The 144,179-nt window shown below is 45.0% G+C and overlaps 4 protein-coding genes across 6 annotated transcripts; 3 read left to right on the plus strand and 1 right to left on the minus strand.

The window, feature by feature from the left end:
* The first annotated feature begins 5,375 nt into the window (after positions 1 to 5,375).
* Positions 5,376 to 22,820, plus strand: GCK (glucokinase). Its single transcript, XM_075272975.1, has 10 exons — positions 5,376 to 5,399; positions 9,811 to 9,973; positions 14,541 to 14,695; positions 15,405 to 15,524; positions 15,674 to 15,769; positions 17,007 to 17,106; positions 17,608 to 17,791; positions 20,891 to 21,046; positions 22,034 to 22,267; positions 22,676 to 22,820. Exons 1-10 carry the CDS (start codon positions 5,376 to 5,378, stop codon positions 22,818 to 22,820), a joined length of 1,377 nt encoding a protein of 458 aa, XP_075129076.1.
* Positions 22,821 to 31,153: 8,333 nt separating this feature from the next.
* On the plus strand, positions 31,154 to 35,718 carry MYL7 (myosin light chain 7). The gene is made up of 6 exons (XM_075276146.1): positions 31,154 to 31,252; positions 31,687 to 31,762; positions 33,781 to 33,885; positions 34,367 to 34,445; positions 34,649 to 34,697; positions 35,614 to 35,718. The coding sequence occupies exons 1-6, from the start codon at positions 31,217 to 31,219 to the stop codon at positions 35,716 to 35,718; spliced, it is 450 nt and encodes a 149-aa protein (XP_075132247.1). The 5' UTR covers positions 31,154 to 31,216.
* A 13,688-nt stretch (positions 35,719 to 49,406) lies between these two features.
* POLD2 (DNA polymerase delta 2, accessory subunit) lies at positions 49,407 to 62,410 on the plus strand. 3 transcript variants are annotated; one of them, XM_075272974.1, is made up of 11 exons: positions 49,407 to 49,459; positions 50,854 to 51,082; positions 51,284 to 51,405; positions 53,592 to 53,715; positions 56,181 to 56,295; positions 57,377 to 57,575; positions 58,392 to 58,472; positions 59,376 to 59,533; positions 59,607 to 59,734; positions 60,398 to 60,499; positions 61,203 to 62,410. In XM_075272974.1, the coding sequence occupies exons 2-11, from the start codon at positions 50,863 to 50,865 to the stop codon at positions 61,343 to 61,345; spliced, it is 1,392 nt and encodes a 463-aa protein (XP_075129075.1). In that variant the 5' UTR covers positions 49,407 to 49,459; positions 50,854 to 50,862; the 3' UTR covers positions 61,346 to 62,410. The 3 variants fall into 3 exon arrangements, with proteins under 3 accessions (XP_075129075.1, XP_075129073.1, XP_075129074.1); XM_075272972.1 differs by having other exon boundaries at positions 49,421 to 49,485; positions 50,836 to 51,082; XM_075272973.1 differs by having other exon boundaries at positions 49,423 to 49,485.
* A 1,046-nt stretch (positions 62,411 to 63,456) lies between these two features.
* On the minus strand, positions 63,457 to 116,714 carry AEBP1 (AE binding protein 1). The gene is made up of 22 exons (XM_075272948.1): positions 116,458 to 116,714; positions 107,367 to 107,689; positions 105,973 to 106,710; positions 104,509 to 104,556; positions 104,073 to 104,138; positions 103,792 to 103,875; positions 93,643 to 93,717; positions 91,553 to 91,624; positions 90,606 to 90,662; positions 90,127 to 90,192; positions 89,935 to 90,044; positions 89,618 to 89,757; positions 87,902 to 87,986; positions 69,937 to 70,081; positions 69,366 to 69,454; positions 69,155 to 69,278; positions 68,857 to 69,053; positions 68,562 to 68,741; positions 68,087 to 68,480; positions 67,152 to 67,291; positions 66,040 to 66,139; positions 63,457 to 64,432 (listed from the first exon to the last, which is right to left on the minus strand). The coding sequence occupies exons 2-22, from the start codon at positions 107,644 to 107,646 to the stop codon at positions 63,888 to 63,890; spliced, it is 3,735 nt and encodes a 1,244-aa protein (XP_075129049.1). The 5' UTR covers positions 107,647 to 107,689; positions 116,458 to 116,714; the 3' UTR covers positions 63,457 to 63,887.
* Between the last annotated feature and the right edge of the window lie 27,465 nt (positions 116,715 to 144,179).

Consider the following 144,179-nt stretch of genomic DNA (forward strand, 5'->3'; position numbering starts at 1 on the left):
ATGTTACTCAGATCCATACCTATGTGTCTGCTGAGGAAACCCACCTAGCCCTTGAGGCCCTTGCAGAGAGGTAACCCGCCAGATAGACCCTGTCCAATTCACTATTAGGTAATAGGAACGTGTGCAGGATTTCACCCTCTGTTGGATTGTTATAAAACAGAGCAATAGGCAGTGGCGTAACTAGGAATGGCGGGGCCCCGTGGTGAACTTTTGACATGGGGGCCCCCCTCCCCAAACCGAAGCCGAAGACCTCGACTGACCCCCTCCTCCGCACTCTATTATGTCCCTTAGTAAGCCCTGCACACAGTATTATCCCCAATAGTGTCCCCTGCACACACAGTATTAACCCCTATAGTGTCCAATGCACACAGTATTAACCCCTATAGTGTCCAATGCACACAGTATTATCCCCCATAGTGTCCCCTGCACACACAGTATTATTAACCCCTATAGTGTCCAATGCACACACAGTATTAACCCCTATAGTGTCCCCTGCACACACAGTATTATTAACCCCTATAGTGTCCAATGCACACACAGTATTAACCCCTATAGTGTCCAATGCACACAGTATTATTAACCCCTATAGTGTCCAATGCACACAGTATTATTAACCCCTATAGTGTCCAATGCACACACAGTATTAACCCCTATAGTGCCCCTGCACACACAGTATTATCCCCCATAGTGTCCCCATATGTCCCACTGTGGACACCTATAAACATTTATTATACTCTGGGGTCTGAAAAGACCCCAGAGTATAATAATCGGAGACCCGGGGGATTAAAACCATTAAAAGAACAGAGACAGTTGCTTACCTGTTCCTGTCGGCTGTCCTGTCCGCTCTTGTCCAGCTTTAATGACGTCAGATGTCACATGACCCGGGAAGCTGGCCTGGGTCATGTGACGTCAGACACGAATGACGGAGGCCTGGCAGGATCGTGGAGAGGTAAGTAACACTGTTTTTTATGTTACCTTACCCCTCCCGGTGCGCCGATCATTATACTCGGGGGTCTGCAAAGACCCCCGAGTATAATGATAGCCTCTGTGGGCCCCGCAGTGTCACTTGCCGATCCCGGCCCAGCCAGGATCGGCAAGTGAATGGGGCCCGTAACTGACTTTTTTTAAAAAAAAAAACAAAAACGCAGCGGTAGCGGCTGTCACCGGGCCCCCTAATGGCCCGGGCCCTGTGGCAGCTGCTACTGCTGCTACCACGGTAGTTACGCCCCTGGCAATAGGCTATTAGCCCAAGGGTCATGAAATGGAGGTGGAGGGAGGGAATGAAAACCCCCAAAATAAGAGGCCCATATTGATCTATGCCAGTGATGGCGAACCTTTTAGAGACCGAGTGCACAAACTGCAACCCAAAACCCACTAATTTATCACAAAGTGCCAACATGGCAATTTAACCTTAGTAATGTGCGGCCCTCAACTGCACACAATTACAGACCTGCAAAATATGGTCATACGAATGGGGCTTTATAGAGCTTTCTGCTCCACTGTGACCCCAACACAGTCTAATCTGCTCCACTGTGACCCCCACACAGTCTAATCTGCTTCACAGTAACCCACACACAGAACAGTCTGCTCCACTGTGACCCCCACACAGTCTAATCTGCTTCACAGTAACCCACACACAGTACAATCTGCTCCACTGTGACGCTCACACAGTCCAATCTGTTTCACAGTGACCCCCACACAGTATAATCCGCTGCACAGTGGTCCTCACACAGTACAATTTGCTCCACGGTGGCCCCCACACAGTATAATCTGTTCCACTGATGGGTGCCCAAAGAGAGGGCTCTGAGTGCCACCTCTGGCACCCATGCCATAGGTTCGCCATCACGGATCTATGCTATAGAACCCCTATCTGTTTACAGCTGGGTCCAGGCACAGAACTATAGATTTTACAAAAGAACTATGGTCTGTATACTGCATATAAGCTGATATTATGTTTATAGGATAGCTGTATAGGAAGCGTTTCCTATTGTACTACTTCTGATGTATACCTCCAATGTTTACATTGCCCACAATGGAAAAAGATGGTTTTTTGGAGTGGCCCAGTTTATAGGAAAGTACAGTATGTGGATGGGGGCCTATAGCTACATTCTTCTATATTCATGGAGCAACAAAGTAACAGCCCCTTCCATTATCCTCCCTTCCATCTTTTGTCCTTTAAGTTACATCATACATAGGACACTATTATGCCCCATAGTGGCCCCTACACACCCTATTATGCACCATAGTTGGCCCTTTACACACTATTATGCCCATAGTGGCCCCTGCACACACTGTTATGCCCCATAGTTGGCCCTGTACATACCGTACTATTATGCCCCATAGTGGCCCCCACACACACTATTATGCCCCATAGTGCCCCCTTCACACAGTATTATGCCCCATAGTGTCCCCTGCACACAGCATTATGTCCCATAGTGGCCCCTGCACACAGTATTATGCCCCATAGTGGCCCCTGCACACAGTATTATGCCCCATAGTGGCCCCTGCACACACTATTATGCCCCACAGTGGCCCCTGTGCACACTATTATGCCCCATAGTGCCACCCCCACACTATTATGCTCCATAGTGGCCCCTCCACTCACTATTATGTCCCATAGTTCCCCCTTCACACAGTATTATGGCCCATAGTGGCCCCTGCACACAGTAATATGCCCCATAGTGGGCCAGCCATGAGCAATATTATACTCTGGGGTCTTTTCATACCCCAGAGCAGGGCCGCCGATAGGGCAGTACTACTGGTACTGGCGTCAGGGGCCCGGCCAAATTGAAAAATGGGGGGGGGCCCGGTTTTGGCCCGCCACCGTGTGCCGGCCCCCTGGCGCCCGTAGCAGTCATTGTGTATGTCCTATTTCAACTCAGATCTGCATCCAGAGGACGCAGATCTGAGTTGAAGACATACGCGGCTGAAGCAAGGAGCTACACAGGTCAGCTTCTCGCTTCGCTGCTGAGTGCCTCTCTCCCTGACACATATGCAGCTGAAGCGAGGAGCTGACATGTGTCAGCTCCTTGCTTTGCCGCCGCCGCTGCTACTGGCTTGTAGACATGATGTGATCACATCGCGTCTACAAGCCAGTAGCCGGCGAAGCAAGGAGCTGACACAGGTCAGCTCCTCGCTTCAGCCATCGTGTCTACAAGCCAGTAGCAGCGGCGGCAGCGAAGCGAGGAGCTGACACAGGTCAGCTCCTCGCTTCAGCCATCGTGTCTACAAGCCAGTAGCAGCAGCGAAGCGAGGAGCTGACACAGGTCAGCTCCTCGCTTCGCCGCTGCATGCCTCTCTCCCTGACACATATGCGGCTGCAGCGAGGAGCTGACCTGTGTCAGCTCCTCACTTCGCCGCCTCCGCTACTGGCTTGTAGACGCGATGTGATGACGTCACATCGAGTCTATAACTGTGCGCCAGTGAGAGAGAGGCGCGCAGAGAGCTGCGAGGGAGCGAAGGAGAAGGTAAGTCAGTCAGTGTAATGTGGAACGTGAAACTGGGGGCAGAGAGAGGACGGCATGACACTGGGGGCAGAGATGGAGAGGACGGCATGACAATGGGGGCAGAGATGGAGGGACATGAATATGGGGGCAGAGATGGAGGGGACATGAATATGGGGGCAGAGATGGAGGGGACATGAATATGGGGGCAGAGATGGAGGGGACATGAATATGGGGGCAGAGATGGAGGGGACATGAATATGGGGGCAGAGATGGAGGGGACATGAATATGGGGGCAGAGATGGAGGGGACATGAATCTGGGGGCAGAGATGGAGGGGGGGAACATGAAACTGGGGGCAGAGATGGAGGGGGGGGACATGAAACTGGGGGCAGAAATGGATGGGCGGACATGAATCTGGGGGCAGAGATTGGGTGGGAGACATGAAACTGGGGGCAGATGAAGGGTGTATATGAAGCTGGGGGAGAGATAGAGGGGGGACATATAATGTACGGGTGACTGTAGGAGGATTATACTGTGTGCGGGCACATGAAAAATTAATGAGAATGGGTGGAGTCAACATAACGGTGGGTGGGGCTAAATTTGCCGCGGCGCGGAAAGATGTTAGAAGGTGGATGGGGGGGAAGGGGGATTGTTGGGGTATCGGGTGTGCGGCACTGCGGAGAGGGAACTGGGGCCTTGTAAAGCTGCTAAATAAAGGTAAATGTAATACAGAATTGGTATGTCGCAAAATAAAGTAGTTTTAAAATGGGCAGCGGGGGTGGCGGGGGGGTGGGCCAGACACTTAGGCTGTATGGGGCCCCAAAATTCCTGATGGCGGCCCTGCCCCAGAGTATAATGATCAGAGACACAGGGGTGAGTACAAACATAAAAAAGAATGTTACTGACCTCTCCTTGGCTCCTGCGCACTCCCCGCTGATTTCGGCCATCTTTAATGTTGGTAGAGACGTCACCTGCTTCGAGCCAGGCCTGCTTCGCTACGCATAATGACGCTGGCCCACCCTACGTGACATCTGGGATGTCAACAAACAGGCCTGAAGCCTGCCGAAGCCCAGCAGAGGTAAGTAACAGTGTTTTAGGCTGTCAGTAACAGCCTATTAAATAAAAACAAAACACCAGGGGCCCATTGGGCTCACTAATGTCCTGGGCCCTGTGGCAGCCGCTACCACTGTTACCGTGGTAGTTACACCACTGCACAAACACTATGTGAACACAGCCTAATATTTAGTATATAATATCTAGTATATAATATACAGTAGATTTTTCCTTTGGCAGAACGTTAAAGCTTCAGACCAGTCATAAATCTTTGCTCTCTTTTCACCTTTATCTGAGGCTAGTATACAGATAGCATTCTACTGGGGTATCTGGAAATATATCTATAATGTAATGTTAAAGTTCACATGTGCATTAGATTGGTACAGGTGACAGTATATAGGGACATGTTACAGTACACATAGGTATATGGGCTGGACTGTGTGCTCAGCTGTTCTTGGAAAGACCTCCTATTAACTGAGAGTTACTGATTAACTCCTGCACTGCCACTTACAGCTTACATAAATGAAAGGTACAAGCATCTCCACTATATACCGGTATTTATTGAGTAACAATGTGTCAGCCCCTTCTACTCTCCTCCCTTTCGTCTTTTGCCCTTTAAGTTACATAAGAAGGTTATCAGGTGGAACTGCAGCTGGCCATAGCTCTTAGTACATAGTAGTAGGAGTCATAAGAGTGAAGTTACAGACTGGTTCGCTCGGACTATGGATAGTAAATGGATACGTCTTGGTGAATTTATACTGGAATAGCCAATGGGCAAGTAAGACCAGAATACGCACCTGGTTGTATAAGTCACCAGACATAACCAGGAACAGACGGCCAGCAACTGTGTATGTCCTGAGATCTCCTGCCTGGAATCATGGATCAGTTTGTGCATCCAGATGTAAGTCTATAGGGACAAAGGGGCGAGGGGGCTGAGATATTGGGAAGGGGGGGATTATTTAATGTCTATGATCCTTTGACTTTTACATATTTACTTATTTGATGAGCACAGACTTTATGAAGGTAATGGAGACTGAATGATCACTATTGAGGATGATCAGAATTAAATAGATTTTTAAATGAGCATAATCATATAGAAATGTATAGACAATTAAAAGTACAACATTTATGCAGATATAATGAAATGAACATTTTGCAGAGTTTTAAAGATTTTCTCTAACCATCTTAGGCCCAGTTCACATCTGCGTTTGGGCCATTCCGTTCCCCTCTCCGCATGAAAAATGCAGAGAATAAAGTGCTGCTTGTGAGCGGAAACCACATGGACCCCATTATAGTCTATGGGGTTCACGGATTTCCTAAGGTAACCGTTTTTTTATGCGGATTAGGTTTTCCGTTCGAGGGGTCCCCAAGCGGACTCCCTCAACAGAAACCCATGCGCAGATGTGAAACATGGTTAAGTGGTGACAGTCTGTAATCTTGATCAGTTAGCAATGGATACCACCATGAATGTAGGAACTTTCTATTACACTTTAAGGCTCCGTTCCCACGGAGTAACGCGACGCTCATTTAGACACGTAAACACATGTCAGAGCGAGGCGCTTCAAAACAGATCCCATTGATTTCAATGGGTTCCGGCTTACGTGCGCTACACATTGAAATCAATGGGTTATAAAGCCTCCCATTGATTTCAATGTGTAGCGCGCGTAAGCCGGCACCCATTGAAATCAATGGGATCTGTTTTGAAGCGCCTCGCTCTGACACGTGTTTACGTGTCTAAATGAGCGGCGTATTACTTCGTGGGAACGGATCCTTAGAAGCGTCATTGTCCAGCCCTATGTATAGCAAATAAACACTTGCACTTGAATGTATGCTAGATGCAACAATGGAAGCCACGAACAAGTTGAATATTTATACCACTATATTGGCACTTATTAGTACATAAGTATAAGTTACCCTGATTTTTTTTAATATAGAAACAATTGACATTTGTCAGAGGTTTAGATGAGATGATACAGATTGTATTGACATGTCATATGCAGATCAGTTATATAAGGTGCAGTCAGGCGGGAAGAGTCAGCCAGTATCACCCTGCAGAGATAGCAATGGCCTCAGTGCCTCTTCAGTAAAGTGAATGGCCTGGATAAATCTGTGCCACTGAGGTCATGGTCACTAGTTCTAGCAGGTTCAGGAAGCTGAGTATAGATATATACATCAATTTGTCCTGATCCAAAATATGTAAAAGGATCAAACTATAGGGCCATTATTTTGCACGGTCAAAAATTTGGATCACATGGTCACCGTGTATGGAGCAGAGAGCAATCCGGACTCTCATTAGATTACCCAATACCCAGATCTGCCCAGATTCTCATTACTAAGATGATCATTTCCAGCACATATCAGGGTATTACCGCCACATTTCATCATATACTCAGGAAGAATGTGAATGTGATGTGAAAGGTCAATGAAGAAATCCTTGTTTATTCAGCCATGTTCAATATGATACATCTTGGCTCACGGTGAAAGTGTAAATAAACCGTAGAGGCGCTGAGAACGGAGTGAGGAGAAAGAATATATATCTAAACTAAAACATTGTATAAATACAACTAAAAGGTGCGATACAATAATGACAACGCATGGCAACAGCAGGACGCAGGTCGGTGCTCATATAGTTATAATACATCCGTGACGGTGAAAAAAATGCAAGAATATTAGAGCAAATCGCTGCATGTAAGCAAATCGACAATTCTAGCAAAAACCCTATATGATAATCTTAGTGAAATAAGTGTAAGGGCTCCTTCACATGGCTGATACGCTGGCTGCTTTAGAACGTGTAAACGTTCCGTAGCAGCGGCGTCTAAAGCAGATCGCATTGTTTTCTATGGGAGCCGGCAGACGCGCGCTCGCCATAGAAATGAATGGGCTGCTTTTTCCATTCATTTCTATGGGGAGCGCACGTATGCCGGTTCCCATAGAAAACAATGGGAACTGCTTTAGACGCCGCTGCTACGGAACGTTTACACGTTCTAAAGCAGCCAGCGTATCAGCCATGTGAAGGGGCCCTAAGGATCAGAAGTGTTCCTCCAATACTGAAAGAGTAGCCAGCCAGATAGCAACACAGAGCCAATTTGATCAGAGGATACTGGCCTAGTGTCACACCAACAGACCCAAAGGGCTAATAGTCAAGCTGACCCATAAAGGAGGAACAAAACTATATCCTAAATATGCTGACAAAATTACCCTACGCGTTTCTTTTTTATCATCAGGGGTCCAATGTATTTGCAGATGGTGGGATTCATCTATTTAACAGCATTTTTTACTGCTAATACAACTTTGAGTTCAACCTAACAAATGGCATGGCCACTAACCGATCCCCACTCCTGGCCGTTACAACCTTTGCTTCCATTTCAGCCCTCCAAGGGACCTTTTGCTTTACATATCACATCACTGTCAGTATCAGAAATGTGATATGGGAAGACAGGGGCTCCCTGGAGGGCTTAAATTGAATTGAAGGTGGCCATGGCCAGGAGTGGGGATCAGTAAGTAAATAGGGCCCATTATTTGCTAGGGTAGTTCCAGCAGGTAATAGCTTATGAAAAAAAATTAACTATATTAATATTCCTGAACCATTCTTTTTCAAATCATAGCCATTATTAATGTCACCTGGTATAGGAAAAGTCTTAGATTTTGTTCCATAGGGAAGCGGCTCATACAATGTCTACTAGTATTTACCTTCCATATAGATGTGTGTGATATCTGGCCATATGTTTCATACCTGACCATGAATCTTCCTGTAGTTGCCATTGTGCAAGTGTTAACCGTTTACCTGACCTCTTCTTTGGATACAGAGTTACATATACAGTGGTGATTGAAAGTTTGTACAGCCGTCCAAATTTTATAGCATTCTGGATAAATTTGACTAAAGTCTTAAGAGTGGAAAAAGGGAACCAAACCAAAAATGAGACTGAAATATTGAAAGACTTGGTCATTTATATATAGAAGAAAATGATCCAATATCACATATCTGTGAGTGGCAAAAGTATATGAACCTTTTCATACAGTATCTGATGTGGACCCCTTTAGGTCTCGTTCACATCTGTGTCGGTAATCCATTCGGGGTAGTCCGCAAGGGGACCCCACCAAACGGTCTACCAAATGCATTGGCAAGCAGTGAAAGTACATGGACTCCATAGACTATAATGGGGTCTGTGTGCTTTCCGCACAGTCTCCGCACAGAACTTACGGACAGAAAAGTGATCTACTTTCCTCATGCGGAGACCGTGCGGAAAGCACACGAACCACATTATAGTCTATGGGGTCCGTGTGCTTTCACTGCACACCACTTGCCAATGCGTTTGGTAGTCCGTTCGGGGGGTCCCCATGGGGACTCCCCTGAATGGATTACAGACGCAGATGTGAACGAGGCCTCAGATGCACCAAAACAAATAAATGGGCGTCATTTATAAAACTGTCCATAGTAGAACATACCAAATGTGTATTGGCCAACCAGCCAATTTTGATGGGTCCTGCCACCCGTCTCACGTGTATGGGGTTCTTCCACTGATGTCAGATATCAGAGGAGAAAAGTATTGGAGCAATTGGATTTCAACTACCCGATACTTTTTTGTCCGTCCACACTGCCTGAGTCTTTCTTCCTCTCCCCAGTTCAGTGAATATGTACTGCATGGCCAAGTCAAGTATGGGGATTTGGGGCGAGATAGCGGTTGACCAAACGATTGTTCAGCTGACAGCCATATTGTATGTATGGCCAGCTTTAGTGTTTGTATACATCTGTGCCATAGGATCTGCCAGGAGCTTCCAATAAAGGTTATATTTAACTGGAAGAACGCCATCAAATCATTGCGAGTGTTTCTGTATCAGCTCTATGCTCTGTTCTGGAATATGGAGTACACAAGGGACCAGGACAAGTAAATCCTGGCTGAAATAAAGGATTACTTTCCTCTTGTTCTCAAAATGCATCAAGGGACATAGCTATAGTGGGTGTATAGATAACAGTCACACCCTGTCCCTGGTGCACTAGTGGACCGAAATGCTTCTCTCTTGCAAAAAACCCCCTCACCCATACTATAAATGGCATATAGTATTTAGGGGGGGGGGGGGGCTGTAATAGATTTTGCATTCGTGCTCCATGTTATACCCCTGACCTCACATTTTAAATAAGTCCATGAAAATAGCAATTATATTATATTGTCAATATATCATGAAATGCACAAGGACAGTATGTTTGGGGTTAGCCTTGCCTTTCTCAAAAGTTTTTATAAAGGGTGTTTAAGATTAGAAACCTTTCTGGTGTGGGGTTTCCTCTGTTTTCACACTGTCCTTTACCCCTGTAGGTGGAGCAGATGCTGGCTGAATTTAAGCTTCATGAAGAAGATTTGCAGGTCCTGATGAAACGAATGCAGGCCGAGATGGGAAGAGGTCTTCAACTGGAGACCAATGAAGAGGCCAGTGTAAAAATGTTACCCACCTATGTGCGCTCCACACCTGATGGTTCTGGTAAGAGACATAGGGCAGGGTTGTATAATATAAGCCTATGCACCCTAGAGTGTATGGATAATGTAGACAACACCAACAGGAATGTTCCGCGCCACATGGCACTTTACATGATAAGTAGTTAAACTACATGATCTGTTTTACAAAAAGAATTCAGTGGGTCAGATTAATCCACCAAGGAACCAGTAGATCCTCCAGAGATATCAGGTTCTGCTTCTTATACAAAAGACAGTCCCATTTGGAGCTCAGTAAACCTTTATCAGGGTGGAATCTCAGTCTAGTGTTGGGTTGAGTGGTTGGAAGATTTATTGCTTTGCCTAAATATTTTTCTGTGCAAGGTTCAATAACTATACTGTAGCTGGACTTGTATGTTGTTGTTCTAAATACTCCTACATTCTACAAAAAACATGTAAAGATCTCTAGAATAGTAGCAAACTGTGTATTTTTGCTTCTAAGCCTAAGAAGCACCCCCAAGTTTCAAAATGAGATTATGTGTAATGTTATGTTACTGAATAACTGTGAAATTATGTGCTCCCCTCTGGAGCATTGAACACCTCATTGTTCCTCTAATGCACAATGTTTCCTGTATGGGCAGGTGGTAAGACTCACAGTGCAAGTCTTGGCTCCCATAAACCTGCAGTGATAGTGTGGCCTCCTGTTCATACAGAAAATACTGGGGGAAACTATTAAACCAGTGGTCAAGGTGCCTCTTTACCCATTTTCCATCTTACCACTTTTGAAAAAAAGTAGGTGGAGCAAGGTAGGGACAAGGCAGGCCAGGGCGCAGACACCTCGGCTCAATAGATTTAGTATAACTCATGCCATAAAATTGGTGTGAATTATACCTGAAACCTTTGCCAGTCCCTGATGCATCAGGGAGTTCTCAAGCACCAAAATTATTAAGAGGATCGACAGATTTAGTAGCGCCTGTTGACAGCTCAAACAATATTAAGACCAGTACATGATGCACACGATGCACTGGTCCGTATAAGTTCCCCCACTGTGTGTATCAGTGCAGCAGAGAGGAGGTCAGTGCTCCAGAGAGGAGCATATAACTTCACCATAATGCTGTCAGTATGCTACTCAGTAACATTACGTTACACACAGGCTCATTTTGAAAAGAAAGGGGCTGTAGTGTTGTTCTATGTTTAACCCTTCATACTTGATGAACCAAACAACAACACAAACATTTCCAAGACCTGGCTGTTATTTTTCCCACAATGAGCTGTACACCTGCTTATGGATTGTGTCATGGGATGGGCTTTCTGTTTTTCAAAGAAAGCAGCCATGTCTCTGCAATCCTAGACAGCCCCTTTAAGGAGTGTTTGTAAAATATGAACATGATCTGTAGATTATTGTAACAATGAAGCCTGGGTCCAAAGAGTTTACCTAAAGTTGAAGTCCTCCATTATCTTATAGTTGTGTCTAACTCTAGATGCATTCTTCTGGCTGATACAGTAGATTACATGTTCGGCAATGTGTACCCATAAAAGAAAAGACACATTGACAAACAAGAAATTCGATAACATACGGCTATTATTGGTATATGCATTTAGCTGTGGTTATCTTGCAGTCCCATCCATAGACATACATTGTACCAGGATACTTTTAAAAAAAACAGCAACTACGGAAGTTTGAGGAATTGTACAAGAAAAGTGTCAGGTTCGGAGTCGCCACTCTCATCCAGTGGCTGTATCTACTATTGCAGCAAAGCCCTCCTATACTTAAAGGGGTTGTCCAGGAATTATAGGCAACTTAGGAGAGACCGAGTTGAGTGTAAGACACAATACATGTCACACTCACCAATCCCTAACGCTCTGTTGTACAGTCCCAGTCCCCTATCCCCATACTTCATGAACGACCCCGTCCTTATTGTTAAAAGCAGAAGTATTGCCAACCTCTTATGTTATGACATATTGATCGACTATTCCAATAACATTGCCTGAGGCAACACAGTGGATAATAAAATCAGCTCTCTGAGTGTAGTCTTAATGGGGCTGGCTAGTGGTTGGCCAGGAGGGGCGCTGTTTAGTAAGAAATTGTGAAGAGATTGGTAGTCCTGTGTATGGTATTGTACGCGATTAGTATTACTAGACTATTAGTGATGTGGTCATTTATTCTGAGAATGATTTTAAGCTGATTATTTCTATGTAAAAGCAAAAATGTTGCCTCTGTTATAAGGCCCGGGGGACATAAGGCTAAGTCACACGGGGAGTGTAAGGGCGGATTTTTGGCACTTAGAGTGATGTGAGGAACCGCGTCACTCTAAGGCCAAAACCCGCCTGCCACGACTGTCACAGCATCCGATAATCGTGGCTTCCCCCTCCGGAATAGGCTTAAATGAATGGGCCGACTCCGGAGGTTGCTGCTGTGAGGCGGACGCTGCGGCTGAACGAGCCGCGCAATCTGCCTGAAGAAAGGGCAGCTCGGAATGTTACCGCTCACGGAAAAAAGTAGCCTGGTGTTCTCCATAGACCACCATTGTGAGGGGGTGAATTATGACATGGATTACGCGCCATAATCCGCCCCCTCTGTGCCTGTGTGAACTAGCCCAAAATGTCTTGTAGGATTTGAATCTAATAATATGGTTATCAGCCTTGGCCTACTAAATGATTTATGACCTGGCTCTACCCCATAGAAGCTATCCGGAATAGATCTGTCATCTCTCCTGACATGTGTGTTTTAGTACATACTTGTATTCTTCTGGAAATAATTATTCCGGAGCATCTTTTCTCATAAAGGAAGATTCACATCCCATCGTGAGAAAAAATCCTGCACATAGTTTTATAACAAGGTACTACCGAACGGACCTCATTATAGTCAATGCTGTCATCGGACTACATGTGTAGCTGATGTTTTTGTTGCCCACCTCTCGGACTTGACCGTAACTGTGTGTGTTCCTTTTGTGATTCTGCCTGAATACTTATGAATAAATTGACAAGTGGGTGTGTCCCTAACCCTGTCACCACTGGTCAGTGTCAGACTGTGTAAGGACACGCCACCAACTAGTAACACCCAGCTGTCAATGTATTCATCTGTAAGAAGAACAGCACGTAGCAGAATTACCAGAAAATATGTATATACCGTAAGTATTTACTAAAACAGGAGACGTGACAGATGATCTTTAATAAGATTAAAGGGGCCTACGCTTGTATAACCAGTGGCAATGTCCTTGACTGTCATGTCACCACTTTTCCTGGACTTTAGCTTTCAGGAGATGATCTGATATGTTCATCATACACTGGGCATTGGGTTTGTCACCAGTCTGAAAGCAAACATAGTTCTAGTTTAAACAGTGGCTGCTCTTCAGCCGTGTCCTTCACCCCCCAGAGTAGGCACATCAGGATAGCTTCATCTCTTAGCAAATCTTTTATTTACTCACATGGATAGTGCTCAGCCATGTCGTGGGAGGGCGGCCAGTAACCTCAGGTTATATAATGTCACAGTGTGACTGCAGAAGATGTACAAAGTGGAGTGTAAACAATGAAATACAAGAAATCAAAGCTTTTTCTTTACATAGTCTTAGGCACGTTGCAAAAAAAAAAAAATTGTCTACGATAGACGTCTATACTTATACGCATTGCAACCTGCCGTATTATTGGTTTAAAGGGGGTGTCCGGGATCATGAAATTAAATGCAGGCAGCAGGGGAGGGCTAGAAAATAAAAATGCATTCTTATTTACATTCATCCCCCCCTGCATAGGCAGAACTTGAGTGGGTGCAGAGGGTGCATTCTCAGCTGCGCCTAGGAGCCTTAGGGTACATTCACACGTAGGAATTTGCCACAGTTTTTTTCCAAAATCCATGCCAGATTCCGCCCCAAGATTGCAGCAGGACGCTGAAAAAATCATCGCCCTGCTTGATCTTGCTGCGGATTCCACAGGCTCAAGACATCAAGACATCTGGGCCTAATAAGTAGCCCTGCGGTTGAATACGGAGGTGGAAAATTTTACGCCATCTGAATGTAACTTTAAGGGACCTATAAGATGTCTCTTCCCAATATGGGGAGACCAGTACATTAAATGTTACATTATAGTTGGGGGACTTGAGACAGATTTTATACTGGGGCCCAGGAGCTTCATGTTACACATGTCTTCCTTTCCATTCCTGTTATTGAGGTCACCAGTTCCTTTGATGTGACGTCGCCTCTGTATACAAACAGAGCAGCGATAATGACCTCCGACTATCAGCCAACAGGTATCCCATCCAATTCCTTCATTCACAAGCATGCTTGGTTTATCTGAGCAGTGTATGTGTATTAAACTGGACATGGTAGAAAGCCAATGTCAGGCATGGTTCACATCTGCGTTTGGTATTCCGTTCGGGGAGTCTGCATAGGAACCCCCCGAAAAGACTACCAATCGCATTGGTAAGCAGTGTGCACTGAAAGCACACGGACCCCATAGTCTATAATGGGGTCCATGTGCTTTCCACGTGGTGTCCACACGAATCATGTGGACAGGAAAGTAGATGTACCCCTGCACCCTGTATATAGTTATACCCTAATATGTAATTGCTTCTTATGCAAGCCTCAGCTCATCCTGGTTCTGTCTCCTTCTGACTCCTTTAGAGGTTGGAGATTTCCTGGCCTTGGATCTCGGGGGAACCAATTTCCGAGTAATGTTGGTCAAAGTAGGCGAGGATCTAGATGGACAGTGGAAGGTCGACACCAAGCATAAGATGTATTCGATTCCTGAGGATGCCATGACAGGAACTGCAGAGATGGTGAGAAGCTTGGCCTGAAGAACGTCACACTCAGTATTGGGATAAGTGCTGGGATATAACAAACCTGGAAATTTAGCAAAAGCTAGAGGAATATTTGGGAAGAATTATCCTGTATGTCTATATACTGTATAGCTGTAGCAGAGTTAACTCGAACTTCTGCAACTGGTAAAACTTCTGCTGACTGATGTCTCACAGAAGACAACAAGAACCAATGGGGTGGGTGGGAGTGAGACATTTTCTCATCCATATTTATGACATAGCTTAGATGTGTGAAATAATTGATAAAATGGTGTAATATGTGTGAAGTTATAGAACTTATAACACACTAGTAACAGCAATATAAGGGTAAAGTACTAATTTAGTATGTGGAATAATTTTTTTGGCATTACCTTTTAAAGGGAATCTGTTACATTGAAACTGCTATAAAGTCTGCAGCCGGCATGTTATAGAGCATGAAGAGCTGAGCAGATTGATATACATATTGATATGAAAAGCTTTATTATTATTTATAAGATATTTCTTTATACTCTGGGCTTTGGAGTCCAGTGGGCGGGCTCATCCTTGTACGATAGCATTTCCTGGATGAGTGTACTTACAGAGACAGCTATATCTATATCACACTACTCCACTTCTTCAGCTCTATAAGATGCTGGATATCCTTTCCAGTATGACACGCTTCCTTTAAGTTGACTCAGTGCTCTCTTTTCAGCTGTTCGATTACATTGCTGAGTGTATCTCGGATTATCTGGACCAGCAGAACATGAAACACAAGAAATTGCCTCTTGGATTTACCTTCTCCTTCCCAGTCCGACATGAGGATATTGACAAGGTGAAATGCATTACTTTACAATAGATGTGGATATAAGTTTGCAATGGCCATTATTCCAATATATACATGGCAGATGTTAGAGTTGATCTAATTGTTATATAGAAAAGCTAATATTACATTTCTTCAAGTAACCTGTATTTTCTTTGTAGGGGATCCTTCTAAACTGGACTAAAGGCTTCAAAGCTTCTGGAGCGGAGGGGAACAATGTGGTCGGACTGTTAAGAGACGCCATCAAGAGGCGAGGGGTGAGTTATTGGTTTTTCTGATAAATTGAGATATCCTTTTGAAAGAGGGAGCGGTTTTGGCGATTGTTGATAGAGTTATAAAGACTGATGTATTGTATGCCAGTCTTAATAAAGCAATAAAGCTATGCTCAGTCAAAACCATTGTACAGTTACGTATATATATGGGGTAAAGTAACCTCTTCTATAATTGATCTTTGTTACTTATTGATATCTAGATATCTACATTAATATAATAGTGATTCCACAGAACAGGAGTGTAGATAATGACTACAGGACCCATAGCAAAATTTGAGCCTTTGGGCCCCCCCAGGTACAGGGGCCTGGATGTAACTACTACGTTTGTACCCCCTATAGCTTCACCTCTGAATTATGCATATGGTTATACAGGGTGGCCATAATATAACCTCAGGTTTGGAGTCGTGTGCAGGCTGACCCAATGAATAGAATTGCCTGAAAATTTGTTTGTGTGCTAATCAAGGCATGGGGAAATGGACGGCATGAGAAAAAAAAAAAAATTAATACGAAAACTCCCCACCAGGGAACAATGTGGCGCTGTACAGTGAGTGCGCGGCGCAGAACCCGTCTGTAGATACTTGGGGATGTCCCATTTGGACCACCGACCAGCATGGCTGTTCAATGTGGCCGCCCTCATGCATGGTGAGCATGGTCATCCTATGCAGAACGTGCTCGACGCTTGCGTGTAACGTCTCTGGTGAGATGCTGCGCACTTCCAACGTGTTGCGGTCTTTGAGATCAGGCAGGGTTTCGACATTCCCCCGATAAACACGGTCCTTCGAGTGTCCCCACAACCAAAAATCACAAGGAGTGAGATCCAGAGAGCGCGGTGGCCACGCTGTAGGGAATGAGCGGCTCAAAATCCTGTCATCGGGAAAATGTGCACGAAGAGCGTTCTTCACAGGATTTTCGATGTGAGGAGGGGCTCCATCCTGCATGAAGGTGATCGTCTGCAGACACTGCTGCTGTTGGAGTTGGGGAACGACCATTGTTTCCAGCATTGTCCGGTACCTCGCTGCTGTGACGATGTTTTTTTTTTTTTTTTTTCATGCCGTCCCGATGCCTTGATTAGCACACATACAAATTTTCAGGCAATTCCGTCCATTGGGTCAGCCTGCACACGACTCCAAACACCTGAGGTTATTTTATGGCCACCCTGTATATGATTTAGCAATATCCCTTTACAATCTTCTGACATATACTCTTTTTTTGCCTTCTCCAGGATTTTGAGATGGATGTTGTTGCTATGGTGAATGACACTGTCGCAACGATGATCTCTTGTTACTACGAAGATCACCGGTGTGAAGTTGGCATGATCGTAGGTAAGTGTGAACTCACCAGCAAATAAGAGTTTCTTTCCAGAATATCTGTTTTCTTCGGTATAGAAATGATAAAGTTATTGAGGCTGATTTATCAAGCTTGGGGTATCATAAGACTGGAATACCTGTCCCAGAATGGAGATCTATCCCAGGTAGGAACTAGAGTAGATTTCCATTTTAACTCTGGATAAGCTACAATGAATCCTTCGGGCATCCCAAGACATTGCACAATGTGGTGAGCGAGTTGTGGAACAGGGGTAGTGGTGCACGCTTGACGCAAGAAGGGATCCTGCGCCACATGTGCGTCACATTATCATCCGTTGTGCCACCTGTGCCAGTTTTCTGGCAAGGTGGGATTGATAAATCTGCCCCATTGGACTACGTTTTGCTTTTGTGAATACCTTCAGCTTATGGACCAGCAATGCTGTGGTCACATATGTCAAACATAGCCATAGGCACCAGAGTTAACTCTTAATCTGCTTTCATTTCACTTTGATTTTCCAGGTACTGGATGCAATGCCTGTTACATGGAAGAGATGTGCAATGTGGAACTGGTGGAAGGAGAAGAGGGCCGCATGTGTGTCAATACAGAGTGGGGTGCATTTGGGGACACAGGTGAACTAGAAGACTTCCGTCTGGAGTACGATCGAGTAGTGGATGAGGGCTCCCTAAATCCTGGTCAGCAACTGTAAGCACTCACTATATTATTCCAGTCTGTTAACATGGTTTTCTAGGACTGAACTACTGATGTCCTATCCTAAAGATATCTGATCAGAGGGGTCCAGTATCCCAGTGGCCAGGGTCGGACTGGGGTGTCTAGGGCCCACCAGTGGAATTGTTTCTAGGGGCCCGCCACCAGGACCCTGCAGACCAGCGATGCCGAGACAGGGCAGCTAAAGGTAATACCATCTCGGGAGCTATGCTGCTCACCCGCCATACAATGTGCAACAACACACTACCTAAACCTACTGCTACACTCTGTATGGAAAGTGATCAGCATGGCTCCTAGAAATGTTACCATTACCTATAGCCGCACTGTCCTGGAATAGCTGATCTGCAGAGGTCCTGGCTGTTGTTTCATCACAGATGTAATATTGACGGCCTATCCTAAGGACAGACCATCAATATTATAAAGTTGGATAAATCCTTTAAAGATTTGTCCAGGAATTGGATCAACCTATTTGCCTGGCGCTGCTGGGAAGACGAACGTTCCTGACTGACTGTCAGACATGCCCTTCTGACAGTGAAGAGCTACAGTACCGGGACCGATAGCTCTTCACCGGGGGCACAGAATGGGAAAGCTGCACTGAATTCAGCGCACTGTTGGCTTTCTAGCGGTATATAAAACCGCATGTGCCCCAGGTGGTAAGAGCTCCTCCTTAACATCTCAATATACTGTACATTATACTATAAGGATAAGACCTAACACAGCGTCCCACAGCAAAAAAGCGCTGTGGGAAAACCCCCGGCGGCAACATGTCAGTTTTCCTGCAGCGCTTTTTGCAGAAACTCCACAGAGGTTTGCTCTGAGGACTTTCTGCTTCCATTATACCTATAGGGACACTATAGGTGTTTCCGTAGGTATAAGTGCTGCGATTTCCAAAAGCTGCAACAGTTACCTACAAATTCATACATATACATTCATATATACTCACACACACACTCACACACACACATATATATATATCTATAAATATATATAGATATCTATCTATATATAGATATATATCTAGCATATACACATTTATATACATTCATATACCATATATACTAACATATATACATACACTCACACATTATTATAGAATGCTGTATATACACACACATACCTGTATACAAACATACAGTCCTCACACAGTATACAAGACACATGCTTTAACCCTTAAGTACTATCATGGTGTCTATCATAATGATATGTGTATGGTAGTGGTGTATGATAGACACGATGATAGCACTTAAGGGTTAAACAAATGTACACATATACATATTAAATATTACATTTTACCAAAAAAAAGAAAAAAATATACTCACATTTGTGAAGAAGCAGCAGCAGCAGCAGACTCCTCTGTCCCCACACGGGCCGATGTAAACGATGACTCACTGCTGGGAGGGGGAGGGGGGAAAGTCCGGCTTTCAGAGAGATCGCTTCCTAAGATTGCACTGGCAGGAGGCCCCTCTGTGTAAGTGTCGGGGCCCTGGGAAACTGCAGCAGCTGGGCTTCTTTATTCATTACAGCGCTGCCAGCAGCCTGGGGCCCCGAGCTTACTGTTCCAGCCCCTGCCACTAGCAGCATCGCTCAGTTTATCAATGCAAATGCACTGGACAGGGGCCCGAACCAGTCCCTGACATCCCGATCGGGCCCCTGACCAGTGCTTCTATATAGTCGGGGCCTGGGGCCCACCGGGGGATTCCCCGGTGCTCCGGCGGGCCAGTCTGACCCTGCCAGTGGCCCACTGATTAGTTGTTTGGAGAGACGGCAGCATTTAAAGGTATTCTACCATTAAACTACTTTTTTTTTCTAATGAACACGTTGGAATAGCCTTAAGAAAGGCTATTCGTCTCCTACCTTTAGACATGGTCTCCGCCGCGCCGTTACATAGAAATACCGGTTTTAACCGGTATGCAAATGAGCTCTCTGCAGCAATGAGGGCGGGCCCCAGCGCTCAAAGGCCGATGAGCGCATCCCCATTGCTGCCCAGAGCTCTTTCCTGCGCCGCCTCCTTGTTCTGCAGCAACTCCGCCTCTTCTGGCTTCTCTTGCTCTTGTAGTTCTATATAGGAGCATAGAGAGGCCACCCCAAAATGGCCGGCTCCTGTATTGAACTGCAAGAGCGGCTACCCAAAAATGGGCACCGGCCAGCTCCTGTATTGAACTGCAAGAGCAGCTACCCAAAAATGGCCGGCGGCCAGCTCCTGTATTGAACTGCAAGAGCGGCTACCCCAAAATGGCCGCTGGCCATTTTTGTGTAGCTGCTCTTGCAGTTCAATACAGGAGACGGCCGGCGGCCATTTTGGGGTGGCCTCTCTGTGCTCCTATATAGAACTACAAGAGCAAGAGAAGTCAGAAGAGGCAGAGTTGCTGCAGAACAAGGAGGCGGCGCAGGAAAGAGCTCTCGGGCAGCAATGGGGATGCGCTCATCGGCCTTTCAGCGCTGGGGCCCACCCTCATTGCTGCGGAGAGCTCATTGCATACCAGCGGCGCAGGAAAGAGCTCTCGGGCAGCAGTGGGGATGCGCTCATCGGCCTTTCAGCGCTGGGGCCCGCCCTCATTGCTGCGGAGTGCTCATTTGCATACCGGTTAAAACCAGTATTTCTACGGAACGGCGCGGCGGAGACCACGTCTAAAGGTAGGAGACGAATAGCCTTTCTTAAGGCTATTCCGACGTGTTCATTAGAAAGAAAGGTAGTTTAATGGTAGAATCCCTTTAATTAAGTGCTGCAGCCATTCTGCTGAATACTAAACACAGCGCCGTACATTGCGTAGAGGTTGTGCTTGGTATTGCAATTGATCCCCATTCACTTGAATTGGATCGGGCTGCAGCTGTACCATGTGACTGATGAACATGACGTCATCAGCACAGTACAGGGAAGAGGTGGCCGCACTCAAGAACACCGTGGCCTCTTCAAACACTTGATCTATTGGGATCCTAGGTATTGGACCCTCATGGATCACATTTTGGTGATCAATTCTAAGGATAGATGGGTGGGTGGCCCTAGCCTTGATGTTTTGGTGTCATTAATGATGATCACTTACTTTGACCTTCCTGTTTACTCCTTCTATGGAAAAGCTATGAAAAGATGATTGGAGGAAAGTACATGGGAGAACTTGTCAGACTTGTCCTGATGAAGATGGTGAATGAAAATTTGGTATTTGGAGGAGAAGCCTCTGAAAAGCTGAAGACAAGAGGAAATTTCGAAACACAATTTGTCTCACAGATAGAAGGGTAATAAAGAAAAACGTGATATTTCTACTACGTATTGAAAATGCTGTCAGACTAGCATGTTATAGAGCAGGAGGAGCTGAGCAGATTCATATATAGTTTGTTGAGCTTATGAGTCCAGTGGGCGGTCCCACCCAACAACTGACAGCCTTTCTTGTATGAATGTCCATACAAAGATAGTTGTCAGTCACTGATAGGACCGCCCACTGGACTCCTAAGCTTAGGAGGAGAAGGTTAAATAAATACACTGCTAATTCTACTGAATCTTTTCCCACAAAATTATATCAGAATCTGCTCATCCCATTATGCTCTAAATCCTGCTGCATTTATTATGTGATGGCTTTCCCAAACGTAAAGGGCTTATTTGCTTTGGACAATAGGTTATCTGATGATAAGCCAATCACAGGGTATCTTACACATGAGAAACTGAATCATTGTGTAGTGTCCATTGAAATCAATATACTCTCTATGTATTGCAGGAACAGTCACAGAAATGCCCTTTATAACTGGCTATAGTTTGTAGAGGTCCAGAATAAAGAACACCCCAGAATTTAATGGTTTAGGAATGTTATAAACCAGATAATGCCCTGTATATATATTGATGACCTATTCTTAAGATGGGTCATCAATGTGTGATCGGTGGAGGTCTAACATCCAGCATGCGGCACTCACAAGAATTGCAGCTTCTTCTTTGTGCCAATTACGTCACATTCATTGGACACATGGTACAACTTCCTTTCCGTGGCACTCAGCTGTAATACCAAACATAGCCCCTACGCCACGTATGGTGGCTGGTATTCAGGGAAGAGGCCACAACCAAATACTCAGTCTCTTCAACCAGCTGATCTGTGAGGGTCCCAGGTATTGGACCTCCAGCGATTACCTACCCTAAGAACAGTCCGGGAAAACCCCTTTAACGCCTCTTTTTCTATCCAATTGCTAGTGGCCACCAATATTCATAGTTTTGTTTTATGGATTTTTTATTTCCAGAGACTCTTCAGACTTTAAGCAAACCTGCAACATCCTGCGGACACTGGGTCTGCAGCCGACTTTGGGAGACTGTCATGCAGTACGCATGGCATGTGAAAGCGTGTCTACACGAGCTGCTGCCATGTGTGGATCTGGCCTAGCTGGCGTCCTTAACCGAATGCATAAGAACCGGGGAGACGACATCCTCAAGATCACAGTTGGAGTGGACGGATCTGTCTACAAGCTCCACCCTTTGTAAGTTTTTAGCTGTTGACATTGCAGCCAAATTGATTCACAAATTGGGATAGCATTTACCACTGCTGTAATACCACAATTGCCCAATTTGGTGAATAGACTAGCCCAATGAAAGTGAATGGTCCAACTCTTTCTTTTTTCTTTTTTTTTAAATGTAGATTGTGAGCCCCATATAGGGATCACAATGTACATTTTTATCCTACCAATATGTCTTAGTAGAATGGGAGGAAATCCACACAAACACGGGGAGAACATACAAACTCCTTGCAGATGTTGTTCCTGGTGGGATTCAAACCCAGGACCCAAGTGCTGCAAGGCTGCAGTGCTAACCACTGAGCCACCGTGTTGCCCCAATGGTCCAACGCTTGACGTAAAATTAAAATAATTTTTCTATTCTTCTACTTTCAGCTTCAAGGAAAGGTTCCATGCAACAGTTCGCAAGCTGACACCAGGATGTGACATCACCTTCATCCAGTCAGAGGAAGGGAGTGGACGAGGGGCGGCCTTGATATCAGCAGTAGCATACAAGATGGCTTGCCTTATTGGTCATTAGCAATTCATTCAACATACTCCTTGGAAATATGGTTTTTCCTACCTCCTGAGATCTGCAGAGTTTCTACAGACCTGTACAAAAGCCCATCAAGCTACAGTGTTCCATAAAGTCAACATTGTCTGAAAAGCCTACAATGGCTCCAGCAGGATACATCGGAGTTGCAAAACATCTTCCCTAAGCTTTAGCATGTATTTCGCAGAATGTTCATACAGTACCGGTATATGGTCCGTTCAGAAAGATATCCAATAGAACATGTGTGCATTGTCGGATATCTTCTCTCACGTACACGTCACATATGACATTCTCATCTCATTACATTAGTTGCTGCTTCTCGTTTTTTTTTCTGTATTAAAAATGTGCATAAGACCACGGTCTAAGAAACGAACTATCCAGCAAGGACAAGGCAAATACAGCCAAGACCTGGTAAAGTTACAGCTTCAAGTTTTTGCTTTCAGGCTACAGACTCACAAATTTTTAGTAGCCATGTGGATTTCTTAGGTAATATGTTATTAGAAATGGGCGGACATAAGCAGAGAGATAGTATCGGTTTATAGACATTGACAGGCCGCCAATGCAGTGCTCACCATTCAGCCCGGAGAATGAAAATCCTTGGATTAGCCATATTTACGGTAGTACTTGCCTATGGTAAAAATTCAGAATTCAGTCTTTGTGTTCATTAAAGTGATTCCTCTCTACTGACACCTGTATACTATATGTTGTGAATTAATGGTTTTGTTAGTGTTATGTATGAATATAAGAATGTATTGTTATACAGTAATGCTTTACAGTAGAAAAATACATGACATTGTAACATGCAGTTGAGATTTTTAGAAACGACTATGAAGTGTACAATTCGGGCCACCACATTCCAAACAAGGGTATCCAAGGATTTTATTCCGATTTGTCCATATAAGTAAAGAAGAGCAACATAGCCCTCTTAGCTCTTCCTTGAGTAAAGCCACGCCCATGAGGAAGCAAGATAAAGCCAACCCAGGCTTAAGCTTCCTGTTCTCAGGTCTCATAGCACATTCAGTATATGAAATGTTCCTATTTTATGATAATGGCCTTTGGTGAAGGATATATCTGCTGCTAAGTTAGTCTTGCCAAGATATTTGCTGATATGTTCTTAAGAGAAAGAAATCAGTGTATTCTGGTTTCAGAGTTAAAGAGGTTGTCCAGCACCAAATTGTTTTTTCAAACTGATGTCCTATCCACAGATCAGGGGGTTGACAAGTGGACTCTGCACAGATCAGCCCCATCCACTGTATACTGGTGGTTCCAGGGAATTGCAGAACCACTTTGGATCTCCCTGTTCACCAGAAACTACTGGCACTTACAAGCTGCTGGACCAGCTGAGCTGTGGTTCAAGTAGAGGACCCCCTCAGATCACATCCGGATGACCTACCCTCTTGAAAAAAATCAATTTGGGTCCAGACAACCCCTTTAATTTTCTGTCAATAAATAGCTGAAGATATTGTAAAGATATATCAAGGTACTACGGTAGTCATTGTACCTAGTAATGATACAGACTGCGTTCTCCTATTATTTACAGACTATATGGTATATACCTCTTTTACACTACGCTGCTTAATGTATGATATACAGTTCGGTGACATGTAAGCATCTATCTCATATTACTTTTATACTTAACTGTAAATTCTAGATGTTGAATAAGTCTTTAAAAAAAAGGTCTTAAAGTGTTTATTTCAGTAAGACAAGCCTATTAAGGCTTTTGGGACGTCATATATGGGAACTCTGTGTTAGACCATGCATGACCATGTATCCATGCTTTACACACTTGACCATTCGTTTTATTTACTGGTATGTATGGAAATGTATCCCCGATATTTTCCAGGGATTTCAGAAGCCGGACAATATAAAAAGAGGAATAGCTTGATGGGACAACCCCTTACACATAATACAATCCATACCATCCTATGTGGGTTACCAGATTACTTTCCCATCATATATACCGTACAAGTGGACAGTCAAATCAAAGGGATTCATTGTCTTGATCAGTGTTGTGTCCAAAGAGACTCTTTTATGACCACCTATGTCCATCCAAGGTTGGATTCATTTTCAGTGTTCTGGTCCCTCATATGAGTAGAACAAAAATGGATGCAGCTCCAAAACTAGTACAGTAGATGATGGACACCAACGACACCCTACAGACCCAATGGACTATAATATGGTACCCAAGTCTCCCATCATTTTACAGCATTTGGTTTGGAATCTACAACGGAGGCTTCAATGCAGATGTGAACAGGACCTAATCAGTCTAGGTTTACAGAGACGTCATGGACAGACACTTCATACCTCATCTGGATGGAATTTCATTAAAAATGGACAAGTTTACTAAGGATTGTGTGATCTATAATAGCCTTGTCTATCCTAGGCCAGATTACATGGAGACCTATCAGATCTAAATATGTCTGCGCACTTGGTAATTGAGTCTGGCCTGATGTATAGACCAAGCCAGTCTTTATATTACATATGTATATGTTCTGTAATGTTCCTGTCATGTCATTTATTGTTCACTGGTTTATAGTCTAATGTTAGTTTCAAAGCATATCTCTCCATGTATTGTATGTATATATACTATATTAAGTTGTAATTCACCTATTGTTAGACTATTAGATATTTTTTGTTTTTTCAATGACAAAAAAATCAGTTCAGTTCTTCAATTTCAGGTTTTGTTCTATTGGTGTTACGGCCTGGCATTATGGTGAACCTCGAGATGTCACTTGTGCAAGTATAAAGAGTATTAAATCTTTCTAGTTAGTATCCAGCCTGGTTCTTTGAGTGGTTTTTTTTTTTTTTTTAGGAAAAATCTATATTATATTACGTTGACCAATATCTTCTAGCCACTTTCATCTAGAAGACTGGGGTCTGTGGAAAATCAGGATAAAAAGTTTTTCATCCAGTGAAATGATGAACACCATGATGGAAACTCATCCAACACCAATATCGTCCATCCCCATTGGAATGTCTGTTTCTGTGTCCTCTAACAGACAAAGTAGTGAAAAAACCTTCCTATGGATTGACATTCAACTAAAATGTCTCAGCTCCATTTTGACATTTAATATAATATTATAATTAAAAACAGTGTTACATACCTCTCCGGGCTCTAGACAGGCTTCGGGCCTACTTGACGTCCCTGATGTCACATGACCACGTCCTGCGTCCCGACATCACCCAAGAGTGCAGCAGAACTAGGGAGAGGTAAGTAACAGTGTTTTTTATGTTGGTATCCACTCTCGGTCTATGATATATTATACTCGGGGGTATGAAAAGACCCCCGAGTATAATAATTGTTCATGGGTGTTCACAATGGGGCATAATACTTTGTGCAGGGGTCACTATGGGGGATAATACTGTGTGCAGGGGCCACTATGGGGGATAATACTGTGTGCAGGGGCCACAATGGGACATAATACTGTGTGCAGGGGCCACTATGGGCATAATACTTTGTGCAGGGGCCACTATGGGCATAATACTGTGTGCAGGGGCCACAATGGGACATAATACTGTGTGCAGGGGCCACTATGGGTATAATACTGTGTGCAGGGGCCACAATGGGGGATAATACTGTGTTCAGGGGCCACTATGGGCATAATACTGTGTGCAGGGGCCACTATTGGGCATAATAGAGCGTGCAGGAATGAGGGGGAGGGGTGTCGGTCAGGGTCTTCAGTGTCGGTCGGGGGGGGGGGGGCATGTCAAAAGTTCGCCACGGAGCCCCGCCATTCCTAGTTATGCCACTGATAATGGCCAAAATCTGGACCAACCCCTGCCCTGTGTAGATTTCAATTTCTGATGCATGTCAGCCCAAAACATCCATTCTTTATGAATGATGTACGATATCAGCCCATACTATTCAGAATGAGTACCACACTAATAAAGCATCTGGGTGATGCAGAGTGTGAATTATTTTTACTAACAAATTCTGCAAATATATTAAAACATCACGGAAAGCCCTTACTACCTTTGGCTATGCGGCCGTATGATATTTGTGTACACTCCTGTCTTTGGGAACCTTAAAGGTAGTTTTACATGTGTCAGATTATGTTGCAGAAATTTTTGTAAGTGAAAATCAGTTCCCTCCATCTGAATGGGGTGTTATGGCATGGATTTCTACAACAATCATTCAAATGAATGGGATAGTGATAGAAGTTTCTGTAACAAAATCTGTCACATGGAAAGGCACCTTAACACGTCTCACGTCACTCATTGTGATTCCATTCACTACATGTTTTCCAGTCTGGAAATCAATTGGTGCATTCCTGTCCAGAAGCAATGTTAAGGGTCTCTGAGGAGCGCTAATAATAGCAGATAATGGCACACAAACCTCGGAGCTGATCCTATTAATCTGTCTGACAATGGTCTATGAGACATACAAGTAGTATGTTCAAAAAGTTTTATAGAACAGCAGTCAGAGGTATAGAAAGTGCAAACAACATATAACATTGCTGGGTAAAGTCCAAATGCCAATCTGAGTTATAACCAATGGGGTGGAGGAGATGGGAGAGAAAAGGGGGCGAAAAGCCACGTAACCTAGTGCCAAGCATGTAATAGTCACTAAGGAGAAGTGAGAGAGGGATTAATGGAGAAAGAAGGGGTAAGAAGTATGGAAAGATAAAGAAAAGAAATAAAAGAAAGATAACAAGATAAGATAAGATAAGATATGAGTAGGTAAAGGAATTATGCGGTCCTGGGAGTCAGACAGATGGGATTCCACCACCCGAGATCCATGTCTCAAAGTCACGTGAAAAGTGGAATGTATTCCAGGGCATCCAGATGGAGTTAGCCATAGTCTGACTAGCAGGAGTGACCACTTCCAGCCCCTCCATTCATCTAATATAGTTCAAGGCTTCTACCCACAAAGCCCGAAACGGGGCCTCTGTTGACTTCCAGAGCCGGGGTATAACTTATTGACCGACTAGTAAGAAACATTTCAATAAGCCTTTTTTGATTTTTGAAAGTGGGCCCAGTATGATCGACAGGAGGGCCTGTCCAGGTATGGGGTCAATATTATAGCATAGCATTATACAAACGAAAGATATCTTGCCATGGCACATTGACCTGGGGGCATACCCACCATATGTGGAACAGGTAGTATAAACCATAGACATATACGTCCTTTCTTACCTTGGTTCTTAGCTTCAAGATGTATGTCATGAAATGACCAGTTTAGAAAAAACAATTTTTGCGTTATTCACAATGCTAAATGATAAATCTTTGTTCAAGGTAAGGAAGGGCCCAACTACAGTGAAACCTCTTTGAGATGACCAACCCAAAATTGCATTAAAAAAATGGTTTTCGAGGGAGTCGAAAGAAGATGGTTAATATGGAAAATCGCAGAAAATGTGGTCGGGGTAAGAGTTGGTCTTCTCAAAGTGGTGGTCTATTATACAGATTTCACTATACATGTACAGGTACAATACTTGTTGGACATAGGGCGCATCTGAAAGGAGTGTCCAATATCTAAATGTGATAAAATGACAAAAATAGGATGTTTGCAGCAGGAATAAAGTAATACTAGGTAGTGAAGCTTGGGAATTGCAATACAACTATGGATGGAAGAAGAAGAACTTGACTTTCACCAAGGGTTGGACTGATCCACCTGAGCTTTCTCCATTAGATCTTAGTGATAAAATGTCTTGTTTGTACAACTATAATAATAAAAATGACATTGTATTAAAAGTACATAAACCTAAAGATGACCATAAGCATGCAAAACTGAACGATTCTGCCGATTTTTGAGAGACCAGGTGTCAATTTCTGTGGGAAAGGTGTACCATTTTCCATCAAATCCCAGTGTTAGGTAGGGTTTATACATTGCACATACAATGCACACTCATGGTGCTGCCGAAACTGGGGATCCGATGAGTTTAACTGAAGGCAGTTTTATTTTTAATGACTATGAGGTACAGAAGGGGACACTATGAATGAGCAGCAGGCTCCGTTACTATACCCGGAGTAGGCTCATAAAGCACATGTTATGATACTGCCCCCTTGTTTATGGGAAGACTAGCTGCAGCTATGTGTGTATTTACAGATTTGGATGGCCATATGCCTCAAGGAGCCTCGAGTTCAAGGAGGCTGCCCAAAAACGCCATATTAAAATCTGGGACTGCTGATTCCCCGAAAAGGTGATGTTGGGAGGAAGAAGGATTGGCCTTGTGCTCTCAGAGAAGATAGGCATCGGCTGAGCGCTATTGAAAGAATATGGCACTGAGTTTGTCTACTTATTCTCCATCCCTCACCACTTGTCTCCTGTATATCCCCACATAAAGGGATGGTACCATGACAGACATTTATCCCCAAGATCCCATTCCCTGTTCCAGCTCCATTCCCACTGACAGCCAAATTCTAACTAGTAACAATGGTTTAGTTTACAGTCGAATTCACTATGTCAGACTGTTTCTGTATCACCTATAGAAAAGAATGGGAGTTACAATATATGGATCGACCGTAAATGTCTTATGTGGTACAAAGCCTTTACCGCCAGATCCTTACAAAGTAATAAAAGGTTCATTGCTGTGCATTTGTTCCTACCTCCAGCATAGCTGTCCTTTGCTATCTGATATGTGGCATCTTTAGGAGGATCACTAGAAGATTTTCTCCTTTCTGAAATTTTCCAGAGGATAAATTATTAGGAATACAATTGGCATGAGGATAGGAGAGAGTGAAGTGCCTACTTGCAAGGGCAACACATCAAAGCCTGGGGCTGTCCCTGCCGTTGCAGGATGATTAACCAGTACACAAGTTTATTAGTTATGAGATATGGATATAACTTGTCCGGGAGATTCTGGGTGGGATGGAAATATAAGATTCATTATGAAACACTGATATTATGTAGGGAGGTGGTGTGGGGGGCAGAGAACCAGACGAGCTATTGGATATCAGTATAAGGTGTCTAGGGGCTTTTCTATGTAGGACATCAGTACAGGCGTATATCAGCTGGAGGGACTGGAATTTGGACACTTAAGCCCTTATCTCTTGCCGCTCGGCAGGGCCATCTTTGGTTCTCTGCTTCTGGCGTAGTCCTATTTTAACTGTAGTTCAGATAAAGAGTGGTATAAAAAGTGGGGGTCTGTGAACAGAGGGGCACTGGACAAAAGAAGACCGCAGAAATGGTGAGTGAGTGGTGTGTATATATATCATATATATCTACACTCTATATACAATAGCCTATATGTTCTATAAATATCTGTATTGACCACAGTGCAACTCTTTTATCCTGTATTAGATTTGTAGTCAATATAATTTGTAGAAATTCAATTGTACCTGTTACCGAACGTACCGGGGATCGTAGTAGAAATAAAGGTCCTTAGGTCTTGGGATACAGATGTCCCATAGTGAAAGCAGAACATGTTGCACATAAACCCATTTCGTAACATTTCTGCTTATTTTTGTACTTTTACGCTATGTTATAGAATTATGGCTTATAATAACCAATTTTATTCATACTGCCGGGACATAGAAAGCATGAACTATGCCTTGTCATGTATTTAACAAAAATTTGTAAAAAAAAATTCCAGTATGATGTCTAACACTGGATGTCTGTATCAGGTGGCACGGATCTGTCCCAGGGAAGGCCCTCTCAGGGCTCGTTCACATCTGCGTTCTTCTTTCCTTATTGCAGGTTTCCGTTTCCTGCATAAAACAGATGCAGGAGACGGAAGCCTGCAGGAGACTTTCTCACCCATTCATTTGAATGGGTGAGAAAGCTGTCCGGCCGTGCGCGGCAGTGAGCGTTTTGCGCTCTCCGCCGCGAAACCGGGTTTTATAATCTGGACACAGAGTCGGACATGCAGTACTCTGTGTCCGGATAAAAAAATCCGGTTTCGTGGCGGAGAGCCTAAAACGCTCACCGCCGCGCACGGCCGGACCCGATCTATGGTTTCCGTCTTCTGCCATGCAGAAGACGGAAACCATAGTACGGACACATTGAACGCAGGTGTGAACCCAGCGTAAAGAGATATCCTAGCTAATGCACCCATACGTTTGATTGGAGTGCAACATGTCCTATAGATACTTGGTTCCCTGTAGTTGAAAGCTGTATCCTGTATGTATAGGATACATAATGGACACCGTAGTGTATACAACAACAGCCATAATTCAGAAATAAAGTATACAATGCGCAATTGTGGACTCATATTGTCATGTTGACCTTATTGTCCATGTTTCCATATCTTCTAAAACACTGAAATAGGTCCAGATTACCCTGTTAGACATGTATGTGTATGCCAAACATGCTAAATATAGTGTATGCATAAACTATATATAATATATATATATGTGGTCTGTGTATCGCTTTGCAGGCCAGCAGGAAAGCACACGGCAAGGCAGCAGCTAAACGTGCCCAGAGAGGCTCCTCCAATGTCTTCTCCATGTTCGAGCAGTCACAGATCCAGGAATTTAAGGAGGTGAAGAAAAATTTGGAACCAGACGTTGAACTTTTTTTTTCTATAAGCTTGGATGAAATTGCTTCCAAATCAGAACAATATGGTGGATACTGTTCCATTGTCTTCAATCCAACATCTAAATAGGCTTTTCCTCAGAACCAAGTACATAGTGTTATCCTTGAGTTATGTTAAAGGGGTGTTCCAGCCCAAAGCCTGTATTACTTATCTATTGGAGTGATAAATGTTACTGTAATTTGGTGGGAATTTGACCACTGGTCCCCTCCCCGTTCCTGTCACTTGGAGGAGTTTGTGTGTAGTGGAGGTCAAGTGTGCACCCTGTTGTCCAACACCCGACACCCCAGCAAACGGCTGCTATGGCAACTGGATTTTCATAGGGTATCTTGGAATTTTATCTTTTCTTTTACTTCTTTCATTTTATGTTCCTTCTCTTGCAGGCCTTTAGTTGTATAGACCAGAACCGTGACGGTATTATCAGCAAGGCTGACCTCAAAGAGACCTACATGCAGCTGGGTGAGCAATTCTCCTTACCTATACTACATACAATACTCCTTACCTATACTACGTACGATACTCCTTACCTATACTACGTACGATACTCCTTACCTATACTACGTACAATACTCCTTACCTATACTACGTACAATACTCCTTACCTATACTACGTACAATACTCCTTACCTATACTACGTACAATACTCCTTACCTATACTACGTACAATACTCCTTACCTATACTACATACAACTCTCCTTACCTATACTACATACAACACTCCTTACCTATACTACGTACAACACTCCTTACCTATACTACGTACAATACTCCTTACCTATACTACGTACAATACTCCTTACCTATACTACATACAATACTCCTTACCTATACTACATACAACACTCCTTACCTATACTACGTACAACACTCCTTACCTATACTACGTACAACACTCCTTACCTATACTACGTACAACTCTCCTTACCTATACTACGTACGATACTCCTTACCTATACTACGTACGATACTCCTTACCTATACTACGTACAATACTCCTTACCTATACTACGTACAATACTCCTTACCTATACTACACACAATACTCCTTACCTATACTACACACAATTCTCCTTACCTATACTACACACAATACTCCTTACCTATACTACACACAATTCTCCTTACCTATACTACACACAATACTCCTTACCTATACTACACACAATTCTCCTTACCTATACTACATACAATACTCCTTACCTATACTACATACAATACTCCTTACCTATACTACATACAATACTCCTTACCTATACTACGTACAATACTCCTTACCTATACTACGTACGATACTCCTTACCTATACTACGTACGATACTCCTTACCTATACTACGTACAATACTCCTTACCTATACTACACACAATACTCCTTACCTATACTACACACAATTCTCCTTACCTATACTACACACAATACTCCTTACCTATACTACACACAATTCTCCTTACCTATACTACATACAATACTCCTTACCTATACTACATACAATACTCCTTACCTATACTACATACAATACTCCTTACCTATACTACATACAATACTCCTTACCTATTCTACATACAATACTCCTTACCTATACTACATACAATACTCCTTACCTATACTACATACAATACTCCTTACCTATACTACATACAATACTCCTTACCTATACTACATACAATACTCCTTACCTATACTACATACAATACTCCTTACCTATACTACATACAATACTCCTTACCTATACTACATACAATACTCCTTACCTATACTACATACAATACTCCTTACCCTATACTACATACAATACTCCTTACCTATACTACATACGATTCTCCTTACCCTATACTAGTGAGTTATCATTACAAACACTTCATCCTAAAAGCAAAAATCCCTCATATGGAAGATATGGGGGGACATCAGGCCGCCCCCACATATAAGGTTGTTGGCCATATATGATATATTTGAATAGCTATAATCTTATATGTATGGATTGTCTCGGAAGAGATGTTGGTGACATATCTGATCTGTCGGGATCTGAATACTGTGACCCCATTTACTAGAACTAAGGGTCAGATTTATTAAAATTGGGGTGGCTATAGGATATTATTCTGTGTGGAGGGCCGTTATGGGATATTATACTGTCTGGAGGTCACTTATAGTGTATATAAATGGGACATTATACCTTATGGGGGCCAAGGAATGGGACACTATGTCTTGTGTTTGTGTGTGTGGTGGGGGTTTGCTATGGGGCCAAGTCTTTGTTAGTTACACTCCTGGCCACATGAGTATCCCTATGTAGTCAATGGCCAACCAGACCAAGCAGAAGTGTCAGAAGATGAAGTAGCATGGTGCCTTTCAGTGTTGGATACCTGCTTTTTGGAATCCTGGGTCCCACCTAATATGGCATCCATTACAGCTCTCCTTTACATTTGTGCATAAACCATTATTTTTATCAGTTTCAAGAAGCCAAATATTATGACTTTTTCAGGTAAAGTGAATGTAAAGGATGAAGAGCTTGAAGAAATGCTGAAAGAAGGAAAAGGGCCGATCAACTTCACCGTCTTCTTGACACTGTTTGGAGAGAAGCTTAATGGTGAGTCCATCAATAAAATCCATGACATCCCTTATCTTTCTTACTGACCACACACATTAGATGAGCAGCGGCCAACCCAAGTCTGGTAGACCTGGTTGTCTAAGGTGTATGACGGTATACCGATTCTCCTCTAGTTCAGATGTTGGATGAAAGCAGGATTGAGGGAGTTGAATTTTAATATGCTGGTTCCTTTATTATCCCTCTGGGAATATAAACTTTGCCTGAGGTATCTGGCAACCATTTATTAAACTTGTCCACCAATTCTTATTGTCTGGCCTATACAACAGCAAGAATGACTCCACCGCCTGTGTACAAGAAGACTCCCGCAATGGGACCAAGCTACAGAGCATGTAGACAGATAAGATGGACAGAGAATAAAAAGAACACAAAAAGGGCCCCATAGCATTTTTTCTATATTTTGTGTTTATCTATGGTAATTGATAGAGAGACTGATTCATTCTCTTAATATATTTCTCCCCAGGGACGGACCCAGAGGACTCCATACTCAGTGCATTCAAGCTTTTGGACCCCAATGGAACTGGAAATGTCCACAAAGATGAGTATGTGACTTTGTTCTGGGGGAGTTTTGCAGCCACAGCCATAAAACCTAATCGCCAACAGACTAGGGCAGTTTTTTGGGTTTGTTGAAAATGTCAGCCCTATAGATATTACGCTATAATGGGCAGCTTTAGAGAACAAACCATCTTATAGTAAGGTGTCAATGAACAAATCTGCTAATCTACAATGTTTTTTCTGTCCTCAGGTTAAAACATCTACTTATGACACAAGCGGACAAATTCACGGCAGATGAGGTGAAGTCACAATTTTGGTCATTTTTAACCCTCATGCACTATATAAGTTATAATGTGCACTACCACTCCCATTGTGTTGTGCACATTATCAATATTACCTAGTAATCTGTTGGTTACATGGAACAAGTTGAAGTTATTTTATTAATGGCCAAATGCCAATGACAAATATCGTAATTTCTGAATTCAGAGCATGGAAATGTTTTAGATTCAGTTTACAAGTGTAGTCAATGTGTAATCTGAAGGTGATAATACATGGAGCCATATAGGTTTATAACCACATGGAGCATCTACTGGGTGGCTGAGACACAGCTAAGATGTTAGTGAAAACCATGCCGTCATGTGACTTTACAAGAAACTTCAGTTTCCAATCTGACTGTTAATGGCTGTATGAGGTTGCAGCTAAATTGTACAACCATTAACAGTCAATATAAAAAAGTCACAAGTAAGTGCGGTTGTGTTCCGGCTGCTGAGTGGTTGCTTAATGGATAAACCGTACTACTTCTGCTTCACAGTCCATGTTGGATGCTGTTAATTGTTCACACGGTCTGCTGGATGCACTTTATTGGCCTGTAACATGTCCAATGTGATCAGTGGTGTAACAAAAAACTTGTTGGCCCCGGTGCAATCTCAATGTCCGGGGACCCCCTACTAAGGAGTTTAATCCACCTTAGTGTGGTTCGGGGAATCTGTGGGTCTCCTTGGTTTGTGGTCCAGATGGAAGCTGCAATCTCAATACTGATGCCAGTGCTAATGGGCCCCCTGAGGCTCCTGGGCCCTGGTGCACCCTCTGCACCCCCTCATATTACGTCCCTGGGATTGATCCAACACAGAGTGTACATGTTTGTTTCATCCTAGAATTATAAAATTTCCAGTTTAGGTTTATATCCTTCAAAATCTAATACTTGCTGTTTTCCAGGTTGAGCAAATGTTTGCCGTGACCCCGATTGATGTGGCTGGGAACATTGACTACAAGTCTCTGTGTTACATCATCACACATGGAGACGAGAAGGAAGAGTCATGAGCTTATAAATCATATGTGAATTAAATGCTCTATTTTCTACATCAGACTTTATTGTGTCTTGAATTGTTGGGTTAGATGCTGTACTGCAATATTTCAAGATTCCGTATAAAGCTCCTGGAGTCTCCGAAGAACAGCAAAAGATCTCCCTTATCTTCCAGGCTAGCTATCATAATTAGAGATGAGCGAGTACTGTTCGGATCAGCGAATCCGAACAGCATGCACGCATTGAAATGAATGGATGTAGCCGGCACACGGGGGGTTAAGCGGCCGGCCGGCGTCAAAGCGGAAGTATCAGGTGCTTTCATTCATTTCAATGCGTGCGTGCTGTTCGGATTGGCTCATCTCTAATCATAATATATGTGAAGTGGGCACTAGTTGTATAATGACTTCTCAGTGGTTCTCATACACTGCATTACTCCTCAAAGCCCCCCCACACTATAAAGTACCCTTCAGTGGTCTTACACACAGTATAATGCTCATTAGTGTCCTCAGTACAGTACAATGTCCCCTCACAGTATAATGACCCCTCAGTGGCCCACACAGAGTACAATGCCCTTCAATTTCCCCAGACTCTGTATAATGCCCTTCAGCGGCCTCTTAACAGTACAGTGTCCCCTAACAGTATAATGCCTCCTCAGTGGCTATGACAGCCCCAGTTAAAGGGGAAGTCTGCAGCGTAAATTCAAGTAAATGAGTTGTGCCCGTAAAAAGTATTTTCTAGTTTAGAGAACATTCAACTACCATTTGGAATGTCTGTTGTGTCATCAGTCACCGGATGCAGACCTACTCCAATCCTTCTGTTTTTATGTAATCCCAGACAGGCTGGATGATGTTGATACCAGGACTCTATGGGGACCATATCATCACTTCCAGGGCTGCTTGTTGTTTTTTACACTGAAGATAGTTCTTAAAGAGGACCTTTCATGTCCTTGGGCACATGCAGTGCTGAGTGGTGAGGAACAATCAGCGTCATGGCTGGGAGGAAGGGACGCCCTCTCTCACAGTACAGTGCAATAGACTGTGAACAGGGGCGCTCCTGACAGACTGTCAGAAATGCCCTTCTGACACTGAAGAGCTACGGTAACGGCACCGATAACTCTTTAGTTGGGGCACAGAACGGGAAATCCGATTCAGCGCACTGTCGGCTTTCTAGCGGTGTATTACACCGCGTGTGCCCGAGGACGTGAAAGGTCCTCTTTAATGACATTGGCTGTATGTTTGGGGTTAATACCTTAGTGGTATTGTATGGTGGATCAGTATTTGACTGTTTTTCTCAGCATTGAGGATATCATATTATTTTTAACCAAATCCTCCGCTCCATTTGCTGAATGTAGCCACAATCCTGTAAGGAACCTCCACCATGTTTCACTGTTGCCAGTTGACACTCATTCAGGGTCAATTTAACCATTGGGCAAACGGTGGACTTGCATTGGGTGTTATGTCAGTCCAGGTAGCTGCAACGGGGCTAAGGGATAGCAGTAGGGAATCTCGCCCTGCACTACTCCCACTAGCTATCCCGGTCCCTGCCTCACGGGTGTGGGTCGGCTGTACTCAGGCTAAGCCTGACCCCGACAGCTCCTCTCTCACTGATTCCGTAGGCCTAGAGGGAAGTGGGAGAAGGAATGCCCTATAAGATCTCTAGGGACTGGAGACTAAAGGGGGTCACCCCTAACGAACAAGTGAAGCTGCTACTGACAGGGACTGACAAGGGTGTGCGCTGACTAACAACACAAGCAGCACACAGGAAACATGTGGGAAAGGATTCCCCCAAACCAATATGGGAAGGAACCTTACACTAGGAAACAAACACAGGGAAACTGAGTAGAAATCAAAGGATAAGGCAATTCACTCACACAGTCAATTATACACAGAGGGAGGATTGGTGAACACAGAAGGGAAAACACACAAACCAACTCGTTCACCCAAACCTCCCAAAAATCAACCACAGAACTTCCTCTATCCCAGAACACCACCTACTCCTCCTGCTAAGGCCTAGCTCTGTAAAAGCGACACTCAGCACAGAACCATGGGAGGCATGGGTTTAAATACAGAGTAGAGACCACTCCTCCCAGGTGCAAATGGGAGGACAGACTAATCAACCAGGAAATAAAGCTGCCTACCAGCAGTGCGCGCATGCAAGTCAGAAGGTGTGCACCAATACTCACGACAGGACAACCCCGCAGCGCCAGGATGCCACCCCAGACACTGCGCAGCCAAAAACTCCCCAGGTAAGAAAAATAGAAAGTAAAGAACCTAAATACTCCTAACAGGATCCTCCCCTCAAGGAGAAGACTCCGGATTCTCTAGGAGCATCCTTCTTCGGGAACTCCTTGTGGAATTTCTCCACGAGTCTGGGAGCTGACACATCCGACTCCAGGACCCAAGAATTATCCTCAGGACCGTATCCCTTCCATGCCACCAGATACCATAGCTTCCCCCGAACATATTTGCTATCCAGAACTCGGGATATCTCATACTCCCCGGACTCAGAAACTGGTGGAACCTTAACTGGAGACGTTCCCTTCTTGGCCTTCTTTAACAAGGAGACATGGAAGACCCGGTTTATCTTCCACCTTTTAGGTAGTTGCAGCTGCGCCGCCACTTCATTTACCATCTTGATGATCTTAAAAGGACCCACAAATCTGGGACCCAGCTTCTTGCTAGGAACCTTCAACCTGATATTCTTGGTGGACAACCAAACCATCTCACCAGGGAAGAACTGCAACTCTCCTCTCTTCCGATCCGCCTGGACCTTAGCCTGGTGCGACGCCCGCACCAGATTCTCTCGGATACGGGACCATACCCCTTGCAGCTTTTTAGAAAATAGCTCCTCCTCCGGAACTGGGGAAGAAATGGAAGAAAATACTCCGAAAACAGGATGTCTACCACCGGAGCAAAAAAAAGGTGTGGTACCTGTGGCATTGGAATCATGGTTGTTTAGGGAAAATTCTGCCAGGGGGAGAAAGGCAGCCCAATTATTCTGGTTCTCTCGAACAAAACACCTCAAAAACTGTTCCACATCCTGATTCTTCCTCTCTGTTTGTCCGTTAGACTCTGGGTGAAACCCGGAGGAAAACGACAGTGTAACTCCCAACCTGCTGCAAAAAGCCCGCCAGAATTTAGCCACAAATTGCGGTCCCCTGTCCGAAACGATCTCCTCAGGAAGACCATGCAACCTTACAATTTCTTTAATAAACGCCTCAGATAGTGTCTTGGAACATGGCAGCCTGGAAAACGGGATCAAATGGCACATTTTCGTGAAGCGGTCAACGACTACCCAAATGACCGTGAAACCCTTAGACACCGGAAGGCCCGTGATGAAATCCATAGACAGATGAGTCCAAGGTGCCTTAGGAGGTTCCAATGGATGTAGAAGACCGTGGGGACGGGTATGCGACGCCTTGGCTCTTGCACAGACCGAACAGTTTTGAACAAACTGCAAGACCTCCTTACTCCACCCTGGCCACCAAAAATTCCTAGACACCAATCTCATGGTCTCTGAAACCCCCGGGTGACCAGCAAGAACCGACTCGTGACACTCCCTCAGGAGACTTTGTCGGAGAGTAGTTGGGACAAAAAGCTTGTTTCTAGGTATCTTGGAAGGTGCAGCGTGTTGCGCTTCGATCAAGGCCTTCTCCAATTTCGCGCCCAATACTGCTACCACCACTCCATCCCCAAGAATAGTGGCAGGCGCCTCTCGTTCCTCCTCAGTCGACATATACCGGGATAAAGCATCAGCCTTAACATTCTTTGAACCCGGCACATAAGTCACGTTAAAATGGAACCGCGCAAAAAATAGAGCCCATCTGGCCTGCCGTGCATTTAATCTCTTCGCCGACCCAAGATAAATCAAATTCTTGTGGTCAGTAAATACCTGGACTGGCCTTCTGGCCCCCTCCAGGAAATGACGCCAATGTTCGAACGCTAGTTTTATTGCTAGTAGTTCCCTATCTCCGATGTCATAATTCCGTTCAGAGGCAGAGAATTTCTTAGAAAAGAAGGCACAGGGATGCGTACCCTCCTCGAACTCCTGAGAAAGTACTGCTCCCACCCCCACCGAGGAGGCATCCACCTCCACTCGGAAGGCCAACCTCTCATCCGGCTGTCTCAAAATGGGAGCGGACGAGAATCGCTTCTTCAGTTCTTCAAACGCAGCTAGCGCCTCTGGCGACCACTTAGCACAGTCAGCCCCCTTCTTAGTCAAGTCCGAGATAGGTTTCACAACCTCAGAAAATCCCTTGATAAACTGGCGATAATAGTTGGAGAACCCCAAGAACCGTTGGACCGCCTTTAGGTTCTCGGGTCGCGGCCACTCCAAGACTGCCCTGACCTTCTCAGGGTCCATCTCGAACCCCTTGTCCGATAGGATATAGCCAAGGAAACATAATTTATTGACCGCGAACACACATTTCTCCAGCTTAGCACTTAATTGGTTAACCCTCAGGAGATCTAAAACCTCTCTCACTCTCTCCCAATGAGTCTCCAAATCCGGGGTGTAAATGAGTATATCGTCCAGATAGACCACAACCCCCCTCCCTATGACGGCACTTAGTACATCATTAATAAAATTCTGAAAAAACGCAGGCGCATTGGTTAGACCGAAAGGCATCACAAGATTCTCAAAGTGTCCTAGGGGTGTGTTAAACGCTGTTTTCCACTCATCCCCCTTCTTGATTCTCAGCAAGTTATACGCCCCACGTAAATCTATTTTACTAAACCAGCGGGCTCCCGTAATCTGGCTGAATAGATCCGAGATCAACGGAATGGGATAGGGATTCCGCACCGTGATTTTGTTAATCTCCCTAAAATCCAAACAAGGGCGCAACCCTCCATCTTTCTTCTTTACAAAGAAAAACCCCACTGCTACTGGGGACTTAGATGGGCGAATATGCCCCACCTCTAGACTCCCCTCAATATACTCTTTGAGCGCCTCCCTCTCCGGAATAGTGAGATTGTACAACCTTGTCTTGGGTAACACTGCATTAGGTATAAATTTAATCGAGCAATCATAGGTGCGATGTGGTGGTAATGTCTTGGCTGCCCTTTCCTCAAAGACCTCCCTGAACTCACATATTTCTTGAGGCAAATTGTCTATAGACAAAGACATAACGGATATGGGCAGACATCGACCATTACACCCCTGCCCCCAAGAAACTACTGACTCGGTCTCCCAGTTGATAATAGGGTTATGCTGCTTCAGCCAGGGCCACCCCAAAACTACTTGTGCTGGTAACTTAGACAACAAGAACAAGTCAATCTCTTCCCTGTGGCCACCCACAAAAACTCCAAACCCTCCACCTGTTTGGAGATGACAGCTTGCTGTAGAGGGGTCTTATCAATAGCCCACACCGGTATCTGAGACTCCAAGACCAAAGGACTCACCCTTAATTGCTCACAAAACTCTGAGTCAATAAGGTTGACTGCCGAACCACAATCAACCAAAATCCGGCACTTCTGCCCATTTACCCATCCTTCAAGGGTCAACCCGGCAGTCTGAGTACAGGAAATATGCACACCTCCCTCCTTAGTAGGTTTTCTCCCTTTACCCTCAATAGACCTGGGGTTATTACTCTCCTTGGCGAACCATTCTCTGGAGGGGCATACCCTTGCTACATGTCCCATCCCTCCACACACAAAACAGCGTACTGTGCGGGACCCTTCACTCTTGGGTCTTGCACTTCGCACAGTGGCCCCAATCTGCATGGGTTGGTCCCCCGGGTCCTCTCTAAAAACAGAGAGTTGAGGAGGGCTAAGCCCCCCAGGACTCTTGTCTCCACGCTCCCGGAGGCGCCGTCCAACTCTAATTGCCAGCTGCATGGCCTCATCTAGATCTCCCGGAACAGGGTGAGAAACTAGATGGTCTTTAACCTGGTCCGAGAGCCCTGTCTCAAACTGACTAAGTAGAGCGGGGTCATTCCAGTGTACTTCTGCTGCCCACCTACGAAACTCTGTGTAATATTTCTCTATAGCGTGATCCCCTTGCACCACACGTCGTAGGTTATACTCAGCCGTGCGTACCCTGTCTGGGTCGTCATACAGTAACCCCATTGTGGAGAAAAACGCCTCTGCAGTTAGTAAGCAAGCTGAGTCGGCTGGTAACGAATGTGCCCAGATGAGGGGATCATCTCTCAATAAAGTAATAATAATCCCAACTCTCTGTACCTCAGAACCGGAGGAAAAAGGCCGTAGCCGGAAATACAAAAGACAGTCCTTTTGAAATCGGAAAAAATCTGACCTCTTACCTCGGAAGGGTTCAGGTAAGCTGACTTTTGGCTCCAGAGGCCGACCCACAGGGGCGCTACTCACCTGCCTCTGTATGCCCTCCACCTGAGAGGCTGTGTGTTGAGCCAACTGCTGTACTTGAGATACGCCAGAAGCTTGGATGGCATCCATTCGTAGCTTGATCCCCTCCATCTCAGTGGAAATCTGCTGCACCACCTGGTACAACTGTTTCAGGTCCGTCATAATGCAAACGAACCTTTTTTTTTTTTTTTTTTACCGGCTGAGTGTACTGTTATGTCAGTCCAGGTAGCTGCAACGGGGCTAAGGGATAGCAGTAGGGAATCTCGCCCTGCACTACTCCCACTAGCTATCCCGGTCCCTGCCTCACGGGTGTGGGTCGGCTGTACTCAGGCTAAGCCTGACCCCGACAGCTCCTCTCTCACTGATTCCGTAGGCCTAGAGGGAAGTGGGAGAAGGAATGCCCTATAAGATCTCTAGGGACTGGAGACTAAAGGGGGTCACCCCTAACGAACAAGTGAAGCTGCTACTGACAGGGACTGACAAGGGTGTGCGCTGACTAACAACACAAGCAGCACACAGGAAACATGTGGGAAAGGATTCCCCCAAACCAATATGGGAAGGAACCTTACACTAGGAAACAAACACAGGGAAACTGAGTAGAAATCAAAGGATAAGGCAATTCACTCACACAGTCAATTATACACAGAGGGAGGATTGGTGAACACAGAAGGGAAAACACACAAACCAACTCGTTCACCCAAACCTCCCAAAAATCAACCACGGAACTTCCTCTATCCCAGAACACCACCTACTCCTCCTGCTAAGGCCTAGCTCTGTAAAAGCGACACTCAGCACAGAACCATGGGAGGCATGGGTTTAAATACAGAGTAGAGACCACTCCTCCCAGGTGCAAATGGGAGGACAGACTAATCAACCAGGAGATAAAGCTGCCTACCATCAGTGCGCACGTGCAAGTCAGAAGGTGTGCACCAATACTCACGACAGGGCAACCCTGCAGCGCCAGGATGCCACCCCAGACACTGCGCAGCCAAAAACTCCCCAGGTAAGAAAAATAGAAAGTAAAGAACCTAAATACTCCTAACATTGGGTACTATGGTAGCAGCAGGGCCCTTTGGACCGCTGGACAGTCCACCATTCATAGTGATGTCCTGCTGTTTCCAGACTCCAACTCATCTGCGTCCTCTGGGCACAGCTGAATTGAATACAATGGTGAAGCAGAGCGCCATCGACCCCTGGCTCTTGATCCAGGTGTCTTGGGAGCACGCAGCTACATCACGTTTTTTACTAATGAACATGTGACCGGAAATGCACCATTGTGGCGCTGCAGGTAGACTGAGATGTCAATTTCCTATCCCTCGCTGCACCATGTGAAAGGAGAAACGAAGAAGAGAAAGCGCTTTAATGGGAAATCAGTTTAATCACTGTTATTTATAAGAAGTGCTAGAAGTGCCGGCCGCCTGCCTCGATGCAAACAGTGCAACGCTGGGAGATGGATTGACGCACCCGTTCACAGACTGGTCCTCACCACGACATATGCAGCCTGGATACGGTTCATGAGCTCTTCGCGGGTTGGCAAAGGCATTGCATACACAATGGACTTGACACGTCCCCACAAGTAAAAATCAAGTGGTGTCAAATCTGGCGAGCAATTTACTTATCGGACACCCTGACTGTGTAGCCATAACCGACATACAAATATATATATATATATATATATATATATATATATATATATAACATAACCTAAATATATATTACATAACATATATATATATATATATATATATATATATACTAGAGGGAGGACCCGGCTTCGCACGGGTATATTACATTTTATGTTTGCGTATTGGCCCCATAAGAATTGTCCAGTTTTGCACTGGTGTATTTTGTATGTTGTTTGTGTGTATGTCCATAAGCGTCATGTGATTATGTGTATCTCATTTTGAATGTCAGTGAAAAACCTGTGATCAGTTGTTATGGATACCTGGAGTAAAGCTGTATCTAATCTTCCCCGTGTAGTACTGTGTTTAGATGCAAGTATCCAATCCTTGTTGGTGTGGTACTTTGTGCAGATGCACATATCTAATCCTCCCCGTGTGGTATTGTGTGAAGAGGCGCATATCTAATCCTCGAGTAAGTGAAACTGTGTGCAGACGCGTGTATCTAATACTCTGGCGTGTGGTACTGTGTGCAGATGTGCGTATCTAATACTCTGGCTTGTGGTACTGTGTGAAGATGCGCGTATCTAATCCTCCCCCATGTGGAACTGTGTGCTGAGACGCGTATTTAATTCTCTGGCATGTCGCACTGTGTGCAGAGGCCTGTATCTAATCCTTCAAAGTGTGGTACTGTGTTCAGATGCATGTATCTAATCCTCCCCTGTGTGGTATTGTGTGAAGACGCGCGTATCTAATCCTATGGCGTGTGGAACTGTGTGTAGACGCATGTATCTAATCCTACAGCATGTGGTACTGTATGCAGACGTGTACATCTAATCCTATGGCATGTACAACTGTGTGAAGATGCATGTATTTATTCCTCTGGCGTGTGGATCTGTAAGCAGACGCACGTATCTAATCCTACGGAATGTGGTACTGTGTGCAGACCTGCTTATCCAATCCTCTGGCATGTGGTATTGTGTGCAGACGCATGTATCCAATCCCCCGGCGTATGGTACTGTGTGCAGACGCGCATATCTAATCCTCCAGCGTGTGAAACTGTGTGCAGATGCACGTATCTAATACTACGGCATGTGGTACAGTGTGCAGACATGCGTTTCTAATCCTCCGGCGTATGGAACTGTGTGCAGATGTGCATATCCAATCCTCTGGCGTGTGGTACCGTGTGCAGATGCGCATATCTAATCCTTCCCCATGTGATACTGTGTGTAGAAACGCGTATCTAATCCTCTGGTGGTGGTACTATGTGAAGACATGCATATCTAATCCTCCAGCGTGTTGAACTGTGTGCAGATGTGCATATCTAATCCTCCCCCATGTGGTACTTAGAGCAGACACACGTATCTAATCCTTCAGCGTGTGCAACTGTGTGCAGACACGCACATCTAACCCTCGGTCGTGTGGTACTGTGTGCAGACGCGCGTATTTAATCCTCCCCTGTGTGGTATTGTGTGAAGAGGCGCGTATCTAATCCTACAGCGTGTGGAACTGTGTGTAGACACACGTATCTAATCCTACGGCATGTGGTACTGTGCGCAGACACGCGTATCTAATCCTACGGCATGCGGTACTGTGTGTAGACGCGCGTATCTAATCCTACGGCATGTGGTACTGTGTACAGACGCGTGTATCTAATCCTATGGCGTGTACAACTGTGTGAAGACACGTGTAACTAATCCTCCCCTGTGTGGTATTGTGTGAAGAGGCGCGTATCTAATCCTACGGCGTGTGGAACTGTGTGTAGACGCGCGTATCCAATCCCCCAGCATGTGGTACTGTGTGCAGACACGCGTATCTAATCCTATGGCATGTGGTACTGTGTGTAGATGCACGTATCTAATCCTCCCCCGTGTGGTACTGTGTGCAGACGCACGTATCTAATCCTCCCCCGTGTGATACTGTGTGCTGAGACGCGTATCTAATTCTCTGGCTTGTGGTACTGTGTGCAGAGGCATGTATCTCATCCTCCAAAGTGTGATACTGTGTGCACACACACGTATCTAATCCTCCCCTGTGTGGTATTGTGTGAAGAGGCGCGTATCTAATCCTTCGGCGTGTGGAACTATGTGTAGATGCGCGTATCTAATCCTACTGCATGTGGTACTGTGTGCAGACACGTGTATCTAATCCTATGGCGTGTACAACTGTGTGCAGACGCGCGTATCTAATCCTCTGGAGTGTGGAACTGTGTGTAGACACACGTATCAAATCCTTCAGTGTGTGGAACTGTGTGCAGAAGTGCGTATTTAATCCTCTGGTGTGTGGGACTGTGTGCAGACCCATGTATCTAATCCTGTGGCGTGTGATACTGTGTGCTGATCTGTGTATCTAATCCTCTGATGCGTGTATCTCAGTTTGGATATCAGTGCTGTATTGTGCATGTGGAGTGACTGTGTGTATTGCAGTTGGAATATGAGTGAAAGTCTTGCAGGTTTGTATTGGCTAAGGGTGGGGGGGCACTGTGTTTGGAATGCTGTATCTCAGCAACAGTACGTCCGAGCGAGCTGGAGTCTCGTCTTAAACCTTCCCGGATAACTGAAGTATCTCTGTACCAAATTTGGTGAAGATCGGTCCAGTCGTTTGGTTCGCATTAGAGAACAGACAGACAGACAGACAGAAATTCATTTTTATAATATAGGGATATATATATATATATATATATATATATATATATATATATATATATATATACTAGAGGGAGGACCCGGCTTCGCACGGGTATATTACATTTTATGTTTGTGTAGTGGCCCTATAAGAAATGTCCAATTTTGCACTGGTGTATTTTGTATGTGGTTTGTGTGTATGTCCATAAGCGTCATGTGATTATGTGTATCTCAATTTGGATATCAGTGAAAAACCTGTGATCAGTTGTTATGGATACCTGGAGTAAAGCTGTATCTAATCCTTCCCCTTGTAGTACTGTGTTTAGACGCAAGTATCTAATCCTTGTTGGTGTGGTACTGTGTGCACATGCACATATCTAATCCTCCGGCGTGTGGTACTGTGTGCAGATGTGTGTATCTAATCCTCCCCCGTGTGGCATTGTGTGCCATTTAATCCTCCAGTAAGTGAAACCGTGTGCAGACCTGCATATCTAATCTTACGGCATGTGGTACTATGTGCAGACGCACGTATCTAATCCTCTGGCGTGTGGTACTGTGTGCAGATGCGCGTATCTAATCCTCTGGCGTGAGGTACTGTGTGCAGATGCACGTATCTAATCCTCCCCCGTGTGGTACTGTGTGCTGAGAAGCGTATCTAATTATCTGGCATGTGGTACTGTGTGCAGAGGCATGTATCTAATCCTCCAAAGTGTGGTACTGTGTTCAAACCCACGTATCTAATCCTCCCCTGTGTGGTATTGTGTGAAGAGGTGCGTATCTAATCCTACGGCATGATGTGCTTATCTAATCCTCTGGTGTGTGGAACTATGTGCAGATGCGCGTATCTAATCCTCCCCTGTGTGGTATTGTGTGATGAGGCGTGTATCTAATCCTACGGCGAGTGGAACTGTGTGTAGACTTGCGTATCTAATCCTACGGCATGTGGTACTGTGTGCAGATGCGCGTATCTAATCCTCTTGCGTGTGGTACTGTGTATTGAGACGCGTATCTAATTCGCTGGCTTGTGGTACTGTGTGCAGAGGCTTGTATCTAATCCTCCAAAGTGTGGTACTGTATGCAGACACACGTATCTAATCCTCCCCTGTGTGGTATTGTGTGAAGAGTCGCATATCTAATCCTACGGCGTGTGGAACTGTGTGTAGACGCGCGTATCTAATCCTTTGGCGTGTGGTACTGTGTGCAGATGCGCGTATCTAATTCTTCCCTGTGTGGTACTGTGTGCTGATGTGCGTATCTAATTCTCTGGCTTGTGGTACTGTGTGCAGAGGCATGTATCTAATCCTACAAAGTGTGGTACTGTAAGCAGACACACGTATCTAATCCTCCCCTGTGTGGTATTGTGTGAAGAGGCGCGTATCTAATCCTACGGCATGTGGTACTGTGTGCAGATGTGCATATCTTATGCTCTGGTGTGTGGAACTGTGTGCAGATGCGTGTATCCAATCCCCCGGCGTGTGGTACTTTGTGCAGACACGTGTATCTAATCCTCTGATGCGTGTATCTCAGTTTGGATATCAGTGTTGTATTGTGTATGTGGAGTGACTGTGTGTATTGCAGTTGGAATATGAGTGAAAGACTTGCAGGTTTGTATTGGCTAAGGGGGGGGGGGCACTGTGTTTGGAATGCTGTATCTCAGCAACGGTACGTCCGAGCGAGTTGGAGTCTCGTCTTAAACCTTCCCGGATACCTGAAGTATCTCTGTACCAAATTTGGTGAAGATCGGTCCAGTCGTTTGGTTCGCATTAGAGTACAGACTGACAGACGGACAGACAGACAGACAGACAAGAATTCATTTTTATAAGATAGGGAGATATATATATATATATATATATATATATATATATATATATATATATATATATACTAGAGGGAGGACCCGGCTTCGCACGGGTATATTACATTTTATGTTTGTGTAGTGGCCCCATAAGAATTGTCCAGTTTTGCACTGGTGTATTTTGTATGTTGAAAACCAAAAACTAGAACCCAGCAGAATAAAACAAACTGGCCTCAAAACAAATACAGAATATAATTCAAACTACTTGAGACACAAAACATAAAAAATATATAATTTTATTAATAAATATCACATAAGACAATATAATACATAAACAAACAGGGGAGACACATGGGAAAAAAGGGTAAATTTCCCCATTAAATCGCAGAGGAGTACCATAACCCTCCCACCGGCAATCACACAGAGTATACCCCCAACTATAGAAGATAATAGAAGGATACTAAGAAAAAAGTCACAAGAATCACAAAAAGGGAATATATTCCCTAATATAGACTAAATACCTAATATTACACACCAAACCTAGGTAAGAGGACTAGATATCACATGTCCACTAACCATATAGTACAATCAATAAAAAATAGAAGGTGGTGAATAGGTAAAAAAGTGTACCCCAATAAGGTCACCCTTAATACATACCCGTAGGTACCGACATGTTTCCTATGATCCAAAGTAACAAATGAAGGTAGCAATAGGGGGAGCTCGGTCTGAGGCCGGTGGGACTGTAAGAAACGCCTGACGCGCGTTTCGCCCACACTCGGCTTCGTCGAGTGTATCTCAGTTTGGATATCAGTGTTGTATTGTGCATGTGGAGTGACCGTGTGTATTGCAGTTGGAATATGAGTGAAAGTCTTGCAGGTTTGTATTGGCTAAGGGGGGGGGCACTGTGTTTGGAATGCTGTATCTCAGCAACGTTACGTCCGAGCGAGTTGGAGTCTTGTCTTAAACCTTCCCGGATACCTGAAGTATCTCTGTACCAAATTTGGTGAAGATCGGTCCGGTCGTTTGGTTCACATTAGAGCACAGACAGACAGACAGACGGACAGACAGACAGACAAGAATTCATTTTTATAAGATAGAGATATATATATATATATATATATATATATATATATATATATATATATATATACATACATAGGTTAGGAAGCTTTCTAGGCAGCTGGACACCTCACTGCAGCTCATACATCAGATACAATACTCACTGTCACCTCAAGGGGCCGTGCGCGCGTCGTTTTTCCCTCTATCATCTCTAGTGAATGGCTATTTACGACCTTCCCATCATGGCCGCCATCAGACGTCGCCGCTTAGTGATGACGTCACGGGACAGCGCACGGCGGGACAGCTGAAAGACGGGCTGCAGTGGCGGGAGCTAGCGGAGGGTGAGGACTTGGTGCTCTTGCTTTAGGTGAGGGTGATACAGATCCCTCATGATAATATAGACGATGGTAGATGTGTTCGTCCTGTATGTGAGCAGGTTTATGGATGGATGCATTGTAATGGGCAGCATGGCATCCTTGGAATTGTAGTGTCACATGTCACACCATTAGTATCCATTACCTATCACTGCTTAGAGCTCTCAGCTGTTTAGGGACTACAGATCTCAGCATGGGGTTGAGCGCTACACTAAATACAGTGTTATGGATGACACATTCACCCATAGTAATCCATAGAGACAGAACTATGTCATTGTATCAATATCTGAGGGGTCTCATAGAATAAAGCCATGACGCCAAGACCAATCAGTCACCCACATGATCCATGTAGCGCCTGATGCCCAATTCTGGACTTATTATGGAGTTGGTATGAATAGAATTATACCATTTGTCAGCAGTCCCATAGAAGTGAATGGGGAGGATGCCCACGTGCGCCCGGGTGCCCCATTCATATTGGTAAATTCCCATAACTAGGCAATGATGTAAAACTGTGCTACCACTCATTTATCTAGTGGTCTATTTGCCAATACATGACAATGGGGGATGTCAATCCCTCTACACCAGAAATCCAGCGTAGAGGGATTGACATGTGGTCCTGTTTTGCTCCAGTTCTGTGCCACTACCCCAGTTCTGTGCTTCACTGCCACGTTTGCAGACTAGAGCAAGGACTCCTCGGCCCGATATATTTATTATTACTCACACCACTTTTCTGGTATGACTTGCAATGGAAATCTACGCAAGCAACTGGTGTTGCCATGCAGGCACACGGGTGAGGGATTGATTTATGAAGGAGGCGGAGCCTCTTCATTAATCTATTATGCCCTGCGCCAGTTGGGCCAGGATGAATTTCTGCAACATGGGGCTTTAGCCATAAGGGGTTCTTCAGGACATACGGAGTGATGACTAGGGTTGAGCGATTGTGTTCGGAAAAGATCGGATTCCGATCGGCGGTCGAGAAAATTTCACGATCGCCATCGGAATTCTGAACATGATCTTTTTAGGTGGGATTGAGATCGGTGATTATTTCCCACAATGCTTTGCTACTGGCCAAGCATTGTGGGAAAAGCTAACAATGTTTGCCTTTACACCGAGTATACGCTCAGTGTGATAGATAGATATATATCAATTAAATATTATAATAGTTACAAGCATTACAATAACCAATACAATTAAACAGAAGACATTAATGATCCTTGATTATGAGTAGCAATGACCCCACAGTGTGCATGGTCTTCCAGTGTTCGTCTTTTTCAAGAAAAATAATATTTTCCAGCAATGTGGATATTCCCTGGATACGTTGGTAATACATTTTGTTTACCCAGACTCTCCTTATTTTACAGGTTGCCATCATGTTCACAGATCTAGCTGTTGGTCAAGGGCCTGGACTCCTGTCGCCGCCTTCTGAAGCCCCTGCTACTCTTACCAGAGTGTCCAATGCACTGTACACCAATCGCTCAGAGAACTATCGACTGGGGGAACGCTCCTTTACCCGCCAGTATGCCCACATCTATGCCACCCGACTACTACAGATGAGGCCACTTCTTATAGAGCGTGCAAAGAAGAAATGGGGTATGCATATATATGTATAAGTGGACTTATAAGCAGATCATACCACATAAATACAGTTACATAGGTACATAAATGGATTTGGTGCGGCCTTGTGTATTCTGCTGACAGGTCTGCAACAGGTTACGGAACATTGAAAAACACCAAGCTGTTATGTATGATTCTGAGTCCGGGTCTGCCTTATACATAGTGTTTCTCATACAGGTGAAGATATAGCTGTGCGGAAATTATGTGAGCTGCAGGCGGTGGAGAGGTGCTGTGTGGTAGGAACCTTGTTCAAGTCCATGGAACTGCAGCCGTCCATCCTGCGGGAGATAAGTGAAGAGGTACAAGCATTGCCCTTATCTGCGGTCACTTTCTGTTCATACTTCTCACTGTCTTTATTTTCTTATGTTTATCTATGTTTATGTTTATGTTTATCTTATGTTTATCTATGTGCCAAGGCTTCCACTAATGTGCCTATATACATGCCAAGGCTTACACTAATGTGTATATACATGCATGCTGGGATTAGCCAAATGGGCCTGTTTAGTTTAATAGGGAAAGAACCTCAGGGAACACTTTTATCCTGTGGGAACATAAGATTGGTATGGTAAATGAATATAGTCAGTATTATACTTACCTGTCATTGAGAGCGCGGCTGCAGCCTCTTCTTTCTCAAGATTGTGGGGTCTCAGGTCCATGGCAATATACTTCCATATTATAGCCTTTAATCCTGAGTTATGAATCATGATATAGTGGCTGGATGATTCCTCCTGTTGTCATGTAGTTCTGGAATCTCCCAGAAGGTGGCACCCAATGCCTTTAATCACTATCCGACTGGATATGCAGAGATGTATTCATCAGCAGTCAGGCGTCAGTCACCTCAACACTAGCTGCTATACATTGCTGTTATGTATGTGTCTTATTATCCCCAGACACTGAGCTCTCTACCACTTTTTCTCTCTTGGAAAGCAAAATGAGCGGTAAGATTGTTCAAAAAGCATCAGGTATGTCCTTCTCCACAGCAGCGCCTATCTCGTTGTGCTCTAAGACTGGGGAGGAACGCTCCCTCCCCTCCTGATAATATTCGTCTATGGACAAGCACTGTGAGCAGAGGGAGGGGGCGTTCCTCCCCGCTCACACTGTACAGTGCGATAGGTGCTGCTGTGGAGAAGGACGTACCTGACAGACTGTCAGAAATGCCCTTCTGACTGTAAAGAGCTACGGTACCGGGACCGATAGCGATTTACCAGGGGCACAGATCGGGAAAGCCAACAGTGTGCTGAATTCAGCGCACTGTCAGCTTTCCAGCAGTATATAGAACTGCCTGTGCCCAATCTGATGAAAGGTCCTCTTTAAATGATTGGGCTTGATAAATGCCTGCAGGTTTCTGTCTCCTGCCCAATTTCAGGCAGGAAACGGAAACCTGCATAATGGAGGCCGGGACGCAGATGTGAACCCGGCCTAAGTGTTTTGCAGGTGGATTTTAATCAGCCTTAAAAAATGGCACCCAACTCTCCCACCCATCTCAGTGAGAGTCAGTATCAGACTTTTTCCTCTGATTTTTTTTTCAGCTAGAGGAAAAAGGAAGTGTCCAGGATCATCTTCAGGCGGATGCTGACTTACGAAGCCCAATGAAATTATTGGGAGGCAGGCTTGTGGATTGTTGCAGTCTGTTTTTTCTGCCTCCTATTCGTTTCAATGGGCTTTGTATTCAGAATCCACCTGAAGATAGGTCATGAGGAAAAAAAAATCAGACTGACTTTAACTGAGATGGATGGGAGAGATGGGTGACTTTTTTTGGATGATTCTACTTCAAAATACACCTGCAAAAAACCCCTCAGTGAACGTGGCCTTATAAATGAACACAGTGCCGCTGAACGCTCCTGCCCCTGATCAGGTGAAATGTCAGATTTTTACTAAAATAGGAGGTAGCCCATAAAATAAAGTGTAAGTAGCTCAGATATACAGAGTATGGAGAGATCTACAAGAGTAAGAGCAGAAGCCGCACCGTGCTCAGTATAACTATGTGCCCCTTTGATACTTCATGCGCTACATTCACATCTGCACTTTGTCGGGTTATTTTTAACTTGCAGCACTTTTTTGTCCGGCGATTTCTGATGGATCTGCATTGGACAGACACCCGGCAAAGATGTGCAGTGACTTACATGAGCGGTCTGGATATACTTGTCGTTCTTCTGAACGCTCCTCCGCTGCAGATTGTTATCATAAGCGGGAGGTTCCTCCCTAACTAAACAATGAATCCATGACTGACGGCTTGGCATTGTTACCATTGATTCATACTTTGAGGCATTTACTGTAATTGAATCAAGATTCTAAAAAATATGATACCAAATAAACAGTGCAAATAAGTTACATATAACAATGCCAAGTCTGGAAGGTTCGCCCCCTCCAGAGCCGTACAGCCTTTATTACACTAGTACATTGTGTGGAGGAATATGATGCTTGTCTTTGTGAGACATGTTATATACATATACATACATCTGTCATTTTGTTCCCTTGTCTCTAGCACAATCTCCTGCCCCAGCCTGCAAGGCATAAATATATCAGTGATTCAGATGAATTGATACTGGAGGACGAGCTACAGAGGATAAGATTGGAGGGTGCCACGGATGTGCAGATGTTTGTGACTGGTGAGTTCCCCCACAACCTCTGTATTTAAAGAGGACCTTTCATGTCCTCGGGCACATGCGGTGTAATACACCACTAGAAAGCCAACAGTGCGCTGAATTCAGCGTGCTATCGGCTTTCCCATTCTGTGTGCCCGGTGAAGAGCTATCGGTGCCGGTACCGTAGCTCTCCACTGTTAGAAGGGCGTTCCTGACAGTCAGTGAGGAACGCGTCCCCCCCAGTACTTGCCTATGAACGAGTACTATCAGGAGGGGAGGGGGGCGTTCCTCCTCCTCTCACAGTACATCGCTATGGACACTACTCTGAGGAGGGGTGTTCCTGACTAACTGTCAGAAACACCCTTCTGACAGTGAAGAGCTACGGTACCGGCACCGATAGCTCTTCATTGGGGGCAAAGAATGGGAAAGCCGATAGTGCGCTGAATTCAGCATACAGTCGGCTTTCTAACAATGTATTACACCACATGTGTCCCAGGAGGTGAAAGGCTAAAGCCTTAAAATGACACAACAAAATATGCAATAAAAAAGTAGTGTTTCCACAACATGTGGCCTCAGCTTAAAGAGGAGTTCCCAAACTGGGCATTTACAGCATATCCACAGTATACATATGGTCCTACAAATATATATGGTCCTACCTGTGGGACCTGCATGTTTCTCAAATGGGGATCTGCATCCTGATGATTCTTTGACTAAATAGATGGCTGATCTCTTAATTCACTTCTATGGGAGCCATGTTTGCTTTCAGAACCCTGACAGAGGTGAATGATGAGAGCAGCACATATGTGGCCTTCTTTCTAGGCACAGTGGCTGTGACTCAGAGTTTGGGAAACCATATTTTTTTAAATGGATATGATATAGCCTGTGGATATGCTATAAATGACTGAGGTAGGTATATTTAACTACATGAAAGGCATATTGGTACCCCATGATAAGTTCAACCATACTATAAGACCATTCCCCAGGAGACTCTTAAAGATGGAGAACAATGGTAATATTCAGGTCACATGTAGCTGCCTGGGAGCCCAATGTGTGCCAAGTTCTTAAACTGATAGTCTCATCAGAAATGTGTCCTTTTGGGGTATGCAGCTGGTCACACTGGGCCCCCATTCTCAGCAAATTGCATCAGCCAGCTAGCCATTTGCCCTGCATTACTTGTATCTGTTATTACATTCACTCATTTAGATTAATACAAGGATGGTTCAAGCCTACCAGAACAGGATCTGCTTATACAGAGGAAGGAGGAAGCACCCTCTACTTGTCCATGTGCCCTTAGGGCTTGTGAGAGAGGAATTCATTATTCCCTCTATGCCAGAAAACTTTAGTGGTGTGATGATATTGAGGTACACGTTTTGAGTAAGGCCCTCTCTTGTGCCAAATATGTGCCTCAAGTCGCAATCCACATCTTACCAACTACAATCTCTGAATGTGGGTGGGGATTAAGGCTCGCCGACAGGGGGACGCCTCAGCCTGACTGATTTATTTAAACTCTGTTCCTATCTGACTTAGATTTCCATTCAGTTGTCGGAACGTGGGTCAGACTTGTGAAGAAGCCGCAGCTTCTTTATAAATCACTTGGTACCTTTGCCGGTCATACTTTTGTGTATGATACATCAGTCTTAGTAAAGTTGCCCCGTTATGTATTCCTGATACAACCTTTTTAATATCTGGACATAAATATTGGTGATCTATCCTTACTATAGGTTATCAATACCAGATCAGCCTGGGTCCAACACTCTGTGCCGCTTCAGATCAGCTGTTCTAAGCAGCAGCTTGTTAGGCCAGTGACGTCACAGGAGTTCCTCCTATTCAAGTTACGCCTGAGCTGTAATACCAAGCACATACTGCTATACCGTGTACAGTGATGTGCCTGGTAAGCAGTGACTAGGCCGCAGCACTCACCCCAATGCAGTGATGTCTTCAGACAGCTGATTGTGGGGTGTCGCCAGGTGGTGGACCCCTGCAGAATTGATATTGATCAATCTAATGGGCAGATCAATGTTGGAACCCTGGAACCCTTTAACCTGCACAAAGTTGTCTTGCCCCTAGTACAATAATTCAGCATCATAGGGGGAATCGCAGAACTTCTCACTTGGTAAAGAAGACAATATCTGTACCATATTTTGTTCAGTCCATTCTCACAGCATGCAGTCCCATACTCCAGTCTGTCAGAGAGATTTTCAGGGAAATAGTTTTGGTCACTTCACTGTATAATATGATAATGTAAATCACTAATATATATGCAAGTCCCACGTGACTCCCTTCGACAACCCCCCATGACCTCAACGCCCGCTCACCCAATTCTTAGACATGCAGAGCAGGGCCGGATGTCTTGTTTCACTGCCGTCCCAACTTTCAATCACTGAAAAACTTTATTTCCTTCCATAGCCCCTTTAAGGAGATACTGCAGCTGCACTCCCACCCCTCACCTATCTGTCTATATAACCTCTATCTTCCATATGCTTTCCTAGGTGCTGTGATAGCAGTCCTCGGCATAGAAGGTGAGGCTGGAAAATTCATGGTGGAAGATTTTTGCTTAGCTTCCCTTCCCGCACAGTCTCCTCTTCCAGATCTGCAGGAGGACAGGTGGGTCCCCCTTTGCACATTGGGTATTTAGGTAGCATCTAGGAGCTTGTTCTTCCTTCTCCATAAGCTTTCTGCTGACAGCCGATTTTTATTTTGGAAAAATCTTTTTTCTCTTAGAAGCAAACCATGCAAACCACAATTATTCTGCAGCCAAACCCGGGTATGTGGAATGTTAATACAGAAAACTTAGACTGACATAACACGGATCAGGATTTCAGTAAAGATAGCTCTTGCTGGATAGGTAAATAGTCATTTTGCCATCTTCGAGGATCAGTACAAGCCTGTGGTGTGTCTTGAAAGACTTGGCTTTCTGCCGGATTTTGTGGGGGCAATGAACTTGTAATCATAAGACTTTAGTTTTGGGAAAGTACAAAGCAAAGTTTTCTCATGAGGGATTTGCAAATAAGCAGCCACGTAATTGAACGCACATGCATGCCGCGCTCTGATCTGGGGTTATAATGGATTCAAGAGATCACAGGAGCCACTGGGGGCCATGTATGCATGTAAATGACTATGGAGTAAAACACTGGTGCTGGCCATAGCAGTCAGTCTGGTATGTTCAGCATTAGTGTTCCAACCAATCTATGAAGAGTACATACGTGTGCGGCGGTGTAGGCTCCATGGAAGATAACTTCTCCATAGTACTGGGTTGCAGAACTGTACAGACACACAGCTCTTTCACCTCCTGGGGCACAGGCCGTTTTATATACCGCTAGAAAGCCGACAGTGCGCTGAATTCAGCGCACTGTCGGCTTTCCCGATCTGTGCCCCTGGAGAAGAGCTATCGGTGCCGTTATGGTAGCTCTTCACCGTCAGAAGGGCGTTCCTGACAGTCTGACAGGAACGTCCTTCTTCACAGCAGAGCATTTAGTATACTGTGAAAGCGGGGAGGAACGCCTCCCCCAATACTCATCTATGGACAAGTACTGCAAGGAGAGGAAGGGGGCGCTGAATATAGTGCACTGTCAGCTTTCTAGCAATACAGATAAAACTGATATTGTGTTATACATGGTGTAGGGTCTGGTATATCTTGCTGTTTTCTCTTCTATGCAGTAAACCAGTCTTTTATTGTCTATTATAGGTATGTGCTGCTGACGTCCGGGTTGGGCCTTGGCGGGGGCAGTGGGGACAGTCTGCTGGGGTTGCAGCTGCTTCTTGATTTGGTGACTGGACAGGCTGGAGCAGAAGAGGAACAGGGCTGTGCGGCCCGGATATCTCGCGTTATTCTCGCCGGAAACCTGCTGAGCGAGAACACTCAGGGCAAGGATTCTCTGAATAAGGTATATCACTTATTTCTAGTACTATGGTGCGGTTGTCAGACCATATAAATATATACTCATTATACGGTGTTCCTTCTGTCGGAGGACCAGAATAAAGGAGAGGCGGACCACCAAGATAACAGATACACCTGTTCACTATAATGGGGTCTGTTGGGTGTCTGTCCTGTTAAGCCTGTGCATGACTTTTTCCTCCGCCGATTTTCAGGCGAACACTGTAACAGAGACCTCGGCGCAGGTATAATACATTTTATTAATATAGAGTCAATATATTCCACAGCGCTGTACAATTTGTAGGGTTCACGTGCAGACAAAGATATGCATTACAAAGAAATAGTCACTTCACACAATGGGACTGAGGGCCCTGCTCACAAGAGCTTACAATCTATGAGGTAGGAGGGGCGGCATCGGGGGTAGCATGGCTTATACAATGGTCAAAGGTCATATGAATGTAACCTTAATGAAATTTGTGTGTGCATCGTTGGAATATCGGAACAGTATTCGGCAAGAAAGCACATCACGTCTCCAAACCCCAAAATATGAAGAAAAAAATTGTAATTTTCAGGGTATTGCAGTATATATTCTATAGTAACATTATATAACTTATCAGGAAATGACTGGGACAACACAGGTTTTTCTACTAGCTATGGCCAGGAGCTGTGTAAAGGTCTCGGCTGACACCTGCATTAAAAAACAACATGTCTGCCATAGTCGGACACCTGCGACTTGTTTTCACCCTCACAGGACTATTGAAGCTGCTTTCTTATGTTCTCATTGCATAGAAGACCTCTAAACCTTTTCATCTTCTATACCCTTCAGGCAAAATATCTGAGTAAGAAGACTCAAGCAGCGAGTGTAGAAGCCGTGAAGATGCTTGATGAAATCCTTCTCCAGCTCAGTGTAAGTGTTGGCACATACAATTGTTTTTTAACTTCTCCGAGGTCGTTTTCAAGCAACGCAGTCCCGTCCAGGAAAATTGGTCCGTATTTTTGGGACTGAGCTCAATTGTGTGAATTGAACTCTGCATCATAGTCATTTATGGTATAGTGAATCCTGAATGTCTAAAGCACCAGTGTACGGAGCCGACAGCTTCAGGAAGAGATTGTGATCGCTGGGCCTGAGCAGACCAAGACTGCATTACATGTCCAGATGTTCATGTTACAGTGGAAAATAAGCAATAACAAATTCAACCGGTTCCTGACATCTGCCATACATGTGTGACTCATGACAGGACTCTAAACACGGTGCCTTCTTAGTGGTCGCCATTGTTTCTGGACCTCCACTGGAGACTGAGTGACAATGTCTCGATCAGAGACTATGCGGTTGCCGACATTTTTCTTTTTCGATGTCTTGGTGAATTGTGAGTGCCACCATATTGTCTAGGGATAGGTAAACCCTGGGAGTGAGATTGAGGGGAAACAAATGACAACCCTGGCCTATTGAGGACACCCAGGCGGATCATTAGTGAACCTCTATGACACTTTGCCATAGGCAGCATGTAATAGGAGAAAATGGTACATAGACAAAGTGCAACAGCCGTTCCGAACAGCACGCTCCCATAGAAATGAATGGAAGCGGCCAGCACGCGGGGGGTTAAGCGACCGGCCGCCGGCAAAGCGTACGTGCCACGTGCTTCCAATCATTTCTATGGGAGCGTGCTGTTCGGATCAGCTGATCCGAACAGTGTTCGCTCATCTCTAGTAATGACATCATAATATTGAAACCTTCATACTAGCTCCCAGGATTTACCCTCAATTAGAGTATGGTAGCCACAGTGTGTACATAATCTATCTCTGTCCTTAGACCTCGGTCTTCGTGGATGTCATGCCCGGCGCCTTTGATCCTACAAACTACATCCTTCCTCAGCAGCCCCTGCATCGCTGCATGTTCCCGCAGTCCGCACCGTTCTCCACTCTTCAACTGGTAACAAACCCCTATGAAGCAGAAATCGATGGCGTCAGGTACTCATTTCACCACTACGCAATGTAATAATGAATGGCTAGAGCCGAGTCTGACCATCTGATATTTCCACAGGTTCCTTGGCTCAGCTGGTCAAAACATCAATGACATATACAAGTACTCCAGTATGCAGGACTACCTGGAGATCCTGGAATGGACCTTACAAGTCGGGCACATGTGTCCCACTGCTCCAGATACTTTAGGTAAGGGGGAATCTATGTAACGTATTACTCAATGAAAATACATCTACATGTCCAGTAATCTATGTTATTTATTTTCCATTATTACAAATAGTCGGTAAGGATGTGGTTGTTTTTTTTTTTTTCACCTTCCCCAGCCTCCAGGCAAAAAACGGGTTTACCCTGGACAATCCCTTTTAACCACTACTCCATTTAAATGGGGGGCACTGGATCCCCATTTTAGAGATCGGTGGGATTGATAGTGGTCAGACTCCAACAAATCAGACGCGTATCCCCTGTCCTGAGGGCCATGAATCTATGTAGTTTTCACATTACCATTGCAGCCGTGACTGACTGACCCAAGAGTATCCCTTTAAATTGCCCATCTGCATTAATTCTATCCTGTATAGATTACTAGAGCAGGGATTGACCACAGCTCATAACTGCATACAACCCAGAGCTATCCACTTGTTGCTGGGGACAACTGCGCCACGTTTGACAACTTTCCTTAAAGTTTGTCTTCCGTCATTAAAATCCTCCAGGCTTGTGCACTCTTACAAACGGGTACAGTGGCTAGCTGTGGTACCGGGCCAAGATCAGATACAGTGCTTCTATCTAGCGTAGTCCTTCCAATAATGCAGTTCTTCATATTTCTGTCTCTGAATGTGTTTGTATGCTTTTTTGCAGGGTGCTACCCATTCTACAAGTCAGACCCATTCATTCTGCACTCCTGCCCCCATGTGTATTTTTGTGGAAGCGCCCCCAAGTTTAGCTGCAAAGAAGTGACAGGTATGTATACGATTGATCCATCTTTGTTGAGGATACTGCATCCGCAGGAATTTACCTAACACTCTCTCTATGAGTGGCTGCAAACCAGTAATAGAGCTTGGCGGAATCCGTTTTCTCGGCGGTCACATTGTGCCTAGTAAGGTGCCACTATCATAAAACACCAGTTGCAAGACTTGTGACTGTCATGTTGTGGCAACTTACAAGACACAACGTGACCACATTCGCTTTCATTACTTCCTATAAAAGCTGCTCTACTCTGCGATTTTGGGCCCTGAGACATGTCACAACAAGAGTTCCCCTTGTAGCCCTAACCTAAGTCCTGGAGATACCGACTGGATGCAGAAGACCAAACTGCAATCCAGGACCTGGACTCCCCGCATCATAGTCATGTATGGTGCTAGTAGTCCCTGCAGCTTTACTGTCCTGGACTGTTTTCGGTCGGAACTAAACCACCAGGCGACGGCCAACTCCTATTCTAAAAGGGATGTGATATTAAAGGGGGCGTGGCCTAAATCAACATTAATCATAATCAAGCTAAAATGCCTGATTATCCATGATTTTGATTTAGGTAATAATCCCCCTTGCTCTAGGTTGTAGGCTTGGTCAGGTCATATGACATCTCTGAACGCATGTTCTGTGATCTTTAATGGTAAGAGGAATGTAATCCAGGGTGTAATATCCTTGCCTTGTATGTTCTCCACAGGAGCAGAGGGGCAAAAGGTTCTTCTTGTCACCGTGCCAGACTTCAGCCGCACCCAGACAGCCTGCCTGGTAAACCTCCGCACCCTGCAGTGCCAGCCCGTATGCTTCTCTGGATTCAGCGCAGATGAGGAGTCTAGTGACTGACTTTGTGCCTTCATCCCCAAACACTGAATTATCCAAATCTTCTCTGAGCCTTATCCACGTTGTAGGTGATAATGATGTAACACTTTAGTTCTGTTTGCAGGACACCCATTGTCTTTGTTACATATTCCTGGGTAATGTTATGGCTGTCACTGGGTCAGCATCAGGCTAGATTTGTTGGCAAGCTAATCTCTGGACACACCTTGTGTCTGCGCAGTGGTGGCAATGTTTAGTCCCTCAATTTTGAGTTCTTCAATTCTAAATAGGGTGCATCTGTGAGATGGTTGGTGCATTGGGGGGTGGCTTCATCTCCTGGAACTAAGAAGTATATAAATAGATCTTCTTTCGGGGTCCCAGGAGCTGAGCCATGTCCTCCTTCTCTTCACTATCCTGTGACTGGCTGTAAGACAACTGGCTGCAGCAGGAGCCTCCCCCTCTGTCCTGTCTTCTGCCAATCCCTGTCACCTCAGTTGGTTTGCTGAGCAGCAGGAGATTATATAGGTTTTCCAGGCTTTTATCAATTGATGACCTATCTTTAGTATCAGTCTGACACCCAAGACCTCTGTGGATCACCTGTTTGAAGTGGCTGCTGCTCTATCTGAACGCTGCTTCTGCTTTATAAGCTAAGTGAAGTTACATTCATCGTTCATATGTCCTGTTTGAAGCTCAGACCCATATTAAAGGGCTTCCACTTGGCCTCATGTTGGTCACATGGCCATGCTTGAGTTAGGTACTATTCATTTTAATGAGACTGAACTGTAGCATTTCTGTGTGACCAGCAGACATGTTTTCTAATCCTTCAGAACCCCTTTAAGTAAACATGGTGGAGCTGTTGTACCAAGCACTGTGCTTTGTGTGCAGTAAAGAGGATGCAGTGCTCTCCTGAAAGCTACAGTCTCTTTACATCAATTGTAGTGTTACGTGTCAGACCTCAACTAATTTGTTATTGATGACCTGTCCTAAAGCTAGGCCATCAATTAATAAGCCTGCAAGCCCCATTAAACCATATTCTATGGTGGATTTCTACAAGACTGTCTTTTTTTTTTTTTTTTTTTTTTTGCTATTGTGTGTGGTTAACATTTTTGTAATATACTTAGTTAACCTATCTAACTTCCTTTTTAATAGAAAACAGGCTGTACATTTCCCATCAGCGATCCTCTAACTAAGCACTGCCAACGATGGTCTATCCCAGGGGTAGGGAACGTACGGCTCTCCAGCTGTTGCAAAACTACAACTCCCAGCATGCATACTGGCTCTGCTGTTCTGGGAACTCCCATGGAAGTGAATGGACCATGCTGGGAGTTGTAGTTTCACAGCAGCTGGAGAGCCAAAGGTTCCCTACCCCTGGTCTATCCTCTATACCTCCACTCAATGCAGTACATAGAGCCTGTAGCATTTGCCAATTCAAATGCCTGTATCTCTGGTTGTACACTCTGATCATATACTCTATCTCAGCTACTACAGATAGTACTAGTTAAAAACACAATAGGGTATATGATTTATTTTTTTAATATATCTATCAAGAATTGAATTCCCAATCTCTAATCCTTATATAGCAAGTATTTTAATCTTGGCAGCATATATATCCGGAGAGATAGCCATATGATGTGACCACACAGCTCTTTGTTAAATACTTCAGCTCTACATTACATTCACAATAAAAATGCGTACAGACTTTCCCTAGTGACAGCTCAGTTAGAGCATTGGTAATAAGAATTTTACAGCCTGTTTTCTAATAAGAAAGAAGTTAGATAGGTTAATGAAATATATTACAAAAATGTCCACCCTATGCAACACAATAGCAAACAAATAAAATAAAAGTTACTTAAACTTCTTTCGTTTCCAGGTTTCCTGTACCTTTAAGTCAAATGCCTTGTTATATCTGGTTACAGACTCCCCCACATGAATTGTATCTCCCATATCTGGCGCACTATAGTGCAGTACTTGGGTTTCTGTGTATTGTATACTGTTGTTTATATTGTATTTTTATATGTACATGTGACACTGAGCGAGGTAATAAAATGTTCTCTCTCATACAGCCCGGCTTTTAGTTGCCCTTTTTCCTCCCTTCTTTGTTAATGTAAATTATGACCAAGTATTTTACAGGTATTAGAAAAACGTGTAGAAACTTTATTGGAGATCAGTGTGACTATAAATTTGTATGGCCTGCAGACTCTTGTGCTTCGGATTGGCAGGCGTGTACACTTCATTTGTTAAAGGGATTGTCCACAGCGTCAGCGCCACTCTTATCCACTGGCTGTATCTGGTATTGCATCTCATTTCCACATTGAAGTGAATGGGGCGAAGCAGGACAACCCTTTTAACTCCCCTGTCATAAAGTATATGTCCTGATCATTCGAAGATTCCAGATAAAAAAGAGGTGTAAATGTAAAGATCGGGCCACTTGATTTTATTAGAGTGGGCCCGGTTTACAGATGATCAGATCTATATATACATGTAGAATTGACCCCTCTGGGGTAGAAACTTTAACCCTTTACGACGCTCAAACATCAATTTGTAACCCTTCTCCGTTGAGGTGGCCCTCTCAGAAGTCCCCAAAGTTTATGGTGTAAGTCTCTGCTGTGGTGAATGGGGCTACCGGTGTAGTGCCCTCCTCTTCCCAGGTTTCTGTCTCCACTTCTGTGACTATTTCTGTGTAGGTCTCGGTTTCTGTGTCCCATAGAGATTCAGAAGGTGTAGGGGGCTCCAGTCTGCGGGGAGGCATGGTTGTGGGAGTCTCAGTGGGAGGTAAGGTGGTGGTTGGAACAAAAGGAGTGGTTGTTGGTGGAAGAGTGGTGGTGAGATTGCGCTGGCGATTCAACCACATTCGTCTTCTCTGCATACGTTGTCTGGCGGCTGGGGTGAGGCGACGTCCTCCAGGAGGAGCCAAGCGAAGAGGTCCCTTCCCTTTCATTGCAATTATTTCCTTGATTCTTTGCCAGTTAGAATGGGCCAACACAAAGTTGCAGTGAGTCGCCCCCATTTCATAGCCGACAATACATGTCTTGGTGCTCTGTGTAAAGCCTTCGGCCCGTGCAGTCACTCGGTACTCCCCTGGGTTGAGAATACGCCAGTAGTCACCACCGCTTTCTGTCAAAATAGGAAAGGTCGTAGTGTAATTGCAACAGACAAATTTGTTTAATTTAATAGAGCATGTGATTCAGAACCAAAATGTAATGTACTTTATTTACAAATGTTGTTTCTTCTTGAAAAGTTTCTGCCACTAAGTGTCTCCCTTCTAGATAAATTGCTGTTCACTCCCTGTTACTATAGAGGTTCTGCCCCTAGCTACCATCAAAAGCAAGACTGGTTCCCAGTAAGTGCAGTGAGTATATTTATTTCTCAGTGGCTGTTTGTGCTATTCCTAATGGGATATTAGTCATACACAGTAAGCAGTTTTCATGACTATGCTCATAGATTTATTTATTTTTTTCTGTGTCAGGGATCTTTTTAGCTGCATCATAACCTGAATTCACAGTTCCGTGTTTCTGTTTCTCCTATATTACGGTCACTCGGGTTTCCTTGGTTATTCACTATTTTACAGTTATTCCTGGTAGAATTACATGTAAAGAAACCCGTTAATACCAGTAGTAATAGATAGGGGAGGGACAGACTACTCCTTATTGTATATGCCCCCTGCTGTAGACAGTAGAGATGAGCGAACACTGTTCGGAACAGCCGTTCCGAACAGCACGCTCCCATAGAAATGAATGGAAGCGGCCGGCACGCGGGGGGTTAATCGGCCGGCCGCCGGCAAAGTCTGCGTGCCAGGTGATTCCATTCATTTCTATGGGAGCGTGCTGTTCGGATCGGCTGATCCGAACAGTGTTCGCTCATCTCTAGTAGACAGTAATATAAAATGCACTGCAGCCATAATGGGGCTATTAGCAGCAGAAATATAGTCATATTACAGACTACCCTACAGATGCAGGTGAAAACTCTGGCACCCTTTAAGGGGAGAAAAAAACATAGCTGCTTTGTTCCAGATACAGTGCCACACCTGTCCATGGTTGTCTCTGGTACTGCAGCCTAACTCCTTTGAGTCCAGATGAACACAGGTTTATTTCCTCCAGAAAATAGTCCATATATTGGCCATATTTTCCAGACTACATTCTGTCCACAGACTCCCAGTATCATAGTAAGGCTACATGTACACAAACATTTTCATGTGTGATTCTTGGATAAAACAGTAGGAATGACACATGGATCATATCCGTGTGCTGTTCTTGCCCTCCATACACTGATACATTCCAGTTATTGAGCCTGGGCCACAAAATAGACCGGAATAGGACCCATCCTGAGTTTTGTCTCCAGATTCGTGGTCTCCTACACAGACTATCATAATCCAGAAATATGGCCTGTATCCGAGAGCTGGATTAAAGTGAAAAGAAGTGAGCTGCAATACCACATAAGACCTGGGGAACAGGTGTGGTGCTGTTCATGATCCCATATAACCACTTTTATTTTCTATAGTCTACAACCTGAATTACTGTAGGTTTCTGAGCAACAGATAAATGTTTAATGTCTAAGTAAACTGACCACCATTTATCTGTAATACTGTACAATATTCTGCCTCTGTGTACAAGGTCCACTCATGGAACACAAAGTATAAGAAAATCATGCGGCTTTTGGGCTAAAAAAAACCAAAAAAAAAACAACTTTTTTTTGTTTGTAGTTTCTTAATAGATATCCTTTACCTGTTTTAACATTGTGCTGTATTTCTGCAACCGAGATCGTTGCGTTAGCTATTGGCTCCCCGTGGCGATCCGTTACGATGCCTTTAATCCCACGATGAACCTGTAAGAATAAAGTAGGCATTTTACTTCACTTGCAGAGTTCTTCAGCCAGATTTCTCAATATGTCTTGCAATACAATTTGCAGTATAAGTTAAAGGGGCTTTGCCGTCCCAAATGGAGATTTCATAGTGATGAGCAATCCACTGGATAGGTTATCCGTATGAGATCTGTGGGAGTCTGACACCCGAACCCCACATAGATCACCTATTGCAGAAGCTGCTAGTGGATGAGCAGTACGTGTGGTGCGTCCCATTCAAGTTATAGGAGTGGCGCAGCAGCCCCATCCACTGCCTAGCAATAGTTCCAGGGAATTGCAGCGCCTCTCCTATTACATGAATAACAGTGGTACTGCACGTGTTCCCCATCCATAGCAACTTCCAACATCCAGAGGCAGCTGCAACAGCTGATCTGTCCAGTCCAGACGTTGGACCCCCAAAGAACACATGCTGATGACATATCATGCGGCCTTGTCATAAAGTGAGGCGCATCCAAAATGCCGGTCTTCATAAAGTTCATCTATAGACTTTAAAATCACTTAAAATATATATCTAACGATCCTAAATCCTTAGGCTATATGTTACACCAAGTTCTATATTAAAGGGGGTTGTCCATCATTAGAAAAACATGCCTGCTTTCTTCCATAAACAGCACCACACCTGTTCACAGGTTGTGTGTGGTATTGCACCTCGGTCCCAATCCCTTCAGTTGAACTGATCTGCAATACCAGATGCTGGTAGCCATTTTTTTTCTAATCCTATACAGCAGGGGTAGGGAACTTTCGGCTCTCCAGCTGCTGTGAAACTACAACTCCCAGCATGCTCCATTCACTTCCATGGGAGTTCCCAGAACAGCAGAGCCAGTATGCATGCTGGGAGTTGTAGTTTTGCAACAGCTGGAGAGCCGTACGTTCCCTACCCCTGCTATACAGCTTCCTTATTGTGACATACACGATAAATGATCTGGACTATACAGCACACACATAGGTACTTTATCGACAGCTAAAGATGGGTCACCTGCTCCATGAAGGTAAGTAAAGATTCCTTGTTATTCTCCCATTCCTCAGCCAGTTCACTCTCATGCGGGAACTTGTCACAACCCAGATATACGGAGAGCTCCATACAATTAGTATGTAAGTAACTGAAGTCATTCATACCTGGCGGGGAGAAAAGTAAGGGAGCTCAGATTGTCATTGTCACCATTGCAGCAAAAATCGAAAATGACAATACCAGACAACAATGGCTTCTTATGGATCCCATTGACTTATGATGTCAGGTTCTGATGTGGTGTCCGTCATAAAGAATAGAGCTGTATGTTGTGTTTTTTTCCCCCTATGTAATGCAATTTATAAAAAAAAGCAAACCCAAAACAGAACAGAAGGAAATTTGATATCACAGAACCCAAAACATGGCCTGCCATTGACTACAAGCTGCTGTCGCCTGTATAGTAGTCCACTGATAATAGACTGGAACCATATTGTCTAGTGACGAATCCAGGTTCTGTTTAGGATCTAACACTTCTATCCTGCCTTTGCTACACACTGCCTGGCAGGAATGTCCCCGCTAGGCCACATTTATCATAAATGAAGCGTTTATGGGACCAGCTGTAACATATGTGGATAAATGTGCTGCAATATACCATATAGGACCTTTATGCCCAACCATATTCCATCTTGTATCCAACCTAGAGGTAGACCCATCAAGATACTAGGAACCTCCTTTCACTTGTTCTGTTTTTCCCAATAAACTTCTCCTTTTTCTGTAATATTATATTCACATTGAGAAAGTTTTATTCCATTCCAACAACTCCTTCATTTTTTATCGGTGAAGGTATTGAGTGACTCTGCAGGGAGGGTGAAGACCTACTACTGGGAGTAATGGAGAGAGTATAGTGGTCCTTCAAGCTTATCTTCTATAGGCCTTGTGGAAACTGCTATAAATGAGTTACTTACTGCCAGAGACAGGCCTCCATTTTGCTCCATTGACAATGCCCATTCCCTTGGTGAAGTCATCTGCGTGGCAGCTACCACGAGCGATCTCTCCCATGGTTAAATGAGCTGAGGCATAGGAGATGGCGAGCCACCGGAAAATAGCATTGTCGTATGTCTTGGAAACTCCTTCTTCATCTTCTGCTCCAACTTGAGAGACTGACTCCTCCTCTTCATCCTCCTCCTCTTCTTGGAGATAATGATGACGATACCGCGGTGGTGGTTGTTCTTCTTCCTTCACCGCTCTTGCCATATCATATGGGTAAGAAACCAGCTTTTCTCCACCTTGTAGGTTCGCTCCCAGAACAAAAGGAATTTTATCCATCCAAGCGATGATTGCTCTGGTCTCTGTTGCCACCTAGCCAGGAAATACATTGAAGTCTTTATCACATCATTCACTTAATTCTAATCAACATCTAGATTTACATACAAGACTTACTGTGGCATCTTCTGCCAGATAGCTTTCTGGAATAGGTATGTTATTGTTGGGATACCGGTGAGGAACCAACTTCCTGTCCTCCGCTGCCCATAGTGCTGTGTTAAGGTCTGGGAAGTTGGTGAAAATATCATAGCCTTCTTCTGTCCAATGACCGAGTGCCCAATTTCCAAGTTCTGAGCCCTGTGAGTCAACAAATTTGAGGTCAAAGGTTGGGTGTTTTTCCCCCCAAGAAAACTCACCTGTCTTGTTAATGGGCAGTCGCTGGGATTAGAGGTCCTTGTAAATGTATACTCACCATTGGACTGGCAATCTCATACCCATCAGGGTTTAGTGAGGGCACAAGATGAATCCTGGTCTCATGGACTAGAGTTGTTATTCGGGGGTTGCCATCTCGATATTCCTTGCACATAAATTGCATGAGAAGAAGAAGCAACTCCCGACCTAGAACCTCATTACCATGAAGACCAGCTGTATACCGAAATTCTGGTTCCCCTGTAACACAGATTAGGATTATAAATAACAGTTGTTTATCCCTTCATCTCCACCATTGTTATTTGAAATCCATTTTGTTATGTACCCTATGACTTCCTTACCTACTTCATGTTCTCCTGGATTATCTGAAATCTCCATTGCATATATCTTCAGTCCTTTAGCCGTCTTTCCGATGTTATATATTCGAGTGATGGTTGGACATTCTTCATTTACAACTTTCATGAGCTGAATATGGAATGACAGAACAGAGATGTCAGGAAGTTAAAAGTAAGGCGGTGGTGATGGCGGTGACCATAGTGAAGAAATACTCACCTGCCTCATATCTTTGTAATTGTGATGCCTGAAATCCAGGTTATCTGCAGATGTTATCACTTCATTCTGGCTGTAATAGCTGACCACATCTGGAAAGAAAATGAAGCCAATGTTATAGGAGAGAATAGCCGAGTCAAAAAAAGAAGGTAATGTCAATATAAAAGTGGCCGTGCACATTAGGTAAATGTCGGGTGAACATGGTGATCATCCATTTATCATGGTTTTGCCTTGACCGTCTCCCAGCATACTCAATCCTTTGTTGTCAAGTGAAGTAAGCCTCCACCTGAGCCTGGATATGTATTGGGGAGGGGGTATTTAGTAGTAATAGCTGTCACATGGCCAACAACTCTCATATAGAGTATATATAGCCTTTGGGCCCCCCCATGACTGTAGGGCCTGGTAGCAATTGCTGCCTGTACACTCCATGTAGTTATGCCCCTGCTTCTACCCATTGTTTCTTGTCTTCTTTTCGACAGTCTTTGGGTTGTACATTTTTTATTTTTTTCATTCGACCAGATTATTTGTAGGACGCCATGAACAAAATCCACTATTTAAGACTGAGTTTTCTTACTGGATATTGGACATCCTAAGACTTCTATGCGCATGCACAGGCTGCCATTCCAGGTCTGTGGGTATACACGGATGAATCTTGCTACCACAGGTTCAGGAAAGTCTGTTTGCACCGGTGTATCCTTGTCCACGTTTCCATAGAACATCTACAAAGAGACAGAATTTTATCTTTAAGTACATAACAAACACTGTAGAACCCATTTATCACACTTATCTAATATAAAGTCCAAAGCAACCAATCACAGCATAGCCTTCATGATTTCAGAGCTTGGAGGCATAAAAGCTGAGTTCTGATTGGTTGCTGGGACACTGCTATTGTCTTAGATCAGTTTCTATGCATAAAGCCTAAGAGTTCTAGAATAATACATACATTAATACAGTAGGGAGAAAACCAAGCTAAATATGCAAGAATTCTGGCTTAACGTGTCCGCAATATTAATTATATGTTTTAGACATAGTAAATAAACCTAAACTAGACAGACTAAAAATGTACCAGATTCCCACTATGGGCACATTTTAAGACTGTCTAGTCTAAGGGCCCTATAGAACCGGCGATTACCGGGAATGAATGCTTATTCCCAATAATCAGCCTGTCTAGTAGTGCTGCGGATACAGCCTCAAGAATGAACTGTCCAAATCCTAAATCCGCTCCACTCTGTTACGCCTAGTGCGCCCCCTGTCTTAGGTGAAGTGTTCCCATCTCACACACTTATAGCATATAATGAGGTGCGCCCCTATGTCAGCACTGGACACTGTCATGGTGTGTAGGAGCATGGACAATTGACACATGGAATGGAAAAGTCTAGTTGTCAATGTGTTCATATTTTTCCAGAAGGAATAACAGAGGAATTACATGACGTAGAGATTAGAGATGAGCGAACACTAAAATGTTCGAGGTTCGAAATTCGATTCGAACAGCCGCTCAATGTTCGTGTGTTCGAACGGGTTTCGAACCCCATTATAGTCTATGGGGAACAGATACTCGTTAAGGGGGAAACCCAAATCCGTGTCTGGAGGGTCACCAAGTCCACTATGACACCCCAGGAAATGATGCCAACACCTCTGGAATGACACTGGGACAGCAGGGGAAGCATGTCTGGGGGCATCTAACACACCAAAGACCCTCTATTACCCCAACATCACAGCCTAACAACTACACACTTTACACACTCAATACCACCTCTCTGACAGTAGGAAAACACCTTGAAACATGTGTATTTGGCACTTGCAGTGAGGAGAGCTTGTCACCAGCAGTGAATTTGGCCCTTGTAGTAAGTTGAGGTTGGCACCAACATTTGTTTTGAAAATCAGGGTGGATTGAGCCTCTAACCAGCAGAGTTTGGGCAAATTCATGGTGGAGGGAGCCTCTAAACACCCCAGTTTGGGCAAATTCATGGTGGAGGGAGCCTCTAAAAACCCCAGTTTGGACCAATTCATGGTGGAGGGAGCCTCTAACCAGCCCAGTTTGGGCAAATTCATGGTGGAGGGAGCCTCTAAACAGCCCAGTTTGGACCAATTAATGGTGGAGGGAGCCTCTAACCAGCCCAGTTTGGACCAATTAATGGTGGAGGGAGCCTCTAACCAGCCCAGTTTGGACCAATTAATGGTGGAGGGAGCCTCTAACCAGCCCAGTTTGGACCAATTAATGGTGGAGGGAGCCTCTAACCAGCCCAGTTTGGACCAATTCATGGTGGAGGGAGCCTCTAAAAAACCCAGTTTGGACCAATTCATGGTGGAGGGAGCCTCTAAACAGCCCAGTTTGGGCAAATTCATGGTGGAGGGAGCCTCTAAACAGCCCAGTTTGGGCAAATTCATGGTGGAGGGAGCCTCTAACCAGCCCAGTTTGGACCAATTAATGGTGGAGGGAGCCTCTAAACAGCCAAGTTTTGGGAAATTCATGGTGGAGGGAGCCTCTAACCAGCCCAGTTTGGACCAATTCATGGTGGAGGGAGCCTCTAAACAGCCCAGTTTGGGCAAATTCATGGTGGAGGGAGCCTCTAAACAGCCCAGTTTGGGCAAATTCATGGTGGAGGGAGCCTCTAAACAGCCCAGTTTGGGCAAATTCATGGTGGAGGGAGCCTCTAAACAGCCCAGTTTGGGCAAATTCATGGTGGAGGGAGCCTCTAACCAGCCCAGTTTGGACCAATTAATGGTGGAGGGAGCCGCTAAACAGCCCAGTTTGGACCAATTCATGGTGGAGGGAGCCTCTAAAAACCCCAGTTTGGACCAATTCATGGTGGAGGGAGCCTCTAAAAAACCCAGTTTGGACCAATTCATGGTGGAGGGAGCCTCTAAACAGCCCAGTTTGGGCAAATTCATGGTGGAGGGAGCCTCTAAACAGCCCAGTTTGGGCAAATTCATGGTGGAGGGAGCCTCTAACCAGCCCAGTTTGGACCAATTAATGGTGGAGGGAGCCTCTAAACAGCCAAGTTTTGGGAAATTCATGGTGGAGGGAGCCTCTAACCAGCCCAGTTTGGACCAATTCATGGTGGAGGGAGCCTCTAAACAGCCCAGTTTGGGCAAATTCATGGTGGAGGGAGCCTCTAAAAAACCCAGTTTGGACCAATTCATGGTGGAGGGAGCCTCTAACCAGCCCAGTTTGGACCAATTAATGGTGGAGGGAGCCTCTAAACAGCCAAGTTTGGACCAATTCATGGTGGAGGGAGCCTCTAAAAACCCCAGTTTGGACCAATTCATGGTGGAGGGAGCCTCTAACCAGCCCAGTTTGGGCAAATTCATGGTGGAGGGAGCCTCTAAACAGCCCAGTTTGGGCAAATTCATGGTGGAGGGAGCCTCTAACCAGCCCAGTTTGGACCAATTAATGGTGGAGGGAGCCGCTAAACAGCCCAGTTTGGGCAAATTCATGGTGGAGGGACCCTCTAAACAGCCCAGTTTGGACCAATTCATGGTGGAGGGAGCCTCTAAAAAACCCAGTTTGGACCAATTCATGGTGGAGGGAGCCTCTAAACAGCCCAGTTTGGGCAAATTCATGGTGGAGGGAGCCTCTAACCAGCCCAGTTTGGACCAATTAATGGTGGAGGGAGCCTCTAAACAGCCAAGTTTTGGGAAATTCATGGTGGAGGGAGCCTCTAACCAGCCCAGTTTGGACCAATTAATGGTGGAGGGAGCCTCTAAACAGCCCAGTTTGGACCAATTCATGGTGGAGGGAGCCTCTAAACAGCCCAGTTTGGGCAAATTCATGGTGGAGGGAGCCTCTAAAAAACCCAGTTTGGACCAATTCATGGTGGAGGGAGCCTCTAACCAGCCCAGTTTGGGCAAATTCATGGTGGAGGGAGCCTCTAAACAGCCCAGTTTGGGCAAATTCATGGTGGAGGGAGCCTCTAACCAGCCCAGTTTGGACCAATTAATGGTGGAGGGAGCCGCTAAACAGCCCAGTTTGGGCAAATTCATGGTGGAGGGAGCCTCTAAACAGCCCAGTTTGGACCAATTCATGGTGGAGGGAGCCTCTAAAAAACCCAGTTTGGACCAATTCATGGTGGAGGGAGCCTCTAAACAGCCCAGTTTGGGCAAATTCATGGTGGAGGGAGCCTCTAAACAGCCCAGTTTGGGCAAATTCATGGTGGAGGGAGCCTCTAACCAGCCCAGTTTGGACCAATTAATGGTGGAGGGAGCCTCTAAACAGCCAAGTTTTGGGAAATTCATGGTGGAGGGAGCCTCTAACCAGCCCAGTTTGGACCAGTTCATGGTGGAGGGAGCCTCTAAACAGCCCAGTTTGGGCAAATTCATGGTGGAGGGAGCCTCTAAAAAACCCAGTTTGGACCAATTCATGGTGGAGGGAGCCTCTAACCAGCCCAGTTTGGACCAATTAATGGTGGAGGGAGCCTCTAAACAGCCAAGTTTGGACCAATTCATGGTGGAGGGAGCCTCTAAAAACCCCAGTTTGGACCAATTCATGGTGGAGGGAGCCTCTAACCAGCCCAGTTTGGGCAAATTCATGGTGGAGGGAGCCTCTAAACAGCCCAGTTTGGGCAAATTCATGGTGGAGGGAGCCTCTAACCAGCCCAGTTTGGACCAATTAATGGTGGAGGGAGCCGCTAAACAGCCCAGTTTGGACCAATTCATGGTGGAGGGAGCCTCTAAAAACCCCAGTTTGGACCAATTCATGGTGGAGGGAGCCTCTAAAAAACCCAGTTTGGACCAATTCATGGTGGAGGGAGCCTCTAACCAGCCCAGTTTGGACCAATTAATGGTGGAGGGAGCCTCTAAACAGCCAAGTTTGGACCAATTCATGGTGGAGGGAGCCTCTAAAAACCCCAGTTTGGACCAATTCATGGTGGAGGGAGCCTCTAACCAGCCCAGTTTGGGCAAATTCATGGTGGAGGGAGCCTCTAAACAGCCCAGTTTGGGCAAATTCATGGTGGAGGGAGCCTCTAACCAGCCCAGTTTGGACCAATTAATGGTGGAGGGAGCCGCTAAACAGCCCAGTTTGGGCAAATTCATGGTGGAGGGAGCCTCTAAACAGCCCAGTTTGGACCAATTCATGGTGGAGGGAGCCTCTAAAAAACCCAGTTTGGACCAATTCATGGTGGAGGGAGCCTCTAAACAGCCCAGTTTGGGCAAAATCATGGTGGAGGGAGCCTCTAACCAGCCCAGTTTGGACCAATTAATGGTGGAGGGAGCCTCTAAACAGCCAAGTTTTGGGAAATTCATGGTGGAGGGAGCCTCTAAAAACCCCAGTTTGGACCAATTCATGGTGGAGGGAGCCTCTAACCAGCCCAGTTTGGGCAAATTCATGGTGGAGGGAGCCTCTAAACAGCCCAGTTTGGGCAAATTCATGGTGGAGGGAGCCTCTAACCAGCCCAGTTTGGACCAATTAATGGTGGAGGGAGCCGCTAAACAGCCCAGTTTGGGCAAATTCATGGTGGAGGGACCCTCTAAACAGCCCAGTTTGGACCAATTCATGGTGGAGGGAGCCTCTAAAAAACCCAGTTTGGACCAATTCATGGTGGAGGGAGCCTCTAAACAGCCCAGTTTGGGCAAATTCATGGTGGAGGGAGCCTCTAACCAGCCCAGTTTGGACCAATTAATGGTGGAGGGAGCCTCTAAACAGCCAAGTTTTGGGAAATTCATGGTGGAGGGAGCCTCTAACCAGCCCAGTTTGGACCAATTAATGGTGGAGGGAGCCTCTAAACAGCCCAGTTTGGACCAATTCATGGTGGAGGGAGCCTCTAAACAGCCCAGTTTGGGCAAATTCATGGTGGAGGGAGCCTCTAAAAAACCCAGTTTGGACCAATTCATGGTGGAGGGAGCCTCTAACCAGCCCAGTTTGGGCAAATTCATGGTGGAGGGAGCCTCTAAACAGCCCAGTTTGGGCAAATTCATGGTGGAGGGAGCCTCTAACCAGCCCAGTTTGGACCAATTAATGGTGGAGGGAGCCGCTAAACAGCCCAGTTTGGGCAAATTCATGGTGGAGGGAGCCTCTAAACAGCCCAGTTTGGACCAATTCATGGTGGAGGGAGCCTCTAAAAAACCCAGTTTGGACCAATTCATGGTGGAGGGAGCCTCTAAACAGCCCAGTTTGGGCAAATTCATGGTGGAGGGAGCCTCTAAACAGCCCAGTTTGGGCAAATTCATGGTGGAGGGAGCCTCTAACCAGCCCAGTTTGGACCAATTAATGGTGGAGGGAGCCTCTAAACAGCCAAGTTTTGGGAAATTCATGGTGGAGGGAGCCTCTAACCAGCCCAGTTTGGACCAGTTCATGGTGGAGGGAGCCTCTAAACAGCCCAGTTTGGGCAAATTCATGGTGGAGGGAGCCTCTAAAAAACCCAGTTTGGACCAATTCATGGTGGAGGGAGCCTCTAACCAGCCCAGTTTGGACCAATTAATGGTGGAGGGAGCCTCTAAAAACCCCAGTTTGGACCAATTCATGGTGGAGGGAGCCTCTAACCAGCCCAGTTTGGGCAAATTCATGGTGGAGGGAGCCTCTAAACAGCCCAGTTTGGGCAAATTCATGGTGGAGGGAGCCTCTAACCAGCCCAGTTTGGACCAATTAATGGTGGAGGGAGCCGCTAAACAGCCCAGTTTGGACCAATTCATGGTGGAGGGAGCCTCTAAAAACCCCAGTTTGGACCAATTCATGGTGGAGGGAGCCTCTAAAAAACCCAGTTTGGACCAATTCATGGTGGAGGGAGCCTCTAACCAGCCCAGTTTGGACCAATTAATGGTGGAGGGAGCCTCTAAACAGCCAAGTTTGGACCAATTCATGGTGGAGGGAGCCTCTAAAAACCCCAGTTTGGACCAATTCATGGTGGAGGGAGCCTCTAACCAGCCCAGTTTGGGCAAATTCATGGTGGAGGGAGCCTCTAAACAGCCCAGTTTGGGCAAATTCATGGTGGAGGGAGCCTCTAACCAGCCCAGTTTGGACCAATTAATGGTGGAGGGAGCCGCTAAACAGCCCAGTTTGGGCAAATTCATGGTGGAGGGAGCCTCTAAACAGCCCAGTTTGGACCAATTCATGGTGGAGGGAGCCTCTAAAAAACCCAGTTTGGACCAATTCATGGTGGAGGGAGCCTCTAAACAGCCCAGTTTGGGCAAAATCATGGTGGAGGGAGCCTCTAACCAGCCCAGTTTGGACCAATTAATGGTGGAGGGAGCCTCTAAACAGCCAAGTTTTGGGAAATTCATGGTGGAGGGAGCCTCTAAACAGCCCAGTTTGGACCAATTAATGGTGGAGGGAGCCTCTAAACAGCCCAGTTTGGACCAATTCATGGTGGAGGGAGCCTCTAAACAGCCCAGTTTGGGCAAATTCATGGTGGAGGGAGCCTCTAAAAAACCCAGTTTGGACCAATTCATGGTGGAGGGAGCCTCCAACCAGCCCAGTTTGGGCAAATTCATGGTGGAGGGAGCCTCTAAACAGCCCAGTTTGGGCAAATTCATGGTGGAGGGAGCCTCTAACCAGCCCAGTTTGGACCAATTAATGGTGGAGGGAGCCGCTAAACAGCCCAGTTTGGGCAAATTCATGGTGGAGGGAGCCTCTAAACAGCCCAGTTTGGACCAATTCATGGTGGAGGGAGCCTCTAAAAAACCCAGTTTGGACCAATTCATGGTGGAGGGAGCCTCTAAACAGCCCAGTTTGGGCAAATTCATGGTGGAGGGAGCCTCTAAACAGCCCAGTTTGGGCAAATTCATGGTGGAGGGAGCCTCTAACCAGCCCAGTTTGGACCAATTAATGGTGGAGGGAGCCTCTAAACAGCCAAGTTTTGGGAAATTCATGGTGGAGGGAGCCTCTAACCAGCCCAGTTTGGACCAATTCATGGTGGAGGGAGCCTCTAAACAGCCCAGTTTGGGCAAATTCATGGTGGAGGGAGCCTCTAAAAAACCCAGTTTGGACCAATTCATGGTGGAGGGAGCCTCTAACCAGCCCAGTTTGGACCAATTAATGGTGGAGGGAGCCTCTAAACAGCCAAGTTTGGACCAATTCATGGTGGAGGGAGCCTCTAAAAACCCCAGTTTGGACCAATTCATGGTGGAGGGAGCCTCTAAAAAACCCAGTTTGGGCAAATTCATGGTGGAGGGAGCCTCTAAACAGCCCAGTTTGGGCAAATTCATGGTGGAGGGAGCCTCTAACCAGCCCAGTTTGGACCAATTAATGGTGGAGGGAGCCGCTAAACAGCCCAGTTTGGACCAATTCATGGTGGAGGGAGCCTCTAAAAACCCCAGTTTGGACCAATTCATGGTGGAGGGAGCCTCTAAAAAACCCAGTTTGGACCAATTCATGGTGGAGGGAGCCTCTAACCAGCCCAGTTTGGACCAATTAATGGTGGAGGGAGCCTCTAAACAGCCAAGTTTGGACCAATTCATGGTGGAGGGAGCCTCTAAAAACCCCAGTTTGGACCAATTCATGGTGGAGGGAGCCTCTAACCAGCCCAGTTTGGGCAAATTCATGGTGGAGGGAGCCTCTAAACAGCCCAGTTTGGGCAAATTCATGGTGGAGGGAGCCTCTAACCAGCCCAGTTTGGACCAATTAATGGTGGAGGGAGCCGCTAAACAGCCCAGTTTGGGCAAATTCATGGTGGAGGGAGCCTCTAAACAGCCCAGTTTGGACCAATTCATGGTGGAGGGAGCCTCTAAAAAACCCAGTTTGGACCAATTCATGGTGGAGGGAGCCTCTAAACAGCCCAGTTTGGGCAAATTCATGGTGGAGGGAGCCTCTAACCAGCAGAGTTGTGGGAAAGCAGGGTGGAGGGAGCCTCTAACCAGCAGAGTTGGTGGAAATCAGGGTGGAGGGAGCCTCTAACCAGCAGAGTTGGGGGAAATCATGTTGGAGGGAGCCTAGTATTAGCAGAATTGTGCAACGCTTATGGTGGATGAGTATGAGGATGCGGAGGAATTGGAGAGGTTGAGTACAGACATGGAGTTTCATGTTGGGGTGCTTTACACAGGTGGGCACAAAAATGAAGGCTCTATCCAGTGGTGGTTCATTTTTATCAAAGTGAGCCGGTCGGCACTCTCAGCTGACAGACGGGTGCGCTTGTCAGTGATGATGCCACCGGCTGCACTGAACACCCTCTCAGATAGGACGCTGGCGGCAGGACAGGACAGCACCTCCAAGGCATATAGGGCAAGTTCAAGCCACAGGTCCAACTTCGACACCCAATACGTGTAGGGCGCAGAGGGGTCGGAGAGGACAGGGCTGTGGTCGGAAAGGTATTCCCGCAACATGCGCCTATACTTCTCACGCCTGGTGACACTAGGACCCTCCGTGGCGGCACTTTGGCGAGGGGGTGCCATCAAGGTGTCCCAGACCTTAGACAGTGTGCCCCTCGTTTGTGTGGACCGGTGAGAACTTGGTTGCCTACTGGAGGAACTGCCCTCCCTGCCGCCAACGTCACATGCTGGAAACATCTCCATCATATTCTGCACCAATTGCCTGTGGCAAGCATTGATGCGATTGGCCCTCCCCTCTACCGGAATAAAAGACGAGATGTTGTTTTTATACCGGGGGTCAAGGATAGCAAAGATCCAGTACTGGTTGTCCTCCATGATTTTGACAATACGCTTGTCGGTTGTAAAGCACCCCAACATGAACTCAGCCATGTCTGCCACAGTGTTAGTTGGCATGACTCCTCTGGCCCCACCGGAAAGTTCAATCTCCATTTCCTCCTCATCCTCCATGTCTACCCATCCGCGCTGCAACAATGGGACGATTCGAAGTTGCCCGGAAGCCTCCTGTATCACCATCACATCATCGGACAACTCTTCTTCCTCCTCCTCCTCCTCCTCCTCCTCCATTAAACGCAGTGAAGCGGACAGATGTGTGGACCTACTCTCCAGCTGTGACGGATCGGATGCTATCCCTAACTCCTCTGTGTGATCTGAGTTATCCCTGATGTCAATCAGGGATTCTCTCAGAACACACAAGAGCGGGATTGTAAGGCTCACCATCGCATCCTCAGAGCTCACCCTCCTTGTGGACTCCTCAAAGACCCGTAGGATGTCACAAAGGTCTCTCATCCATGGCCACTCATGGATGTGAAACTGAGGCAGCTGACTTTGTGGCACCCTAGGGTTTTGTAGCTGGTATTCCATCAAAGGTCTCTGCTGCTCAACCACTCTATTCAACATCTGAAACGTTGAGTTCCAGCGTGTGGGGACGTCGCACAAAAGCCGGTGTTGTGGCACATGCAGGCGTTGCTGGAGAGATTTTAAGCTAGCAGCGGCTACTGTCGACTTGCGAAAGTGGGCGCACATGCGCCGCACTTTCACCAGTAGCTCTGGAACATTGGGGTAGCTCTTTAGGAAACGTTGCACCACTAGGTTGAAGACGTGGGCCAGGCATGGAACATGTTGGAGTCCGGCAAGCTCCAGAGCTGCTACCAGGTTCCGGCCGTTATCACAAACGACCATGCCTGGGCCCAGGTGCAGCGGCTCAAACCATATTGCCGTCTCATCGAGGAGGGCATCCCTCACCTCGGAGGCAGTGTGCTGTCTGTCCCCCAAGCTGATCAGCTTCAGCACAGCCTGCTGACGTCTACCAACGCCAGTGCTGCAACGTTTCCAACTCGTAGCTGGGGTCAATCTAACAGCGGAGGAGGAGGCGGTGGCGGAGGAGGAGGCGGTGGCGGAGGAGGAGGCGGTAGAGGAGGAGGAGGAGGGGGGTGTTCTTCTCGTGTCCCTGCCAGGAATGTTAGGCGGGGAGACGAGGTACACCGGGCCAGTTTGGGAAGCAGTCCCAGCCTCAACTACATTCACCCAGTGTGCCGTCAGTGAAATGTAGCGTCCCTGTCCGCATGCACTTGTCCACGCGTCGGTGGTCAAGTGGACCTTTGTGCAAAGCGCGGAACTAAGGGCCCGCCTGATGTTGAGTGACACGTGCTGGTGCAAGGCGGGGACGGCACACCGGGAGAAGTAGTGACGGCTAGGGACGGCATAGCGAGGTGCCGCAGTTGCCATCAGGTCCAGGAAGGCGGGAGTTTCAACAAGCCGGAACGCCAACATCTCCTGGGCCAGCAGTTTAGCGATGTTGGCGTTCAAGGCTTGCGCGTGTGGGTGGTTAGCAGTGTATTTCTGCCGACGCTCCAATGTCTGAGAGATGGTGGGTTGTTGTAAAGAAACGCCTGATGGTGCCTTTGATGGTGCAGGAGAAGGAGATAAGACAGGACCAGGGGAGGATGAGGTAGAAGTCAACAAAGTGGCGGAGGCAGATGAAGTGGTGTCCTGGCTCGTCCTCTGGAGTGCATCGCCAGCACAGTCAGCAGTGGCAGTGGCAGAGGCAGAGGCAGTGGCAGAGGCAGTGGCAGTGGCGTGAACGGCAGGCGGCCTTTGTCCTGCCGTTGCTGCCTGCCACTGATTCCAGTGCTTGGATTCCAAATGACGGCGCATTGAAGTGGTGGACAGGTTGCTCTTCTCAGAGCCCCTAATCAATTTCGAGAGGCAAATTGTGCAGACAACACTATATCTGTCCTCGGCGCATTCCTTGAAAAAACTCCACACCTTCGAGAAACGTGCCCTCGAGGTGGGAGTTTTTCGGGGCTGGGTACGAACTGGAACATCTTGGGAGATTCCGGGTGTGGCCTGGCTTCGCCTAAGCTGCTGACCTCTGCCTCTGCCTCTAGCTACCCTTTTTGGTGCTGCACCTGCCTCAACATCCACACTACTTTCCCCGCTTGACATCCCCCCTGTCCAGGTCGGGTCAGTGTCCTCATCATCCACCACTTCCTCTTCCAACTCCTGTCTCATCTCCTCCTCCCGCACAATGCGCCGGTCAACTGGATGCCCTGACGGCAACTGCGTCACATCATCGTCGATGAGGGTGGGTTGCTGGTCATCCACCACCAAATCGAACGGAGATGGAGGAGACTCTAGTGTTTGAGCATCTGGACACAGATGCTCCTCTGTTAGGTTCGTGGAATCGTGACGTGGAGAGGCAGGTTGAGGGACAATGAAAGGAGCGGAGAACAGCTCTGGGGAGCAGGGACAGTTTGGGTTATTGTTCTGTAAAGCTTCGGAATTTTGGGAGGAAGGAAGACAAGACTGTTGGGTAATAGGAGGAGAGGAGGCAGAGTCTGACTGGCTGCTGGACAATGTGCTGTAAGCGTTCTCTGACAGCCATTGCAAGACCTGTTCCTGGTTCTCGGGCCTACTAAGGTTTGTACCCTGCAGTTTAGTTAATGTGGCAAGCAACCCTGGCACTGTGGAGTGGCGCAATGCTTGCTGCCCCACAGGAGTAGGCACGGGACGCCCTGTGGCTTCACTGCTACCTTGCTCCCCAGAACCATTCCCCCGACCTCGCCCACGGCCTCGTCCACGTCCCTTTCCGGGAGCCTTGCGCATTTTGAATTCCTAGTTAGAAATTGGCACTGTATACCAGTAGTAAAAATTGTGGGTGCACGTAACCCCAATATATTCTTTGAATTCCCAGTCAGAAACTGGCACTATATGGCAGTAGCAAGAAATGAGGGTATTTGTATTCCCAATATACTCTTTGAATTCCCAGTCAGACAATGGCACTGTATACCAGTAGTAAAAATTGTGGGTGCACGTAACCCCAATATATTCTTTGAATTACCAGTCAGAAACTGGCACTATATGGCAGTAGCAAGAAATGAGGGTATTTATAACCCCAATATATTCTTTGAATTCCCAGTCAGACAATGGCACTGTATACCAGTAGTAAAAATTGTGGGTGCACGTAACCCCAATATATTCTTTGAATTACCAGTCAGAAACTGGCACTATATGGCAGTAGCAAGAAATGAGGGTATTTATAACCCCAATATATTCTTTGAATTCCCAGTCAGACAATGGCACTGTATACCAGTAGTAAAAATTGTGGGTGCACGTAACCCCAATATATTCTTTGAATTACCAGTCAGAAACTGGCACTATATGGCAGTAGCAAGAAATGAGGGTATTTATAACCCCAATATATTCTTTGAATTCCCAGTCAGACAATGGCACTGTATACCAGTAGTAAAAATTGTGGGTGCACGTAACCACAATATATTCTTTGAATTACCAGTCAGAAACTGGCACTATATGGCAGTAGCAAGAAATGAGGGTATTTATAACCCCAATATATTCTTTGAATTCCCAGTCAGACAATGGCACTGTATACCAGTAGTAAAAATTGTGGGTGCACGTAACCACAATATATTCTTTGAATTACCAGTCAGAAACTGGCACTATATGGCAGTAGCAAGAAATGAGGGTATTTATAACCCCAATATATTCTTTGAATTCCCAGTCAGACAATGGCACTGTATACCAGTAGTAAAAATTGTGGGTGCACGTAACCCCAATATATTCTTTGAATTCCCAGTCAGACACTGGCACTATATGGCAGTAGCAAGAAATGAGGGTATTTGTATTCCCAATATATTCTTTGAATTCCCAGTCAGACAATGGCACTGTATACCAGTAGTAAAAATTGTGGGTGCACGTAACCCCAATATATTCTTTGAATTCCCAGTCAGAAACTGGCACTATATGGCAGTAGCAAGAAATGAGGGTATTTGTATTCCCAATATACTCTTTGAATTCCCAGTCAGACAATGGCACTGTATACCAGTAGTAAAAATTGTGGGTGCACGTAACCCCAATATATTCTTTGAATTACCAGTCAGAAACTGGCACTATATGGCAGTAGCAAGAAATGAGGGTATTTATAACCCCAATATATTCTTTGAATTCCCAGTCAGACAATGGCACTGTATACCAGTAGTAAAAATTGTGGGTGCACGTAACCACAATATATTCTTTGAATTACCAGTCAGAAACTGGCACTATATGGCAGTAGCAAGAAATGAGGGTATTTATAACCCCAATATATTCTTTGAATTCCCAGTCAGACAATGGCACTGTATACCAGTAGTAAAAATTGTGGGTGCACGTAACCACAATATATTCTTTGAATTACCAGTCAGAAACTGGCACTATATGGCAGTAGCAAGAAATGAGGGTATTTGTATTCCCAATATATTCTTTGAATTCCCAGTCAGACACTGGCACTGTATACCAGTAGTAAAAATTGTGGGTGCACGTAACCCCAATATATTCTTTGAATTACCAGTCAGACACTGGCACTATATGGCAGTAGCAAGAAATGAGGGTATTTGTATTCCCAATATATTCTTTGAATTCCCAGTCAGACAATGGCACTGTATACCAGTAGTAAAAATTGTGGGTGCACGTAACCCCAATATATTCTTTGAATTACCAGTCAGATACTGGCACTATATGGCAGTAGCAAGAAATGAGGGTATTTATAACCCCAATATATTCTTTGAATTCCCAGTCAGACAATGGCACTGTATACCAGTAGTAAAAATTGTGGGTGCACGTAACCCCAATATATTCTTTGAATTCCCAGTCAGACACTGGCACTATATGGCAGTAGCAAGAAATGAGGGTATTTGTATTCCCAATATATTCTTTGAATTCCCAGTCAGACAATGGCACTGTATACCAGTAGTAAAAATTGTGGGTGCACGTAACCCCAATATATTCTTTGAATTCCCAGTCAGACACTGGCACTATATGGCAGTAGCAAGAAATGAGGGTATTTGTATTCCCAATATATTCTTTGAATTCCCAGTCAGACAATGGCACTGTATACCAGTAGTAAAAATTGTGGGTGCACGTAACCCCAATATATTCTTTGAATTCCCAGTCAGACACTGGCACTATATGGCAGTAGCAAGAAATGAGGGTATTTGTATTCCCAATATATTCTTTGAATTCCCAGTCAGACAATGGCACTGTATACCAGTAGTAAAAATTGTGGGTGCACGTAACCCCAATATATTCTTTGAATTCCCAGTCAGACACTGGCACTATATGGCAGTAGCAAGAAATGAGGGTATTTGTATTCCCAATATATTCTTTGAATTCCCAGTCAGACAATGGCACTGTATACCAGTAGTAAAAATTGTGGGTGCACGTAACCCCAATATATTCTTTGAATTCCCAGTCAGACACTGGCACTATATGGCAGTAGCAAGAAATGAGGGTATTTGTATTCCCAATATATTCTTTGAATTCCCAGTCAGACAATGGCACTGTATACCAGTAGTAAAAATTGTGGGTGCACGTAACCCCAATATATTCTTTGAATTCCCAGTCAGACACTGGCACTATATGGCAGTAGCAAGAAATGAGGGTATTTGCATTCCCAATATATTCTTTGAATTCCCAGTCAGACAATGGCACTGTATACCAGTAGTAAAAATTGTGGGTGCACGTAACCCCAATATATTCTTTGAATTCCCAGTCAGACACTGGCACTATATGGCAGTAGCAAGAAATGAGGGTATTTGTATTCCCAATATATTCTTTGAATTGCCAGTCAGACAATGGCACTGTATACCAGTAGTAAAAATTGTGGGTGCACGTAACCCCAATATATTCTTTGAATTCCCAGTCAGACACTGGCACTATATGGCAGTAGCAAGAAATGAGGGTATTTGTATTCCCAATATATTCTTTGAATTCCCAGTCAGACAATGGCACTGTATACCAGTAGTAAAAATTGTGGGTGCACGTAACCCCAATATATTCTTTGAATTCCCAGTCAGACACTGGCACTATATGGCAGTAGCAAGAAATGAGGGTATTTGTATTCCCAATATATTCTTTGAATTCCCAGTCAGACAATGGCACTGTATACCAGTAGTAAAAATTGTGGGTGCACGTAACCCCAATATATTCTTTGAATTCCCAGTCAGACACTGGCACTATATGGCAGTAGCAAGAAATGAGGGTATTTGTATTCCCAATATATTCTTTGAATTCCCAGTCAGACAATGGCACTGTATACCAGTAGTAAAAATTGTGGGTGCACGTAACCCCAATATATTCTTTGAATTCCCAGTCAGACACTGGCACTATATGGCAGTAGCAAGAAATGAGGGTATTTGTATTCCCAATATATTCTTTGAATTCCCAGTCAGACAATGGCACTGTATACCAGTAGTAAAAATTGTGGGTGCACGTAACCCCAATATATTCTTTGAATTCCCAGTCAGACACTGGCACTATATGGCCGTAGCAAGAAATGAGGGTATTTGTATTCCCAATATATTCTTTGAATTCCCAGTCAGACAATGGCACTGTATACCAGTAGTAAAAATTGTGGGTGCACGTAACCCCAATATATTCTTTGAATTACCAGTCAGACACTGGCACTATATGGCAGTAGCAAGAAATGAGGGTATTTGTATTCCCAATATATTCTTTGAATTCCCAGTCAGACAATGGCACTGTATACCAGTAGTAAAAATTGTGGGTGCACGTAACCCCAATATATTCTTTGAATTACCAGTCAGACACTGGCACTATATGGCAGTAGCAAGAAATGAGGGTATTTGTATTCCCAATATATTCTTTGAATTCCCAGTCAGACAATGGCACTGTATACCAGTAGTAAAAATTGTGGGTGCACGTAACCCCAATATATTCTTTGAATTCCCAGTCAGACACTGGCACTATATGGCAGTAGCAAGAAATGAGGGTATTTGTATTCCCAATATATTCTTTGAATTCCCAGTCAGACAATGGCACTGTATACCAGTAGTAAAAATTGTGGGTGCACGTAACCCCAATATATTCTTTGAATTCCCAGTCAGACACTGGCACTATATGGCAGTAGCAAGAAATGAGGGTATTTGCATTCCCAATATATTCTTTGAATTCCCAGTCAGACAATGGCACTGTATACCAGTAGTAAAAATTGTGGGTGCACGTAACCCCAATATATTCTTTGAATTCCCAGTCAGACACTGGCACTATATGGCAGTAGCAAGAAATGAGGGTATTTGTATTCCCAATATATTCTTTGAATTCCCAGTCAGACAATGGCACTGTATACCAGTAGTAAAAATTGTGGGTGCACGTAACCCCAATATATTCTTTGAATTCCCAGTCAGACACTGGCACTATATGGCAGTAGCAAGAAATGAGGGTATTTGTATTCCCAATATATTCTTTGAATTCCCAGTCAGACAATGGCACTGTATACCAGTAGTAAAAATTGTGGGTGCACGTAACCCCAATATATTCTTTGAATTCCCAGTCAGACACTGGCACTATATGGCAGTAGCAAGAAATGAGGGTATTTGTATTCCCAATATATTCTTTGAATTCCCAGTCAGACAATGGCACTGTATACCAGTAGTAAAAATTGTGGGTGCACGTAACCCCAATATATTCTTTGAATTCCCAGTCAGACACTGGCACTATATGGCAGTAGCAAGAAATGAGGGTATTTGTATTCCCAATATATTCTTTGAATTCCCAGTCAGACAATGGCACTGTATACCAGTAGTAAAAATTGTGGGTGCACGTAACCCCAATATATTCTTTGAATTCCCAGTCAGACACTGGCACTATATGGCCGTAGCAAGAAATGAGGGTATTTGTATTCCCAATATATTCTTTGAATTCCCAGTCAGACAATGGCACTGTATACCAGTAGTAAAAATTGTGGGTGCACGTAACCCCAATATATTCTTTGAATTCCCAGTCAGACACTGGCACTATATGGCCGTAGCAAGAAATGAGGGTATTTGTATTCCCAATATATTCTTTGAATTCCCAGTCAGACAATGGCACTGTATACCAGTAGTAAAAATTGTGGGTGCACGTAACCCCAATATATTCTTTGAATTACCAGTCAGACACTGGCACTATATGGCAGTAGCAAGAAATGAGGGTATTTGTATTCCCAATATATTCTTTGAATTCCCAGTCAGACAATGGCACTGTATACCAGTAGTAAAAATAGTGGGTGTATATAGCCCCAATTCTATTGCTAGGGGACTTGCAGGGTATTTCTGGGGTGAAGGTGGGGGGGCACACCGTTGGAACGGGTATCGGGGTATATATCGGGTATACGGGAATACACTGACAGTGTATTCCATTCAGGATCCTGGGAAAGCTGGGTTGCGGCGATTGAGCCCGTCAGTGCCACGTTACACTGACAAGCTTCTCCCTGGAATTTAGCTCTTACAAGAGCTGTTGGTTGTCTTCTCCTTCCTATCCTAGCCTGTCCCTGCCTACCCAGAATCTAAGCCCTAGCTAGCTGGACGGAAACCTCCGTCCTCGGTGAATTGCAAGCTCAGAATGACGCGAACCTGGGCGGCGCTGTTCTTTTAAATTAGAGGTCACATGTTTTCGGCAGCCAATGGGTTTTGCCTACTTTTCTCAACGTCACCGGTGTCGTAGTTCCTGTCCCACCTACCCTGCGCTGTTATTGGAGCAAAAAAGGCGCCAGGGAAGGTGGGAGGGGAATCGAGTAATGGCGCACTTTACCACGCGGTGTTCGATTCGATTCGAACATGCCGAACAGCCTAATATCCGATCGAACATGAGTTCGATAGAACACTGTTCGCTCATCTCTAGTAGAGATCTATGAAAAGATCCTCCAGAACTGATAGTTTCTGGAAAATTCCAGTATGTAAGACATTGCTATCAGAAATACTGACTGGTCCTGTCATAACACTACTCACCATCTCCTCATAGCCATTGCTGTACATGGTCCATTTCTGACTGTCATTACTGAAGCCCACATAGAACGAGGTGACAAAATCATCACTATAATGGAAAAAAAGGTGCGTAAAGATACCGCTATAACAATTAGGCAAAAACAAAAAAAAACACAGATGTTCCCATTTTCATTAGTGGAGAAAGCTGCTAAGAATAACAACCTTACAATATACTTACCTTCAGTAATCTGTCTTTGCCCCCATCTATATGATGCTAATAGTAGCCATGGACAAGATGTCCCTGGGCCTGACAACATCTTTGTGGCCTAATACTATTAGAATGCTTGCAGTGTTGGACTGAGATTCCTTGAGCCCACCAGATAAAATGATCCTGGGGCCCACTCCAACAACCCCTAGTAAATAGACCATAGTACCCTTCAAATTAGAGTGTCCTTTGCTGGACCATTAGGCTGGGTTCACGCTGGGTTTTTTGGGCCGGATTTTGACATGGAGGCTGCCTCAGATTCCAGTAAAAAAAAATGGCTAGCCGTGATTGGATGCATCCAGTCGCGGCATTCCGCTCCAGATTAGGCCCAAATGGATGGGCCTAGTTGGAAGGGAGGTGTCACGAAGCAGACGTCCACAGATGAATCAGCCGTGGAATCCGCCTGAAGAAAGGGCAGGTCTTTTCTTTTTTTCCGCGAGCGGGAACAAATCACTTGCGGAAAAAGGAAATGACTGGCTCCCATTGATTTCAATGGAAGGCGGGTTTTTTTGACGGATTCCGCATCAAAATCCAGCCCAAACAACCCCATGTGAACCTGGCCTTACAGTGTTAGAGCCTGGGCCCACCAGATGATGATGACATTGAGTACATGACTACTTGATGCACATGGATAAGACTTCAAGTTATCCAGTTTTTCATGATGACATGGAGACGAATGATGGGGGGCACTGTATGGCAGATTCCCCTAATCACAGTCACACCTTTTTAATAGTAATCGGAATAGGAAACACAATTTTTCAGTTTACCGGAATGCTTCCAAAAAAGTATGTAGTTCTTGATTTGCCGTCCTTGTCATGTTGTTAGTAGATTACTTCAATCATTTGTTGGCTATATCTACTTCTCAGAAATCTGGATAACAACCAATATGGCCAGGAGAAGTTGCCTGGATTCAACAGTTTTTGGCCTAATGTTTGCACACACAGTTCAGTCCAGCATGTATGAATTTTTTGTAGGGACAAGAAAATAATTCTGTTCCAGACACCTGTGGCGGCGGCTTATCTTCTGGTGGAACCAAGTTTGGGACATGATAAGATTCATCGTACTGGATCCTTCTTTCTCCTCACATCATCGGTCATCCTAGGTCAGTCAACTTTTATATTACATTTATGGGGGCCTTAGGGACTATATAAGAGCTGCGAGTAGTATTAGAACTCTACGGGTCATTGCTTCTGGGGCAAAATACCTCCTTAATGGGATGCTATATGGAGTCAACCTATGGTGACACTAACACAGTGCCTAGGGTTATGTAGTTTGGAGCTACAGGACTCCGAGTGTTCACATACACGGCTACACAAGTGTTCCATGTACAAGGCTTTGCATTTCTAGTCATATAATGTGATTTAGGCCCAGATCCTACTTAATTTTTTTACAGATTTTGGCTGGTTAGAAATTTTCAAAACCAAATATACCCTATGGATTTTGAGGCAAGTTGAATATTCATAGAAAGTACTCACTGAAGGATAGAGTCCCGTCCTTGGGTTATAATACCAGTGAATAATGTGCTTCTTCTAGTGTCCACCTCCAACCACTGTGATCTGCCATCATCCTCAGCACACCAGGCACCATCAAAGAAGTCATCTTCATTGGCTCCTGCCTGGAGATGGGACATGTTATAATTCCTTTATGTAGCTATTCATAGAAGTACTGAACTAATGGTCCCTTCAACTTACTACTATGATGAGCATTAATATATTGTATTATTTCACACCTAAAGATTATTTTTATTTTGTTATGGTAATGTATAGAGACTTCTTGGAGGACTTGTACGTACTTGCATGTTAAGACGACCTCTTTGAGCATGCAGTCCGTGGCGCAACATAGAAGAAGCAAGCATCTGATCATCTTCTATCCGATGGGACTCCAGACCAATGGGGGGGCACTCTGCATTAAGAGTGAACAGTTACCTTGGTAGTAACACAACTTATCCAATAAACCTACAGCAACACACAAAAGTTCCACATACTTCTCCTCTCCTTTGGAGGTTCTTCCACCTCTTCTGAATCCCATGTTTCTGGAGGTTTCTTCTTGTCTAACATAGAAAATAGATCATATTGATTTATATATCACAGCCTATGAACCAGTTCTAAAAGTCTGGATGGAATAAATTGGGAGCTATTTATCGGCATCTGGAGGTGGAACGAATGGGTGCTTATAAATATATGTGTTAAGTGTATCTGGTTATGGAAAGTGCAATGGAGCTCCTCCATTTAGCTAAGGTAGTGGTATACATAGAGGCCTATGGCTAAAATGAAAATGGACCCTTTTTGATGCTCGCTCATAGCACCAACATCCCAAGAGATAGTAGTCTACCTGATGTGCGGGAGAAGACTGCCATGACTACCTTGTTTGGTAATCTTATAATGGGGGGCATTATACACCATCTATATCAATGATTCTTCAAGACCAAGCACGTGCATTACATAATGTTCACCTTCGCCTCACCTTTCTTATTTTTTTCCTCTTCTTCTCTTTCACGTTCTTCTTTGTTAGTAGTTTTTTCTGTAGACACAAAATAAAGCACATATAATACATTTACAGCCTTAAGATAGATCCAATTCCATTGATCTGTATGGGGTTGTTTTGGTGGGAAGCACATGGATTTCTGCAAGTTTCAATGAGATGGATGTTTACAAACATTTCTGCAACAAAATCTGCTTTGTGTGAATCCAACCTTATATATTACAATGTCTACAGCCTTTATATGAGCAAATATCAATAAAAGTAACAATAAAATGTAATGCGACAAAACACTAAAATATAGAATAATATGCAGGATTATAAGGAATGACTAATGTAAGGCTGTGGATCAGACCCAAATTTGTGGAGAAAAGTATATAAGGTTGAGGCCCCACGTTGCGGAAACGCAACTTTTTTTGTTGCTTTTTTTTTTAAGGAATGGGAAATATATAGAATATATAGCTCAATTACAACCACTGGCTCAAAAAAAAGCTGTAACGTGGAACCTAAGGCTAATATTGTCTAAAATCAGTATTGAAAAAATTATCCCATAAAAAATTTATCATGTACGTTATATCTGCAGATTTATCACATATTTCAATCCTGGTACATTGAAAGGAAAGTGAAATTTGCTGTCAAAACCCACAACACAAATCGACAATCTTTTTACAGGTTTGCAACATGCAGATGATATTGGGCCTTGGGTTCTGTGATACAGATTTTGTGGGACATTGTATAGATGCAATATCTCCAGCCATAAATATCTGAATCTGCCATATTTGCATGAAAATATACAATAAAACACCTCTGTATGAAACTGGCTCACTTAGGCACCATATTAAAGTTCCGCACAATTCTGTTCCATGTGTATAGCTATTAGTCATTGTGCCCCCTATACCCTTACATAACTATAGACACATCTACATACTTACTTGGGTATTTGTCTTCATCTGTCCACTCTTCCTCCTTTGTGTCTGGTGGCTTGAGAAACACCGTATAATCATCTGCAACACAAAGGACATGTATATTACAGGTTTGGATAAGTCAGAGGACTTACTTAGTGAGGATGTAGCCTGTGACGGTGGTGAAACACATAATGTACTCTTTCATCAAGTCAATGGTGAGAACTCTCATCAATAGTTGTCGCCTCCTATACTTTCCATTTACGATGTGCCTAATGGACGAATAGCATAACCTACAATACTAGCTACTCATTATCACAGTACTTCAGTTCCTTCCCTTAAACATAGACTGCCACCATCTTAGTCATGAGAGTAAACCAAGATGACAGCAGAAGAGAAGACAGAACATGACTGGAGGACATGTCTAATAACTGAGTTACTGCCTCCTGACCTGTAGGTATCAATCACAAAAACCTTAAGTATTCCTAGGATTCTGGGATGTTCCAGCTGGTTATATAGCAGTTGTAATAACACAGACCTAGTATGGTTATATTAATATACTCTACATAGAAATGGAGGGGATTGGCGGGCTAGTATCCATAATGCATATCCTCAACTGGAACTTGCAGTGGAAAGAATTTTCAGTATCTTCGACGTTGTTTGTGGTTTTCTCCATTGTCAGACACAACTATATTCTACACGTGCCCAATTTTTGCCCTTATTTCAAGGTTCCTTCACAAGGGATTGTTAAAAGCAGAGGAATGGAGAAAAAACAAAGCGTCATATCTGGATATTGAGAAAAGATGAGGCTTCAGAAACATAGGACGTTCTTATGTTGTTATCCTTAAAGAGGTTGTCCTGGAGGCCGGGGAAGGTGAAAAATAAAAAAAGTGTATTATGCTCATCTGTTCCTAGCACTCCTACGTCCCAGGTCACTGTGTGTACTAGGCTTGTTTCGGCAGAAGTCCCCACCGCACAGGACTTATGGGGCTAATCAGCGGCCTCAGTGGTCTAAGGAAAGGAACCGGGACATCTCAGGTGATGTCTGTAAGTGAAGTCCCATGTCCTTTCCTTAGGCTGCTTGTTGGCCTCAGCAGTCACATGCGGCAGAGAACAAGCCCTGGTGTGCGGCCTGGGACAGCAAAAAAGGTTTTTCCTGGACAACCCCTTTAAGCATAAGAACAAGCTAATCTAATAGACACATAAGGAGCATTAGAAAAAAAATCTAACATCCTCATATAGAAGGAAGGAGGCCAGTAGCTAGAGATGGACGTCTGCGCTCTCTGGTCCACAGATTGAAGTGTCGACAAGGTGAATAAAATATACGTTTAATGGACAAAAATGTACTGGACAACGCGTTTCGAGCTCCACAAGCTCTTCTTCAGGTGCACAATTACTTGTGACACATCTGAACTCACCTAGCAAGTAATTGTGCACCTGAAGAAGAGCATGTGGAGCTCGAAACGCGTAGTGCAGTACGTTTTTGTCCATTAAACCTCATATATTTTATTGACCCTGTCGACACTCCATTCTATGGACAAGAGAGCGCAGACGTCCATCTCTAGCCACTGGCCTCCTTTCTTCCATTACTGTCTCGTTCTCGGTACCCAGTCTGTGGATTCTGCAGCCCCCTCAACCTCTATGCTTCCATTGGTGTTGTGACTCATTCACAACACCTGAAGGTGAGAGACCAACTGGTCCATTTCTCTGTACATTTTTATTTTCAACATCCATTGCAAACTCATCTACACTATAAGCACACTCAGTGTTCTCCCCTATTTTTGTTCTCATAACATCCTCATATAGACCTATTGGGGAAAGTCTGAACGGTAAGAGCCCCCATAAAGTGGTAGGAGTGAGAGGCAACGATCAGACCACGCTCATCTTGAGCGTTAACATAAACTTTATAATATATTGGAGAAAAATGCTTCATTGTCCACTTAGCTGGCTGACATTCACTCGGAAATCTCTGCTGAATGTTACAGAGGTGTCATATTACCGGTCACAATAGAAGGTTATGGAGAAGAAGGGGAAGAGTGATAGAGGAGAGACGCAGGCAGGTGTAGGTACATAGAAAGGGCTGTACAGAAAAAACAATCTGCTAGTCAAATAATACTTACAGTCATCATAATCAAATCCCGGCCTGGGGTCGGGGTATTCAGGAATTGGTGGGGGGGTTACAACCACTGGTTTCCCTAAGGGGACAAAATCACAGATTGAAATAATTCGGCTTGAATGTCTAGCATAGTGCAGTAAAAAAAAATGTGTTGCTGAGTCTAGAAATCTGAATAGTCCAGTGTTCCAAAAAAAATGCTCCAGCATGTTTTTTAATGAAATTAGTGAAACATTATTGGGACAAGATGTTGCCAGATTCTCGGTGATCACAATAACAATTTACTAACCTTCTTATGACCCCTGCTGGGACCCTCAGCAATTAGCAGTAATCTTTGTGGGAACCTGGCAGGAAGCGTTCAATACCCTTGCAACGCCCCCGGAGGAGAAATTAATCATTACACAGATATCATTAAATCAATGGGTTGATTATGTAATGCATGGATGTACCGGGTCCTCCAGAGCGAGAGGGTCCTAACTAAAGACCTAATAACATAGCCTTCCCTACAAGTGGGGCAACTCCTTTTAATAACTATTAGGTCCCTTGCAGACGACCATGGTGTGGGTCAGTGTGCTGTGCATGTATTTCACAGATAGCACACTGACCCATTCTTTTCTATGGCCCCGTACACACGATTGTGATTTTCACGGTCCTGTGTGCAGGCCAACAGCCCAGTCCTATTCCTGTCCTATTTTGCGGCCCGTGCTTCTATGGTTCCTATTCATTTAATGAAAGGAGCCGTGGAATCATGTCCCGTGTACAGGCGGCACAGGGGGACATCCCCATGTTCCCTGTGTGCATACTGTACTTTTAATTCACGGCAGGCTGACTGCAGAAGGGGGCTAACAGGTCACATGTAAAGCAATAAATATAATAGCAAATCCGTTCCATATCATGAATCTGGGCCAAGCTTGGCTTTCGTTCCACACTTAGAATACAGAAATAAAATGAATGCCTTGAAATAACAAGTCAAAAACCCGTAATATCTTCCATGGAATTTGCTTTGGACAAGGAACAAGAATGCTACGTTATCTGAATGCTATTTAAAGCTACTGCTGTGAACCCCCCCCCCCCATCTCAGCTGTCGGTCAAATATATGGTCACATGATCTCAGAAAATCTCTGACCCAGCAAAAACCGGTGCAAGTTCCATAGATAGTAATCTATAATAACTGCAATATCCTGTGTTAGATGACTGGACTAAACAATACACATTGTATAGGCTGAACAACAGAAAATGCAACATTTAGTGCTATATATTGTACAACAGAAACCATCTTGTCCATAGCCTGGTGTCTGATGAGCTATAATGGGCTGACTCTAGGCTCACATCTGTGCTTGGGTTTCTGTTCTTTGGGTCTGCTTGGGGATCCGAAAAAACGGAAATCCGATCTGCTTAAAAAGTGGTTACCTGCAGAAAACCTGCAGACCCCATAGTCCATAATGGGGCCTGTTGGGTTTCTGCCCAAAAATGCGGAGAGAAAAGTTCTGCTTGCTTCTCTCCACATTTTTGAAACAGAATGGGGAACAGAATCCCCGAGCACTAACAAGTGATTATGAAGATAATCTTGTTTCCCTTAGTCCTAACAGCGGCACAATGTGGGGTATTTCTGCCCCTATGTGCTGGTAGGACAGGCGGATTTTTAATTAGCCAATCAAAAAGCGTGGCTGGCCCTATAAGAGGGCACAAGAACCTCCCCTCTGCGTGTCAATACAAAAGTACCTCCATATTTATACACAGTTTTATACATAAGATATGATTCCCAGGGTGGGAAATCTTGTGCCGCTGTTAGGACTAAGGGAAACAAGATTATCTTCATAATCACTTGTTCCCTGTCGTCCGTACCAGCGGCACAATGTGGGGATATAGCAAGTAGGCCCAAAGATGGGCGGGATTATTCCATGACAGAGCTCAAAATGGTTTGGGCAAAGGCGGAGGAATCGGTCACCCGGTCCCTCAGGCGGTAATGCCGAATGAACGTGGACTCAGATGCCCAGGAGGCAGCTGCACAAATCTGATCCAAGGACAACGCGCTCCTCTCAGCCCGAGAGGTGGACACTGCCCTGGTCGAGTGGGCATGAAGAAAAGATGGGACCGGACGCCCTTGGGCGGTGTAGGCGACCTTTATGGTATCGGAGACCCAGCGGGATATCGTGGCCTTGGCGGCCTTGGCGCCTTTATTCTTCCCCGTATAACTGATTAACAGGTTTTCGGCCTGCCTAAAAGGGCGAGTGCGCTGCAGATAAATTTGCAGACATCTGATTACATCCAGCCTGTGCCATCTTTCCTCTTCAGATGAAGAGGGGAAGGGAAAAAATGCTGGAAGAGAAATAGTTTGGTTCCTATTTGCAGCGGATGGAATCTTGGGACGAAATCCTGGGAGGAACCTAAGCTGCACATGGTCCGGAAAAAATATAGTATATGGCTCCTCGGCAGACAAGGCTTGTAGCTCACTAACTCTTTTGGCAGTTGTAACTGCCAATAGCAGTGCCATTTTGCCAGTCAGTAACTTAAGTGAGACTTCTTCCAGGGGTTCGAATGGTTGGTCACAAAGAGCGTTCAGGACCGGAATAAGGTCCCATTGGTGGACAGGGGTGTTCACCACCGGTCTCAGCCTAGTTGCTCCTTTAATAAAGGTGCTCACTAAAGGATCCTGAGACAAACGCCTCCCCAGATAGGCGGACAGGGCCGCTACGTGTACTTTGAGTGTGGCCGCAGCCAGACCTCTGTCTAGTCCGTCTTGAAGGAAGTCCAGGATCGCCTCAGTCGGGGGACCAGTGGAGTCCACTTGATGCTGCAGACACCAGGCATTAAAGATGTTACTAATTCGACGGTAATTCCTGTTAGTCGAATCCGCTCTGGCGCTGGATAGGGTCTTCAAGACGGCTTGTGACAGTCCTCTATTTCTCAATAGGGACTGGTCAACCTCCAGGCTGTCAGGTTGAGTCTCCTCAGATCCTGGCATCTCAGCTCTCCTTGGGTTACCAGATCTGGGAGAGGGGGAAGCCTCCAATATATGCCCTGACTCATTTGTATGAGCTGAGCAAACCAAGCCCTTTTTGGCCAGAACGGGATTATGGCTATTCCCGAGGCTTGGTCCTGTCTTATTTTGATCAATACCTTCGGTATGATTGGAATTGGAGGGAATATGTAAAACAGCCTGAACCTCCATGGGATGGACAGGGCATCCACTGCCAAGGGATTGTCCTCCTGGTATAGGGAGCAGAAGGTCCCTACCTTGGCATTGAGTCGGGTAGCCATTAGATCGACCTCCGGGAGACCCCATCTCTGGACGATCTGTTGAAAAACGTCTGGATTGAGAGACCATTCTCCTGATACGGTAATACCCCGACTCAGATGATCCGCTACTATGTTCAGGGAGCCCTTTATGTGAACAGCGGATAACTGGGCTAGGTTCTTCTCTGCCCAGGCGAATATAAGATTCGTCTCTCTCAGTAAGGTTGGTGACCTGGTGCCCCCTTGTTTGTTTATGTAGACTACCACCGTCATGTTGTCTGACCTGATCTTGACAGACTTGCCTTTCAACTCCGGGGCAAAGTGCACTAGGGCCAAGTACACAGCTCTGAGTTCCTTGAGATTGGAAGATCCCAGCTCCGGACGTCTCCATCGTCCTTGTACAGTCCTGTCCTGGCAATGGGCTCCCCATCCCCACTGGGATGCATCTGTTGTCAACAGGGTCCACAATGTCGGGACCGTGGACCTTCCGTCTTTCAGGTGTATCCACCATCTGAGGGAAAGACGGGTAGCGGGAGAAAGGCAGATCTTCTTGTGCAGTCCCCGTGGAGACCTGTTCCAGGTTGTCAACACTTCCATCTGCAGGGGACGCAAATGCCATAAAGCCCAAGGGACTGCTCTGGCCAAGGATGACATTAGGCCGAGGACCCTCATGGCGGTGCGGATAGTTACCCGCCGGGTGTGTAATAGAAACCGTGCACCGGCCTGGATCCTTTCCTTCCTTGGGCTGGAGAGGAAGATCTGCATCGTTTCTGAATCCACTATGAACCCGAGGAACTTCCTCCGTGTGGAAGGAACGATTTCGGACTTCTCCCAGTTGATGATCCATCCTAACTCTTGTAGGAAACTGATGGCAAGGTTGAGCTGCTGGAGGAGAGCAGCAGGAGACTGAGCTTTCAGAAGCCAGTCGTCTAGGTAAGGAACGATGAAGAGGCCCTGTAGTCTGAGGGCCGCAGCAACCGGAGCGATCACCTTGGTAAATACCAGGGGGGCTGATGTGATGCCAAACGGCAGAGCTGTAAATTGAAAGTGCTCCCTGTGGCCGGCCATAGAAACGGCAATCCTGAGGAATTTCCTGTGGGAGTGAGCAATAGGGACATGAAGGTAGGCGTCCTTCAGGTCGAGGGTAACCATCACGTCTCCTGGCTGGAGAAAAGCAGACACGGAATCCACGGTTTCCATACGGAATGACCTCTTCCTGATAAAGCGATTGAGGTACCTCAGGTCTATTATCATTCTCCAGCCCCCGGTGACTTTGGGGACCAGAAAGACGGGGGAGTAAACTCCCAGACCGAGATCTGAGGCTGGGACCTTCTCCAGGGCGCCTTTGATAACATACTCGGCGACCAAGGTCTCTAAACTGGCCTGTTGGGAAGGTGGAAGGGTTCTGGTGACAACAAACCGATCTGGAGGTGGAAGGTGGAATTTGATAAGATAACCGTGCTGTATAATTCTTAACACCCATGGATCTTGAATATGGGTGACCCAAGTTCTGAAGAAAACCGAAAGACGTCCTCCCACAGGAAGGGGGGCCACAGGGAGCTGCCCCGCGTCAAAATTCCGGCTTCCTCTTGGTGTCCTCCCTAGAAGCACCACGTCCGGAACCTCTAGGACGATATCTGGGACGCCTTTGCTGGGCTGGGCGTCTATAATTAGAGGCGGAACCTCTGCCTCTAGAGGGGGCACGTCTGCCCCTGGCAGCTTGAGGTAAGGACTTCCCCTTACCTTCAGCTAATCCCTCTATGATAGTATCCAAGCCCTGCCCAAATACTCTTCCTGGCTCAAAAGGGAGCGCGCAAAGAGCAGCCTTGGATGCAAAGTCTGCACGCCAAGGCTTTAGCCACAGGGGTCTGCGGGCCGCAGTGGACAACGCCATCGACTTGGCTGAAATTCTCAACTGATGGCGAGAAGATTCTGCCAAAAAATCTGCAGCCCTATGAATATTCTTCATGGAAGCCAAGATGTCATCCCTGTCCACACCGGAATCAATATCCCGCTCCAAGGTGGCTAGGCGGTTACGAAGAAAATCGCCCACAGTGGTAGAGGCTATGGCTACTGAGGCTTGGGCAGAGGAAGCAGAATAAACCTTCTTTAGAGTGGCGTCAGCCCTGCGATCCAAAGGATCCTGAAGATTTGATCCATCTTCGAGGGGCACCAGGGTTCTACGAGACAACTTCGCCACGGCTAGATCCACCTTCGGGGGAGGCCCCCAGGAATCCCACTGAGTCGAATCCATAGGGAACAGGTGCTTAAAGATCCTGGATAATGAATGTCCTTTCTCTGGCTGCTTCCACTGCTGCACCATGAGGTCGGTCAGCGTGGCGTCCGCATGGAAGGCAATATGTCCCCCAGAGGCAGACGTGGAGGCTTCCCCGTCAACATCTCGGCCCACTGTAGACCAGATGGACTTCAGCAGCCTGCCTGTTTGTTCATAGTGGAACACAGGTCTGCTGGAAACTACAGAGTTGTCCTCGGAGGAAACATCCTCTGCCACCCGTAGATGTTCCAGGGGAGGGAGGGACGAGGAACGATGCTCTGTGCATGGTCTCTTGGCGAGCTGAGACAAGGTAGACTGTATGCCTTTAAGGGAATCATCCTGCAAAAATAAAGAGAGAGTACAAGCAAGGGAATTATCCTTACCCAAGCGATGCCCAACTCACCATCTCCTTGACCCAGGCCATCATATCTCTAGGAGAAGGCTCCTCAGGTGGGGGGCCTCTGCAACCGCGACAACGGGCCCATTCATAGCCTAAAAATAATAGGCGGGTTATAGGACCGGTAGTACCCCGGAGGGATAACTCCTTAAGCCGCTACCTACCATCAGGGAGCGGAGTGTCACAGTCAAAACAGGAAAGGTGCTTCCTTTTGGCAGTAGATTTCCTCCTATAATCCCCAGGGGGGGTAGTAGAGGAAGACATATCCTACAGAGAGACCATAGACCATGCAAATTTGTCACCAACATATCCTACCAAATATCAAAAGAAGGGGTAGATCTTACCGTGTCCTAGACCGGACAGCAAGGTGACAAGAAACTGAAGGTTTGGTTTGGAGGCAAAAGGAGACTTGAAGCTAAGCAACAACCTCTGATGCACAGCCTTCCGCCTTAGAAAAGGAGAAGGTAACTAATAACCGGCCGGCCTGACCTTTAACCCGGCCGGCCGGAAATGGGAGGGGCCATAATCACATGCACCCTCCAGGAAAGAAAAAAGGTTACCCCCCCCCCTCTCCATACAGCCCCAGCAGGGGCGCCTACCCCCTCAATTCCTGGCCCGAACCTGCGTGCAGCATAGATTCTGCAATAAGCAGAATGCCGGAGTAAACACCTTCCGCCGGCGCCAGGACTTTCAATGGCGCCGCTATACTTCCGGACACAACCGGAAGTGTGCGCCCGGCAAATGCGGACGCAGGGACTCTCCGCCGGGAACTTAGTTCCGGCAGAGCACGTCCGCGAGCGCACAGCGAGAGAGCCCCGCGATAAGCAGAGTGCCGGGCCAACTCACCAGCACGACTGCGATGCGCTGACAGGTGAGCCAGAGGGAGAAAGGAAGGGAGGGAGGAGGGAGGGAGGTAGGAGGGAAGGAAAGGAGCCACGCAGGCTAACAAACTTTTTTCCCCCAGACAGGGGAAGGGAACCTTCAATCAAGAAGGTCAGAAACTGAAAGAAAGAAGAATTATGCTCCAAAGGTAAGTAACCCATAGAGCCCAAAATAAGAGGACACAAGTCCTCCCCACCTGTCCTTGACCACACAGGACAGAAAAAAACACGCAGAGGGGAGGTTCTTGTGCCCTCTTATAGGGCCAGCCACGCTTTTTGATTGGCTAATTAAAAATCCGCCTGTCCTACCAGCACACAGGGGCAGAAATACCCCACATTGTGCCGCTGGTACGGACGACAGGGAACTGAGATGTGAACCCGGGCCAAGTGAAGAGCTTAAATAGTCACTAACGTTTTAACAAACAGCAGGTAGCAGGTTTTTCTTTCTTGCTATACTGATTTTCACTCTGATATCTCTGTTGAATTCCATTTTGTTAACTAGATGCACTGAAGGTCACGGAAGTGGCATGCTACAGCTCAAAATAGAAGTTGAGTGGAAAGAGGGGGTAGAAGGGTAAGAGGGGAGACACACAAGCACTGAAGAAAGTGTCTTATTCACATCAATACAGGTCAGTACTTCTCTATTATGTCCTGTATAATACTGTTACAGCATCTGAGAGTGAGAAAGAGACAGTTATGTATTCCTCGAATGCTTTCTATGGCTGACATCATAACAGCTAGTCTTCTCCCTCAAGCAACTAAAAACTAAAGATAAAGCCTGTGGAGGAAAAACTACTAAAGGTGCAAAATACAAATCATAAAATAACCTAAAAATATTTAATCCTCATTTATACCTACTGTTGGCAAAAATGGAGATGGGAGTAACAATGTGTGATACAGAGTTGCCATTATAATAAATGGCAGAGGATTCCCTGGATTCCCCATTAGTGAGCGATCCGGGCGACGGCGCACATGCCAGTAGAGAGTGCTCTGCGTGCCATAGGTTCGCCATCACTGTTATATAGTATACTTAACGGCAGAGATTAGTGGCATTAGTATATACTGTAATGAATGGCAGAGATGGGAGGTGTAATTTGTAATGCAGAAAATCTGTATCATAAGTCATTAACATTAAATTCTATTTTATTCGTCGTGCAGCAAAATCTGCATGTACGCATATGAATATCTACGCCATTTGATGCAGGTTTTCTGTATATAAATCCTGATTGTGTGCATGTCCCCTTATACACAGCTTTTTTCATATATCCAGTCCAAATCAGAAATAATTTTTTCTTGTAATAAAAAAGAACCCAAAACTTCAAACTAACAGTACAAGCTCACATATGTGCAGCCATCTTTACGCTCGCTTCGCTTACCCCCCTCTATAGGACAGATGAGACTGCTGTTTATACTGCAGTTCTACATTTCAGTCCATTGGAAATGATTTTGCTTATTACTGGCTGGAGGCTTCTTGGCACTAAGGGTGGAATATTCAGGTCAGAAGTGAAATTCTCACTCCTTACAGAGATTAGATCCCCATTAGTCTGGGATACTGACATCACTAGAGATATGTCGCTGGTTCTGTGCGCTAAACATTCCCCCACGTCCTTCAAACCCTTTATCTATATCTGTAATAACAAGCCGACCCTGCATTATGTTTCTTGGAATCTTCATATTCTCATGAATCTATGGAGAGTGGAAAGTTTCTGCATCCACTCAAGCTCTTATATGTATTGCTAGAGTACTCTATATATTTTATATTATACTTGCCATGGCACTGCCTCCCTAAAGGGGTAATCCAGTTTATTAAAAAGGGTGCCCACTTATTTCCAGAAACAGTGCCACTCCGATCCATTGGTGGTGCCTGATATTACAGTTCATAGGATGACCTATTACTGAGACATCTAACATCAGCTATAATCTGCTGAGGAACCCGGCAGTAATTGTTCAATTTTGCTGCAGCGCCACCACAGGTGAGATTTAACATTGCACAGTGTCCACAGAAATCAAAGGGCTACCTATGAGGACACTCTTTGTAGCTGCCCTCACTAAAAGCTGAAGCAAAGATCTACCATTTATTAGTAAAGTATTAAAATGGATTTCCAAATCCAGACTAGTCCTTATATTTGCATTTTATCTGTCCTTTCACAATTGCATGACCTACATCACAATTTCGCAAACATTTCCAATCTCCAGCACTGTCTATCCTGATCTTCCTGGTGCATGAATAAGCTACAACGAAGAACAATAGGAGACTTTTATGCCATGCAGGGTCTGGTAAAAGTTGACTGACAACCCCAAAGGCAAAGTAGTGGCCGCCATTAGTAGTTGTCACCATCTGTTAGGTCAATATGCTATTTGGGTAACGTAAAAGGTCAACTCAGAAAGGTCACCCTAAGGCTATATTCACAGGATGGTGAAGAATAATGGCCATGAAAAACAGGAAATATGGTCGCTTTTTTAAGGCCATTTTAACATCTGTCTGGGACCCATTTTCACAGATCACTGGTAAACTTCAGACCATTGAGGGATCAGTGAAAATGGACAAAGATAAACCATGTTCTATTTTTTTGATGGTCCGTTAGAAAGAACACACATTAGGGAGGATTTAATAAGACTGGCATTTCATCCTCCAGTCTTAATAAAGGCCCCAATTGACACATGGCATGCTTGAACTACCAACAGGCTCTGGCTTGTTCATAAATCAATTGCACACCCATATGCCAAAATGGAAGTCTATGCCAATAAAAAACTGACGTTGACTTCCAGTATAAGTCAGACCAGAAAACTGGCATGAATATATGTCAGGCTGGCTCACTCCCCGTTCTCTGTCCTGCTCTGCCCACTGTCATAAAAGGTGTCAAGCAAGGCACAGAATAGGGGATATGGCACAAGAAAGGGTCTTACGCCAAATGTGACTCACAGTATCACCCATCTATGTCAGAAAAGTGCCCACTGAAATCCTTGTGTTCCAAAAAACCATTGTGTCACGGCCGTGTAAGTGTAATCTATGTGAAGCTGGACAAAATTACACACGACAATGGTGGATAATAGGCTACAAGCACATACGGCACAACAGTCCATTGCGCTTTCCCTTACAACATCCTAACCCTTATCTCCTTCCCGCTCGCGCCGTATTATTATGTCGTGCTGAGTGTACAGCTAATGCTCAGCGCCATACCAGTGTGGGATTTCATGCTGCAGGCAAATTGTCTTATCTAGAGAAATTTTGCGATATAACATACTCGGCACTGCTACATCTGTATATAACCATTCAATGTCTATGTCAGATATCTATAGCAGTAGGACTGACTGTCTAAATAGCGCGCCTAGGGTCTCCTAATAATATCATGTAAAGAGTCTTACTGGGTGTGGGTTTCACATAGACCACAGGGCGCTCTGGACGCTGAGGTGTTTTCGGAGGCTTCCCGCGGCGTCTGTTCTGCCCATCTACACACGGAATAAAAATATTGCTTTGTGAAGGAAGCAAAAAATAGATATTCAACAAGTAAATGGAGAGAAGGTATAGAAATCTACAATACATATGTATGTAATAATAACATAAGAAAGATAGCATGGGTCAGCTATAAGGGAAGATGGACGGATACAGAAGAAGACACAAGAAGGTAGCAGATAGGTGACCATACAGTCATCATAGTCCTCTCTCTCCAAATGTTCATTGTAGTCTTCAGTTGGGGGTTCCTCTTCTACACCTAATGGGAAAATGTCAGATTTAGATAACTGTTTCCATTTCTATAGTGACATTTTATCGATCTATTCATTTGTTAGCAGTTCAATATAAAGGATAGACATCTATTTGCTGATACAAAGCTCCATATCCTCTGCATAGACATTGTCTTAAAACATAACATTGTGGCTACTCTTTAATTCTAATTCATCCCTTGTGGGATCCGTTTTTTCATGGGCCCATTCACATCAATGTGCGGTCCATGAAAATCAACCTATGTGTCCAATCCGTGAAAAAATAGAGCACATAGGTTTTTCACACATTACGGACACCACCACAGCCGATAAACTCACTTGTCTGAATAGAGCCTAAGAAGGAGAGTATGTGATACTCACCAGGCCTTGGCCGCCCTCTTGCAGGTTCCTCAGGTTCTACATATTCTCCTAGAACATAGGGTAATAAATAAACTTATTTAGTATGAAGTGTCTACGAAATGATGTCTGTATTTCATATAGTGCTTGTGTGTTTATCCATGTTTTTCAGAATACTAAGCTGATGTAAGGACACAAATATTCTATATTCTCTACATAATAAACGTTCTGGCAGTAAGTCACGTATAGTGTAATTCAGCTTTTGGCTGCACATAGTATATAGTATTCAAGGTTCATTTCAGCTGAGAAATGAGACATTTCCTGTCTGTTCTCCAACATTTAATCCAGGCCTCTATAGTTCTTCGTCCAGCCCTTGTGCAGCCGCCATAATCCTCCAAGTTTAATGCCATAATATAGTTGGATATAACGGCCTATAACGTCATATATGAGATATTGAGCTGGACAAACTTCAAGGTAGTAGTCACACTCAGTTCTTAAAACTTGAATGGGCCCAAAGGTTCATTTTTTTACGGAAAATATATGGATATTATTTATTTATTATGCTTACTTATATAGCGCCATCATATTCTGCAGCGCTTTACAGATATTGTCAGTCACTGTTCCATATAGGGCTCACAATCTACATTCCTTATAAGTATGTCTTTGGTGTGTGGGAGGAAACCGGAGTACCCAGAGGAAACTTACGCAAACACAGGGAGAACATACAAACTCCTTGCAGATGTTGCCCTTGGCAGGATTTGAACCCAGGACTCCAGTGCTGCAGTGCTAACCACTGAGCCACTAAATGGCACCTATTATTAATGGTGGGAACCCTGTTTCTGCAACTCGGTCTACCATATCCCATATCTATTTTTGAAAAGTAGATCATAGTTCATTTTAATTTTTAAATATTTTTCTCTGTAGTAATAAAGGCTATAAGATCAAGATCACATCCACAAAGGACATCACACATTTGAAGGGGTATTCCAGACACAGCAAGTTATTCAAAGGGAGCCCGCCCATTCAAAGGGAGCCCGAGGCAATCTCTGGCGCCCTTACTGAGGTGAATGGAGTGGTATTCACTGTCCATCCTACCAGTCCATTCAAAACTAGGGTGCAAACCACTTCTCAGGGCTAGTGTTTGCACCCCCACGATCAACAAGTTACCCCATATCCTTTAGATAGAGCAGGATTTTTCTCTCCGCATGTTTCATGTGGAAACCGTGCAGAAACCACACGGACCCCATTATAGTCTATGGGGTCCATGGGTTTCCTTTAGGTAACTGCTTTTTAATGCGTATAGGTTTCCGTTCGGGAGGTCCCCAAGCGGACTTCCCGAACGGAAACCCGAACGCAGATGTGAACCGGGCCTTATGTATAGTTACTACTTCTCACTCAAAAAACTACACTGATAAAGCCAAATTCAGAAATGCATGATACCATAATAAAATTCATCATTACTGTCATTTCACATTTTGGAAAACCTACCTTCTGACCATACGTCATCTCCAGTCTGTGGTTTTGTACCAGTCACAGGTGGTCTTCTGTACCTTTCCTCCTCCTCAGTTGGCTGTCTATACCTGTCCTGGTCAGTGACATCAGGTGTTCTAAATGGATAATCTACTTCCTTAGGTACGTGTGGTGGTCTGTACCTGTCCCCTTCTCTTGTAATATCTGGTGGCTTGAATCCTTCCTCATCATAGTCCTCTGCCACCACTGGTCTTCTGAACTTCTCTTTCTCTTCTTCAATGACGTAGGGTCCTCCGTAACTTTCCTCATCATAATCGTCAGTGACTACAGGTCGTTTATGTCTTTCTTCTTCTTCTCGCTCTGTAACTTGAGGTCTTCTATAGCCATACGTATCTTCTTCAGGAGTTTGTGGTTGTTCGTATCGCTCTTCCTCTCCTGTAACTGGTGTTCTATATCTGTCTCCTTCATCAGGGGATTGGGGCCTGGTGTATCTCTCTTCCTCTTTGGTTTTCTTGTTCCTGCCCTCTTCTACCTCTGGTCGTCGGTCTTGTTTCTTAGCTGGTGTCTTTTTTGTAGGTTTTGGTGGCTTGGGTTTTTTAGTAGGTTTTGGCTTTTTTTCTTTAGGCTCTTTGGGCTTCTTAGTTGGTTTTGGAGGTTTTTCCTTTTTAGGTGCCTTTTCTTTGGGTTTCTTGGTCGGTTTTGGGGGCTTCTCTTTCTTTTCTTTCTTTGGTTTTTCCTTTGTCTTCCCAGCAGATTCTGTAGTATCAAAAAAAATAAATTTAAATTTAGATAAAATGCACAATCTTTTTTTATACTTTATACATAATAAAATAGGATTAAGTGCTCCACCAAGACAATGAGAAACGGTCTCTGTAATGCCACCCTGTTGCAGGTGGCTATCTAATAAAGTTGAAGTCTGACTCTTTAAGAGGGCCTGCAAAATGAATAAGGATAAAGCCAAACCATAAAATCACTTCCTAAGGAAAAGCCATCTGCAGACCAATTTTTTCTGGGTTCCTGCTTCTTGTCAATTCTGAGTATTGGTTGGTTAAGTGAGACATATTTGTTATGGGTCTGGAGGGGATAAGGATTCTCCTTGTGGAGTCTGCATAGTTGGTGTACTGTACGGAGTCTTATAGGCCAGGTAATGCCTGTATACACCAGTATGCAAAGTAGCACAGTACATATCCTAGGAGTCAATGCTCAACCAGTCTTGGACATACACACATTTACATAGTAGAAGTGGGGTAAAATATTGTATATTGATGTTGGGGATACCAAAAATCAAAGCTTGTCATCTTGTGATACAAATCTCAAGATATCTTAAGTCAGGAGGGAGGGAGCACATATATGTACAAATACATTACTTTTACAACCCATGATGAACTGTTGAATCAACTTTTGCCCCTTACCTTCAATCTCTTCTCTAGGTTTTTTTGGCTTTTTTCCTATTTGAGTCTCTTCAACTTCCTCATATCCTCCACCTCTACTAATTCCAACTCCAACATCATCTTCCTCCCTTCTGGGTTCTGCGTTATCATCATCTTCTTCCTCGGGAACCAGCTCCTTGAGGAATCCTTCCAAGAACTCTTCAATCTCATCATCAGTAAGAACTGACTGTGCCCGGCCTGATGAGGGCAGCAGTGGTAGGAGCAGGGACAGAATCACTAAGGATGTTCCACTTTTCCACATTATTCACTTCCAGCAAGTAACAGTGTTAAAACAGGAAGAAAACCTATAAAGGAAAATTAGAGTTAGTTTTTTGGGCTGTGATGTTTAGAGGGGTCCTCTGCCTTAGATAATCATGACTTGTTAGAAAGGCCTCTGAAAAATAACCAGACTATATAGTGTCCATCTGCTGGGGTCTCAAGCATTCAGGTGTAATAGATGGGTAAACCAAGCCGTAAATGTTCAATAGTCCAGCAGCGCCTCTGCAGGGGAAATTCAAGCACTATAAAGATATTGGGGAAGATTTATTATGTAGTCTATGGCAGAATTCTAGCACAAAAAAGTTACAGACCATAGGTCGCATCTGGTGTTTTTGTGTCTCTATTGCCACTTACATAAAATTGAAAACGGTATGGGAGTTGTGCTACATTTAAAGGGGTTGTCCCATCACAAGGATCCTATCTATACTGCTTGTTAATGTGAATGTAAGACTTTTCCTAAATACATTGCTTCAGCAAAATTGTTTTGTTTGTCCACTATCTTACTTTATTCATTTTTTTTTTGACACATCCCTTGACTTATCTGGTCATAAGTCAAGAGATGTATCTGCTGCTCTGAGGGGGGAGAGAGGAGGGGCTAAGTGCACGGGAGCGAGCCTGGAGAAGGGGGGGTAGTTTACACTTTGGGGGGAGGGAAGGGGCCACCAATACAGACCCGGCATCCGCTGTAATAGAGAGGTGGATGCCGGGGAGTGTAGACGCCGGCACAGGTGAAGCCAGCAGCGGCTGGAGCGATGCTGCTATTCCAGAGGGGAGGGGGGGGGGGGCGGAGGAGCGGAATAGCAGCATCGCTCCTGCCACTGCTGGCTTCACCTGTGCCGGCGTCTACACTCCCCGGCATCCGCCTCACAGTGGATGCCGAGTCTGTATTACATTGTGAAGGTTGTATGTCCGATGCCTAGTGCATCGGCAGCGCACACGCAGGGCCAGCGGCATAGAAGCGATGACTTCTCGCCACTGGCTTTGCATATGTAACCCCGCCCACCAATGACGCAACAAAGCCGGAAGACAGAAGAACTTCCTGCAGCGAAGACTAGTGAGTATGCGACGTGGGAATACCCCTTTAATATCATTCATGCCAGTTGATGCTCCATATAGAGCGGATTCTATCCTGCTCCATGAAAACGGAATGGGGTAGAAGCTCCCCTTTGAAATCAATAGAGGTTGGAAGGCACTTGGATGTGTTTGTTAAAATATCGGACCCCCTTGGCCTGGACACTTGGCCATGTGCACGAGGCCTTAGATTAGGCAATAAATATTTGATCAATGGGGGCTGACACAGATCCAATGCCTGGTCCTGTACTATACAGTGCACAGAGCCAGAAGCAGATGACTCTTTAACCTGTACATAGGCCAGGTGACATTACTGCAGCCCTGCCCCCATTAACATCAATGAGAACAGCAATGTAGTAATGACGACTCCTCACTATCTGTTTCCGGCTCCGTGCACTGTAAAGTAGGAGCAAAAACAACAGTACTCTTCCGTAGACTTTGGAAGCCCTGATGCTGAGCTGTAAGGCCTGCCCTTGGTATTGGTGCCAAAACTAATGGCACCAATATCTCTGGCACTGGGGCGCAGCTTTCTAGCTGTATATAATATCGCTGATATCAGAGAACATGAAAGGTCATCTTTAAATAAAACCTGGACAACCCCTTTAAATAAAAGAGGGATATCAAAACAGGTGCTAAGGACAAATGGAGCAGTTGCCCATAGCAACCAATCACCTTCTAGATTAGATTATCACAGGCCTTTATTTACATGAAAGCTGCAGCCTGATTGGTTGCTCAGGGACCTAGTAGACGCTACATAGTGCAAATATACAGCAAAATCCCTTCAATGGCATTTCTGACCGATGGAGAAGCCATTGAAGTCTCTACTATGTGTTTACATCCCTGAGGAGACCAGAACAGAGAAGAAGCACAAGATGATACATACCACCGAGATCCTGACTAGTAACATAATGTAAAGTCATTATCACTCCACGTGTCCATAGCTGAATACATCATATAATATCATGTGCGCTCAGGTTACTTGGTTAGGACTATACGGTGATTTCCATTTTACTCATATTCCGATGTGTCATATGGGCCCCTGGGGACGTCTATGGGCTGTAACCCACAAAACAAAGGAGCCACAGTGTTCAGTGAAGTCACGAGCCCCTTCAGAAATGGGCACTAATTTCTATTACATACTACTATGTGGAAAATGAGGCAGATTACTACAGGAAGAGCAAAATACCTGAATGCTTAGGGCATAAATTCAGAATATATTATGACATAATACAGCCGCAGACTGCATGGAACTATACGCTATATGTGTTCATATATGTATTCAGCTCCGACACCCTGTACTCAATAGGACTGCAATAGTGGCTTCTGGCAGTCATGTGTCTAGTGATGGTGACAATGTCGCTGTGACTTCATATTAGCTCCTTGTGGCAGTGGTAGTATGGGGGAAATGGTAGTCTGAGATGTTCTACTGTGCTAATATCTGTAATAAGGCAAGTGAATAGGCACAACCAGTGACATCACTCCAGCTGCAGACTACAGACTACTGCTGCTTCACAGTATTCTGCAAATAGACAGGGGAAGGGTCAGGCAGACACAGCCGCTGATATCATTCTGGCTGCAGGCTACAGACTACTGCTTCTAGCGGTAGTCTGTAATAGTCAGTAAATGGGGCAGGCAGGCGCAACCAGTGACATCACTCCAGCTGCAGACTACAGACTACTGCTTCTCCACGCGGTCTGGAATTAGTCAGTGAAAGGGCCAGCATAACTAGTGACATCACTCCAGCTGCAGACTACAGACTACTGCTTCTCCACGCGGTCTGGAATTAGTCAGTGAAAGGGCCAGCATAACTAGTGACATCACTCCAGCTGCAGACTACAGACTACTGCTTCTCCACGCGGTCTGGAATTAGTCAGTGAAAGGGCCAGCATAACTAGTGACATCACTCCAGCTGCAGACTACAGACTACTGCTTCACCACGCGGTCTGGAATTAGTCAATGAAATGGCAAGCATAACTAGTGACATCACTCCAGCTGCAGACTACAGACTACTGCTTCTCCACAGCGGTCTGGAATTAGTCAATGAAACGGCCAGCATAACTAGTGACATCACTACAGCTGCAGACTACAGACTACTGCTTCGCCACAGCGGTCTGGAATTAGTCAATGAAACGGCCAGCATAACTAGTGACATCACTACAGCTGCAGACTACAGACTACTGCTTCTCCACGCGGTCTGGAATTAGTCAATGAAACGGCAAGCATAACTAGTGACATCACTCCAGCTGCAGACTACAGACTACTGCTTCTCCACAGCGGTCTGGAATTAGTCAGTGAAAGGGCCAGCATAACTAGTGACATCACTCCAGCTGCAGACTACAGACTACTGCTTCACCACGCGGTCTGGAATTAGTCAATGAAAGGGCCAGCATAACTAGTGACATCACTATAGCTGCAGACTACAGACTACTGCTTCTCCACAGCGGTCTGGAATTAGTCAATGAAACGGCCAGCATAACTAGTGACATCACTACAGCTGCAGACTACAGACTACTGCTTCTCCACGCGGTCTGGAATTAGTCAATGAAACGGCAAGCATAACTAGTGACATCACTCCAGCTGCAGACTACAGACTACTGCTTCTCCACGCGGTCTGGAATTAGTCAGTGAAAGGGCCAGCATAACTAGTGACATCACTCCAGCTGCAGACTACAGACTACTGCTTCTCCACAGCGGTCTGGAATTAGTCAATGAAACGGCCAGCATAACTAGTGACATCACTACAGCTGCAGACTACAGACTACTGCTTCGCCACAGCGGTCTGGAATTAGTCAATGAAACGGCCAGCATAACTAGTGACATCACTACAGCTGCAGACTACAGACTACTGCTTCGCCACAGCGGTCTGGAATTAGTCAATGAAACGGCCAGCATAACTAGTGACATCACTACAGCTGCAGACTACAGACTACTGCTTCTCCACGCGGTCTGGAATTAGTCAATGAAAGGGCCAGCATAACTAGTGACATCACTATAGCTGCAGACTACAGACTACTGCTTCTCCACAGCGGTCTGGAATTAGTCAATGAAACGGCAAGCATAACTAGTGACATCACTACAGCTGCAGACTACAGACTACTGCTTCTCCACGCGGTCTGGAATTAGTCAATGAAACGGCAAGCATAACTAGTGACATCACTACAGCTGCAGACTACAGACTACTGCTTCACCACGCGGTCTGGAATTAGTCAATGAAAGGGCCAGCATAACTAGTGACATCACTACAGCTGCAGACTACAGACTACTGCTTCTCCACAGCGGTCTGGAATTAGTCAATGAAACGGCAAGCATAACTAGTGACATCACTACAGCTGCAGACTACAGACTACTGCTTCTCCACAGCGGTCTGGAATTAGTCAATGAAACGGCCAGCATAACTAGTGACATCACTATAGCTGCAGACTACAGACTACTGCTTCTCCACGCGGTCTGGAATTAGTCAATGAAACGGCAAGCATAACTAGTGACATCACTACAGCTGCAGACTACTGCTTCTCCATGCGGTCTGGAATTAGTCAATGAAAGGGCAAGCATAACTAGTGACATCACTCCAGCTGCAGACTACAGACTACTGCTTCACCACGCGGTCTGGAATTAGTCAATGAAACGGCAAGCATAACTAGTGACATCACTACAGCTGCAGACTACAGACTACTGCTTCACCACGCGGTCTGGAATTAGTCAATGAAATGGCAAGCATAACTAGTGACATCACTACAGCTGCAGACTACAGACTACTGCTTCTCCACGCGGTCTGGAATTAGTCAATGAAATGGCAAGCATAACTAGTGACATCACTACAGCTGCAGACTACAGACTACTGCTTCTCCACAGCGGTCTAGAATTAGTCAATGAAACGGCCAGCATAACTAGTGACATCACTACAGCTGCAGACTACAGACTACTGCTTCTCCACAGCGGTCTGGAATTAGTCAATGAAACGGCCAGCATAACTAGTGACATCACTATAGCTGCAGACTACAGACTACTGCTTCTCCACAGCGGTCTGGAATTAGTCAATGAAACGGCCAGCATAACTAGTGACATCACTCCAGCTGCAGACTACAGACTACTGCTTCTCCACAGCGGTCTGGAATTAGTCAATGAAAGGGCAAGCATAACTAGTGACATCACTACAGCTGCAGACTACAGACTACTGCTTCACCACGCGGTCTGGAATTAGTCAATGAAAGGGCCAGCATAACTAGTGACATCACTACAGCTGCAGACTACAGACTACTGCTTCTCCACAGCGGTCTGGAATTAGTCAATGAAACGGCAAGCATAACTAGTGACATCACTACAGCTGCAGACTACAGACTACTGCTTCTCCACAGCGGTCTGGAATTAGTCAATGAAACGGCCAGCATAACTAGTGACATCACTATAGCTGCAGACTACAGACTACTGCTTCTCCACGCGGTCTGGAATTAGTCAATGAAACGGCAAGCATAACTAGTGACATCACTACAGCTGCAGACTACTGCTTCTCCACGCGGTCTGGAATTAGTCAATGAAAGGGCAAGCATAACTAGTGACATCACTCCAGCTGCAGACTACAGACTACTGCTTCACCACGCGGTCTGGAATTAGTCAATGAAACGGCAAGCATAACTAGTGACATCACTACAGCTGCAGACTACAGACTACTGCTTCACCACGCGGTCTGGAATTAGTCAATGAAATGGCAAGCATAACTAGTGACATCACTACAGCTGCAGACTACAGACTACTGCTTCTCCACGCGGTCTGGAATTAGTCAATGAAATGGCAAGCATAACTAGTGACATCACTACAGCTGCAGACTACAGACTACTGCTTCTCCACAGCGGTCTAGAATTAGTCAATGAAACGGCCAGCATAACTAGTGACATCACTACAGCTGCAGACTACAGACTACTGCTTCTCCACAGCGGTCTGGAATTAGTCAATGAAACGGCCAGCATAACTAGTGACATCACTATAGCTGCAGACTACAGACTACTGCTTCTCCACAGCGGTCTGGAATTAGTCAATGAAACGGCCAGCATAACTAGTGACATCACTCCAGCTGCAGACTACAGACTACTGCTTCTCCACAGCGGTCTGGAATTAGTCAATGAAACGGCAAGCATAACTAGTGACATCACTCCAGCTGCAGACTACAGACTACTGCTTCTCCACGCAGTCTGGAATTAGTCAATGAAAGGGCAAGCATAACTAGTGACATCACTACAGCTGCAGACTACAGACTACTGCTTCTCCACAGCGGTCTAGAATTAGTCAATGAAACGGCCAGCATAACTAGTGACATCACTACAGCTGCAGACTACAGACTACTGCTTCTCCACAGCGGTCTGGAATTAGTCAATGAAACGGCCAGCATAACTAGTGACATCACTATAGCTGCAGACTACAGACTACTGCTTCTCCACAGCGGTCTGGAATTAGTCAATGAAACGGCCAGCATAACTAGTGACATCACTCCAGCTGCAGACTACAGACTACTGCTTCTCCACAGCGGTCTGGAATTAGTCAATGAAAGGGCAAGCATAACTAGTGACATCACTACAGCTGCAGACTACAGACTACTGCTTCACCACGCGGTCTGGAATTAGTCAATGAAAGGGCCAGCATAACTAGTGACATCACTACAGCTGCAGACTACAGACTACTGCTTCTCCACAGCGGTCTGGAATTAGTCAATGAAACGGCAAGCATAACTAGTGACATCACTACAGCTGCAGACTACAGACTACTGCTTCTCCACAGCGGTCTGGAATTAGTCAATGAAACGGCCAGCATAACTAGTGACATCACTATAGCTGCAGACTACAGACTACTGCTTCTCCACGCGGTCTGGAATTAGTCAATGAAACGGCAAGCATAACTAGTGACATCACTACAGCTGCAGACTACTGCTTCTCCACGCGGTCTGGAATTAGTCAATGAAAGGGCAAGCATAACTAGTGACATCACTCCAGCTGCAGACTACAGACTACTGCTTCACCACGCGGTCTGGAATTAGTCAATGAAACGGCAAGCATAACTAGTGACATCACTACAGCTGCAGACTACAGACTACTGCTTCACCACGCGGTCTGGAATTAGTCAATGAAATGGCAAGCATAACTAGTGACATCACTACAGCTGCAGACTACAGACTACTGCTTCTCCACGCGGTCTGGAATTAGTCAATGAAATGGCAAGCATAACTAGTGACATCACTACAGCTGCAGACTACAGACTACTGCTTCTCCACAGCGGTCTAGAATTAGTCAATGAAACGGCCAGCATAACTAGTGACATCACTACAGCTGCAGACTACAGACTACTGCTTCTCCACAGCGGTCTGGAATTAGTCAATGAAACGGCCAGCATAACTAGTGACATCACTATAGCTGCAGACTACTGCTTCTCCACAGCGGTCTGGAATTAGTCAATGAAACGGCAAGCATAACTAGTGACATCACTCCAGCTGCAGACTACAGACTACTGCTTCTCCACGCAGTCTGGAATTAGTCAATGAAAGGGCAAGCATAACTAGTGACATCACTACAGCTGCAGACTACAGACTACTGTTTCGCCACGCGGTCTGGAATTAGTCAATGAAAGGGCCAGCAGGCACAACTGGTGATATCATTCTGGCTGCAGGTAAAAGACTTCAGTTTCTGGTGGTAGTCTGTATTAGTCAGTGAATGGGGCAGGCAGGTGCAACTAGTGACCTCATGTCAGCTGCAGGCTACAAACTATTGCTTTTTAACAGTAGTCTGCGATTAGTCAGTGGAAGGAACAGGCAGACACAACCAGTGACTTCACATAGCTGTAGACTATAGAATACTGCTTCTTCATGTTAGTCTGTCATTAGTTTGTGAAAGGGACACGTTAAATTTCAGGTCTGTGATCATGCACATAGTAAAATATTTAACTCTATGGCTTAAGCATACTGGTGCATGCATAGCAACTAAATGGTGAATGAGGGGCTCCTATGGTAGGTATGTCATTGGTTTTGATGTGGTCATGACCCTAAAAATGGAAGGTGGTAAATCTTTTCCCTCCTATGTTCCATTCCCACTCAGAAAAAACTGCTACAGCCTTAATCCTTGTCTTGACTGGGCAGTTTTTGTTAAAAGATATCTGTGACAATCCACTAATCCCAGGGATCAGTCAGTTGTAATCTACCGGGATCTTGTAGCAAGTGCTTAATTTCCCTGCAGCGCCACCAGAGGAGAAATAAGGTATTACACAGCTACAACTGTACTACAAATCAATGGGTTGTCCGTGTAATACATAGACATGTTGGGCACTCCGGAATGATAGAAGCTTTTCATAGCTACTATCAGTTCTGGATAATAGATCGGGGTCCCTCATTGGGGGCTCTTTCCTCTTATCCAGGGTTCTCTAATAGTGTACATGAAAATTAGACAACTTAGGGTCTATTTTGTAAGAACCTCTATGTTCCCATACAGAGACCTACCCTAGAATCAGTCCTTACAATACACGCTACAACAGAAATAGGCTGAATACACAAAGCTACAAGAATAAACTATTGATACATCATAGGATTGTATAGAGTTATTAAATATATTGCAGGCAACATTTCAGAGACAGAAGGATTTGGGTCAAAGGTATGGACGGTGTCTTCTAAAAGTGACACTTGGAAGTTCTAAGTAAGTCTAACATACTCGGTTGTAAGGTTACCTGTTTGACTGAATGCTCCACCTACCTGTACTGATGATCCCGAGCTCCTTCAGGATGTGAAATAGGAGAGACCACCACAGGTAGACGGAATATTATCCTGTCCTTCCCCACTAGGTCTTCAGGGACAACATGACATTGTGGAATCTGCTGGTGGATTTATAAAAGAAGGGTCCAAAGATTGTTCTTTTTATCCAAATTTTCTGTGCCGTTATCCCAACTCCTCTGACCCTCTCTGTCTGTACCTGACATCTGCTGGAAGGAAATTGAATCCAGCCCCTCTCCACCCTGCCTCCCCTCTAAAATCCTTAACCCTCCCAGCACCACAAATCAATGCTCCTGCAAGACAGGGAGGGAAAAGTAAGAAGGATGAAATATGGAATGGACAGGAAACGTCTGAGTAAGTCAGAAGAGTGCGAGAAATGCTGGTAGATTTGCTGGGAATGAAATTAGTCAATGTATACGTTGCCCTGTAGGCTGTCTGCAAGGGAATAGTGACAAACATTGTATATTTTCTGCCATATAAGACCTGAAATTTCAGGTTCTCCCAATTCCTGGTGGCAGGGGACAGTATAAAAACAGTGCAAACCTGGCAGACCCCATTATAGTCCATGGGGTTTGCGGATAACCACTGTTTTAGCGTGCCAGCACTCCATCAGTCAGGTTCTCCTGTGAACCCGAATGACGGAGAGCCCAGCGCAGGTGCGAACCTAGCCGGAGGAGGATTTTGGCAGAACATGTACAAAACCTGAAATAAAATGTACTGTCTGTAGACAGATAAGTTCTTTCTGTGGACCTTGGCCCTCATGTGTGGCCCCACACAACAATGGTGCAGTGTAGACACAACAGTAACCTTTACTACAAAAGATAGTACAATACTTAAAGGTTAGGCTAGGCTCACTCGGCAAATAATTTGTATAATCTGAAATATTCTGCTTCACTTCCATTTTAGATTCCACTCCACTTTACGGCATTGTGGAGACCATGGCAGAAAGCCAGAATCTGAAGCAAGATCCAGCATCGGTTTCTGCCTCCCCATGAACAGAATGAGAAGCAGATTCAGGATTGATTTTGGCACTGATTCCAAGGCTGCCTCAAATTCTGCCATGTGAACGTACCCTTTTTCTGCAAATTCCGCATCAGTTTCCACACCAGTCAGGCGGAATTTTTCCACCTCCCATTCATTTCAATGTAAGTTCCAGAATCTGCATCAAGCTCGAGCATGACCCCGTCCTAGCTCATAGTGTCCTGCTGGCGGCCAAATCCAGGCTGTCAGCAGTGGTCAGGTTTATGGAAACAGCCAGGCTCCCTGAGTTACGCTCTTTCCATAACTAGTGTGGCATGCAAAAGCAGACCCATACAGTGTGGCATGATGTTTGTATGAAGCATGTGCGTTGCCACACTCGCCACCATCCATAACCAGAGCCCACATGTCAGTGTACAGCAACACATGTAATATAACAAGCACTTACCTGGTAAGGACACAGAACCTGCAAAAAGAAGAAAGTACATTGACATGAACACGGCAAACTGACTATTGCATGACATTGCCCAGTTACACACAGTGGGATAATAAAAGTAATACAATTCTGTTCAGACACATTTGGTCATGCAGTGAAGTTCAGGCGGCTTAGCTCAAACACCCCCTTACAAGTGTGTTTTGGGTTTTTTTGGCTAGTTCAATGGTTTACCTGCTGTTTTGTTGTTTCAGATTTTGTAAGGAATTGACTGGTTGGAGGATAAAACCTGGAAGATCTGGCAAAATCTGCCCCTTCCCCCTTAGTTCTTAAATAATTGGTGGCCTTGCTCAGTGGTTATACAGTCCAGTCCCTGGTATATCATTACTTACATGGCTGGTGGTCACTCATGCACCCCTTCAGCCCACACTATAACTGCTATCTTTACACCAATATAGCTTTATTATGTACATTTGACTTTGACCAAGACATTGACCAGCCCTTATCTATGCTATATGTATCTAGATCCTGTGTGACCTCAGTAGGCTTCAGGTTCCCGTAGTGGGACCTCAATGAGGACTGGATAATTCATTCTATGTCTTGGATTTCCTAGCTCCAGTCTATACTCCAGAGGTATATGATAGCAGCGAGTCAATGTATGACATCTGCATAGTGAGGTGGGTTGGCATTCACCAGTGATTGTCAGCAGTCTCTGCTTCCATGGCAGACATTGTGCTGACATATGATATTACACCTTAATACAGACTCCGGAGGTGGATTCAGACAACCGCTTCCACATTTCCAATAAACTATGCCAACATCTTTCACCAATATAATCAAAGTAGTCATGTGAACTCTCATAGAATAATATATCAGGTAATACCAGACAATACTGTAGCTACCCCCATGAAGTCTTGTGAAAGGACCCCCTGAATGAAAGGTCATGATGCAATTCTGATTGCCACCATTAAGAAAAGTATACACAAGGCCCTAGACCCTGGGGGATAGGGACGCCATAACAGGGGGGAGGATAAATGAACGGAAGGGGTTAATGGCCAGTGTCAACAGTGGGAAAGAGGGGGGCGGGATCAGAGGTGATTTAAGGGGCGTTAGGGACAGGAGGGGCCAGTGTGGCAGTTGACGGCGAAAGAGTTGCCCACCCACCCTCCCCTTTTTTACCTATTTTTCTTCCTTGGTGTTTGCCTGGAGGTTGAGGGGTTAGAGGCCTTGTGGCCTGTTTAGTAGGACCTCATCTGTGGTATGGGGTTCCTGGTTTGGGGAAGGTTTGAGGCCTGTGGTGTCCCCTTGTTGGGCTTGGATCCCCGGGGTCTCAGGTTAAGTTGTGACAAGTAGTGGTAAGGCCTGCCCGAGGTGGAGTTTCGCGCCTGGGCAGATTGGGAGTTGATTTCCTATCCCCTCGGTGGGATAAGATCTGGGGGTTAATACTCACTTTTAAGGGGTTTAATATTTTGCTACTGTTAATATGGGTTTTAGTGCTAATCTGGTATCTCAGAAAGCTAGGTAATCGATTGCCGCTCTCAAGTGAGGAAATTAGCCACTTTAGGCTAAGGCCCCACTTTGCGGAAACGCAGCTTTTTGTTGCAGATTTTGCTGCGGTTTTTTGAGCCATAGCCACGAACGGCTACAAAAGGAATGGGAACCATATAGGAAGCTCTTATACGTCTATCTTATGTTCAATCCACTCCTGGCTTTCTCTCAAAAAAACACAGCAAAACCTGCAACAAAAAAGGCTGCATTATCGCAACATGGGACCTTAGCCTTAAGCATTACTTGATGAAACTGGACTACTCCTTTAATTGCAGTTTCCTAAGATCAGTTATATAGCACGTCCTTGTGTCCATTTGGAAGGACTGTAGGGGCCCCCTTAGGCACCAGGCCAATGTACAACTGCTATCTATGCATCGCATTACTACGCCCATGATGGTGCCCGTCTGTCCTATTGAAGATAAGGCATGGGGTAATAAATAAGTGCCTGTCCATATTTGACCTAGAGTAGGGGGTGCAGTGTGAACCAGTGTAGATTTTTGCTATGGGGCTCTGTATACAGCCGCGAATGCACTACTATGCATCATGTGAACTGCCAGTCGTTAAGTGGAAAGTCATTTTCTATATACCAAGAAGAGAAAAGTGAAAAGTAGACATTATTCTCCATGTGCAAACAATTACATCTGTGCTGGTGCATGGCTGTTTGCAGAATGGATGGATGTTACATTGTCAGTCATTACTATTTATAGATGCACTTGCTTTTATACAGCACAGGGGGCCCTAACTCCAGGCCGTAAGTGATAACCAGGAGCCACAAGTTTACTCTGCACATCTTTGAAGTTCCCCCCTGGCAGGCGGCACATTGTGTGATCTTCCATATGTGTGTATGATAATGACTGTGTGTTTGGAAGGAGTGGGAGGCTTCCATTCCTCAGTGTGGGAGGGGGAGATGGTCAGGAGACAGGAAATGTGTTGTTGGGGGCATTATTTTGCTGGCACTGGATGTGAGGGCTTGTTATTTTAATTAGGGACAGGCTCATAAACAGCAAAAGTGAGGACTCTTGAGAGCCCGGAGTAAGCAAAGAGCGGTCCATGGAGAGCCTCAATAGGAAAGCATAGGTCAGGCGTATTGTAGAGAACATGGCTGCACCTGGCAAGGCTTTATTACTACGCAATAGGTCACTATCAATGCTATAATATTCCCCAGAGCCCTGCACATTATTGCTCCAGTCACATATCAAGAGGTCTGCAATTTCTCATCAGTGTTAAAAGCCATTACGGGGAATTACTTCTAATTCCCTTCTCAACTTCACATTCTTCCCAGATTATTTGACCATAAATCCCTTGTTCCAGATGTGCAGAGCGTTTCTCTAGCTCTAAGGACCTGTTCACAAGGTGCAGATGTTTCATGCAATAATAGAAGTATGGAATTTTGTAGGCTTCTCTCCCTACTAGAATAAGTTTCCCCCTGGAATAACCTTTGTCTGTAGTACTCCTCTAAAGGGGTTTTCAGGACTATGTTAATGACCACCTGTCCTTAGGATAGGTCACCCGCACATATCAGTGGGAGCCCAACACCTGGAACCCCCACAGACCAACTGAAAGGGCTGTAGCGGTTGGACAAGTGCTGCGGTCTCTTAACTAGTTACTCAGCACAGCGCCATACATTGTATAGTGGCTGTGCTTAGTATTGCAGATCATCCCTATACATTTGAAAGGGGCTGAGCTGCAGCATGGTAGTCAGCAGATTTTGCCAGGGAACATTAAGCAGTGTTTTCTAGCCCTGCAGTGTATTGCATCATTATTTCTTTTCTGGTCTCAGAAGTATACGCAGGATTTTCTATGGTGGTATATCGCAGTGATGGGGGGGGGGGGGGTTGATTTTCATGGCCTGGCCATGTGTATATTGTGGTGGGAGTTCCTCCCTCACATTATGGCATACCTCCCAACTCTCCCAGATTCAGCGGGACAGTCCCAGATTCAGGGTCCTGTCCCACTGTACTGTTCCCGTCGGTGGGAGCTATGTCCTGGTTTCAACTCATCCGCTGAATACAATGGTAAAGCAGGGAGCTGTCCACTTCCTGCTTCACCATTCCTCCATGTCTCTGCTCTGGGTGCAGTTGCCTCGATGTGATGACATCACTTAAATTGCGCTTGCAGCTCCTAGAAGCCTCCGGGACCAGAGACAGCAGAGAAGAACAGCAGGGGAGTGAGAAGAGGTGAGCATTAGATAGCAGAGGGACATTAAAATGCAGGGGTCATTAAAGTTGGGGCAGTTCTGGTAGGGATAGTAAACTGTGGGGTAGCTGGAGGGGGACATTATTCTGTGGGGGTAGATGGAGAGGGACATTAAACTGTGAGTGCACTAAGAGAGGGACTTTATACTGTGGGGTCAATTAGAGGGGGACATTATTCTATGGGGGCATATCATTTGACTATAGGGGTGTTATACTGTGTGGTGGCATAAGGAGAAATAAATGGGCATGCGCGGAGTGCAAGTTGAGGAGAATAAACGTCTGCAAAACACATCTGTAAGTGTTTTATCTTCCACGGGAACACAGGATCAGACATGTTGAAATGCAACATGCCCAGCCTTACTTCCTCCCAAAGGTCCTTTTGTCACATAAAATATACAACTATTCAAATGCACAAGGAACATAAGAAGTGCGTAACAAATTTCACAATAGGGCCCAGAAGCTTCAAGTTACACCTCCGTATCGCCCCAGCTACCTATTGTGTATGACCAGCTAAACTCTGCAGACCATCTCATCATTAACTCTGAAGACTATGTTGAAATCTCTCACCACTTTTTTCCAGAATATCTCGCCATAAACAAAGTTTCCTAGTCCTTCAAAGGACCTTCATAATGTAATTTCTTATAGTTCTCCCTGGTCTGCGCTGTGTCTTATGGTTAACCCTATCTTTCAGTTCTGAATTAGGGCTCTCACATCTGCCTACTGCATTCATCAGACATAGCTGATCTGGAGGTGACAGGGTTAAATGCTGGTGGACATCTTGAAGATTTTGTCATACCCATCTGGTCACCACTTAAAAACACTTTCTGAAATCCGTCAGCCACAATATGGATAACATGAGGAGATTTATCTTGGCTGAGTGCAAAATGATAAACACATTGGAAGGAGATGAGACCTCGTGATGGGACAGAGAAGGCCAAAGGCTCCAGCGGCAGGACAGAGATTTTTCATACACAGCTATCTCCCTGCTGACTTGCGCAACACCCTGTGTTTATACTGCCAGTGAAAGTACAAGAGGTGAAGCTGGATTGTAAACTCCGCAAGACATGGACGTGAGCATGTACATTCTACATTAAGGGAATTGTCAGGTGTGGACAACTTACAACAAATTCTGTAATTCCTAAATTCCCCATAATTCCAAAATTCATCCTCATCCACAATTACTTCTCTTTTGGTGACTGCATCTATTTACAGCAGACTGGCACCGCAATGGGGAGTAAAATGGCGCCACAGTACGCTAATCTCTTCATGGCCAAGCTTGAGAGTGACTTCCTATCCACCTGCACCACCAGGCCTCTGGTCTACTATCGCTTCATTGACGATATCCTTATCATTTGGACTGGGTCTGAACAACAGCTGAAAACCTTTCATGAACAATTCAACCAGTTCCATCCCACCATCAACCTGATGCTCAATTACCCCTTCTCTGAAATAAACTTCCTGGATGCAGTCATCAAGATACAGGACACAAAAATTGAGACATCACTGTATCGGAAGCCGATTGACCGACCAACCTACCTAAGATGGGATAGCTTTCATCCCAAACACATAAAGAACTCCATTGTATACAGCCAGGCTATCAGATACCATTGCATATGTTCAAACCCTGCAGCTAGAGACGAACACCTTGGAGGCCTCAGAAACACATTCTTGAGGCAGGGTTACCATCCTAGAACAATTGATAACCAAATCACCAGGGCCACCAGAATACCAAGATCGGATGTATTAAAATACAATACCAAACAGGAAAACAATCGGGTGCCCCTGGTTGTCACATATAACCCCCACCTGGAGATGCTGAGAGGGATCACATGCAAATTACATCCACTACTACAAAAAGACCACCGTCTAAAATCCATATTTCCAGACCCCCCTCTCCTGTGCTACAGACAGCCACCAAACCTCAGGAATATGGTTGTCAGCAGCTCACTGTCACCTCCAACTAACACAGGAACATTTCCATGCGGACAGAAAAGGTGCAAAACCTGCCCTCACATACAGACCACTGACAGGATAAAGATACCAAACTCTACGTTCACCTGCAGGACACCCAATGTAGTGTATTTAATAATGTGCACCAAATGTCCCACTGAAAATCTGTATGTTGGAGAGACCAGACAGCAGCTTAGAATGCGTATGAATTCACATCGCCATACAATTAGAGAATGAAGAATGGACCTTCCCGTATCAAAACATTTCTGCAATGAGGATCATAATATCACCGATCACATGAAAATTTTGGTTTTAAGAGGGAATTTTAAATCAAGGAAAGAGCGACGGATTTATGAGTATAAACTTATGACCCTGCTTCAAACAATGGAGAAGGGGTTAAATCTGTCACATGGGTTTATGGCATCTTACAGAAATCACTGACCTGAGACCCTGAGAACTGATAAGAACCTGGATAAGAACCTGGAATTGTTTACATTGTTTCCACCAGGGGTGAACCTGGGCTTTCTGCCACCTGAAGCGGCGTTAGAAAGCCGCCCCCCCCCCCCCAAGAGGGGCGGGGGTCTCAAGAAAGGGGTGGGGCCGAGCGGAAGGGAGCGGGGTCGAGCGGAAAGGGGGCGTGGTCGAGTGGAGCGAGCGGCGTTGGCAGGCAGAGAGCAGGCAGGGAGAGGACCTGCTCTCTGCCTGAGTGTGAGGGGCGGCCGCTGGAGCAGCGCTGCGTCCAGCAGGGCCGCCCCAATACACCGCTCGCTTCCCGTGTCGGGCTGCAGACATGGTGACGCTAAGCCAGTCCAGAACAGGTTGTCCTGGACTGGCTTAGGTCAGCAAAAATGCCGCCCTCCCGAGGCCCTGGCAAAGCGCCGCCTGAAGCGGTCGCTTCAGGTCGCCTCATGGGAGGTGCGGCACTGGTTTCTACCAATTACTAACAACCCTCTTCCCCCCTTCCTCCTAGAATTCTATCCCTATGTGTCCTTTTGTATATAAATATGCATCCTTCAGAAATGGTTTTTACATTTACTTGAGAAAGGAGCCTAGAGTTCCAAAACGTTGTAATCTGTCATCATTATTAGTTAGCCATTAAAAAGGTATCAACTACTGAAGACTATCAAGTTTTTTGTTTTTTTTTAAATATATTTTCTTCCTATCATGTTAAGGACTCTCAACACGTGATCACAAGTTTCACCCAAATACTGGATATTTTACAGCTAGTTCCAGGTCAACTCCTTTAAGGCTCTCCTCTCATCAGACACCATCTTGGTGATTAGTTTTTCCTTTCTTTATGACAGTAGCCGTAATGCCTTTACCACAGAATCACAATGGCAGTTAGAGACAGTACCGTCTGTGTCTGCTGGGTGCAGGCCGATCTCTTTCATCACTATAACTGTGTGACAGGAGCCTGTCTGATCATCAGCAGTAACTGTGGTACAAGTTTGCATCCCCTCTAGAGAGCCTGTGGAACAGTTTGTGCATTTTCATCACACAAGTAAGATTGTGAGTTTTGGGGAGGAGAAAAAGAGTATGAATTTTTTATATGAAATGAATAACTGAATTTGGTAATACTAGCTGCATTACATAATTATATACAGTCCTATGAAAAAGTTTGGGCACCCCTATTAATCTTAATCATTTTTAGTTCTAAATATTTTAGTGTTTGCAACTTTAACTCCCTAAATTTACACTTTCACTTAAGAACACACCTTGGTAGGCCAAACAACCCCTTGGGGCTTGGCGTCTCGATTTGCCCCTCTCCTGAGAAGGGCGATTGTCACCTGCAGGGCAGTGCAGGATCTGAGAATGCAGAATTGTGAACTTTCTGTTCCCCAGTCTTATGATCACTGGCCTGTCCTAGTATATACAGTCCTATGAAAAAGTTTGTGCCCCCCTATTAATCTTAATCATTTTTAGTTCTAAATATTTTGGTGTTTATAACAGCCATTTCAGTTTGATATATCTAATAACTGATGGACACAGTAATATTTCAGGATTGAAATGAGGTTTATTGTACTAACAGAAAATGTGCAATATGCATTAAACCAAAATTTGACCGGTGCAAAAGTATGGGCACCTCAACAGAAAAGTGACATTAATATTTAGTAGATCCTCCTTTTGCAAAGATAACAGCCTCTAGTCGCTTCCTGTAGCTTTTAATCAGTTCCTGGATCCTGGATAAAGGTATTTTGGACAAACAATTCAAGTTCAGTTAAGTTAGATGGTCGCCGAGCATGGACAGCCCGCTTCAAATCATCCCACAGATGTTCAATGATATTCAGGTCTGGGGACTGGGATGGCCATTCCAGAACATTGTAATTGTTCCTCTGCATGAATGCCTGAGGATTTGGAGCGGTGTTTTGGATCATTGTCTTGCTGAAATATCCATCCCCGGCGTAACTTCAACTTCGTCACTGATTCTTGAACATTATTCTCAAGAATCTGCTGTTACTGAGTGGAATCCATGCGACCCTCAACTTTAACAAGATTCCCGATGCCGGCATTGGCCACACAGCCCCAAAGCATGATGGAACCTCCACCAAATTTTACAGTGGGTAGCATGTGTTTTTCTTGGAATGCTGTTTCTTTTTGGACGCCATGCATAACGCCTTTTTTTATAACCAAACAACTCAATTTTTGTTTCCAAAATGAAGCTGCCTTGTCCAAATGTGCTTTTTCATACCTCAGGCAACTCTATTTGTGGCGTACGTGCAGAAACGGCTTCTTTCTCATCACTCTCCCATAAAGCTTCTATTTGTGCAAAGTGCGCTGTATTGTTGACCGATGCACAGTGACACCATCTGCAGCAAGATGATGCTGCAGCTCTTTGGAGGTGGTCTGTGGATTGTCCTTGACTGTTCTCACCATTCTTCTTCTCTGCCTTTCTGATATTTTTCTTGGCCTGCCACTTCTGGGCTCAACAAGAACTGTCCCTGTGGTCTTCCATTTCCTTACTATGTTCCTCACAGTGGAAACTGACAGGTTAAATCTCTGAGACAACTTTTTGTATCCTTCCCCTGAACAACTATGTTGAACAATCTTTGTTTTCAGATCATTTGAGAGTTGTTTTGAGTAGCCCATGATGCCACTCTTCAAAGGAGATTCAAATAGGAGATCAACTTGCAATTGGCCACCTTAAATACCTTTTCTCATGATTGGATACATCTGGCTATGAAGTTCAAAGCTCACTGAGGTTACAAAACCAATTTTGTGCTTCAGTAAGTCAGTAAAAAGTAGTTAGGGGAATTCAAATCAATAAAATGATAAGGGTGCCCATACTTTTGCACCGGTCAAATTTTGGTTTAATGCATATTGCACATTTTCTGTTAGTACAATAAACCTCATTTCAATCCTGAAATATTACTGTGTCCATCAGTTATTAGATATATCAAACTGAAATGGCTGTTGCAAACACCAAAATATTTAGAACAAAAAATGATTAAGATTAATAGGGGTGCCCAAACTTTTTCATAGGACTGTATATATATATATATATATATATATATATATATATATATATATATATCATAGGGGAATAGGAACATAATGATAGAAAAAAAAACTATTTCCACAGTGCCACTTTAAGGCTTGCTTCACACATAGTCTTAATTTGACAACTTTTTGGGAGGATGTAAGAGACATTTTAAAATTCTTAGTCTTTTTTTAGCACTGTTTTTCTTGTCTACTTGCCAAGAATGTCCACAAACATGTTATGAAAAATGTAGTATTTTTCCAAAAAAATGTATGAATCCAGCCTTAAAGTTCCCTTAGCGGGTTTTTAATTCTTCTAATCAGTGGTTGAAAAAGGTCACATTTAGATCTCTGTGCTAGGAAAGAAAGCTGGATTGTGGTTGCTGTGATGTTTAGCTTGATATCTTGTTGGATTTGTTCTTTTATTTCAAAAAGTATTTTTTATGAGTTTTTGTCCATGTAACCCGTGTGGTCAAGTAATACGGAAGAATAAAAGGAGATCGAAAGCAAATGTGCAAAGTGTTTGTTTCATTGTACAATTACTAACGCTACCTAAATACTATAGTTATTACTGTATTGGTGTTGAGGTCCATGATCACTATAAAAACCACCCTCCAGACATAAACGTATGAATGGAAAGCCGCAAAGTGCATAGCGAAGAAGCCATGGACTACGAGGAGTTAGGGTGTGGGACCATCGTATGTATAAATTTGTACCCTAGTGCTTTAAGTTGGATAGAGGAGGGGATATGAGAAGAAGATACTGCATATCCTTCTGGGTGGTTAATGACCGGTTGGCAGTCAGGTGTGGAGAAGTTGGTGGAAGTGGAGTATATGTTTATCGGACTCGGTTGTTTGGGTATTGTTTAGTTTCAATAAAGCTGTGGCGCTAAATCCGTACATGTGTCGATGTAGTTTTATTTACCTGCTACATGGTTTTCGGTTCTCAATATGGAACACAAGGGTCAATGGATAAGAGTGGTCAATTCCTTGTAGTCTTTATAGAGAGTGCTACAAGCTGTAGTCAGGGGACACATCTGAAATTCAACTTCCGAAGACTCTTAGCAACTTGCTGAGTGCATAGAAGTAACTTTTACGTAAGCTGCCGGTATATTGACGACTTGTAGGGCATACTGTTCCCCATTACCAGTACCAATTAAATATGGGTAACACTTCCTACTTTCACATCCACCATAGTAGTACCGAATAGTAGGAATTCCTCATCATTTTCCATCATTTGAACGGCCCCTTAGAAAACAAGTGGTGGGCAATTGATCTATGGAAGATGGGTGGATGAGGCAACAAACAGCCAGCCTGTGCATACTTACCAACCTTGAATTTGGTCAGTACTCTCCTTCAGAACACTTGGCACACTCCGGCACCATAATGGATGACTCTTAGTGCTCTTTCTATGTATGCCACGGCCCACAACCTTTCTACCACATCAGTACTACAGGTGGCATATGGTGGGTTGGGGGTTGCCTCACTGAAATGTAGGCCTTCAGCTTCTTTTCAGAATGGTTTGTTAACTAAATACAGGTAGAACATTGTGTAATCTGCCAATGACCGCCAGTGTGATGTATCTAAGATACTATCAGTCATCTTAGATACATGGAAGAATTCCAGTCATACTTCTCCGAATACGTAACATTATACCTGGCCAGCTCATGTAATGTCTGCCTGTCATATGCATAATATTGGCTTTATTTATTCAAGTGATCCCTATACCTATAAATATATGACACCACACCATGTATACCGTATGATGCATTTCACTGACTGGCTGCAGACAACCAGACAGGTCCTGACTTCCTCCCCGTTCCCACAGTCTGCTATGTCAAGACATTCTCATCTCCTCAAGTTCTTCAGGAAACCCTGAGTGTACACGACGTAAACACAATTCCAGGTGACTTCAGTGGAAAAATAGGTTAGACATGTCTAACTAAGTCCATGTGGTATTTCCATGACACATCCAGACCGTGCAATAAATCATCAACCTATAGTTCTCAAATCTGACTGATCCTACAGACTTTTCTATGTGTAATGGTGTGTAAGCTTACATGTGTATACAGGTAACCTTGTAGTGGTATACAGCTATATTCTGCCCCCTTACAAATCCATTTGTCATCTTACATGAAGATGCAGGTAGGACTGTAGCGTGTCACCCAACTTTCGAAGGACAGAAAGAGAGTCATAATTTAGCCACACCTGTTTCTATTTTAACTCCACCCGTTCATATAAATGTATTTTTATATCCCCAAACAGTCACCCTAGCATGATATGCTCCTACATTATAATGTTCCCTTCCAATTGCCCCCACAGTATAGAGTCCCTCTACTGGTGCACCTACAGTTTAAAGGGATTCTACCATTAAAACCCTTTTTTTTGTAGATAAGATGTCGGAATAGGCTTTAGAAAGGCTATTCGTCTCTTACCTTTAGATGTGATCTCCGCCGCGCCATTCCTTAGAAATACCGTTTTTTACCGGTATGCTTATTAATTCTCTCGCAGCGATGGGGGCGGGCCCCAGCGCTGGAAATGCGATGGGGGCGTCCCGACTGCTGCTCGAGAACAGGCTCCAGCGACACCGCTATCTTCGGCTGGATCCTCCCCTTCTTTCTTCGTCTTTCTTCAGCGTCACCTCTGACGCCTGCGCAGTTGGCTCTGCCAGTGAGACACTAGTAGAACCGACTGCGCATGCACGCAATTGCGGCGTTGGAACTATGGCTGCGGGCATGCGCAGTCGCTCTACTAGTGTCTCACTGGCAGAGCCAACTGCGCAGGCGTCGGAGGTGACGCCGAAGACAGACAAAGAAAGAAGGGGAGGATCCAGCAGAAGATAGAGGCGTCGTTGGAGCCTGTTCTCGAGCAGCAGTGGGGATGCCCCCATCGCATTTCCAGCACTGGGGCCCGCCCCCATCACTGCGAGAGAACTAATTTACATACTGGTAAAAACCGGTATTTCTAAGGAACGGCGCGGCGGAGATCACATCTAAAAGTAAGAGACAAATAGCCTTTCTAAAGGCTATTCCGACGTCTTATCTACAAAAAAAAACAAACCTTTTAATGATAGAATCCCTTTAATATCTAATCTCACAGTTTAATGTCCTTCTCCATCTGCCCCACAGTTTTAATGTCCTCCAGACGCAAATGAGTTGAAGCCAGCACAATGGGACAAGACCTGAAATCTGGGACTGTCCCGCTGAATCTAGGACGGTTGAGAGGTATGCTATAGGATGAGGGCCTGGGGCCTAGGGGAGTACTTGGAAATTATGGAGCCCCATAGTAAAATAAATCTTTGATTGTCTTTATTGCCCATATGAACCAATCACAGCTCAGCTTTCATTCCTAAAGTGTTATAATAGTTTATCTATAACTGGACTACACTTGGCTTGGGTATCTCATTATTTCCCTGCATGGTGCTTTATGATATGGGTGGCTTATCCTTAGGATAGGTTATCAATATCAAATTGGTGGGAGTCCATTACCTGGCACCCCCACTGACCAGCTGCTTTAAGAGTTTGCAGTACTTGAGTGAGCGCTGATTCCTCTTCCCAGGCCAATGATGTCACATTCACTGGTCACATGACCTTACAGCAGCTCAGTCCTATTCAAATGAATGAGATTAAGCTGCAATACCAAGCACAGCCACTCTACAATGAATGGCGATGTGCTTGGTATGCAATAAAGAGATGGAGCTCATGCAGTCTCTGCAAACAGCGGGTCGGAGACCTATGTATTCCGTTTTCACTTGGGGTATGCTAAACGTTCTTGTACTCTATTTCTATAATGCCCCTATAGTATGAATTATAGTGAACACTACCCTGCGAATCTCACAGGCACCTGTTACGTACAAGGCCTGCTGGCGGGGTGACGAAAGACACCGCCCCTGAGTAAGTCAAAGACATGGTATACTGTAGGAAGAGGGAGAAAAATAAATGCTATATTGGAAATTCAAGGACCCACTCGACAAAGACTCTGAAATACAGCAGCTCTGTGGTGCCAAATAACTCCTCTTTCCTAAGACCCCTCCTCTTGTATGTGAACCGCAGCTCCATATTTCACTACGCTAGGAACATAAAAGCTATACCCTCACCTCCCCCATCTCGGCAGATGTAAACCTTCATCTTACACTTGTACATTCTGACATCATTATGCCTGCAAGATTTCAGCCTCGATTTGTAAAACGGATCAATCTCTGTTAGTGTGGGTATTTATTAACATGGCTGAACCTTATATCTCAATGTTTATGTCTTTTATTACATTTCAGCAGGACGCATCTACAAGGAATTACAAGCCAATGCCGACCATATGTTACGATTGCTGAGTCAGCTATTATAGGCAGGATATGTAGCTGGAACGCATTCAGGTACACACGGGGGTCCTGCACTTCTCTATTGAATTCCAGATATTTATATGTTATATATGTTTCAGACGGAGGTGGTTAAGAAATCCAGGTGGTGTTTTTTTTTTTTTTTAGTTGTATCTGGGTGATCCCTACACGGTGAAAGTACCCCAGTTCCCAAACCAGAAGTATAACTTGTAGGCCTTGGGCCCCAATGCAAACTAAGAAACGGGGCCCCACTTACCATATGCCATATATAATACTGGTGCCTTTTTTGTGTTGCAGAAATTCAGTTTGGCCCCCTTAGGCTCCAGGGCCCAGTACCAATTGCTACCTCCATCACTCCAATAGCAATGCCCCTTTCACAAACTTTTTAAGTCTTACAAGGGTTTTCACTAATACCACTATCAACCCCCAGTAATCATGAAAAGGGAGGGGGTCCCAAATTGCCCAAATTGAACGAAACAGAGGTATACATGCTCAGCAACCACTCCATTCACTTCTATTGGACTTCTGCAAGGAAGATATTGTGCTGACCGCACAGTGTATGGCCCCCACATAGTAATATGATAGTTACGCCACTACATATTGTATTACTGCAGTAGGTAGCAAAAGATAATTTACTCACCTATCTATGCTCCTGTCCAGGATGGCCTCCACTGCCACCACCAGGGTTTTCTTCAGCATTGTGATGTAACATGCAGCACCGCCTATTGGAATAATACAATATGTAGCTGCCAATTCAAAAAGAATACCAACCCCCAGTTTATGCCATGAGGCGCCGCCTGAGGCTATTGCCTCAGGTCGCCTCATGGCAGAAGTAGGCATTGTGTTTGACACCTGTGCTCTATCCTGTGTTTTCAAGACAAATAATTTCATTGTAAAATCAAAGAGGTTGTCTAGGGTAGAAAACCCTTCAAGGGAATTAGGATCTTTATCTCCTAGCCAGATCGGAATGTGGCTAGAGTGTCTCTCACTCTGGAGGACCCATCCTGTCCTGTACAACACACACATCAAACTGATTTGAATGAACACAGTGTAATGCTTCATTATTCCTGTGGTGGCACTGTAGGGAAATTGAACGTACAGCAGATTACAGCAGGAGGACAGGACCCAAAGCTGCCAACCTCTTTAACTAGGCAGTAATTTATATAAATGTGAAGTTCAAAATGGTTTATAAGCTACTTCTTGCAAAAAATTCAACTATTGCTCAATATCTAATCTTCATTCTTCAGTATTCATTTCCTATTGCCTGTTGGCAAAAATTCCAGTTTTCCATTCATGAATATCTGAGTAGAAATCATAAAATGTTTTTCTAATCTTTGAAAAAGTATTATGCCCCATAGTGGCCCCTGCACACACTATTATGCCCCATAGTGGCCCCTGCACACACTATTATGCCCCATAGTGGCCCCTGCACACACTATTATGCCCCATAGTGGCCCCTGCACACAGTATTATGTCCCATAATGAACACCCATGAAACCTGGGGGAATACAAACATAAAAAACACTGTTACTTACCTATCTCCGGCTTCGTTGCAGTCTTCGGTGGTGTCGGTCATCTTTACTGATGTACGGACGTCACATGACCCGGGACCCAGGTCCTGGTCAAGTGACGTCAGGGATGTCACACAACTAGGCCCGATGCCTGTATGGAGCGTGGAGAGGTAACTAACAGTTTTTGTTATGTTCGCTCATCTCTCCCGGGCCTCCGATCATTATACTCGGGGGTCTGAAAAGTGTAATAGTAATAATAATAGTGTTTGTGGGGCCTGCGGCGTCACTTACCGATCCCGGCCCCTACCAGGATTGGTAAGTAAATAGGGCCCGTTTCCGGCTGGAGTAACTCCAGCTGGTAACGGCCTATTAAGAAAAAAAAAAACTGCTACCCCAGTAGTTACGTCACTCAGTCCATCAGAGGATTCCTGGGCCCATTGACGTGTCCAGCCTGTGAGGTGGTCTGGAGGTGTTTTTGTTGAATATCCTTGGCCTACATGTGACATCACCGCTACTACTGCTACTCCCATCCTCCAGTTCCCTTTTTTGGATTGTAGTCTGTGGACCAGCCAAGCCTGACCATGTATACGGCTTCTTTTAGCCAAAGAAGACACCAGTATTGTAAATGGCACATGGTCAGTGGGGGTCCTGTTACTGATTTTACACTAGGTGCTGGAAGATACACCTCCGGACCAGCAGTGCTACACATGGCACATAAGACTTGAGAGACATTTACATTCAAGCTGTTACACTTTTATAGATGAGCATTTAGTTATATTTAGTCCTGCACAAAATTAGACTCGTGGAATGCCGAGCGCGCCAAAGCTCTTAGTAAACACCCATTAATCACGATAGTATCTGCTTCATGCTAATCCGACATCAGACTATAAAACGCCCGTTGACATCATTGTCCTCTTGGCAGTTGTAAAAGTTTATTCAGCACAGTCATGCAGGCCTCATAAATATGGGCTGATATTTTGGACATGTGGATCTTGCTTTAAAAGCATTTTTACCTGGGTTCAAAATATTTCAGCAAACTATGCAGGGGTTTTACGGACACTTATCCCTGTCCTTTGTCGCTGGGGCCCCAGTGATCAAGAGGACAAGGGACTGAAAGCACCCCTAAGGCCTCCTTGAGACTGGTGCTCCATTCACTTCTGTATATTGAAAGATCTCTGCGTACACAAACCCCAGACTTGATGTACGTAAACAAAACTTCAAAGGGAATATGGTTTTCTGATAATCTTCTCTTAGGAGGACATGCTATAGTTGCACGGTTAAATTCCTCGGGTGCACAAGGCGAAGCCGAATGCTCCAACTCCAAACTCGGTAGTGTTGGGCGCAGAGGAAAGGTCCAGACACTGAACTCATTACCCAAAGGGAATTGGGGTATCATTCTTGGTGTCTACATGATGGGGTCTCACCACGAATGCCCCCATACCCCTCGCCTGACTCTACGGTCATAAGACAATTCATAGTTATTTGGTTTAAAGGATGTGGGGGTTGGACTTTCCCCTAATGACATCACTCAGGGAGGAACCTGGGAGGAGACTGGGAAAGTTAAATGGTCTCACCTGAGGGAACAAAGGGGAGTTCGGATCCTGGAAGCCATGTAAGCAGACCGAGGCTCTTTTACTGACTTAAACATGCGTCCTGAGGCCTAGGAGTCAGGCTTCAGTGAACCCATTTTGGTATTGTTTCCTTTCTATCTTTTATTCCCATTTTATGTTATTTATTGTATTGTACTTTTATCTGTATTTGCTTTTCATCCACTGATATGTATTTATGTATATGTTAGTGGATAGTACCGACCCACTCAGGTTAATAAATATATAAGATTTATAAAGCTCTTTTCGTATTATCCTATAAATCCAGGCAGACTCACGGGGCATGAGTGTAAAGTAAGAAGGATGATCGCAGGTGTGCCAAGCGGCTTGGTAAGGCGATATCCTTCACACCCCCATTCATGAAAATGGTGTGGGTGGCACAAAGTTGCAAAAACCCAATTTGCCACATTTGTATGCCTTTTATGAAAGATTACTGGCATATATGACATAATAAATCTTCTCAATTAATTTCAACATGTCTATTCATATTAACAGTCTGTTTTAATGGACTGTCAAAAATAGGATATTTTCTGTTATTGCCCATTTGTGCATTTTAGGGGCATGTTTGCTGCCCTTTATATATGAAGCATATATGCTTCTTTATTCCAGATGTTTTTCTTCCATTGCTACTTTTGCTTTTAGCCAGGAAAGAGGGCATGGCCTAAGTGTTGTTTATTTTCTGGCCTTAGACTAAGGGAGTGTTCACACTAACGTCGGTGTCCGACATGTAGTGTCCGCTCCTAGTGTCCGCTCAAAATCTGTCACGGACACTAGGAGCGGACACTAGATGTATCCGTGACACCTGTCATTCACTCTAATGGGCATCGGGTGCGTTCTTTTGCACTCCGTGCCCGTCCTTTCCTGTCCGCAAGAGAAGATGTCCGACTTCTCAAGCGGACAGAGGAACCCTGCATGCAGGGTTTTTCTGTCCGCTTGAGAAGTCGGACAGCTTCTCTTGCGGACAGGGAAGGACGGGCACGGAGTGCAAAAGAACGCACCCGATGCCCATTAGAGTGAATGACAGGTGTCACGGACACATCTAGTGTCCGCTCCTAGTGTCCGTGACAGATTTTGAGCGGACACTAGGAGCGGACACTACATGTCGGACACCGACGGTAGTGTGAACGCCCCCTAAGACCCCAAGTTGCGGAAACGCAGCTTTTTTTGTTGCAGATTTTGTTGTGGTTTGTTGAGCCAAAGCCAGGAGTGGAATGAGCAGAAGGTAGAAGTAAAATAACTTTTTATATCTACCATTCCTCTTGTAGCCATTCTTGGCTTCGGCTCAAAAATCGCTACAAAATCTGCATCAAAAAAAGCTGTGTTTCCACAAAGTGTGGCCTTAGCCTTATTTAGAACTTGTGCCTATTAAAAGTGTGTAATAAAAGACGCAAAGACAGCCCAGTAAATGGGCAGCATAAAAAAGCCCATCATGTCACACAACATTGGAATCACAATTCCAGGTGGCAAAATGTATTACGCAAGTGCTCCTTTTCAGAGAAAAATAGGCAGAAAGTGCATATGGCCGTAAAAAGGCAACTAAAATAACTAACATGCTCAACATTTATCGAGGAACTGCGTCTGCTTAATAAATATCCACTACTGAAAGGCAGAGGAAAAAAAGGCGCAACTGTGAACATTTCAGATTAATAAGGCGCAGTTAAAAAATAATCCCCGTTGAATTGACATGTTTCAGCCACATCCATTGCAAACAGGTACATAAAAAATGAAGCAAGTAGCCATGTTATCGCCATAGGCAAATATCATAGTACTATGGGTAATAATAAGAAAAGATTGCTAAAATACTGTATCACACAGAGTCGTAATAGTGGTGTCAGCGACGGTCCTGCTGTGACATACTATTATGGGGTTAATGTCTTCTAAGATAGCGGAAGTCATAAGTGTAGGACAAGGGTAGGCAACCTTCGGCACTCCAGCTGTTGCAGAACTACTACTCCCAGCATGCATACTTGCTCTGCTGTTCTTGGCACTCCCATGGAAGTGAATGGAGCATGTTGGGAGTTGTCGCTTCACAGCAGCTGGAGAGCCAGAGGTTGCTGACCCCTGGTGTAGGGGATTGGTGGGCATGTACAGAGTGGGCACCATCAAGCCATTCTGCTTTGGCCAGGGTATAAGGACATAGGGTTAGGGCAGTAAACTGAATCTTTACCCCCGATGAAGGGAAGCCTAGCTGAGACTGTGATAAATGTACATAGTTTTTACTGGAAGACCCTCCTTGTGGTGTCAGCAGCGTCAGCACGGCATGTACAGCTCACCCTATATAAACCCATAAATTGAGAAATTGCCCTTCAGACTTGGAGTCTAATTTCACTTCCCCGTCTTGATTCAGCAGCATCTCGTCCATGTCCTGGTGATTTTGTGATCTGTGTCTCCCCCTGTGTGGGTCTCTCCATCACCTCCTCCCTCACTTCCCTTGTGTTGCTCTCTCCGTCTCCTCCGCTCGTTTCCTGATGGGGTGCTGGTGCCAAGCCTGAGTCAGCGGCTCTGCTGGAGCTGGAGAGGAGGGGGGCGATTACTACACACGCAGGGGCCCGGGGCAGCGGCTGAGCCCCAGACTCACCCAGAGAGCCTAATGGACTGTAAACAGCACTGCCACCAGGACAGGCACAAGGAGGAGGCCTCATCGCAAGCAATTGTTCTGGAGCCTGATGGAACAGCAAGACAGAAGTGTTCCTCCCAGACATAAAAGTCAGAACAACACTGGTCTGAAATCTTCAAGACCTGACAAGATTTCATAAATCTTACAAAAAGTCAGCCATAGAAGCTTGAATGAGTGTAAGGGGTAGTTCACACGGAGTAAACTGGCGTGTATTTTGGGGTGTAATTTTACATGTGTAAAATAAGACTCCCATTGACTTCAATGAAAAAAAACACGCCAAAATACACATCAAAATACACGTGTAAAATGTCATTGAAGTTAATGGGAGTCTTATTTTACACCTGGAAAATTACACACCGAAATATATGCCAGTTCACTCCGTGTGAACTACCCCTAAGGGTGAATTCACACACTGCAGATTTGTTGCAGAAAATTTTCAAAATTGCTTATTTTACTTTGAATGGATTTGTTTTGGCAGCAAGCACATGGACTTCTACAAGCCCCATTCACACATTGCAGAAATTTAGCACAATAACTCAGTTATAGAATGGTTTCAATCTGGACAATCAAGGCTGTTTTTTTTTTTTTCAGGGGGCAATTACCCATGTATCTAGTTTACTAGGGAAAAACAAAGGATAGGACCCCAAAAGCAACCTGAATTGCTTTGCACTACATGATCAGTACAGGGGAAGGAGAGGAAACTGAACACGATCAGGCTAGGTTCACACTTGCGCCCTGTCTCCGTTCAGGGTTTCCGTCCCTGAACCCTCTTAAAAATTGCAGAGAGAAAAGTTCTGCCTCAGACCCCATTATAGTCAATGGCATCCTCGGGTAACCACTTTTTAAGCAGGTTAGCTTTCCGTTTTGGGGGTCTCCAAGCAGACCCAAAAAACAGAAAGCCAAATGCAAGTGTGAACCTAGCGTCAGTCTGACAAAGGCCGAGCTTATTCAGTTCCCTTTTTGCTACCTGAATATGCCATAGTCCTCTTCACTGCCCTAGACAATAAGGGAATAGAACAGATTTACTATTGACCCTTTCACTGCCCTAGACCAGAAGGCAATAGACCAGATTTACTACTGACTCCTCTACTGCCCTAGACCACAAAGAAATAGAACAGATAGACACCTTCACTGTCCTAGACAACAAGAAAATTGACCAGATTCACTATTGACCCCTTCGCTGCCCTAGACCACAACCATATAGACCAGATTGACCCTCTCACTGTCCTAGACAACAAGGAAATTGACCAGATTTACTACTGACCCCATCACTGCCCTAGACCATTGAGGAATATACCCACATTCACTATAGAGCAAATCACGGCACTAGAGATGAGCGAACAGTGTTCTATCGAACTCATGTTCGATCGGATATTAGACTGTTCGGCATGTTCGAATCGAATCGAACACCGCGTGGTAAAGTGCGCCATTACTCGATTCCCCTCCCACCTTCCCTGGCGCCTTTTTTGCTCCAATAACAGCGCAGGGTAGGTGGGACAGGAACTACGACACCGGTGACGTTGAAAAAAGTAGGCAAAACCCATTGGCTGCCGAAAACATGTGACCTCTAATTTAAAAGAACAGCGACGCCCAGCTTCGCGTCATTCTGAGCTTGCAATTCACCGAGGACGGAGGTTTCCGTCCAGCTAGCTAGGGCTTAGATTCTGGGTAGGCAGGGACAGGCTAGGATAGGAAGGAGAAGACAACCAACAGCTCTTATAAGAGCTAAATTCCAGGGAGAAGCTTGTCAGTGTAACGTGGCACTGACGGGCTCAATCGCCGCAACCCAGCTTTCCCAGGATCCTGAATGGAATACACTGTCAGTGTATTCCCGTATACCCGATATATACCCCGATACCCGTTCCAACGGTGTGCCCCCCCACCTTCACCCCAGAAATACCCTGCAAGTCCCCTAGCAATAGAATTGGGGCTATATACACCCACAATTTTTACTACTGGTATACAGTGCCATTGTCTGACTGGGAATTCAAAGAATATATTGGGAATACAAATACCCTAATTTCTTGCTACTGCCATATAGTGCCAGTGTCTGACTGGGAATTCAAAGAATATATTGGGGTTACGTGCACCCACAATTTTTACTACTGGTATACAGTGCCATTGTCTGACTGGGAATTCAAAGAATATATTGGGGTTATAAATACCCTCATTTCTTGCTACTGCCATATAGTGCCATTGTCTGACTGGGAATTCAAAGAATATATTGGGGTTACGTGCACCCACAATTTTTACTACTGGTATACAGTGCCATTGTCTGACTGGGAATTCAAAGAGTATATTGGGAATACAAATACCCTCATTTCTTGCTACTGCCATATAGTGCCAGTGTCTGACTGGTAATTCAAAGAATATATTGGGGTTACGTGCACCCACAATTTTTACTACTGGTATACAGTGCCATTGTCTGACTGGGAATTCAAAGAGTATATTGGGAATACAAATACCCTCATTTCTTGCTACTGCCATATAGTGCCAGTTTCTGACTGGTAATTCAAAGAATATATTGGGGTTACGTGCACCCACAATTTTTACTACTGGTATACAGTGCCATTGTCTGACTGGGAATTCAAAGAGTATATTGGGAATACAAATACCCTCATTTCTTGCTACTGCCATATAGTGCCAGTTTCTGACTGGGAATTCAAAGAATATATTGGGGTTACGTGCACCCACAATTTTTACTACTGGTATACAGTGCCATTGTCTGACTGGGAATTCAAAGAATATATTGGGGTTACGTGCACCCACAATTTTTACTACTGGTATACAGTGCCATTGTCTGACTGGGAATTCAAAGAGTATATTGGGAATACAAATACCCTCATTTCTTGCTACTGCCATATAGTGCCAGTGTCTGACTGGGAATTCAAAGAATATATTGGGGTTACGTGCACCCACAATTTTTACTACTGGTATACAGTGCCATTGTCTGACTGGGAATTCAAAGAATATATTGGGGTTATAAATACCCTCATTTCTTGCTACTGCCATATAGTGCCAGTTTCTGACTGGTAATTCAAAGAATATATTGGGGTTACGTGCACCCACAATTTTTACTACTGGTATACAGTGCCATTGTCTGACTGGGAATTCAAAGAATATATTGGGGTTACGTGCACCCACAATTTTTACTACTGGTATACAGTGCCATTGTCTGACTGGGAATTCAAAGAATATATTGGGGTTATAAATACCCTCATTTCTTGCTACTGCCATATAGTGCCAGTTTCTGACTGGTAATTCAAAGAATATATTGGGGTTACGTGCACCCACAATTTTTACTACTGGTATACAGTGCCATTGTCTGACTGGGAATTCAAAGAGTATATTGGGAATACAAATACCCTCATTTCTTGCTACTGCCATATAGTGCCAGTTTCTGACTGGGAATTCAAAGAATATATTGGGGTTACGTGCACCCACAATTTTTACTACTGGTATACAGTGCCATTGTCTGACTGGGAATTCAAAGAGTATATTGGGAATACAAATACCCTCATTTCTTGCTACTGCCATATAGTGCCAGTTTCTGACTGGGAATTCAAAGAATATATTGGGGTTACGTGCACCCACAATTTTTACTACTGGTATACAGTGCCATTGTCTGACTGGGAATTCAAAGAGTATATTGGGAATACAAATACCCTCATTTCTTGCTACTGCCATATAGTGCCAGTTTCTGACTGGGAATTCAAAGAATATATTGGGGTTACGTGCACCCACAATTTTTACTACTGGTATACAGTGCCATTGTCTGACTGGGAATTCAAAGAGTATATTGGGAATACAAATACCCTCATTTCTTGCTACTGCCATATAGTGCCAGTTTCTGACTGGGAATTCAAAGAATATATTGGGGTTACGTGCACCCACAATTTTTACTACTGGTATACAGTGCCATTGTCTGACTGGGAATTCAAAGAGTATATTGGGAATACAAATACCCTCATTTCTTGCTACTGCCATATAGTGCCAGTTTCTGACTGGGAATTCAAAGAATATATTGGGGTTACGTGCACCCACAATTTTTACTACTGGTATACAGTGCCATTGTCTGACTGGGAATTCAAAGAATATATTGGGGTTACGTGCACCCACAATTTTTACTACTGGTATACAGTGCCATTGTCTGACTGGGAATTCAAAGAATATATTGGGGTTACGTGCACCCACAATTTTTACTACTGGTATACAGTGCCATTGTCTGACTGGGAATTCAAAGAGTATATTGGGAATACAAATACCCTCATTTCTTGCTACTGCCATATAGTGCCAGTGTCTGACTGGTAATTCAAAGAATATATTGGGGTTACGTGCACCCACAATTTTTACTACTGGTATACAGTGCCATTGTCTGACTGGGAATTCAAAGAATATATTGGGGTTACGTGCACCCACAATTTTTACTACTGGTATACAGTGCCATTGTCTGACTGGGAATTCAAAGAGTATATTGGGAATACAAATACCCTCATTTCTTGCTACTGCCATATAGTGCCAGTGTCTGACTGGTAATTCAAAGAATATATTGGGGTTACGTGCACCCACAATTTTTACTACTGGTATACAGTGCCATTGTCTGACTGGGAATTCAAAGAGTATATTGGGAATACAAATACCCTCATTTCTTGCTACTGCCATATAGTGCCAGTTTCTGACTGGTAATTCAAAGAATATATTGGGGTTACGTGCACCCACAATTTTTACTACTGGTATACAGTGCCATTGTCTGACTGGGAATTCAAAGAATATATTGGGGTTATAAATACCCTCATTTCTTGCTACTGCCATATAGTGCCAGTTTCTGACTGGTAATTCAAAGAATATATTGGGGTTACGTGCACCCACAATTTTTACTACTGGTATACAGTGCCATTGTCTGACTGGGAATTCAAAGAATATATTGGGGTTACGTGCACCCACAATTTTTACTACTGGTATACAGTGCCATTGTCTGACTGGGAATTCAAAGAATATATTGGGGTTATAAATACCCTCATTTCTTGCTACTGCCATATAGTGCCAGTTTCTGACTGGTAATTCAAAGAATATATTGGGGTTACGTGCACCCACAATTTTTACTACTGGTATACAGTGCCATTGTCTGACTGGGAATTCAAAGAGTATATTGGGAATACAAATACCCTCATTTCTTGCTACTGCCATATAGTGCCAGTTTCTGACTGGGAATTCAAAGAATATATTGGGGTTACGTGCACCCACAATTTTTACTACTGGTATACAGTGCCAATTTCTAACTAGGAATTCAAAATGCGCAAGGCTCCCGGAAAGGGACGTGGACGAGGCCGTGGGCGAGGTCGGGGGAATGGTTCTGGGGAGCAAGGTAGCAGTGAAGCCACAGGGTGTCCCGTGCCTACTCCTGTGGGGCAGCAAGCATTGCGCCACTCCACAGTGCCAGGGTTGCTTGCCACATTAACTAAACTGCAGGGTACAAACCTTAGTAGGCCCGAGAACCAGGAACAGGTCTTGCAATGGCTGTCAGAGAACGCTTACAGCACATTGTCCAGCAGCCAGTCAGACTCTGCCTCCTCTCCTCCTATTACCCAACAGTCTTGTCTTCCTTCCTCCCAAAATTCCGAAGCTTTACAGAACAATAACCCAAACTGTCCCTGCTCCCCAGAGCTGTTCTCCGCTCCTTTCATTGTCCCTCAACCTGCCTCTCCACGTCACGATTCCACGAACCTAACAGAGGAGCATCTGTGTCCAGATGCTCAAACACTAGAGTCTCCTCCATCTCCGTTCGATTTGGTGGTGGATGACCAGCAACCCACCCTCATCGACGATGATGTGACGCAGTTGCCGTCAGGGCATCCAGTTGACCGGCGCATTGTGCGGGAGGAGGAGATGAGACAGGAGTTGGAAGAGGAAGTGGTGGATGATGAGGACACTGACCCGACCTGGACAGGGGGGATGTCAAGCGGGGAAAGTAGTGTGGATGTTGAGGCAGGTGCAGCACCAAAAAGGGTAGCTAGAGGCAGAGGCAGAGGTCAGCAGCTTAGGCGAAGCCAGGCCACACCCGGAATCTCCCAAGATGTTCCAGTTCGTACCCAGCCCCGAAAAACTCCCACCTCGAGGGCACGTTTCTCGAAGGTGTGGAGTTTTTTCAAGGAATGCGCCGAGGACAGATATAGTGTTGTCTGCACAATTTGCCTCTCGAAATTGATTAGGGGCTCTGAGAAGAGCAACCTGTCCACCACTTCAATGCGCCGTCATTTGGAATCCAAGCACTGGAATCAGTGGCAGGCAGCAACGGCAGGACAAAGGCCGCCTGCCGTTCACGCCACTGCCACTGCCTCTGCCACTGCCTCTGCCACTGCCACTGCTGACTGTGCTGGCGATGCACTCCAGAGGACGAGCCAGGACACCACTTCATCTGCCTCCGCCACTTTGTTGACTTCTACCTCATCCTCCCCTGGTCCTGTCTTATCTCCTTCTCCTGCACCATCAAAGGCACCATCAGGCGTTTCTTTACAACAACCCACCATCTCTCAGACATTGGAGCGGCGGCAGAAATACACTGCTAACCACCCACACGCGCAAGCCTTGAACGCCAACATCGCTAAACTGCTGGCCCAGGAGATGTTGGCGTTCCGGCTTGTTGAAACTCCCGCCTTCCTGGACCTGATGGCAACTGCGGCACCTCGCTATGCCGTCCCTAGCCGTCACTACTTCTCCCGGTGTGCCGTCCCCGCCTTGCACCAGCACGTGTCACTCAACATCAGGCGGGCCCTTAGTTCCGCGCTTTGCACAAAGGTCCACTTGACCACCGACGCGTGGACAAGTGCATGCGGACAGGGACGCTACATTTCACTGACGGCACACTGGGTGAATGTAGTTGAGGCTGGGACTGCTTCCCAAACTGGCCCGGTGTACCTCGTCTCCCCGCCTAACATTCCTGGCAGGGACACGAGAAGAACACCTCCCTCCTCCTCCTCCTCTACCGCCTCCTCCTCCGCCACCGCCTCCTCCTCCGCCACCGCCTCCTCCTCCGCTGTTAGATTGACCCCAGCTACG

Source organism: Leptodactylus fuscus, chromosome 5 (assembly GCF_031893055.1).
Source record: "Leptodactylus fuscus isolate aLepFus1 chromosome 5, aLepFus1.hap2, whole genome shotgun sequence".
Lineage (NCBI taxonomy): Eukaryota > Metazoa > Chordata > Amphibia > Anura > Leptodactylidae > Leptodactylus > Leptodactylus fuscus.

Coding starts and splice junctions, on each gene's coding strand:
- MYL7 (XM_075276146.1), top strand. CDS start 31,217: ATGTTCGAGCAGTCACAGATCCAGGAATTTAAGGAG. Junction 31,763..33,780: donor AGAGACCTACATGCAGCTGG/GTGAGCAATTCT, acceptor TGACTTTTTCAG/GTAAAGTGAATGTAAAGGAT. Junction 34,446..34,648: donor GGAAATGTCCACAAAGATGA/GTATGTGACTTT, acceptor TTCTGTCCTCAG/GTTAAAACATCTACTTATGA.
- AEBP1 (XM_075272948.1), bottom strand. CDS start 107,646: ATGTGGAAAAGTGGAACATCCTTAGTGATTCTGTCCCTGCTCCTACCA. Junction 104,139..104,508: donor AAGAGGGCGGCCAAGGCCTG/GTGAGTATCACA, acceptor TTTTCCCATTAG/GTGTAGAAGAGGAACCCCCA. Junction 68,742..68,856: donor ATGAGATTGCCAGTCCAATG/GTGAGTATACAT, acceptor GTTGACTCACAG/GGCTCAGAACTTGGAAATTG.
- POLD2 (XM_075272974.1), top strand. CDS start 50,863: ATGTTCACAGATCTAGCTGTTGGTCAAGGGCCTGGACTCCTGTCGCCG. Junction 57,576..58,391: donor GCAAGGATTCTCTGAATAAG/GTATATCACTTA, acceptor TATACCCTTCAG/GCAAAATATCTGAGTAAGAA. Junction 59,735..60,397: donor CACTGCTCCAGATACTTTAG/GTAAGGGGGAAT, acceptor GCTTTTTTGCAG/GGTGCTACCCATTCTACAAG.
- GCK (XM_075272975.1), top strand. CDS start 5,376: ATGGATCAGTTTGTGCATCCAGAT. Junction 17,107..17,607: donor TGAAGTTGGCATGATCGTAG/GTAAGTGTGAAC, acceptor TTGATTTTCCAG/GTACTGGATGCAATGCCTGT. Junction 17,792..20,890: donor CTAAATCCTGGTCAGCAACT/GTAAGCACTCAC, acceptor TCTATGGAAAAG/CTATGAAAAGATGATTGGAG.